The following is a 144179-nucleotide window of genomic DNA, read 5'->3' on the forward strand; positions in this document are numbered from 1 at the left end:
CAAGCTGGAGTGCAGTGGCGCCATCTCAGCTCACTGCAACCTCCACCTCCCGGGTTCAAGCAATTTTCCTGCCTCAGCCTCATGAGTAAGTGAGACTACAGGTATGCACCACCACCCCCAACTAATTTTTGTTGTTTTAGTAGAGACGGGGTTTCACCATGTTGGCCAGGAGGGTCTCCCTTACTTCATCTGCCCACCTCAGCCTCCCAAAGTGCTGGGATTACAGGCGTGAGTCAACGCGCCCGGCCATTCCTGTTCCTAAGGGGAATGCTTCCAGCTTTTGCCCATTCAGTATGGTGTTGGTTGTGGGTCTGTCACAGATGGTTCTTATTATTTTGAGGTACAATCTTTTGATGTCTTTTTTGTTGAGGGTTTTTATCATGAAGAGTTGAATTTTACCAAAAGCTTTCTCACATCTATTGAAATGATCATCAGGTTTTTGTTTTTAATTCTGTTTATGTAATGAATCACATGTATTAATTTACATGTGTTGAATCAGTTTTACATCTTAGGGATAAAGCGTACTTGATCATTGTAAATTAAATTTTTGATGTACTGCTGGATTCAGTTTGTTAGTATTTTGTTGAGGATTTTTGTGTCTATGTTCATCAGTGATATGGGCCTGCAGTTTCCTATTTTTTTTTTTTTTATTGTGCCTTTGTTAAGTTTTGGTATCAGGGTGGTGCTGGCTTTGTAGAATTGGTTATGGAGGAGTCCTTCCTCTTTGATTTTTTTGGAATAGCTTCAGTAGAATTGGTACCAGCTTTTCTCTGTACATCTGGTAGAATTCAGCTGTGAATCCATCTGGTCCAGGGCCTGTTTTGGTTGGTAGGGTCTTTTTTAATGACTGATTCAATTTCAGAACACAATATTGATCTGTTCAGGGTTTCAATATCTTCCTTATTCAATCTTGAGAGGTTGTGTATTCCAGGATTGTTTCCATTTCCTTTAGGTTTTATAGTTTGTATGCACAGAGGTATTCATACTATCTCTGAGGATCTTTTGTATTTCTGTGATGTCAGTGGTAATGTTACATATGTTGTTTCTGATTGTGCTTATTTGAGTCTTCTCTTTTCCTTGATCCTTTGGATTTTTGGGTTCTCAGTTTCGTTCAGTTCTGCTTGAATTTTAGTTATTTCTTTTCTTCTGCTAGCTTTGGAATTAGTTTGTTTTCATTTTTCTAGTTCCTTTAACTGAGATGTTACATTGTTAATTTAGGATCTAGCAAAAACATGAAATCAACCTAGGGGCCCATCAATGGTGGATTGGATAAAGAAAATGTGGTACAAATATATTATGGAATACAATGCAGCCATAAAAAAGAACAAATATATATCCTTTACATCAACATGGATACAGCTGGAGGTCATCATCCCAAGCAAATTAACTCAGGAACAAAAAACCAAATACCACATATTCTCACTTATAAATGGGAACTGGGAACAATAGACACTGGAGACTAATGGAGGAAGGAGCTGGGGAATGGGGAAGGACTGAAAAGGTACCTATTGAGTACAATGCTCAGCCCCTGCATGATATAATCATTCATATCCCAAACCTCAGCATCATGCAATATACCCATGTAACAAACCTGCCATAGGTACCCCCTGAATCTAAAATAAAAGTTGAAATTATAAAAAATAAATACATAAATAAGTTAATTTAAAAACCTGAAAACCACTATATGCTAATTATATAAGTAGCAGTGCTGCATGTTAAGAATTATTAAATTGTTGGTTTGGAGAAGATTTTGGAAAATGGAATAACGGGATGGGATAACAAATGTATTTCTCTACTTATTTAAATTAAAACACATCTTTATCAGATAATAGCAGTATAAAGACATGCTGTGACTTACAGTAGTCCATTTTTCCTAGCATCATCACTGACAAAATTATAATAGTACATTACTTAAAAAGCACATGACATAAATTAATCTATTTTTGGCTTTATTTGTACCCATTAAAGTAATGTGAAATCTGTTTTCTCTTCGATCTTGTTTAGTCAAATGAACATGGTTTTCTTTATTCAACACTGAATGGTTAGTTATCAGGCTGTGTTGGTAAAGTGCAAGGTTGAGCAATTAAGATTAGGAAAGTGTTTGTCAAACCTATCTTATCATAAGACTCACTTGGGGTGCTCCTCAAAAATACAGATTATGCCACTACTCCAATCCTACTGGATCATAATTTGGGCAAGGTGAATGTTGTTGGAAATCTGTATTTTTAACAAGAGTGTAGGTAATTGTTTTATAATTAGACAAGTCTTGAAACATCGGACTAAGTCAATTCTTCTCAGAAACATTTTGGAGATGATCTTTGCTTTTGAAGATCATTTCCTCCACTTCCCTACTCTTTCACCTTTCAGAACCAAAGAACAATCCACATATTCTCCAACAAAATATCATGACCAACACTTGGTCTTCTTTTTCCTCCTACATGCAGAGTTCATTAGATTACAGTCTGCATAGATCTCTGCTGTGTTTTGGAATAGCAAGACTTTTAAAGTATATTCTTCACTAACAACTCCTGTGGTCAGGGGTTCATGTTGCCAAGGCCTCCGCTTAGCTTTAAGGAAATATAGAAGATTAAAATTTGGTTAATTCTGGCTTTACGTTTAATACATTGGGATAGGCCTGCCATTTTCCATAATAAATGGATACAGGACATAAGATGTTGGAATAATTTCCAAACACTCACTTTTTTTACATTGTATTTTCAGGTACTACTGAATATCAAACATTTACTTCTTGGCTTCTAGTTCATTTTAGAACTTTTGCACATTTTAAGTTTTTTAAGGTATGATAGGATTTTAAGATCATATTTAAAAATTCACAGTCAGACCTTTTCATTTAGGACAGCTAGCAACTCAATATGGTGTTTCTATAGGCTCTATGTTTTTCTTCAAAGTGATTTTTCTGCTAAAGATCTACCTTTAATTTTAAATAACATGTGGGCATGGGAAAGCAAGACTTTAATTTTTACAAAGTATCTACACAATGCCTTGCAAAAATAATGTCAGGAGAACAAGATCTACCTCACATTTCTAACTCACAAGATCTTTTTTTCATGTAGGTATGCTCAGTTTTTAATTGATTTTTTTCTCTATAGTAAAAATAAATTCATTCTTTTTGGATACTCTTATTTAGTACTAAGTAGCAGGGACTGTAGCTAGTCATTCAGTTCATCAAAATCTTATGTTGCGACTCAGCAGTGTTTAGTGACGAATAATTATATTTATTTATATCTACTTAATACATGAATTCTGAATCAAAATGGCAGTGTTTTTAGGGCTAGAAGTTGACATATCTTGTAGCATGTAAGTGCAACATATTCATAAAAAATAATTCATTTACAAGTTGGACTCCCATATCCTTGAATGCATAGCCACATTTGTTTTAGCAGACCATTCCTGGAAGATAGTACAGAAATTTACAAAGAAAACATTACTGTTTGTTTTTTGACAGACACTTTCACACTAAGAGCACTGTGTTTAGGAGGGTGAATTGATGTCAAACGTTGAAACCTTCAATCTGTTGTATCTGTGATTTTAAAATCCACATATTTCTGTACATGACTTCAGTGCAAATTATATGACAGGTTTTGATATTTCTTTTCTAAAGATATTGGAGGCCTTAATCAAGAGGATCCTTGAAACATATCCACCTGACAGTTGGAGGACAGTTCTATACCCCTAGAGGTGAGAACTTTTCTTGTTATTTGATTTCATTTGATTAAATGGGATGATCTTTCCCTTTAGTGTTGAGGTGGTCATATTTCATTACACCAACTGGCAGCAAAAGATAGCAATACAGAAAAGCTGAAAGTCAAACTTTGAGTTATAAATGTTTCTATGGCGGTGACCCTTTGTGAATTTAAAAATTGAATTTAAGACCCCTTTTCATCATTCTCCATATTTTCAGTCTTGGTCAACAGGTCTGCCCTAGTGTCAAAGTGTTTTATTACCCTACAAAGCTTTTAATTATGTGTTTGTGAGCCCAAATATATCTTAAAACAGCATGGTGGAAGCAGTGGCCCAGTGCCTCCTTGCTGGAGGCATTCTTGTAAAACAAAGAATTTTTTTTCTTATATGATCTTAGAATATATCCATTTCAGAATATATATGTTCAAGGTGTCCAAAATATGTGTGTGTATACATGCTTGTGTATAGTATGTAGTTTATAAATTTATTTGAACTTCACTAAAGACATCGAATAAATATTATGTATATGTTTGAAAATATTAAATGTCCAAAGAGTTTTTATAAAAACTAAAACTGTACTTTTGCATATTATTGAAAATAAGTATTTTATGAAGAAAAACATATTTTTTAAAACTGCATATTTTTATAACATTAATTTCTTAACATAATGGGAACTAGAGTCAACTTACAAAACCTTATCATTCCCAAAAGTGTCTAATAAAAGTAACTTGTCATTCAACTGAGCCACCGTGTATTAATAATTTTTCATGTGAAAAATCTAAGATGAAATACCAAGATGAAAAAGGCACTATTTTTGGTAAAGTGGCTCGTATCAAAATTATAGTTAATCTTGTGAAAATAATGAGTAATATTTTTGGTGAACAGACAAAATATCACATATTTTTCTCTCTTTCTCCCCAAATGGAAATATCTTGATCAATTTTTTCCTGATAACAAAGCAAATATATGTCCATACTAAAAAAATTCAGGCAATCCTGCTGAACCTTACCCCTTCTTGAACCTTTCTACCTCCCTACCTTCCTTCTCCACCCACCCTCTACTCCAGCTTTCCTACTTCATAAAGATAAAAATTGGATGCATGTGTAGACATGTATGTGTGGGTGTGTGCTTGCATATGTGTGTGCTTACATCTGTAGCACTTGGTATGTAGTTTAGTGCTTGGTACATGACAAGCACTAAATAGATGCAAGTTTAATTATAATTTATAGGTGACTCGATTGCATATTTGGTCTCATAACTTTTTTGGTAACATGCCTTTTACTCTTTATATACTGTGGCAGGGATTTTTTCACATATAATCATATAGATCTCTCATGTGTGTTGATGAATATTTTGCATTCATTTTATTGTTATATCTTAACTTGTTTTAATAAGTTCTGCTAGATGGTCATTTCAATGGTTTAAATTTATTTTTGCAAAAATGACAATGTTAAAATAAATATTGCTCTCCAAAAATATTGAACTAATTTATACTACCAAAACCAATAAATATGAGAAAACTGATTTCTTTCTACTCTCATCAGTACTTGGCATTACTAGTACTTTCTTATCTTTGTTACTCTGAGGAATGACAGATGATATCACATGATTGAATTAGCTGGCATTTTTGTTGATTGTCTTTGATGTGATTATTAGTCATTGGTTTTCTTTGAGATTGCCTTTCTATGTCATGTAACCATTTATTTTTATGAAATTTTTGTATGCTTTTGGTATGTTCTCTTTCTTTACATATTATGAATATTAACTCCATTTCTCTCACATAAGTTATAAGTCTTTTTTCTTCAATTTATCATTTGTCTTTTGATTTTTTATATTATATGGTATATTCTTCCATGCAGATATGTGTCAACTCTCTTTTTCTTTATGTTTTATAACCTTTGATGTCAAATTAGAAAGCTTCCTACTTCAAGACTTAGATAATACTTATTCTTATGGTTTTCCCATTACTTTTACAGCTTTATATTTTTATGCTAAAATCTCACCCATCTGTTTCATCTGAGAACTATGCTCATGCATTTATGCCTTCAGATAAAATAACCATTTTGGATTTTTGGTCAAAATGAATAATATCTATGAATTAATTTTGAGATAATTAGTATCTTATCAATTCCAAATCTTCCTACCCATAACAAATATGCTATGCCTTTTCATGTATTTAACTTTTCCTTTATGTCTTTTTAGATATCTTTCTAATTCTTTGTGTGGTTTTTGAACATTTCTGAAATCATATCTCTGCAGATATCCCTGCCAAAACTCTTGGAAAGGATTAGCTTTGGTTACTTTCCTCCCCTCTGAACAAATCATCATGGCCAAAGGAAAGAAGTGTTCTATTTGGCTAGGTCCAGTGAGGCCCTCGAGTGAAGCCAGGGAAAAGGAGGGCGTACAGGTTGGCGCCAACCGAATCCAAACTACGGGTCTGAGCAGGAATGCTGTGGGTGGGGTTTGAGTTCTAAAACAAGAGATGCTAGGTAGAAAAAGTAAGAGAATTTTATTTATACTAAATTCTTCTTTCTTTCCCAAAACTATGATTCATCTAAAGCACTAGCTCATCCCCATCAATGCACTTTAAACCAGACACCCTCCCTCTTCTCTCCACTTTGGTATTCATGACTTCTGCCTCCACAATCTCATCAAAAATTAGCAAATTGGAATTAACAAACCTAGAATGTCACAACAAATCTTTGTCTTCACAAAGTTTTATATCAAACTGAGATTGCTTTTGAAAGTGATTCTATTTTTATATCCATTTACTTAATGTTAATTTTTACTTTACTTTTTTTTTTTTTTTTTTTGACTTGGCTTGGCTTGGTAAACACAAGAAAATAAAGGTTTTCAGATTTCTTCCTTATCTTGTTCTGATATAAGATCTCTTTTTTGTTCTTTGTTTACATGACACTGCTTGGAAACTTTCTTGGGGCTCTATTTTAATTGTAGGATTCAAATTTATTATAATTTGGGGGTTGAAAATATGTGTCCAGAGACATAGGATGAGGGGTAAAATTAAATCAATGTTCCCATTTCGATCTTGGGTTAAGCATAGCAATGAAAAGAACTAAACATTCTAAATGGTTACAGTTCCAAACTAGGTAATTATTAATGATTAATTGCTTCTCCATGGAAATCAAAATGATGAAGGTCAATCTATACATTGATTTCTACAGACCTGGAGTGATAAATGGATAAATGGATTCTTTTGAATAGTTTGTGAAATTTATTATTCAGCTTTTACTATTTAGAAAATGTAATAGTCATATTTTCAGATTTCAAAATGCAATGACTACTGAATGTTTACACATATATTAATACTTATATTTCCAATTTCTTCTCCTAGTTATATAATCTCTGACTCCATGGTTTCATCTCCAAATTTAGAGCTCTTGGGAGCTCCATGGGTTAGATTTACTCACATCTTTGATGTAACCTGCTCAGGTACATTTTCCAGGATAAAGTTCCTCTGTGGCTTGCACATCAATATGAACCCATTTGTTTTCAGATTTCCACATAGTTTAGGAAGCTGCTGTTTGTTGATGTCACGCTCACTCTTATTTTCAGCACTATCTACAGATTTGTTCTTTTTGGTATAGCTTTACTGTCACTGAATGGCATCATGGGAAAGAAGTGAAATACACCTGGGTGTTCAGTCGACCATTTTGAACCAAAAGTCCAGTTCCCTTTTAACAACAAAGAATAGGGAAGAAAAAACCATACTACTTTCAGAAATGTTTTTTATTTAAATTCATATTTTTTCTGTCATTTTTGAGGGCTTTGCTAGGAACTATACTCAATGATAAATGCTTTATATGCATTTTCTCATTTAATCTTCATGTCACCCTCAAAGGTAGAGATTACCTTCCCCTTCTTATAAGGAAGAAAACTAAAGTTTCAAAAAGCTAAATAATTTGTCCAAATCATACAGGTAGCAAATAACGGATTTGAGAACTAAACCTATAGTTAGTTGTTGCCAGAAGCTATACTCTAATCACTCTACATACTGCCTTTCTATTCTCTTTCTAACTTAATGCCATCATTATCCATTTGGTCTACTATTTCTAGTACATTTAGCTGCAAATACTTCTTATTGCCATTGTAAACTCAGCAGTTTCCTAGATGTTGTATTTGTAAAGATGAATAAGGCAGTCTCTGTATACGTCCTAATTCTTGAAGAATTTCAAAGGAAGGGGAGCAAGATGACAGAATAAAAGGCTTCGCTGATCCCCCTACTCTGGCCAAGGACACCAATTTGACAACTATTTACAGAGAAAAAAGCACCTTTTATAAGAACCAAAAATCAGGTGAGCACTCATGGCACCTGGTTCTAACTTCATATCACTGAAAGAGGCACCGATGAGGTAAACAAACAAACAAACAAAAAAGTCCTGAATCACTGATGCTACCTTTTCCCCAACCCCAGCAACAGCAATTGATGCAGATAGTATCTCTGGGCACTGGAGGAAGGAGAAGACAGCAATTGTGAGGCATTGAACTCAGCACTGTCCCATTAAGGCAAAAAGGAAAATGGGACCTAACTCAGCCGCCACCTGCCCATGGAGGGAACATTTAAACCAGCACTAGCCAGAGGGGAATTGCAGTCTCAGTGGTCTGAACTTGAGTTCCCACAAACCTCACTACTGCAAGCTACAGTGCTCTGTGTCTCCAAGTAAACTTGAAAAGCAGTCTAAGCTATAAAGACTGCAATTCTCACGCAAGTCTAGGGCTGAACTGGGTCCAGAGACAGTGGACTGGGTGGGGTCGGGGTGCACAGGACGTACTGAGACATCAGTTGGGATGGCTAAGGGAGTGCTGGCATCACCCCTCCTCTAACAGCAGGTTGCACAGTGACTCCAAAAGAGATCCTTTTATTCCTTTCTTCTGCTTGAGGAGAGAAGCAGAAAGTGTAGAGAGGACTTTGTCTTGCATCTTGGAGACCAGCTCAGCCACAGCAAGACAGGGTATCGGTTAGAGTCATGAGGCCTCCATTCTAGGCCCCAGCTTCTAGATGATATTTCTAGACACACCCTGGGCCAGAAGGGAATTTGCTGCCTTGAGGGAAAGGGCCCAGTGCCAGCAGCATTTATCACCTGCTAACTGAAGAGGCCTTGGGCCCTGAATAAGCAGCAGTGACACCCAGGTACTACACCAAGGGCATTAGGTGAGCCTCTGAGACTTGCTGGCTTGAGATGAGACTTGGTACATTACAAGCTGTGGTGACTATGGGGCAAAACTCTTTCTGTTTGAGAAAACCAGAGGGAAAAGTAAAGGGGACTTTGTCTTACACCTTAGGTATTAGCATGGCCACAGTGGGATAAGCACCAAGTGGGCTCTTAGGGTCCCTGGTTCCAGGTCTTGACTCTTGGATGGCATTTCTGGATGTGCCCTGGGCCAGAAGGGGCCCACTGCCACGAAGTGTGAGTCCTAGGTCAGGCAGCATTCACCACAAGCTGACTTAAAAGTCCTGGAGCCATAAGGTAATTTTGGAGGTAATCTGGCAGTAGTCCTCATGGCCTGGGTGATGGTGGCTAAGGGTTGAGGCTCCTCTGCCTTTGGAAAGGGGAGGGAAGAGTGGAAGGACTACATCTTGTGGTTTGAGTACCAGCTCAGCTGCAGTACTATAGAATACCAAGTAGACTTCTAAGGTTTTTGACTCTAGTCCCTGACTCCCAAACAGCACCTCTGGACCCAGGGAAGAATGCAGGCCTGGCTGACTTTGCCACCTGCTGATTATAGAGCCTCAAGGCCTAGAGTGAACATAGGCAGTAGCCAGGGAGTGACTACAGCAGGCCTTGAGCAAGACTCAGTACTGTGCTGGCTTCAAGTCTGACCCAGTGTAGCCACAGTGGTCGTGGCCACAAGGATGCTTCTGTCACTTCACTCCTAGCTTTAGGTGCCTCAGAACAGAGAGAGAGGCTCTGTTTGGGAGAAAGTATGGGAAGAGAACAAGATTCTCTGCTTAGTAATCGCAAGAATTCTCCCAGATCTTGCCCAAGACCATCAAGGAGGTACCTCTACAAGTATGTAAGAACCTCAGTGTTACTGGGAGTGGGATGCCCTCTAAAGCAGATACAGCTTAGATTAAAACACATAAGTCTTTTCAAATATCTGTAAAGCATTCCCAAGAAAGATGGGTACAGATAAGCCCAGACAGTGAAGACTGAGATAAATATCTAACTCTTCAATGCCCAGACACTGAAGAACATTTACTAGCATTAACACCATCCAGGAAAACATTACTTCACCAATTGAGGTAAATAAGACACCAGGAACCAATCCTGGAGAAACAGAGATATGTGACCTTTCAGATAGAGAATTCAAAATAGCTGTGTTGAGGAAACTAAAAGAAATTCAAGGTAACATAGAGAAGGAATTCAGAATTCCATCAGATAAATTTAACAAAGAGATTCAAATTATTTAAAAAAAATCTAACAGAAATTCTAGAGTTGAAAAATGCAACTGGCACACTGAAGAATGTATCAGAATCCTTTAATAGCTGGTTGATAGCAGAAGAAAGAATTTGTGAGCTTGAAGATAGGATATTTGAAAATTCAGTCAGAGGAGATGAAATAAAAAAGAGTGATAAAACAATGAAGCATGCCTACAGGATCTAGAAAATACCCTCAAAAGGGCATATCTAAGAGTTATTGACCTTAAAGAGGTAATAGAGAAAGAGACAGGGTAGAAATTTTATTCAAAGGGATAGTAACAGAGAACCTTCCAAACCTAGAGAAAGATATCAATAACCAAGTACAAGATTATAGAACACCAAGCAGATTTAACCCAAAGAAGGCTACCTAAAGGCATTTAATAATCAAACCCCCAAAGATCAAGGATAAAGAAAGGATCTTAAAAGCAACAAGAGAAAGGCAACAAATCACGTACATTGGAGCTTCAATACATCTGGCAGCAGAATTTTCAATAGAAACCTTACAGGACAGGAGAGAGTGACAAGATACATTTAAAGTGCTGAAGAAAAAGTGCTTTTACCCTAGAATAGTATATCCAGTGAAAATAATCTTTAAACAGGAAGGAGAAATAAAGACTTTCCCAGACAGACAAAAGCTAACATCAACACCAGACCTGTCTTATAAGAAATGCTAAAGGAATTTCCTTGATTGGAAAGAAAAGGATGTTAATGAGCAATAAGAAATTATCTGAAGATACAAAACTCACTGGTAATAGTAAGTACATAGAAAAGCATGGAATATTAGAACAACTGTAACTGTGGTATGTAAACTACTTTTATCCTAAGTAGAAAGAGTTATTAACCAATCACAAATATTAACTACAAAACTTTTCAAGACATAGTTCAATATGATATAAATAGAAACAATAAAAAGTTAAAAAGGAGAGGGACAAAGTTGAAGCATAAAGTTGTTATTAGTTTTCTTTTTGTTTATATGTTTGCTTGTTTATGCAAACAGTGTTAAGTTGTTATCAGGGTAAAATAATGGATATAAAATAGTATTTTTAAGCCTCATGGTAACCTCAAACCAAAAAACATACAATAGATACAAAAAAATTAAAAGAGCAAGAAACTAAATCATATGACCAGAGAAAATTATCTTCATTGAAGGAAGACAGGAAGGAAAGAAGGAAGGAAGAGAAGACTACAAAACCACAAAATAATTAATAAAATGGCAGGAGTGAGTTCTTATTTATCAACAATATCATTGAATGTAAATGGACTAAACTCTCCCATCAAAAGACATAGAAAAGCTGAATCAATGAAAAAACAAGACCCATTGACCCCTTGTCTACCAGAAACACACTTCACCTATAAAGACACAGATAGACTGAAAATAAAGGGTTGGAAAATGGTATTCCATGCCAACAGAAACCAAAAAAGAACAGGAGTAGCTATACTTACATCAAATAAAATAGATTTAAAGACAAAAACTGTAACAGACAAAGAAGGTCACTATATAATGATAAAGGGGTCGATTCAGCAAGAGAATAAACAAACATATATGCAACCCTCACTGGAGCACCCAGCTATATAAAGCAAACATTATTAGAACTAAAGAGAGAGATAGGCCCAATACAATAATAACTGGAGACTTCAACACCTCACTTTCACAGTGGACAGACATTCCGGACAAAAAATCAACAAATAAACATTGGACTTAATCTGCACTACAGACCAAGTGGATCCAATAGATATTTACAGAACATTTAATACAGTGGTTGCAGAATACACATTTGTTTCCTCACCACATTGATCATTCTCAAGGATTGACTACATGTTAGGCCACAAAACAAGTCTTAAAACATTCAAAACATTGAAATATGTCAAGCATCTTCCCTGACAACAATGGAATAAAACTAGAAATCAGTAACGAGGAATTTTGGAAACTATATAAATACATGGAAGTTAAACAATATGCTTCTGAATGACTAGTAAGTCAATGCAGAAATTAAGAAGGAAATTGAGAAACTTGTTGAAAAAAATGATAATGGAAACACAATATGTCAAAATCTACGGAATATAACAAAAAGAGTACTCAGAGAGAAGTTTATAAGTGCCTACATTAAAAAAGAGGAAAAAACCTCAAATAAACAATCTAATGATGTATCTTAAAGAACTAGAAAAGCAAGAGAAAACCAAACCCAAAACTACTAGAACAAAAGAAATAGTAAAGACCAGAGCAGAAATAAATAAAAGTCAAATGAAAAAAAAAATACAAAAATCAATGAAACAAAAACTTGTTTTTTTAAAAAAGTTAAACAAAATTGACAAACTTAATAGAATAAAAGAGAGAAGATACAAATAAATAAAGTAAAAAATGATAAAGGAGACATTACAACAGACACTGCAGAAATTCAAAGGATTATTAGTGCTACTGTGAGCAACTATATGCCAATAAATTGGAAAATCTAGAAAAAAATGGACAAATTCTTAGACATATACAACCTACCAAGATTGAACCAGAAAGAAACCTAAAACCTGAACAGACCAATAATAAGTAACAAAATCAAAGCCATAGTAAAAAATTTCCCACTAAAGAAAAACCCAGGACCAATGGCTTCACTGCTGAACTCTACCAAACATTTAAAGAACTGTACACTTCCTAATTCCTGAGGTGCTGGTTCAAAGGAAAGTAGTTAAGTAAACTGTTAAGTTGTAATACAAAAACTGCCATATAAACAGTTCTGTGGGAAGCTAGAAGTGGAATATTTATAACAAATTAGCTGATCAATATTTGACATTAAATAGAAAGTAAATATATTTAAATTTTAAATTTTAAAAATCATTTAACATCTAGGACAGAGAAAACATTTCGCTTAATTTGGACTGAATAGAAAGTAAAGAAACATTGAACCACCAGAACCAATTGAAATTACTGGGTTTCAGACCTGCTCACAGTCATCATCATCATTTATCAAGCCATATGAAATTCCATTACAGAAAGGTGATACTAAATAAGATAACTTAACCCAGTTGGAGTATATGGGGCATAGTTAATATGCTTTTCTCTTGTTTTTATTATGGAATAAATACTTCTATTGATTATGAAGAAGCAATTCAATCCTTTTTAGCATCAAACCAAGGTAATAGCTTCTCTACCATTTTTCTGAGTTTGAATATTACTATATTTAAAAAAAGACAATTCCTGAAAAATTTTACCTAGCTTCACGTTTTATTAGAAACACAGCCAGGAAGATATTTCAAATTTATCCTACCTTAATAGTTTCTTCACACTGCAGTAGCTTAAGATTTTCAGATTCTGTTTCTTTCTTAAATATCCTAAAGGTACATGCCATTTTGGTTTCCTTTTAGATGCAGGGATGTTTTTAAAACACCAGATATCACAGACATGTGTTCTCCCCTTGCCATTATGGTGAGTATTATGCCCTCTTTGTAGCTTTTCCCTTCAGAAATAATCAATATGACTTTCTTATAGGCACATTTTAAGTCATAGAATTTAATGATATTATAGCTGAGAAGGAGGGTCCAATAGCTTTTCAACAGAGAATGTTACAATCTATGAAATTATGAATGAAGATTTCTGTGTAAGGGGGTTAAGTATTTTCATAAGGTCACCAGGCTAGAGGGGTAACTTTCTTTTACTTGGAGACCTGGTTTCAATAACATAGGATAGGAATGGTTTGTAAATAAGATATGAGTCAATTCAGATCTCTTGAACATTTTTTTTTTTTAATTTTACCAAAAGAAAATGAACCAACCTCTTAATGGTATATAGCAATTATTTTGATGCTTAATGGTCTCAGAAAATAGTTTAAGAATTACATAAAATGATATGTATGATCTTGGATTATTTTGTTTGTGGCACATTGGTTTAATTTAACATTCATAAGACATATATGGAATCCTGCTGCTTTGGTAAAGCACAATGTAGAGTTTAAAGATATGTCTCTTGTAATCAGACAAAGAACAGAGATAAAGATTCTGTGTCCAGTGAGCTCTTGAACTTTCTTAGAAGTCTTCATCACATGAGATTAGAAACAAAGCAAAAATTTGAATCAGTTATGTTTTTCTTTTTGGCTGATTCAGAAGAACTGCTTAGTCAGGAAACAACAGATGCTGGAAAGGATGTGGAGAAATAGGAACGCTTTCACACTGTTGGTGGGAGTGTAAATTAGTTCAACCATTGTTGAAGACAGTGTGGTAATTCCTCAAGGATCTAGAACTAGAAATACCATTTGACCCAGCCATCCCATTACTGAGTATACACCCAAAGGATTATGAATCATTCTACTATGAAGACACATGTACACGTATGTTTATTGCAGCACTATTCACAACAGCAAAGACTTGGAACCAACCCAAATTCTCATCAATGACAGACTGGATAAAGAAAATGTGGCACATACAAACCATGGAATACTATGCAGCCATAAAAAAGGATGAGTTCATGTTCTTTGCAGGGACATCAATGAGGTTGGAAACCATCATTCTCAACAAACTAGCATAGGAACAGAAAACCAAACACCGCATGTTCTCACTCATAAGTGGGAGTCGAAAAATGAGAACACATGAACACAGGGAGGGGAACATTACACACTGGGGCCTGTCAGGGAGTGGGGAGCTACCTAATGTAGATGATGGGTTGAAGGGTGCAGCAAACCACCATGGCACATGTGTACCTATGTAACAAACCTGCAGGTTCTGCACATGTATCCTAGAATGTAAAGTATAATACAAAAATAAAATAAAAGAAAAAAATAAAATAATTATAAAATAAAAAGAAAGGAAGTTGATAAATGTAATCGTGAAATGTGTATTAAGCAATCATTTCCCAGGTAATTTTTCTATGAGAAATTCAATGATTTTATAATTCCAATTGAATTACTTGGTTATACAGGCCTAGTTTTGACAAAACATGAGTAAATAATGGGACGTGTGGTTAGGAGGACTGAACCTCATGCCACATGCTTGTTTGTGTCGCAAAAAGTGAAACCAGCTGGGTCTGTTTGCCCATGGAGTTGTGCGTGTGGTAATTTAAGGAAACCACACAGTGTAGCAAAGGATGTTGGAAGGGGTTAGAAAGCAAAATTAATTTACAACCATGCCAGCTTTACATTGTTGTTAAAACACCACCACCTGATGCTATCATAGCACGTTGTTAATATTTCAATAAAGCAATACCTTTTAGTGACCAGTTTAATAATACAGATGACCATTTTCCTATGCTCTTCCTTCTTCTTACTTTACATGGTCTTCCAGAGTGACCTTTTACACACACATGGCTTCAGTGATTGCATATGTTCTGAACTTGGAGATCTATGTTCATGGTCTAGTTCCTTATCATATCAATGATATCCTGCTTACTGAATATTTCTACTTGGATGTCCATGCACACCCCCAACTCTTCCCAAACTATACTCATCTTCTCAGTCTTCTTGCTTCTCAGCTCCAAACCTTCTCCTCTTCCTATGCTCCTGACCTCAGTAAATATCACTTGCTACACATGCAGTCAAGCAGAAACCTGATTATCATCTTTAATTTCTCCACCTTTTCTACATGCCTAATGGATCACCAAGACCTATCAATTCTAACACCAAACTGTGACTCTAAAGTGTCTCTCTCCAATCTTAATACCATTACAGTAGTTCAGGCCCTCATCCAATTTCCCTGGATCATTATAGCAGTTTTCTAATTGTTGAAAATACCATTTGCATATAATTGTTAAGGATGCTTATATAACGAGGCAGTTATTATTATGTTACATAGTTATCCAAAAGGAAACTGTATCTTATGCCTTGGTTATAAACAGGGCTGGTATTGGTCTTTCGCTGTGAATGACAAATTCAGGCATGCAAAACCTATCCCTGCATATGGCTAAACCTCTATATGTATAATGTGTGTACATTACACATCAGTGATCCCACATTTGAACTGTGAAATGAGCTTATTGATGTTTCCCCAAATATGCCATTTTAGAGCTTTGACTTTAATTCAAGTTCTAATTCAATGTTAGACTGCTTTAATAGCTAGAGAACCATTTTCAGTTTATGAAAGAAATGCCAGTCCAAGAGGAAACTAGGTAGGACAACTATTTGTGTGTGTGTGTGTGTGTGTGTGTGTGTGTGTGTGTGTTTTAAGGAATAGTGCATCTACTCAAGTCGAGGGTCGAATAATTCTCAAGGAGTACTTCTTATTGTTGGATATAGAAAATAACACTAAATTTTTCAGCGTATAATTTTTATCAACATGTAAGAATATATCAACTTTCTAAATGATTACTTTCTCATGTTCGAAAATAAAGATATTTAGTACCATACAACTATGTCTCAAATAACATGACCATCACTTCAGTATATCTGTGTTGTTCAGCACCTTTGATAGTGAGCTGCATATCTGGACTCTCAATTTGCCTAATTTGTGTTAATATACTTTTATTTAGTAAATAATATATGGTAAATACTCTGGGGAGATTTAAATACAAATCAGACATGACTCCTACTCCGGAGGAAACTAAAGTAAAAATTGGTTAAAATGAAGAATAAGATAGCAGCATGCCCTTCTAATCAATAAGAAAAATATCAGACCACTTGGGTGGACTGATTTCATTTAGTACCAAATGAGAACACACTTACTCCGTATTCTTCACCTCTATAAATCTGTCCATAAGTTAAAAGAAGAGCTTTTGCTTTTGAAACACCAGGCATAGAGCTTTATATATTTTATATATTTTAGAAACCAAAAGTTAGTTTAGTCTGTTCAACCAAACATGAGTAAAAAAAATGAATAGTCACTTAAACTGGTGTTGTGGTATATGGTCTTGAATAAAAGTTATTGATTTGATATTTTTTATTGTTAAATTGATCTTTAGGTTATGATTGCTTATTGTTCCCTTTCTAGGCATAATCTAGTTTCAAATATACATTTAAAAAACAAATAGCAAAATATCCCATGATGCCTCAAATATAGATGTTCAAATATCCACCAGTAGGTCTATCAACAGAAACATGACACTCATTTGCAGAGGAGAAAAACTGCATCAATTGCCAGCTCTGTGGTACTAATCATTGAAAACAAGACTGAAGAATTTTGAATTTTACATGTGCAAACACATAGTGAAGGTTCTTGGAAATTATGATAGTGCCTATGGCCTATGTTTCATTACCAATCATCCTCTTACAATATTTTTTATGAAAGAACTGTATCATGTCACCAAAAATCGTAAAAGAAAAAAATTCTTGGGGACCACAAATATTGTTATTTCAAGCAGAAACCACATCATAATTTAGTTTCTTTGCATGTAGATTTTTTAGAGCATTACTCTACTTTGCACAGACTGCTTTCTAAAATCAGATACTTTTTATTACTTGAAAATAGTATGGTATAATGTGACAGGTCAATCATAACTTTAGTGATTTAGCTGTAGAAGTGTTATGAGTTGGCTGGGCATGGTGGCTCACGCCTGTAATCCTAGCACTTTGGGAGGCCGAGGTGGGTGGATCATGAGGTCAAGATCCTGGCCAACATGGTGAAACCTCCTCTCTACTACAAATACAAGAATTAGCTGGGTGTGGTGGTGCGCACCTGTAGTCCCAGCTACTTGGGAGGCTGAAGCAGGAGAATTGCTTCTACCCAGGAGGAGGCCGAGATGGTGCCATTGCACTCCAGTCTGGCGATAGAGTGAGATTCCGTCTCAAAAAAAAAAAAAAAAGTATTATGAATTATACAAGAACAATCTATTTTCTTACACACACACACATATATATATATATATAGAGAGAGAGAGAGAGCGTGCACGAGAGAGTAAACATCTTTCCATTCATACCTTGGAACTTAACTACACTTAAAATTAGAACCCTGGGGCACCGAAGATGGCTGAATAGGAACAACTCCAGCCTCCAGCTCCCAGCATGAGCGACAAAGAAGACAGATGATTTCTGCATTTTCAACTGAGGTACTGGGTTCATCTCACTGGGACATGTTGGACAGTTGGTGCTGGTCAGTGGGCATCACCTCACCTGAGAAGCGCAAGGGGGAAGGGAATTCTTTTTCCTAGCCAAGGGAATCTCCTTTGGGGATATACCCAAAGGATTATAAATCTTGCTGCTATAAAGACACATGCACATGTATGTTTATTGCGGCACTGTTCACAATAGCAAAGACTTGGAATCAACCCAAATGTCCATCAGTGACAGACTGGATTAAGAAAATGTGGCACATATATACCATGGAATACTATGCAGCCATAAAAAAGGATGAGTTTGTGTCCTATGTAGGGACATGGATGCAGCTGGAAACCATCATTCTCAGCCAACTATGACAAGAACAGAAAACCAAACACCGCATGTTCTCACTCATAGGTGGGAACTGAACAATGAGATCACTTGGACACAGGAAGGGCAACATCACACATTGGGGCCTATTGCGGGGAGGGGGGAAGGGGAGGGATAGCATTAGGAAACATACCTAATGTAAATGATGAGTTAATGGGTACAGCACACCAACATGGCACATGTATACATCTGTAACAAACCTGCACGTTATGCACATGTACCCTAGAACTTACAGTATAATAATAATAAAAAAAAACTTCTTTCTTATAAAAAAAAAGATCCGCTTGCTAATAATCAAAAAAAGTAGAACCCTATACATTAGCATATTAAATAAAATAGATAAGCATTGTATAGTAAATGTGATGTATATATTTGTGTATGTATTTTAAATATATACTAATATACATTTAGATATTTAATAATTCTATTTAAAAAATAAAAGTAATATATCAATATTATATTGATATATTTATTTAAATTTATGTTTAAAAAGTGGGTTATGTGACTTATTGCCTAACTGAATTAAGATTTCAGCAAAAATCAGAGATAATTTTTTGAATATCTTGGCGACATATATGGGGGGATGTACTACTTTTATTTTTAAAACTCTATCAAAGTACCTCCTGCTGACCAGGCAGAATTCTAAATACTTTACCAATATTAACTCAGATAATCATACGGACAACTCTATTCAGGATCTACTAGTGTGATGCCCAAATTGCAAATGAAGAAGTTAAGTAGCTTATATCCAAGGTCAGACCACAAAGTGGCAGAATAGGATTCAAAATGACTCCAGAGTCTATGTTACTGTTTGAAAAGAATATTCAGCCATATCTGAGCAGGTTTTATTTATTAATTAGAGGTCAAAGGCATGGAAAAGATTAGCCAAGTCTTGGTAGCTTAGTGGCAGGTCATCTAGGGCCCTGGAGTCTCTCTTTCAGCTGTCCCTCTGTGTGATATTTTGGAGCTGGGGCATGCCTTACCTGCCTCCTCCCGGGGCCCTATCTGCTGAATACTATGACAGTAGGCAATAAAGAGAAATTAGCATCAAACAGCAGCCCTTCTCTTTATGTAACATAGAAATGACCCTTTCGTTATTTTTGACTGACCACAGCTACCTTAGTACTAGGTTAGCCTTGGTTACAGACTGGGTTTTGATGATAAGTAGGACTTTTGTAATTCTTTGAAACCTCTGCAAGGCCTCTCAGTTGCCCTAGGAACAGTGTAAATTTGGGAGTGTAACTAAATACAGATCTTCACAGATTGGAGTTTGAGCTTGCTTCTTCAGCAAGGGACTGGGACTGCTCTTTACTACTACAGGATGTTTTTCTCATCTTCTAGAGCTTAAGTCAAAAAAAATCTAGTTTCTCTTTGGGTAGTGATGATGAACTGTAGATACTTCTTCACAAGCTCAAGGAAAACACATTAGACTTTTCTGGTCAAAAACGAAGGCTAATTATGCTACAGGAGAAAACAGAGTTTTAAAAGACAGTAACCATACTAACTCTTTTTTAATTTTATCACTGAACTTTGAATAATAGAACGTAAGCAGTTGTTTGGATTTAAATTATTCTTGCCTCTTGAATTAGTATTCGAACTCCCTAAGATCACCATATGTGTTATTTCAGAAAATGAAGAGCCTTAAAAATTGCCTCAGAAATTTTATTTCCTTATGTTATAATTGAAATTTGGTAATTTCCCTCAAGATTAATAGAAAAGTTGTCCTAAAATCAACAAAACATGTTCACTTAGTTTTTTCCCACCATACTATGGGTAGGAGCTAATATTTACTGAGGGTCCAGCATATGCCAGGCATTTTACCTCACTTAAGCCCATGCTCAGTATATGTGGTGAATATTACTTCTCTTTATTTTATTGGTGAAGAAATGGAATCTCAGAGGCATTAGACAAATTACCCAAGGCTACACAGGCTCTAAGAGGAGTCCAAACTGGGGTTATTCTGACCTAAAAATAATGTGCTTTGCCCATCACAATACCATAAACTTTTTAAAATATTGATCATTTCCACATTTCAATTCACCAGCATCATTGATGTACTTTAAAAGAGGAGCTTTTTTTAGAGGGAGCTATTTACTCTTTTGGTTGAAGGCATAGAAATTATGCAGAATATTATGCATAACTTACTTAGGCAAGTGCAGTGGTTAAAACTAAGTACTAGTGGCTTAAATACTTCCTTGTTAAACAATTATAATGCAGATTAAAGCCCAAATGTGAAATGTGAACCTTTACACCCTGAGCCCACAAAGGTCGTCCCCTCCTTGTGGACCCAATGCACAAAGTACAGTTGCCTGCACCTCGGAGCCCTCTTACGAATGGCTGGGCGGGATTACACAGGAATCAGCAGGTGAGAGGCATCAAAGGTTACAGCTCACAGTGCCCTTGACCCTCAGTCGAAGGCGGAGACTCAGAGTAGCTGTCAACAGAATGGAAACCCTTGTATGAGAGAATTGCTTAAAATACTTCAGTTGCTCTCTGTGCATAGTGGAGGCACTGTTTGTGGTTTGGGAAGCTATAGAGACAGTTAGAGGCTGTTGTCGCAATTCACGAGTGTATGTACTCATGTATATCTGTAATGTGGTGTGCTTTCTTATCTTCAAGACCATAGTTAAAACAGTTGGATTATGTTGATAAAATGGACCCTATAAGGAAAGTACAAGTTTTGACATTTCCTCATTTTGTAGCTTGTGTTCAGTTGGCAATGTATTAATAGTGAACAATGTTAACGCCTGCATGTGATGTGAACCTGCCAGTTAGAAGATGATAAATTATGGATTTATTATTCTTTTTCTCAATCTCTTGACAGCTGTGAGCAAGGCTGTTCCAAATTACCACTAAATGGTAGAAAGTTTATTACTTCCCTGGTCAAATAAAATACAAATACAATTTTACCCTGCAAAAATATTATTGAGTTAATGTCGCAAAAATCTTATTACTCTTATTGTAGTTAACAGTGCATAGTACTAAAGGACAACTTGGGAAATTCAAGATAACTTGATTTTTAGAACCTAACAGTATCTAGAAAATCACATATTAAATGTCTAATAAATATTTGTGAACTAAATATACATGAAGACAGTATTAACATCTCTCCAAGGGAAAAGTGCCTGGTTAATAACTTTTAATAAGTTAAGTGCTCCTAATTAGGAGTTGGCATTTATAATAGGGAGATGCTTTGTGATTTCACGTATGTAGAGACCTAGAGACAGAGATTTTATTGTGAAATAAAGGATGTATTGTGAAACAAAGGAGATGATCAGAGTAGGGTGGGTAAAGAAAATAAATAAGGAAAACAAAATAAACTTTATTACTTTAAAAATTTTTGTAATGTCTTTAATAGAGACACATTTTAAGGAGATTTTTGTTCACAGCTACAAAAGAGAATCATAAATGAGTGAGAGAAGAAAAAATAGAAATGATAGTGAATTATGAAAAAGGGCAAAATGAGAGGAATAAAAATTATATAAGAAAGGTAAAAGAGAAATGTCTAGAAGAAGAAAAGTATTTGTAAAATGGTTATAAATCTGCCCTTTCTTCAATGTTGAGGATCCTTTGGTTTCATATTCTCTGCTTCTTTAGACAGGATGTACATTTATAGACTGTTTACTTAGTAACTGAAACCTTTGCTTTTTTCCTCTTTGAACAATGAAACATAAAGTTAGAAGGGAGAAGTTTGTTCTTAACTACTTAAAAATGTAAACCTCATCTGGGGGCAGAATAGAGATTCAAAATATTCTTTAATAACCTAAACTGAAAAAACTTTAATACAATTAGGTTATTCTTACTGGCTATTAAGATTTCTTAGAACTTACTCTGTAAAATATTTTGTGATATTAATGACATTTGAGTGAAAGCCACTTCTAGTACCATTAATGGCATTTTTATTTTAGAATTATTTCTAAATAGAATACATCTAAGGAAACCATGAATATGTTCCCTGAATTGGAGAATCGTCTGTCTACTTGAAAACTGTCTCTGGCAGCACTGTGGCAGAGGGGTAAAGTGGTGTGCTCTGAGGCCAAACTGTCTGGGCTGGAGTCCCAGCTCTGCCCCTTACTGTCCAGGTAACCTTGGGCAAAGTCATTTCTCCTCTGAGAAGGTACTCTCTTTGAAGATGCTATCTCATGTGTTGAACTATAGAATAAATTTACAGATGCAAAGAACTCAGAAGGATGACATAAAAGAAGTATTTAATAAATATGTTATGACACATTATCCAATGTAGAAACAAGTAAACATCACTTCAAAACATAAAAACAGAAAGCCATTTAAAAAACAAATATGTTTGTAATCAAAGGTGAAGATTATTTCTTAAAATGAATATATATATATATACACACACACACACACACATATATATACACACACACGCACACACACACATATATATATATTCGTTTTTTGAGACAGTCTCATTCTGGTACCCAGGCTGGAGTGCAGTGGTATGATCTCAGCTCACGTCAACCTCTGCCTTCTGTGATTCTCAAGTGATTCTCCTGCCTCAGCCTCCTGAGTAGCTGAGACTACAGGTGTGTGCCACCACGCCCAGCTAATTTTTGTATTTTTAGTGGAGACAGGGTTTCAGCATGTTGGCCAGACTGATCTCAAACTCCTGACCGCAAGTGATCCACCTGCCTCGGTCTCTCAAAATGCTGGGATTACAGACATGAGCCACCATGCCCAGCCTAAATTATGTATTAAATCTATCAGAGTATCTTCCACGTAATAGCAGTTCAATAAATATTTGCTGAAAAAAACTGGGTAACTAAAATAATAAAATATAAACCTAGAGATATTCACCGAAAAATATTATTGAGATCTAATATGAGCTTATAAATGCATTAGGTCTATTTTGATTGAAGAAGAAATATAAGATGTAACCCATGCTCTCAGAGTGGTTTCAATTAGTTGAAGAGAGAAGACCACATATATAACAGACATAGGGATTATATTTTGCACATAACAGGTTCTTAATAAACGCTGAAGTACTTGAAATGATTGAGTGAAAATATCTGAAATAATTATAAATGATAATAGCAATTTAAGGCACTGTAAGGTAGGCATTCCGGGGATAAGAGCCAATGGGTTGATGTAGTTCACAATGTAGGGCTCAGGCTGATATTTAAAGAATATATAAATTTAAGCCTGTCATTCTCAACTCTGGTTTCACATTAAAATAGTGAGTGCCCAGATCCTACCACAAGAAAATATTATTTAATTGGTCTGAGGTGAAGCCCGGGCTTTTATGTGGTATTAAAGCTACAGAGGTGATTCTCATATTCAGTCAAGGTGAGAATCTCTGGTATAAAATGGCCAGTGAAGACAGAGAAGAAATTCCAGGAAGATTTAGGGGAAGAGGGATAGTAATGGGGGATGATTTGTGTATAGGGCCTTGAAAGGATGTATAGTGGTTCAAATGGGAGCTGTATTGAAGCTAGTCTAGATTAAGGTTGTCGTAACAAAGTCCCTGACTGGAGTGGCCTAGATGGGAATGGAAGTAATAGACATGCAGCTCTCTCATATACGTGGGCTTTGATTTTTAGATATGCCCAACTTAAATCTCCCGGGAAAGGTTGCATAATCTCTATAGGCCTTAGACCTCTTATCTATAAAATGTAAAATAATTCTACTCCAAGTAGCTCTCTCATAAGGTGTGGGGACAAAAGGACATGGTGAAAGAAAGAGATGAGTTAAAGATGAATGGGAAAATGGTGGTGTTCCCACAGAAGCAAGAAGATGAAAGTGCCTAAAAGGGAACAAAAGCAAGTCATATGCTTCACATATAGTCCTAGAAAAATAAATAATTCAAAAATTTATAAATAAAATACACTGTGAATTAATAAGCTGCTATTTTATAAAACAAATCTCAGCTACCTCCCAAAGACTACTAATGTATTTTCCCTCAAAACCGACTCCACTAACTCAAAAATCAAATTAGAGACTCATGAGCCAATTTGTGCAAAATAAGAAATGACTCTGTTGAAAGTTTACTTAGTGTTTTTAAATGTTCCTATTAAGAAGCAGAAGTATGTAAGTCCCGTGAGAAAAAAGTCAAATGAAAATAGGAAGTACTGAAAATGAAAGCCACATACGTTTTGTAAGAATTTGTCCTTCCAAATTCTCTTGGTATACTTTTTCTACAGCAAAATAATTGAAATTGTTAGACTTTTAGATAAATACTATCTACATGGCAGCATATATTAGTGCAGATATTTTTAAATTAAGCGTAGTGGCTTAGAAACACATTAAATGACCATTAGGCACCCTTTCTGGCTTAATACAAATAAAATGAAAAGTACTAAGTGAAGCAGAATGATCTAGGAAGAAGCGTTGACCTGTAATTAAATTGGGTTTTTTAAAAACCTGAAGCTCATTAATTTACCAGGCCAACTTTTGAAATGGTCTCTAGGTATCATTGGCCTGACTATATTTCTTTTATCTCCATATATTGTTATGTACTGTCATTCATTTTATTGCCACAGAACTTTGAGAGATAAACAGACATTCAATGCCATTTCAAAGTAGAGAAGCTACAGAGAGGGATTAACTATCCCCCAAAACATGGCTGGCTAAGCAGTAATAATGATCAGGCTGGAACACAACTTTCTTGAGTCTGATATTATTTCATTGTAGACTATCATATGCACTTTAGTGGTCACTGACCATTTAAAATCACATTCAGTAAAAATAATTACTATATCTTTCTTCTGCTTGTTATAACACAACTGAAACCAAATGCATTCTCTTTATGGAATTTTGTATGACTTGGACTCTGATAAATGTTACTTTATAAAATAAACAATAGTTCACATTTTCAATATGTGCAGGGCTCTAATTTTAGATAGACCCAGCTTAAATATTCTAGACAAGGGGCTTAATCTCTACATGCCTCAGATTTCCCATCTATAAAATAGATAATAATTTGTATTTTATATTTGTGAGGATTTAAGAATACATATAATGTTCTTAATATAAAATAGGCTCAATAAATATTATTTACATAATTTTGATGTTGAAAACAACTATTTCCTATGGCACACGTTTACCTATGTAACAAACCTGCACCCCTGCACATATATCCCAGAACTAAAAATAGATAAATAAATAATGATAAAAGAAAAAAATGCTAAACGGAATTCTTCATGTTGAAAAATGAAACAATGAAATAATATGATTTCATATGAAACCATATGAAAATATAAAGCTCTCTATAAAAGGCAAATATATACACAAATATAAGACTGTCATCCTAATGATGGTATATAAAATTCTCATAATTCTATGGAATTAGTATAGTGAACTACCAAACTGTACACTTAAAAAGGTATAAAATGGTATATTTGTTGTTTTAGTTCAATTAAAATTTTGTAAAATGAAAAAAGAAAATAACTATTTCATAATATGGATGTATTTATTAATTTATTATTTATTTAAAAAGTTGCATTTTATAAAGAAAAATAGCAATCTATGTTATAACCAAAGATACTCTGAAAAAAAAAATCAGGTTACAATGTGGAAAAATATTTCAAACAAAAATATGTGAAAAAATGAAAAGTACAATAAAAATATCAACATGCATTTTTTGTGAAGCTAGACAAGTTTATTTTAAAGTTTATGCAGAAAAATAAATATACAAGAATAGGGCCTGGCATGGTGGATTATGCCTATAATCCCAGCACTTTTCGAGGCCATGGTGGGAGGATTGCTTGAGCCCAGGAGTTTATGACCAGCCTAGGCAACATTAGTGAGACCGTGTCTCTACAAAACATTAAAAAAAAAAAAAAATAGCCAAGCGTGGTCCCAGTTCCTCAGGAGGCTGAGGCAGGAGAATCACTTGAGCCTGGAAAGTCAAGGTTGCAGTGAGGCAGCCAGTGAGCACTCCAGCAGCCTGGGTGACAGATTGATGCCCTGTTTCAAAACAAACAAACAAACAAAAAACACTAAAAAGAAAAGCTATAAATGGGAAGTAGTTATAACAAATGTTAAAACCTAGTATAAATCTTTTATAATTGAAACAATGTGTTACCAGCTCATGATAAAAAGACTGATGAGCAGAACTGAGTGGAAATTCTAGAAATAGATCCAGGTACATATTGAACTTGGGTATGTATGTGCATATCTGTACATTTGTGCATATTTCCAAGTTCTCTGCCAAACCTGAAAACCCATTTTTGGGAATTTCTCTCCTGCACTAACTTGGTGTTACTGTCCTGGGAGGTGAACCTTGATTTTATTCCATGCTTCTAGTGATCGATTTTACCAGCATTGTACATTACAACTTTCTGTATTGATGGAAATGTTCTAAAATCAGGGCTGTCCATTAGGGAAGTCACTGTCCATATGTGACTATTGAGTCTTTGAATTATAGCTAGTGTAACTGGGAAACTTAGTTTAAAATCCTATTTAATTTGAATTAGTTTATGTTTAAATAGTCATACAAGGTGTGTGGGGACGCTACTGGATGATCCTACCCTATACTCCAAGCTCCTCCAGGAGAGGTCCAAGTCTGTTTAGTTCACATCAGTGTCTAGCATAGTGCCTGAGGGATGACTGGTCTTTTTATTTCCAATCCATATTAATTCTATTACAGATGTATAGCAGGAGGGCTGGTTGCACCCTGATGTTCAGCTCCAAACCAGAAGATTAAATGCCCCAGTGCTGGATGTAGATGCTTAGAAGCATCGGAAGCAGCTGCTAAGGGTGGGGTAGGATGGGGCATGATCAGGGAGGAGAACTGCAGCTTGTAATAGGTATTTCTTGCAAAGGCTTTTCCCTCTGCAAAAGTTCACTCTAATTTACATAAACCTTGGAGTATTGTTTTTAGATAATAGGGAATAAAAAACAAGAGCAGACATAAACATATGTATTCACCTGCCTCAAGAAAATGAGAGCTTTCTTAAAATAGTATTTTCAGCCTTTCTCTGGAGAAATATGTCTTTGAGGAAACATACACTCTCAAAGGTTTAAGTAAACACTGGTTTCAGGAAAGCAGAACATCAGATGGAGGGCTCAACAGCAACAAAAGGAGGAAATTAGAATTTTATAAGAATTTCTCATAATCTAAAGATTATTTAAATCAGATCTTCGGAGACAATTTTGGGCAAAGTCGAATAAAATGTTAATGCTGGCATAGAGACAGCAAATGCTCTATGGGGGCATAGATGACTGATTGGACTTTCCGCTTTTCCAATCCCTCAACCGAGTAAGGAAAGCTACTCAACTTCTCTGAGCATTAGCTCGTTTATCTGCAAAAAGAGAAGAGTTTTATTGGGTAAGTGTGGTTTCCGGGGATGGAACTGTGGGTCAATGGTCAGCAGAGGTGAATTTCCCTCTACTAGTGTTTCCTGCCACACTATAGCTACCCCAAAGAGGTTGTCATACAGGGTTAAAGAACGTGAGAGCTGGAGAAGATTCTAGAAATCACCCAATCAAATGAGGAAATTGAGTAAAGAAACAAAGACAAAAGTGATACCAGCAGCAGACTCTTAAAAAAGAACATGGGAAAAGTCACCAGGCTCACACCTGCTCCATGCTCTGGGTCACCACCTTCAAAATTGGGACTCTGCTGAAAGTTCAGAGATGCTAACACTCAAGTACATATTTCAAGTTCAGCTTTCTCACACTGTAATTTCCAATATTTGTTTTTCTTTAGTTTGTTAAATGTATTGCCAGAGTGGTGAGATTTCTTTATTCGAGCAAGTGAGTACAATCACTTTACGTTAAAAAAAAAAAAAAGTCTCAACATTATGTAGTAGGAAGACAAGCTCTTTGTTCAGTCTTCTACAGTTTTCCCTCTTCTAATGCGACACTTTGGCTTATCTTAAATTCCAATGAACACAAACAACTTTCAGGGTTTCCTTCCTTCCTTCCTTCCTTCCTTCCTTCCTTCCTTCCTTCCTTCCTTCCTTCCTTCCTTCCTTCCTTCCTACCTTCCTCCTTCTCCTCCTCCTCCTTCCTCTCCCTTCCCCTTCCCTCCCCTCCCCTCCCCTTCTGTTCCCTTCCCTCTTTCTTTCTCTGGGTGACCTCTTTAGCTTCATTGTCTTTTCTCTTAGTGATCATAACACACAGCATAGAGATGTCTGATTTTGACAAAGGACTTGTGAAATTACACATTACAGACAAGGAATAGTTACATCAGTTATGAAATTTTGTATTTTATAGTACAGTGCAGAAGTGCAATATCAATGTATAGATCAAATATTTGCTAAAAAGAAAATTCCCTAAAGTCATACAATTTGGAAATTTGTTTTGTTCAGATTTGACTATGCTTTTGAGTTACTTTACAGCAACTATAAAATCCATTTTATTTTCTCCCCTGTTTCCTGATTTGGGTACTTAATTTTACATAGCTAAACATCTACAAACATTTTCTTGTGTCAAGTTAATCTTCTCATATAGAATTTTATTTTTTTTAGCTCAGCTACAATTTTATGTAATGAGAAATAATTTTAGGTCTGGTATTCAGATATAATAAAATATAAGAGAAGACAAACTAAAGAACCATAATTTTTGTTATGAGGTAATGTAACCTAAATATTATGTGTATGTCATGACAAAGAAAAGAATATACAACTGATATTTTACCAAATTTGGGGATATTACCCCGTTATGTCACTCTGGAGACGAACACACAGATCACTCCCAGAAGGCATATGACATGGGTAGTTTTATCATTATCCATTATTAGAGACTCTAGACCTGTAAATATTATTAACAATGTGCTTTCTTTTTCAGTGAGTCATCTGGTCTCACTACCCTTTTCTTTAGCTATTATTTCCCCAGTGTTCCTCTTACTTTCTTATTTTTAGGATCTCACTCCCTTTCTCACTCACTCGTCTCGTATCTGTTCCATACGTTACTTATTTATTCATTCATTCATTATATTCAGAAAGAACTTATAGGATGATAAGGTTAATATTAATCATAAAGGAAGATTCTCAGAGAAGACATTCATTCGCAGTGCTGAATTTTTGCTACTATTTTTTCCTTTAAGACATTATTTGGACAAATTCCAAAATGAAACCTCCACTCAACAATAGCTCTTTAAGTGAAGCTATTTTTTAGTTGATTTTCTCCCTTTATAATTTCATGCTTTAGTGCAGTATTTCTGGACACTTAACCTGTCCCTCCTTCTCAACAGGAATCTCTTTTTTTATTGAGAGTAACAAAGCCAGAAGGGGAAGCAGGTGCTCAAAGCTTCAGTGGCCACAACTGGAAAAAAAGAAAGAAAAAAATCTTCACCCCCAATCTATCTAGAGCATAATCTTTTTTAAAATATGCCTTCCTAGATATTATACTGTAGGTTTATTCAGTTTGCTTAACTGGGAGTGCATACGACCTGCAGACTTGCCAGAAAATTTCTGGGACATACTATTTTTTCTCATTCTTCCTAATGAGAGGGAAGCCCTAGGCAGCAAACTCCAATGGCACAGCTCAAGCTCTGACCCAGGGGTAATGGGCCTAACTAGAATAAAGACAAAGAGGCCTCCCAGGGGCTTCATCATTAGTCCTTTATAATCATAGTCTGTAGGAATCCACGGATCAGTAATCATAAGTCCAATTCTGAGACAACTTATTTTTAATAATATGAGCTACTTATAAAACCATAATGTGGTATAAATTAAATTATAATACCAGAGGTCCACTACTTTTATTTTCTAATTGGATGTAAAGTGATCTAAAATGATCTATAGAAATAATTAAACTTTATAAGGTGATAAATTAGTGAATTTAACTTGCTAATTATTGTGAGACATTGAAATATTAGTACTCTCCATTCAGATAGAAAAAAATATTGGACAAATTAAGTGATGATTTTTTTTTCTTATTTTTCTCCTATTTTTTCTTCAGATAGAAAAAACTATTGGACAAATTAAGTGATGATTATTTTTTCTTATTTTTCTCCTATTTCTTTTTTCTTCAGATAGAAAAAAATATTGGACAAATTAAGTGATGATTTTTTTTCTTATTTTTCTCCTATTTCTTTTTTCTTAATTCTCCAGGAATTCCAAGATCTACATTTTTAAAATGGAGAATATTCGATGATTTTCTTTCATTCAAAGTCAGTTCAATATGTTTTCTTCATCAAGCACAGAATGTTTCTCAAACCCAATTGCATTTCATATGTCATTGTAAAAAATAGCCTTTCATTTGTTAACATACTGGGGAAAAAGAAAAGCATTCTCATATATTGTTGTTGGGAGATAAATTGTTGGAATGTCTGTGAAGAGCAATTTGCCAACATAGATCAAAGGGAAAAAGCACATAAAATGTAATCATGAAATTCCACTTCTAGATATTTATTTAACCTCTACATATACAGGTTTATGTGCACAGTGATGCATATATGATGATATTTACTTGTGCATTTTTATAATTCCAAAAATTAGAAACAACCCAAATGTCATTAATAGAAAACTTGTAAAATAAGTTTTTCTATGTCCATAGTGTGGAATGACAGACATATTAAAAAAATAAATAAAACAAATAAAATCATGCAGCTATTAAAATTACAATACCTAATATTTATTGAGTAGTAAGAATTTATTAAATAAATATATAAATTCATTTAACCCTCATAATATCCCTATGATATATATATATATATATATAATAAATCCTGTTTTATAGTTAAGAAGACAGAGAAATGGAGATGTTTCCTATAGTGATCAAGATAGAATGCAGGTAGGCCCTTATAAAAACCCAGGTAGTTTTATACTGTGTTATACTATATAAACAACTATCAGGTATACAGAGTGTGTGTCCATTTGTGAGAGAAATACATTTGGAAAGAAAGAAGGGAAAGGACAGAATCTGCATTCTTAATTTATCTAAAGAATACAATTCTTTTAAAAATATGCCTTCCTAAGTATTTTATTATTTGCTAATGCACAACATTTTTCTAATATATTCAATAAATAAGTATTTTTTTATTAGAAGTTAGGGTTTCTATAAGTCATGCATGGCAAAGCATTTGTAAAATTCTGTGCTCTTCAATATTGTAGCCCCTAGGCACAGGCTGCTCTTCAACATTTAATATATGACTCTTCCAAATTGAGATATGCTGTAATGGTAAAATTCTTCCCAGGTTTTGAAGACTTTAGTGTTGAAAACAGAATGTAAAATATTTTACTAACACTTTTATAATGATTCATGTTGACATAATATTTTGATTTTATTGGATTAAAGAAATATATTGTTAAAATACATTGTCCAGGAATAGTGGCTCATGCCTGTAATCCCAGCACTTTGGGAGGCCGAGGCAGGTGGATCACCTGAGATCAGGAGTTCGAGACAGCCTGGCCAACATGGTGAGACCCCATCTCTGCTAAAAATACAAAAATTATCCAGGAGTGGTAGCGGGCACCTGTAATCCCAACTACTCAGGAGGCTGAGACTGGAGAATCGCTTGAACCTGGGAGGCAGAGGTTATAGTGGAGATCATGCCATTGCACTCCAGCCTGGGCAACAAGAGCAGAACTTTGTCTAAAAAAATAAATAAATAAAATAACCTTTTTCTTTTTACTTACTTAATGTGGCTCCTAGAAAATTTAAGATTACTCAAATTATATTTCTATTAGACAACAATAATTGAATGCTTTCATGTTTCATTGTACTTAACTTGCTTCTCCTCCAGCATGATTTCTCTAGCATGGAGGTTCTTAGTCCTTCATGTACATTAGAGTCACCTGAGAAACATTCAAACAATACCTGGGCCCCACTACCAGAGATTCTAAATTAATGTTCTGGTCTGAGGTCCCAGCATCACTATTTTTCTTTCTTTCTAAATTTTTTAAATTTTGCATTCTAATACGAAGCCATTGAAGAGAAAAACTGCTCTAACTATCTGAGCCTATTTGGGTTGTGCAAGAAACTTAATTTTTCAAAAGGTATTTCTTTTAATAATATGTTGATGCTAAGTTTTGCATTTCTTAACTAGGCAGGGACATTTATTTTGTTGAATGATGCCAAATATGTTGGAAGATTGGACTTTTTAACTAAAGGAATATTTTCTAAAAATTTAGTCTTTGCTTGGTTAAATTTGTTTACCAAATTTTGGAACAAAGAGCCTTATCCATATTCCTGTTTGTCCTCCAATTTTGGCCAGGAAGAAGCATTTAAAGCACTTTGAATAGAGCAAATAAAAGTTGTAAATCTGTTTATATTATGACTATGATAAATTAAAGGTAACCAACAGTACTGGTTTAAAGAATATGCCTTTACAAGTCACAAAAATAGATCTTTTTGTCCCCTAATATTCTCAGTGCTATAAAAGTGAACTGTGATAAACATACTAATAAAATTTTTGTGCTCTTCTGGATAAGCTCTAGTTTTATAAAATGCCACTAAAAGTTGATTCTTACTATACGTCATTGTATTCCATGGAGCCAATGTTCAGCCTCTCAATTTTTCTATCATTTTTCATAATTTATTCTATTTTCTGTCACAATGTTCAGCTCCATATTTCAACACTCATTGCTGATTGGATGGTAGTCATAAAATATGGGTGATTCAGAAATAAGGAAATGAAATAAAATAAAATTGTGGCTTATAAAATTACCCAACTTCAAAAAGGAAAAAATTACTCATAGAATATGGGATTTTTTTCTGGAGTCTTTGGTATCAGCTACATAATTGTATTCTGTTTGTAAGATATCAGAACCTAAACCATACAGCTCTCAAAGTTTTATTAACATTTAAGCTATTAAAAAGTTACCTCCTTTATGATTTTATTTTTTTTTTCCAAAATACTGAAATTCTCTTATCAGTTGGCAGTATTGGCAAGTTAGAAAATACGTTCCTTAAGGACAGGCACCAATCTGCCTTGTTCACTACATTTCTTCAATGTCCAGTAAAATAACTAACATGCTTTTTTTTTTTTTTTTTTTTTTTTGAGACAGGGTTCTTACTCTGTCAATGAGCCTGGAGTGCAGGGTTGCAATCACAGCTCACTGCAGCCTAGCCTTGACCTCTCAAACTCAAGAGATCTTCCTGCTCCAGCATCCCACAGTTATGAGTACACGCATGACCCACCATGCCTGGCTCATATGCACTTTTTTTAATGAAAGAAAATAGAAATTTATAACAAAATATTTCAAAGTACAATATAGCTCTGTTACAGTAAAATTCCTTAATGATAAAGTGAAGCTGTAATTCAATCACCCTGAATTTTGTCCTTTTTCTGTCTCTGTTTACTCCCAAATAATTCTAAAATTAGATTACTGAATTAATTTAAAATATAAAATAATTTTAAAACCAAAAATTATTTTCACATTTGGGGAAAATTTTCAAGCTATAATGTAAGCTTGGCCCACCAAGTATTCTTTCCATTGGCAATGGCAACATGGCAGCTATTTAACATTTTGAAACAGATACCGCTACTGTAACTTTCAGACAAATTGTAGTACTATATTTACCCATGTTATAGAAGTTGCGTGATTGTACTGAGTAGGACCTAGCATTCCACAAGCACACCTTCAGTTAAAGCCTGTGAGCTGTGCTACAGTCACTTCATCCTGTAAAGCCTGTTATGATAGCATCAGCCTAGTTCTGAACTTATGGGCAGTAGTTCAGAATCAAATGCTATGTGAACTAGTTCCATTGTTATTGAACACATGGATATAGGAGCAGACTAAAATATTTGCCAGTAGATTGCATGCAAGATCTTATTATCTTGAAATACTCCTTCGTAAAAAAAAATATGAATGTAAATTATAGACACTTGTAAAAAAAAACTCCATTCTTTTGTGTAGATGATAGCTGAAAAGAATTTGAATTTGTGAAAGGGGGCATGCAGAACTCAGTTGAAGTGGAATTTGCAAAACAAGGCAGGCAGGACTTGACTGATTTAGTAAGCTATCAGCACATCAGCTAAAAATATAATTTTTTGATCAAGTTAGCCTCTTGCAAAGGTTTGAAGTCAGAAACTTGATAATTGTTTGCAGAAGGGACATCTCCCAGGAGTACAAAATGCTTAGCAAAATAATCCTAATGATTGCTGGGAATTATTCAAGTCTCTCTGTCATTTATCATTAATATATCTGTATGCATGTACTTCAAAGTGAGTAAAACTTTCAACAAAGAGAAATTCATGCGTGTATTAAATTTAAAACAAAAACTATAAAATTATCTCTTAATTATAGAATAGAACTTTTTTTAGAAACTTCAATATTTTGGAAATATTTTGGAAACTATTAAATCCTAGGGAATATGCAGCTGAATTCTGGGCACTGTTTTCTGCTAAGTGGCCACAAAATAGTTACAACCTCATTTCCTGGGATTATAAATGAACTGTGTTTGAATCATGATTCTCTCCCTTCCTAGCTATGTGGTTATGAGCAAGTAGCATGACTTCTCTACCCTACATACAGATACCTTGTTTTTTAAACAGGAAAAGTAATAATACACACTCAATGTTGGGGCTGTTGTAGAAATTCATTTGGATAATAGATATGAAACAATAGCCAGTGTTCATTAAGTATGAGCTATCAATATTAATGATTGCTTGACTATATAACTGTGTATGCAAATAAAACTGTGCAAAATCCTTGGCAATAAAAAGTTCAGCTCTAGCCATTAACTCCTCTGGCTGGAAGATGTTTTTGCACAGCCAGACTAGTTTGTCTTTTGTTCTCTGAATTGCTTGCTGCTTAATTACCTAGTTACTGGGGTTGAGAACTAATATTCAAATATGAATCCTAATACTCTTAGTTAACAAAAAAGTCTATAAAAAATCTAGTGTTTATGTTATCATAATTTATCAAGAATTTGTGATCTTCCAGGTACTATGCATGAATAGTTTCATCTAATCTTTACAATAACTCTGATAAAAGTACTATTTTTATTCCTTTCCTGGTAAAATAACTAAAGCTTAGAGAAGTTATGCAGATTATTTATTTAACTTTGTGTTTTTAAAAGTTAAACTTTTAATGAAACTCATGATTTCAAAATATTTTTGTGTGAGATGAGGCTAAGGTAGCTAGCCCAGTGGGCAATATGCCCTATGTAAGCCAAATAAATTTCATGGTGGTGCTCAGGTGTACCTATTAAAACCTTTACAAGTAAAACTATTAGGATGTAAGTATAATGTAGATTGTTGGGTTGCTAATACGAATTTTCATATACTGAATTTCCATGTTATTATGCAGTTCTTTTCAGTGATGTACTACATATCACTTAATATGCAAAGTATCAATTATAAATTGCAGTTGGGACTATACACTCTTTGACTTCCTTTTCTCTTGAACCTATCATAGACCAGTCTTTTATAAATAAGTCCTTTAAGGCATAATACTGAAGACATTGATGGAAGTATGGGTGCTATGGCTATTGCAGTGAAATCAGTATATGCTTTCAGAATGGTAGGAAGACCAAATTAATGAATCACCTGAAACCATGTTACTGTTATAAAATCACCAGCTGCAAAGAAAATAAAAATAGACAAATATATTGAAAATTATTTGAAATTTGGATTTTAGTAAACTGTCAATGAGTGTAAACTTCTCCATTAGATATAGTGTGTTTTGGGGACACTCAAAGTTCTAGTTAGAAAGCATTTTGTCTCAAACACCAGTTTTGAAATGTACAAAGACTACCATGGGAAGCATTGAATTTTTAAAAGCCAAGCAGGTGGATATTCAGGCACCACAGAAACATCATACAGGGTGGTGGGAGAAGAAATTTCATTGTTGCAGAAGCACTGTTTATAATGTTGGTTTCTATTTCCCAGGATAGTGATACTCAATTGGTGAGACACCAAATCAGCTGTAAAAACAGTCGCAAGTGATGTTGAGTGGGACAAAGCAAGGGGAAATAATATCTTTTGGGGCAACTCCATCAAATACAACAATTCATCAGACAGTGACAGATATGACCTAAATGGAGAGCAGTGTTTATTATCCTGAGTACAATGAAGTCCATGATATTCACTGGAGACTCTAAGATGAATTGATTGACATTAGCAATTCAGCTGATCCTATCATGTTTGTCAGATATGAGCTGAATAATGGGTTCCAAGAAGACATGTTGTTTGGCCAATCTTTGTTAACTCTTACAACTGCGAAAGAGATTTTAAAATTATTGATAATTTCAAGAGAAACAATGACATGCAAGTAATATATTGGGTATGCACAGATGGTGCTAAGGCAACGGTATCCAATAAGAATGACTTGTTCCATGTATTCAAGCTGTTGTACTGGAAACAACATCTACTCACTATCCATGCATAGGGGAAGCTCTCACCACCAGAGATGCTATTTAAAATTTAAGAAACAGTCATGATGAAGCTATATAAAGACTATTAACCATGTTAAGGATTGGAAATTGAATTCTCTATTTTTTCTCTGTTTTGAGAAAATATTAGCATTGATTACAAACAATTACTACCTCTCACAGTAACTTGAAAAAAAGTGTCATGTCTTTGGTAACAAAACTTTCACAATGTAAAAGAGTACATGCATAATTTAATTAACTTTGCCAATCAGCATATTGAGGTTATATTTTGTCCTTTAAATAACTCATAAACTTATCATTTCAAGGTAAGCAAATTTTCACTATTATTCCACATGAAATTGAAAATGAATGTGATGGTTGAAGATATGAATCTGTGGGACACATACCCTGATTGGAGTAAACTGAATTATTATATTGCTCTGAATGAACTTATTTAAGAATTCATGAAAAGAAGTAACTGAAAGTATTCTGAAAATTAGGAATATTAACTTGATAAATATCTCCAAAGAGAATGACTTTGGCGAATGGGTGAGTGCCGCATTTTTCCATATTACCAAATATTACTGAAATATTCATATTAAAATGAATTCTGCAAATGAATTTCTACTAAAAGTCTGTTGAGCCAAAGTTATGGAATGTTATTGCACTGTGATCTATGAAGTAGCTCATTTTATGTCTACATTAGGATATTTGTAAAGATTTTGAGGTTACTACCTGTTGTCAATTTTTTTCGTAAATTTTCCATAGACACTTAAAAATTGGTGAATCCACTCTTTGTAGAGTATAGCACTCATGATGTAGCTATTAAATAAATGTTTATAATATTATTCATGACTTCTATATTATGAATTTTTATCTGGTTGTTCTTTCAAAGCCTGGGGGAGCTAATGGTCAAGTTTCAAGTTTCCCTTTTCTCTTCTGTTTTTTCTTTCTTATTTACTCACTCACTCACTCACTCACTCACTCACTCACTCACTCACTCACTCACCAGTTCTGCTTTGTAAATACTTGCTAAGTTACTCAGCATATTAAGGTTACAATAATGCTACCTTCATCTTAGACTGTAGCTATCTTTATAACAAGTTAAACTTTTTGTTCATAAAGAATGTTTAACCTTGAGCTCTACATTGTTCGATTTTAGTATTGTTTCCTATGCTTTATTTTTGTGTCTTTTATGTATACATTTATCCAACATTTTCTTTTTGTCTACTCTGAATTGACTTTGTCTTATATATCTTTTGTAGCTCTTTCATACATAGGGTAGCATACAGATATTCATTTTTGATCAAATTTGGGGAATCTCTATTTCAATAATGAAGGTATCCTACTTATTTTTATTATCATTTTTATAGACTGTTTTCTCTCTGTGTCTCGTTTCTTTTACTTTTGTCTTTTAATTTATTACATCTCACTATTTCTTCATTTTATTTTTGTTAAACTGTATTATTTCAGATTTTCTGTTTCTTCTTTGGTAATTTTAAAGTATAAGGTTTGTATTTAGATAGGTTAACTGTTAAATCATTTTTGAAAAAGGCCTTAAATGTTTATTTTTCTAAATTATTAACTTCAAAAATTAATTAGCTATGCCTGTGATCTCATGGCAATCCCACCTTCTCAGTAGAGTGATACTATTTATCCCTCTTGACCCCCCACTTTTTGTTTATTGTCACTCTCTCTTCAGTTGTATGGTTCTTATCGGTTTTTAAGTATGTTCTAATTTTATCCATAAAAAGAAACTTCTTCGCTTGACTGTACATCTCTGTCCTGCAACGGCTTCATCTCCTTCTCACTACTACATTTCTAGAAAGAATTGTCAATTCTAGCTGTCTTCATTTCTCACCTCCCTAGGCTTCTGCCACATTACTCCCTGGATTTTCCTTTTACCTCTGCGAGGCTGCTTCTCAGTCCTCTTTATAATGCCATCCTCCTCCACCAGACCTAGAAGTGTGTAATTCCTTAAGAGTTAATCCTAGGTCCTTTATTTCTTCTCTCTGGGACATTTATGCCAAGAGTTTCAAATGACACTATATACAAATTACTTGCAAATAGACATCTCTAGTCCCAGGTCTCCTCTTTGCCCACCCCAGGACTCCAGATTCATACTTGCAACTGCCTTCTTGACATCTCAAGGAACTGTCAAACGTGCCTTACAATCAATGCATCCATAACCGAATTCTTGATTGTTCTCCCTGAACCAACATATTCTTTCATCCCTGAACAAATAGAGCTCTGAGAAAGCCAAGAGTGAGTGATGAAAAGAATAGTTGGAAAGGAGCTGGGAGAAGTTGCCCAGCACCTGATCAAGACAAGCCTTGGAGGTCATGGCAAGGACTTTGGATGTTACCTTGAGATGCAAAGCCATTTGAAACTTTTGAATATGGAAGTAATAATATTTGTGTATGAAACGGTTCCTTTGTCAATAGTATGGGCAAGAGTGGAGAAGAGAAGTCAGTAGGAAATATATCACAGAAGCTTAGGTGATAGATAACAGAGGCTTGAAAGAAACTGGTAGAAATGGAAGAGACTAGATGTGGTCAGATTCTGATACCTTTTCAAGGTAAAGTAAGGAATATTTGTTGATGGGTTAGATGTTGAGTATGAGATAAAGAGAAAAATCCAAGACAGCTCATGAGATTTTATCAATCTCTAGTGATGGAAACTTAGAGGGAAAGACACATGGGGGAAGGAACTGGAATCAAGAGTTGAGTTTAAAATCTGCTTATTAGACATCAGGTGAAGATGCTGAGTGGGCATTGGCATTTACAAGTTAAGTTCAGAGTAGAGGTGAGACAAGCAGATATAAATGTGGGAGGCATCAGCATATATAGATGATAATTTAAAACATGTAGGAGTCAATGTAGATCAAAGATGAAAAGAGGTCCAAACACTAAGCAAAGAAAATTGGTACAAAATGGGCTTCCTCTTTTTTTGTGGCAGCCACCTCTGATTAGTATTTATTAAAGACAAAGAAAATACACCTTCAAGTAGGGGATTGGTCAACTTTCTTTCATAGCTTTACAATTTAGTCCCCACTTCTTCGTATTACAGGCTTACTTAATGATGTCGAAAGAGTCTCTTAATATAAGCCAGACCCTTCACAATATTGAAAATCCAAGTCAAGAGAAGCTATGCCACCCCTGGCTTTGAGTTGGATGGGGGCCATGCATTTCTCTTCTTCTAGCTCCAATAGGGAGTTTAAGAATGCTATTGATCCACATCAGAAGGAAAAGTTCTCCAAGGTTGGTGGTTCTTATCTCTCCCGTGGCCTGCCCTCATGTCAGCTCTCACCTCTCCTAATCTAGATATTTCAATGAGTACCTAATTGGTTTTGCCAAAATGTATGTCATTACTTTCACTCACAATTCATTATTCTCTTAAGAAGATCAGTCATATTTTATTCCATTTGGTCCTATCTTTGCTATATTTAGCCATATTTCATTTAGGTATATGGTTTGTTAATCTTGTTCCCTAGTGTCAGACACTGAGTTAAGTTCCTTAATAGATACAACCGGCCTGTGAAAACACAGAGGCATATGGATGTTAAGTAAATTTCATCAAGATCACATAGCTAATAAGTGAGACCTTGTTAGACTTTGCTTTCCACGGAGTCACAAAAAGTGATTAATTTCTAAAAGGTATAATATTCTTATTCTTATGTTTCAGTTTTTTTTTGTTGATGTGACAGAATTTTTAGTTTTTTAGAATAAAGGGGCAAAAAAATCCAAGATGTCATCATATCATCAATAATGTTGTAAGATTACTTTAAAATATTCACAACCATGTTTCACAGATGCTTAGATTTTATAGATAACTTATTGGCACATGTGTATGTGATCTGTGAGTTTTGAATTCCGTAGAAATATAAAAATTTTACCTTAGTAAATACCTGCTTGAGGAAACAAGAGGGTTTTCACTTCCTAAAATTTAAATTCATAAGTATAGTATATAAGCTCTCCATGAGCTGAATCCTACCTAAATCTTCAGCATTCTCTTTGCTGGTCTCATGCTGATGCCCTGCTCTCCAGTGTATTTAATTACTCACATTCTTTAAACATACCAAGCTGTTTTCTACCTCTATGCCTTTATTCGTATTCTCCCCAGTTCTTGGAATGCTCTTGGCCTCATTGTTTCCTGTGGGGGAAAAAAAAAAAATTCTACTCCTCCTCCAAAGCTTAGTTCAAAATTTTGAATATCTTGTTCAATACTGAACAAGAAATGACCAATCTGAAATGATCAATTGAACATCTAAAGGGAAACCTTACTGGGGCATATCAGCTTAATTTCAGCCCTTCAGATTTCACTTTATTTTCATTTCATTCCTTCTTTCTTTATAATTTTGATCTCTGTGGATCTGGTGAAATAATATATAACCAATGATTTTATAGTTAAATACATATTTCTTTTCAAAACATATTTTTTAAAAAACAGTGCTGGTCTGACCAGGCGCGGTGGCTTACGCCTTTAATCCCAGCACTTCGGGCAGCTGAGGCGGGCGGATCACGAGGTCAGCAGATCGAGACCATCCTGACTAACATGGTGAAACCCTGTCTCTACTAAAAAATAAATAAATAAATAAAATTAGCAGGGCATGGTGACCTGCGCCTCTAGTCCCAGCTGCTCGGGAGGCTGAGTCAGGAGAATGGCGTGAACCCGGGAGGCGGAGCTTGCGCCAGCTGAGATGGCGCCACTGCACCCAGCCTGGGCGACAGAGCAAGACTCTGTCTCAAAAAAAAAAACAAAAACAAAAACAGTGCTGGTCTACACTCTTACACTCTCTTTCCTGTCCTTTATAACATGTCAAATTCCATGACAAAATCTTACCAGACCTTTATATTAACACATCTTCCAAATTATTTAAAAGATCATTGCTTTTTCCATTTCTAAAGTGAGGGTTTTGGCACTCTTCCTGTACTTCTTACAGGAAGTGCTTTTTTTCTGGCCTCTGACACAGCTGAGATCAATGAAATTATAAGCCTTTTACTGAAAGATTATTTATACAGAACTCAGAACTATCTTAGCCCTTGACAATGTTAAATAAAAATCCACTAACTGACAGTTTATATTCCACCTCATGAAAGGTGAGAAACCAGCCTATGAGACCAAAGCAACTGCGCATGCGGGTAGGAAAAGAGCTAAAGTATGCAAGGAAGGTGCTCTTTTTTGGCCTCCTAGATTTAGTGATGTTCTTCTGCTGAAGGCACTTAACTAAACAAGAGTTAAGCTGAAACTCAAGTGAGTGAGTGTATGATGATATTTTCTGTGAATCCCCAAAGAAAAGTATACAGCCATATGTTTTAGCCATTATGTTATGAGATAGTGCCTTTTAGAATTTCAGTGTGTGGGACCACAAATCATCTGGAATGCTAGTTAATCTTGAGAAAGTATTTACAACAATCTAATGCCCCCTAGAATAAAAGAGAGCATTTAATGTGGCAGACCATGATGGAGGGGAGGCAATAAAAGAGAAAGCACAGCTTGAAGTGCAGTATAACTGGGTGACTTACACCTCCCTGCTGAAAGCAGCAGACTTGCAGTTACGGAACTGCTAATCTGTTCTACTGTTTTTTAATCAGATGTTGGCATTATCTGCCACTAATTGCTTTTTCATTTCCACTTGTAATTATTCCATTGCATGTTTGTAGTGAGAAGCTGAAAATGAGGCAGATCACTGAGAAAGAATTAATTGTTAATGAATAATCATCAGTAGGAAGCCAATTTCATTATCTTCAAAGAGGTAGCCAGAGATTAACCACTAGCTGTGGTTCTCCTACTTTCTGTGCATGACTGTAAAGTAATCACAAATAATCACGCCCTCCAACTTCATCAATTATTTTCTATTATGTGGACTGATACCCATTTTTGTCTTTGTTGTTTAATGATAATGGCAGTATTCATGCTGGGGAGTGCTAATTGGAAGGTGTTACATTCAGTGGGCTCTAGGCCTAATTATTAGAGCATCGTCTTCATTAGCACATGATCCTACAAGGGTGGCATGGTGGGAGTTACTAATTTCTCCAAGTTACAAGAATATCATGTTAGGAAACTTTTGCATGTCCTTATTCTAAGTAACACATAGAAAATCTTATGTCTAGTGAAAGTTGTATAGCTACCAAGAGAGATTTTCCATTTAAACAAACCAAATAGGAGGATAATAGGAATCTTTGAACACAAAACCTCTTTCTGCCCTAGAAGCTGGATCTGCCCAAGACTGTTGATGAGCTTTTGCTTCTGCTTTGTTTCTGCCATTTACCGACACACATTCTTTAGAATGACTTGCACAGGCACCTGGGATTATTACAGCTCCTGCGGAGCTTTGCCATCTATAAATGGAAACATCATGAGATAAGTTTGAAAGTCAGGACAGAAGGGTCCTAATATTTGTTACCTCAGTGACTGAGTGACACTACTGCCCACAAGTAGGGAGAAATAAATATTTTACCCTCTGTGACACTTTTACATGTGCTGGCTCACCTTGTCCTTTAACAGAGAAGTACAATCCCTTGCTGATAGACTTGCTGTAGCCTCAGAAACTCCTTTGGCACAAAACCCCATGTCCAGCATAGCATAGATACATTCACCTGCCTCCCCTCTCCATAATGGTCTAGATTTTTTAATGAGTGTGACTAAATAGACATCCTCTCTAATTTGAAATACCTTCCTCAGTGCTTTTAATCTTTCCCAGGCACCCAAGGCTCTATTTCCAACTAAACCCACAGATGAAGAAAGGCATAGCATTCCAGAATCTCAAGGTTAATAGAATACAGAACATGTTTTTTAAACATCTCTAGGAAGAAAAACTAACAAAAGGATAGAAATATCAGGTGTAGTTGAAAGAGTATGGGCTTTGAAATTAGTTCTAGCCATTTTGTTGGTGTGTGAGCTAGTGTAAATTATTTAACCTCTTGTAGCCTCAGTTTTCCTCATTAGGTTGTCATAAAAAGTAATGAGTTATATGAAATATTATATGTAAAGTGCTAAACTTGGGGCCTGGCACCTAATCAGTGCTGGCTTAGATAGGAGTCAATCATGAAGAACCTTAAATATCTGAAGTAACAACTTTTTACTTTAGAGGAATATGAATGCCCTTCAGAGGAGAATCACCAAAGAAAAGGAATAATGGAAGCCTGAAAATAGTTCAGACATTAATTAAAAATATCCATCAAGAGAAAGGAGTCACAAAGATAAAATTACAATACACCAACAACAGCCAAGCCAAGAGTCAAATCAGAAAGGCAGTCTCCTTCATACTGCCACAAAAAGAATATAATACCAAGGAATACATCTAACCAGGGAGGTAAAAGGTCTCTACAAAGAATTGCAAAATGCTGCTCAAAGATATCAGAGAAAACACAAAGAAATGGAAAAACATCCCATGCTAATGGATAGGAAGAATCAATATCATTAAAATAGCCATACTAATAAAAGTCATTTACAGATTCAATTCTATTCCTATCAAACTACCAATGACATTCTTCACAGAACTAGAAAATAATATGTTAAAATTCATACAGAACCAAAAAATAGCCCAAATAGCCAAGGCAATCCTAAGCAAAAAGGACAAAGCTGAAGGCATCACATTATTCAACTTCAAACTATACTACAGGGCTACAGTTACCAAAACAGCATGATACTGGTACAAAAACAGGCACATTGACCAACAGAACAGAATAGAGAGCCCAAAAATAAGGCACACTTATAATCACCTGCTCTTCAACAAAGCTGACAAAAATAAGCAGTGGACAAAAGACTCCCTATTCAATAAATGGTGCTGGAATAACTGGCTAGCCATATGCAGAAAACAAGCTGGAGGCCTTCCTTACACCATATACAAAAATCAACTCAAGATAGATTCAAGACTTAAATGTAATACCCCAAAGTATTAAAAAAAACCCTGGAAGATAACCTAGGTAATGCCCGCCTGGACACGGGAATGGGCAAAGATTGCATGACAAATGTACCAAAAGCAATTGCAACAAAAGCAGAAATTGACAAGTGAGATCCAATTAAACTTAAGAGCTTCTGCACAGCAAAAGAAGCAATCAATAGAGTAAACAGACAACTTACAGAATGGGAGAAAATATTTGCAAACTAACATAAAGATCTAATATTCAACATCTATAAGGAACTTAAGCAAATTTATAGGAGAAAAACAAACCCCATTAAAAAGTGGGCAAAGGACATGAACAGACACTTTTCAAAAGAAGACAAACATGAGGCCAATAAGCATATGAAAGAAAGCTCAATATCACTGATCATTAGAGAAATGTAAATCAAAACCACAATAAGATACCATCTCACACCATTCAGAATGGCTATAATTAAAAAGTCAAAAAATAAGAGATGCTGGCCAGGCACGGTGGCTTACGCCTGTAACCCCAGCACTTTGGGAGGCCGAGGTGGGTGGATCACGAGGTCAGGAGATCAAGACCATGGTGAAACCCTGTCTCTACTAAAAATACAAAAAATTAGCTGGGCATGGTGGCGGTCACCTGTAGTCCCAGCTACTCGGGAGGCTGAGGCAGGAGAATAGCGTGAACCTGGCAGGCGGAGCTTGCAGTGAGTCAAGATTGTGCCACTGCACTTCAGCCTAGGTGACAGAGCGAGACTCCGTCTCAAAAATAAAATAAAATAAATTTTTAAAAAAGAGATATTGGCGAGATTGTAGAGAAAAGGGAACACTTATACACTGTTGGTGCAAGTGTAAATTTGTTCAGTGATTATGGAACGTGGCAATCATACTTGGCAATTCCTTAAAGAGCTAAAAGCAGAACTATCATTTTACTCAGCAATCTCATTACTGGGTATATACCCAGAGGAATATAAATCATTCTACCATTAAGACATATGCATGCAAATGTTCATTGCAGCACTATTTGCAATAGCTAAGATATGGAATCAACCTAAATGCCCATCAATGACAGATTGGATAAAGAAAATGTGGTACATATACCATGGAATACTATGCAGTCATAAAAAAGAATGAGATCATGTCTTTTGCGGGAACACGGATGGAGCTGGAGGTTATCATCCCTAGCAAACTAATTAAGGATTAGAAAACCAAATACTGCATGTTCTCACTTATAAGTGGGAGCTAAATGGTGAGAACTTATTATGAACACAAAGGAAGAAACAACAGACACTGGGATCTACTTGAGGGTGAAGGGTTGGAGGAGGGAGAGGAGCAGGAAAGATAACTATTGGGTATTGGACTTAATTCCTAGGTGATGAAATAATTTGTACAACAAACCCCCATGACAAACCTTCACATGTACTCCAAAACCAAAAATAAAAGTAAAAAATATAGTGATTATACAGAGAAATATTAGCAATGTCTGAGAAAGACTGGATTTGGAGGATGAGAACGGGAAAACATGTTGAGTGCTATTCTAAGTAGACTAGGTTATAGGTGCCAGCTGCTTGATCATCAAGAGGGATACAACCATAGAGAAGAGGAAGCTACACCTGTGAGAGACCTGGCCTGTCAAAGGTTGAGCAGAAAGGTTGAAATGTCTTCTAAGTTTTCTTAGTAGTCACTGGTAAATGGTATAAAGCCTCCTAACAAACTTGGTGAAAATCATCCTCAGAACTTTCCTCTTAAATATATTAATTAGATAATCCTTTTACACAATGATCTTTCCCTAGGAACAAAATTACTTTATCTTTCATGGAAAATAACACTAGACTCTTGGCTTATCTATTTTTAAATGAGAATTTGGAAAGGAGATGGTGAGAAGTAGGGTAAAGAGGACAGCATACACATAGCTAGCTATCCCATATTTTCACAGTATTTGTAGTGTTACATGTGAGAAAAATGATTACCATGGGATGAACCTAATAGATTCTCTAACTTATTAATAGGTAACATCATTTTGGCATTTGCGCATAGGATTATTCCAGGATGGCGAGCCATAACCTGATGCTATCGCATGAAATGCGTCTTTTGTATAAGTCATCATAACTAAGACCTCTTGTTTACACAACTTGTTTGTCTGACTTGTCTGACTTGTCTTACATGTGTAGGGCATTTCACAGAGCACTGAACACACACTTCAGGATCCTGACCTTATTGTGATGTAGGCATTACAGGTGGTTCACTGATGACTGGTTGCTGTTGCCAAATGTTTTGTTTCTACCTTTCACACCCTTCTCAGCAACTTAACTAATGCCTTTGACAAGAGAAGCATGAGACAGAGTAAGTGGAAGAAAGCTGAACTCATCCTTTTATCAGGAGCCCACTCCTATGGTAACTAACCTACTTCCATGATAACAGCATTAATCCATTCATGAGGACAGAGCCCTCATGACCTAATCACCCCTTAGAGCCTCGCTTCTCAACACTGTTGCATTGGGGGTTAGGTTTCCAACATATGAACTTTGTGGGGCACATTCAAACCATAGCAATAGGGCATGGGGAACATCCCAGTTCCAAAATACACTCTCTTCATGACCTAGAGATAGGAATCACATCCAACATCTTTTTATTGGTATTTCATATTTATGTAAAATAATAATAATGATATACATTTTAAAGACTGTGACACTTTGTTCATTAATTCATATATCTGACATTGTACTAAGGAAAAGATATGTTTTTTGCCCTCCAAAGCTTAAAGTCATATATGTTATCATTTAGTGGAGGTCTTATTTCAGAGTGCTTTATAGGTGAGCAAGAGAAATCCAAACTAGGGATTTTTGAGGCCTCTGAGTATTTTCAGGGATAAAAATAGTTTTAAAAACTAAATAATATGATCTTACATGTCATGAAATTTTCTGAGGTGAGAGTCCTGAACTTCAGAGTAAAACTCACAAATTATATTGCTCTTTAAAACATATAAAAGTAGGTGGGGCTACAACATATGAAAATAAAACTTAATGAAATTAAGGAAAATACTAAACTGTCTTTAGGTGACTTCATTCTGTCATCAATTCAGCCATCATATATTTTTACAAATAAAATCTTTCTAGCACTTAATACATTTTCAGTACTTTCTATAAGAGATAAGAGCTCATTACATAATACCAGGCTCACATCCTGTACATTTCCATCTGAAGTATTAGATTCTGAATCAAACACAAAGATTAACAGATAGTCTCAGGAATGAAGCCATAACAGAAACTGCCCATGACAAGTGAAAACAATACCCCTAAAATGCTATTCTCTCATTTTGTCATCTCATATCAATTTTAATACCTTATGTCTCATCAGAGAGCGGTTATACTCTGACACATTCCCTCTAGGTGCAAGATGGCAGCTACTAAAATATAAATCACTGTAGAGAATTACTGGATTTAGAGCCAATTCTTCTAATCGAAAATAACAGCAATGTTAATTTCAGCTTGAGAATGATGGCTTTTGTATGGTGATATAATGGTACAGACTATAATAGTGTCAACTACCGCAATAAAATATGCTTCAAATGGGCTACCTTTTTTACATTTAGACTAGGGTGACTTCTGTCACATTTCTTTTTTTGGCATGAAACTGACAATCTATTAAATAAATATTAAACCCTAGCAGTCTTCAAAGCAGGCTGAACCATATCAGGATTTTAAATAACTTCATTAATTGCTTAACTACCTTTTCCCTAAATTCCTAAGGGATCTTTTGATGCTAGTCACTCTAATGAGTTACCAAGTGATTCATGACTTCAACCTGTTATCATGCAAAATACATTTCCAGTTGGAAATCTTTGCAGATGGTTTTGCCAGAAAGTAGGTAGCCTTCCTAGACTTTAAAAAGAGCAAATTTCAGTTATATATTTTCTTATTTGGTTTTACGTTAGTACTCTAAGATAATATCATGTGTCCAAACATTTAGTTCAGGCAATACGTGATCAATTGAAGGGTCTACTTGAATGGTAAAAGAAGATCTGGAATTATCTGTGGATGAATCATCCACGACAATTTTTTACTACACACTGGCTAGTCGTTGCTTTCCCATAAACTTTCCTGTTCTGTCTTTCCAAAGTATTAATATAAAACACAGAATTTTTTTAGTAATCTAGACAAGACATAATTTGTAAGGTAACTATTTTTCAAAGGACAAGAAGAAATAAGCATTTGTTTTTTAAAAGCTAGGTCTGTTTCTCTCCACTTGAATGATATTCAAACATTGAGTATTCTTTATTTTTAATGGCATATATTTTTATCATACTAGCACATATGCATACTTAAAGAAATACAGTAAAGCTAATAAAGATCATTCCTGGAGAAGCCCTTCTGGCAGCCTTCTGTTCTCTGTTGCAGTCTCGACTGACTGCTCTCTGGGAGTGGTACAGATCTGCTTTTTTAGGATTTCCTTTGGCCTCTGCCCTGTATTGAATCACCCATTTCCAGTGTTCTGAAAGCTAAATAGAAAAGGAGAGTTAAAGGAAATCATATAGATTTTCTTTTCATCTTCTTTATAGGAAGATGTCCTTGAGTCTGAGCCCTCTCTAGAGATTAAAACTTATAATTCCTGGAAGAATAATTAAGAGGTAGTTGCTTAATAATCAACTCAAATAATCCTCTTGTTTTTAACTCTACCATTGACTGCTGCTTTCAGTATCTGGTGCTTCTAATTTCTGAGCTTTTCAGGGTCTCTGTGTCATGAATCAATTCATGTTCCTGGGACTTAGAGATTTCAACTTTATTTTTTCTTTCTTTCTTTTTTTTTCCATCTTCCTATTTGTTAACATTGGCTCCTCTTCTTTCTTTTTGTCCTTGTGCATCATGATGACAATGATTTTATCTATCACTTCAGTAGTAGTAAGGAATGAAGCAGTGATAAACAGATTTGTTGTCTGCTATGTTAACTAGATGTTGATTATTTTGAAGCTTTGTCTTTTAGTCAAGCATTTGGGCAGTCAACAAATAGTAGGTCTACTGGGAATAGAAAATATTTCCAATCTATATAACGGAAACTCCCCAATTTATTTATAAATGTTTCAGTAATTTTTAATCCCTTCTCCTCAGAGTTATAGAGATTCCACAGCACTTCTCTGGGGAACTACCACATAGGAAAAGACATAAAAAGGCTGCTAGTAGGTGGATCATTGGGCCACCAACCTCTCCTCCTACCCCAAATCTAAGAAACTCCATTTTTACCTGTTTCAGATAGATGTTATTTGTTACATAACATTTTAATTTGACAAAAGTTTCAGAGATACAAAATGTTTCAACCCAATTTATGTCCAAAAGCTTAATAAATATTCAGTATTACTACTAAATAAGTTAAATGTAGACTATCTAGCTCTCTTGAGAATGAGTGACTGAGTTTTATGAGAAAGTGTCATCTAATGACACTTTATGTGCAGAATTATTCATTTTAATTGCTTTTTCTTTGCTATTACTTATACGTAGACTCTAGATTAGGCAGGCCCCTATATCAGCATGTTACTGGTGGAGGGTGTCCAGGTTCTTGGCTTCTTGAACAAAGAATTGGAAAAAACGCACAAACAAAAGAAAGAATGAAGCAACAAAAGCAGAGGTTTATTGAATGAAAGTACACTCCACATGGTGGGAGGGGGCCCAATCATAGGGGCTCAAGAGCCCTGTTACAGAAGTTTTTGAGGCTTAAATACCCTCCAGAGGTTTCCACTGGTTACTTGGTGTACACTTTATGCAAATGAACAGGATGAAGTAAAGTTATGAAGTCATTTACTTGGTGTATGCCCTGTGTAAATGAAGAAGATATTACCTCTCTTAGCTGAAGTGTTGCCATTTGATTCAGTTCTAGGAAGTCAGCATGAATTGGCTATAGGTTCCCTACCTCCAGACCCTATTCTCTTGCCTCAAGTGCATAGTTGCATTCAAAGTAGATGTTTTTATACCTTTAAAAGATGCTAAACTGGGACACAAAGTAGTGGCAAATTTCCTCAGACTGACTGCATAGTTGCTCTATTTTATAATTGTATTATTTTTGTTTGTTTGTTTTTTTAGAGAGAGAGAAAAAAACTAGACAGTCTTCCTCTGTCACACAAGCTAGAGTACAGTGGGACAGTCATAGCCCACTGCAGCCTCAAACTCCTGGGCTCAAGCAATCCTCCAGCCTCAGCTTCCCACGTAGGTAGGATCACAGTTTTGTGCCGCTACAAAACAGTTTTTTGTAGAGATAAGGTCTCTCTCAGTTTCTTCTTTTTACTCCTGTCTTCTCTCGTCTTCCTTACTCTTGTAATAGCTTATCCAGAAGTGCATTCTTTTTGCGTTAACTCTCTAGCATATTCAGATATCACAATCACATCATTCATTCATTCCATTTATAAACTGTCAATTATTCCATGTTTCCTGGAAATCATCAGGTAATTGTTTCCACATATTTAGTGCTCATTTAAATACCAAAGAGTTTACTTTTCTGGGCACAGAGCCGTTTAAAAAGTTGATATATTTTCAGAAACCAGGATTGTTTATCTTAACAGAGAAAAACTGACAGTATGGGAAAATAATTGATATAGGTTCTTCATTTCATATAGAACCAAACTAGAGGTAGGTAAACACCTAATTTATTTCACAAAGAAGCAAATTCCCATGTCCTTCTTTCTTTTGTTGTGAGTGTTGCCCTTGAGTAGAAGATAAGCGGTTCCCATTTATGAGCTAGTTCTTTGTCCATTCCTGGCTGGTATAACTTCAGAATCCAACTGCATCTATGAAATTTGGAGGCAAGCAACTAATACCTGGCTCAAGTGTTCACCAACTCTTAAATCATATTTTTATAATATATAATTTCTCAAATACAGAAAAATTATCACTAGACACATTCCATTCTATAAAAAGCCCAATATGTTATATATTTGGGGGCCATTGGGTTTTTACCAAAAAAAGACCTGTAAGCCTTGGAATAGGACCAAATTTTGAATTATTAAAGATTTGAAGCATGAATTCTCTGGGGTCATCTTTATGCATTTATGTACTCTAGGAAAGAAGCACACATACCAATTGTTCATAATTGCTATACTATTGTCAAATAATGCTTGATGTTTTCTTATTCAAAGGCATATGAGTTATAAAAAACTTGCATAATATTGAAAAAAGATGCTTCCAAATAAGAAGGGTGTTCATTGATATTTTACAACAAAATTTTGCCCATAGTTTCCTTTTTTCCTGTTCATTCATTCTTTCTTTCTTTTTTTTTTTTTTTTTTTTTTTTTTTTGGAGACAGAGTGTTGCTCTCTCACCCAGGCTCAAGTGCAGTGACACGATCATGGCTCACTGCCACCTTAAACTCCCGAGCTCCACGGATCCTCTTGCCTCAGCCTCCCAAGTAGCTGGGACTACAGGCATGCACCACCACTTTGGCTAATTTTTGGCTAATTACTAAATTGTTTATTAGAGACAGGTTCTCACCATCTTGGCCAGGCTAGTCTCAAACTGCTGAGCTCAAGCAATCATCCTGCCTCAGCCTCTCAAGTAGCTAGGACGAAAGGAGCATGCCACCATGCCCAGATAATTTTTAAATTTTTTGTAGAGATAGAGTCTTGCTATGTTTCTCAGGCTGGTCTCAAACTCCTGGGCTCAAGTGATTCTCCTGCCTTGGCCTCCCAAAATGCTGGGAATACAAGTGTGAGTGACCATGCCTGGCTGCCCATATGTTCTTAATTTCTGGACTATTTTATCAATTTAAAACAAATATTAATAGGTAGAAGTTCTATAATATATATATTTTTAATACCAAAATGAATTCCTCCATGAGTCAAACATTCTGCATTATTGCTAGGTAAAGCCCTACTCAAATAACATTCATGTTCTTGATGCCACTGCAGTCATTCCCATTGCTGTATCCGATTCAGTAGTGACTCAAGGTTTACACTGGGTTTCAGTGTCCTTTTGCTTTTTATATCTTTCATTTAGGATAGAAGATATGAGTTATGAGTATCTTTTTTCATATAGCATGTATATTAACAAACCAAATCATTTACTAGAACCCAAATCACACAGCATTTTTTCTTAATCAGATAGAATAAATTAAAAACCAAGAATCAGGTATCATGTCAGTATGTAAATACAGCAAATGTGAAATGAATCCATTTGATCTATACCACGATTCACATTTATAGCCAGTGTTCAAACACGATTCAAATCCAGATTATAGCATTTTCATCCAGTTCTGATAATGTCATACTGTGGCTTCACCTGAGCACATTGACTACTTAAAACTGATGTGTGATGGTTGAGGAAAGTCATACATTTTGGTTTTCATGGTTTATGTGTTTCATAGTGCTTTTGCAACTGGAAAAATATATTGTGGTATCAGCACTCAAGAGGGCACCCATTCACTCACGTCTTAGACAACTACAGCTTAAGTTTTTTAACATGTGATCAATTAGGCATTTTGGAGAATAAATTGTCTTTTCTCATAAGTTGTATGTTTTAAAAGGACTATAGTTAAATGGGTAGAAAGAAAATAAGGACAAACAGATACAATATTTATCTATTTATTTATTTATTTATTTATTTATTTATTTATTTTTATTTTGAGATGGAGTCTCACTCTGACGCCCAGGCTGGAGTGCAATGGCACCATCTCAGCTCACTGCAACCTCCACCTCCTGGGTTCAAGTGATTCTCCTGCCTCAGTCTCCTGAGTAGCTGGGATAACAGGTGTGTGCCACCATGCCCGACTAATTTTTGTATTTTTAGTATAGATGGTGTTTTACCATGTTGGTCAGGCTGGTCTCAAACTCCTGACCTCGTGATCTGCCTGCCTAGGTCTCCCAAAGTGCTGGGATTACAGGCGTGAGCCACCGCACCCAGCAAAGATTTATTTTTAAAGACTTCATCGGTTCTAATAATATAGATTGGTACCAAAGGATTTGACAAAAAGTATAAGGAAATGGAATGACTTTGGAGCCAAATATTAAATGAGGAAGCAGGATAGGAACTCTTCATTCATGTAGCAAAAATGATTACTTACTCAAGTAATTCAAAGCATTTTCCAAGGTACTTGGGTACTTTGAAATAACTGAACATGATCTTTGATCTCAAGATAGAAGGACATAGTAGTACTGAATAACAGAAAATGATATGAGTATAAGCAGGTTATTACAATATTTGCAAAGCTATGTAGAAAGAAAACAGTCATAGATAAAATTGGAGAAAGGAGAGGGTAATTTACTAGAAGATAAAACTTGGTTCTACCTAAAACTCAGATATATGACTGATTTCTTTCATGAGCACAAAAAGGTAGAGGAAGAACATAATCCATGAACCACCATTGTTGCTGCCCATATCCTTTGTATCCATTGCTGATAATGAAAGTATCACATACACTTAAGAAGAAAATAATTTGTAAAAGAAAAACCTCAAAGATTTAAAAAATTCTAGAAATTACATTTCAAGCTATAAGAAGCATTTGTTTTATAAAGGGTGGAATATATCATATTTCTTGTATTTTCACAATATGACAAAAGTATGTTTAATCATCTTCCCTTCTAACATGCTCCCTCTCCAATATTTCTTAGTTCCAATCATTGTTATCACCATCCTCTAAGTCATCCAGGTCAGAAAAGTAGTCACCATTCTTGATTCTTTCCTCTCTTTCAGCCTTGATGCCCAATCAATTCCTGAATTTTATACTTTTATAAGAATTTGTGAATCCTTTCTCTTTTCTTCATTCCTGTTACACTACTTCCATTGGTCTTTCCATCAATCTGGTGTTCTCCTTCTCTAATCCTACATAAAGAAGCCAAGGTAATTTTCCTGAAGCACAAATTAGAATGGATCACTTCTAGTTTAAAACCTTTTAATGGCTCCTCATTATCCTGAGGATAAAGTCCAAAACCCTTAGAATGTTTCCCAAGCCCAGCTGGACCTGGACTTCATTTGCCTCTCCAGCACACCCCTTGTGACTCTATGCCCTATTCCTTCCTCCATGTCAGCTGCAGTAATACTGGGAATGTACCTGGGCACCTTTTGTTTCTGGGCTTTCAAACAAGCTATGTCCTTAAACAGAATATTCCTTTCCTCTTCCACAACCTACTATCACCTGCCTTTCCAGCTTACTCAGAGTATTCACCAGGTCCTCAGTTTACTTGGGATTTCCACAATAAAGACTTTCTTGACTCATATGCTGAAGTCTTTTGTGGGGGGTCAGTTACTGTGGTAGTAAGTGTTCTTTCTATTGTTATTGCATGTTTACTTATACCTCTCACTCACAATGTTGCAAGTTCATTGAGAATAAAAATGGTATCTTGTTTATCATTAGATATATCCCCAACATGTAGCATGATACCTAGCACTCAATGAATGTCTGTTGGAGGAATTAATTAATAATAGACATTTTATGCATTCCTCTACAAAGTTTTGTTTAAAAGGAAGCAAAAACTGAACTAGTGTCACTAGACAAATCAGCCACAAGCCACATTAAACCTCCTTAATGCAATTTGTACAGTACTTTGGTACTGTTCATACTGGGCACTCTACTAAACACACTTTAATCTAGGCTCACTACAAATGATGATAGCTAACATTTATTGAATCTATAATGTTGGTCAAGCATCATGTTAAATTCTTTACAAGTACTATCTTATTTAATCTTAGGTACTCAATCCAAAAGAATGGCAGTCATTCTTAATTTTTCCCTTTCCCTCACTCTGCTTCTAGCAAGTACTGTCAACTCTCCTTCAAAATATATTCAGAATCCATCCACTCCTTCACTTCTTTCCATTTCTTCTCTTATGACCCTGGTGTAAACTACCATCATTTCTTTTCTTAGGTCAAGTTTATTAAGATACAGGTTACATACAATAAAATTTGCATGTTTAGTTCCACAGTTTGATGACTTTTGATAAATGTGAACTGCTGTATAACCATCATCACAACTGAGATTCAGAACATTTCCATCACTTCAGAAAGCTTTCTCATGCCCCTTTGTAGCCATTTCCCTCATCTCATTCCAGTCAGTGGCTATATCTGGTCTGTTCTCTGGCCCTGTAGTAGTGCCATTTCAAGAATCTCATATAAATGGAATTTTGAAGTATGTAGCCTTTTGTGACTAGCTTGTCACTGAGCATAATAATCATGATATTTATCTATCTTGGTGCATGTAGCAGCTGTTTTTTCCCTTACTATTGCTGAATAATATTATTATGGATAAACCAGAATTTGTTTGTTTCTTTATCGATTAATAGATATTTGAATTGTTTTTAATTTGGGGGTATTATTCAAAAAAAGGTTCTATCAACATTCTCATACAGATCATTGTATGGACAAATGTTTTTTCTCAATAAATATCTAGACATGGGATTGCTGGGTCATATGGTAGATGTATATTGAACTCTACAAGAAATCGCTTAACTGTTTTCCAAAGCCTCTGAACCATTTTGTATTTCCACCAGGAATATATGCATGTTTTAGTTGCTCGGCATCTTTGTCAACATTTGGTATTTTCAGGGTGTTTTTTAGTAGAAAACCATTTATCTGAAAGGTATTTTCAGTTCTTAAAATGTTAGTTAACCTAGTAGAAATGTAGTACTAGCTCATTATGCTTTTAACTAGCAATAATAATGTTGAGAAAAATTTTGTGTCCTTATTTTGCTACCTATATTTCTTCTCATGTGAAGTATCTGTTCAAATCTTTTGGAAATTTTAAAAAATTGTGTTATTCGTCTTCTTATGGAGTTATAATTTTTCTTTATATATTCTGATGAATTCCTTTAAGAGGTAGTTGCTTGGCTAACAGTCTGTGGCTTATCTTTGTTCCTATATTTCAAAGAGTAGTTTTTAATTTTAGTAAAGTCCAATGTATCAATTTTTTTATGACTCATACTTTTTGTTGTTGTTATTGCCCTAAGAAATCTTTCACTAACCTAAGGTCACAAATATATTCTCATGTGTTTTCTCTTGGAAGTTTTATAGTTTTAGGTCTTCTGTATATGGTATGATATAATGCTAGAGGTTCATTTTTTTTTTTTTTTGCATAAGAATGTATTCCTGCCGGGCGCGGTGGCTCAAGCCTGTAATCCCAGCACTTTGGGAGGCCGAGGCGGGCGGATCACAAGGTCAGGAGATCGAGACCACAGTGAAACCCCGTCTCTACTAAAAATACAAAAAATTAGCCGGGCGCGGTGGCGGGCGCCTGTAGTCCCAGCTACTCAGGAGGCTGAGGCAGGAGAATGGCGGGAACCCGGGAGGCGGAGCTTGCAGTGAGCCGAGATCGCGCCACTGCACTCCAGCCTGGGCAACAGCGAGAGACTCCGTCTCAAAAAAAAAAAAAAACAAAAAACAAAAACAAAAAAAAACAAGAATGTATTCCTAGGCTATACTCCTTTCCACTGTACAAAAATCTGATTTGTAAGAGCTGACAGGTATTTAATATCCACATTTGTTTACACTGTCGTGATCCCCAAATTATTTGCTTTTATGGTAGGCATAGGCCAGGACTATCATACTGACTTCCTCCTAGACATTATGAGTAACCCTAATTTTAGATATCACAGACTTGTCATCATTACCTGGATGCAATGTGCCATATCACTGTTCTGTGACCAACAGACACTGAAATAAGATGGTGCTAGTAATATCGTAGGAAATTAGATCTAGATGATGTGGTCTAGTCTCTTCTCTTGCATACTCAGGTTAGTGATATTGGCAATACCTTCACAACTTCCCTGATAGAAGGCAGCATCCATAGTCCTAGTATTGTTTTATGAAAAAAGCTTCTCTTCATTTTGTAACATCTACTTTCATCAAAACTGCAAGATACTAAGTCACAAAAATGCATAATGCCTTATTTTACATATATTTGCTGTTTTATATTTTAAATCAATGCAGATTTCACAATGGCATATAAAGAATTTAGTTGGATTTTCAGAGTTTTCAGAAAACTAGAAGTGAATTACCCTTCTGGCTAGAAGTCTGTTCGGGTTTCTCCTTCTGCCATCTTCCTATTCATGCTGCCTTTACTCCATGTTGATTCTAGAGATTTTATTTAAATTACACCAACTTACAGAGACATATCTGCCCTAGAGAAGTTTGAGTCTTTTAACATTCTAGTCACCACTAATGTTCCTTTTTCATTTAGGCTTTTAATTTGGATGAATTCCAAATTACTATTTATTCAGATAGAAACACTACTAATTACACAAAGCATCTTAATAAAGAATGGAAACACAATTCAGTGCATCCTCCTTGTGCTTTCTCATGCCTAATAGTTTTAAAATAGCACTAAGGAACTTTCTTTTATAGCTGTTGTCTAGTGGTGGTAAACCTCTTACTCCTTGTTATTTTTCTAATGCTGAGCAAGCTTTAGATTGAAGGGCTTTATGGAGAGTTCTTGATCTCTCACATAGATTTTAAATTTGACTCACATAGATTTTAAATTCCAACTAGGAATGTGTAAGGAAACATATTTGCCTGCCACTAATGTTTTAAAATAAGTCTCCAGAGTTATGCTAAAAACAGAGTATAGAAATTAAGGAATAAGCTTGATTTTCTTGATCCTGATACCCGTCAGCATTTACTGGATCCTAATCTTTTGTTTCTTTGCTGATGTTACTATAGCAGATGGCATTGACGGCCCCAGCTCTTCCCCTCCTCATGCCTCCATCCTTTGCTATGTGATTTTGCAGTTTCTCTATCAAGATGTGAAGTGTTTTCCTTACTTCTTGATTCTGAGTTCAGGCATGTAATTGGCTTTGGCCAATGGGATATCAGACAATGTGATGCAGCAGAGACTTGAAGATGCACTCCAGAGACTAGGTTTATTCTTTTCTGCTGCAGCAATTGCCATGAAGTTGCAGTCCCAGCCTAGCCTGCTGGCCCCAGAATGAAGGTGAGAGACATGTGAAGTAGACCTACAATTACCCAGTCAAGACCAGCTTAGATTACTTTGCCCTGAGATAACATTCAAACACGTGAATGAACCCAGTGTAGATAAGCTGAACCTCACAAACACATGAAAAATAATTGTATATCACTGAGGTGTGAGGGTTATTGTTACACAATCACCAACCAAATTAAAAACTTTTTGGGAACAGGGCCTTTGTTTCACTCATTTATTAAATCCCTGGTGTCTAGCACTCAGTAGAGGCTTATTTAATCTTTATTGGATGGTTTCATGAATAAAGAAGTCATTGAAAATATTTTCTCTCTTTTTTTGTTGTACTTAGATACCATGCTAATAGCCTTAACTGAGAGCTTCTATGTGTAATAAATAAAAAGGGCCATTCAATGAACTAACCTGTAATTAATCATCCTAGAGATGGTGGCCTATCTTTTTGTCCCAAGCTGTCCTGAAATAATTTCCACAGCCTCTCCTGATGCCCTGACTTGTTTAGTGTTTAACCGCTCTTTCTTTTTTTTTTTTTTTTTTTTTTTTTTTTTTTGAGATGGAGTCTTGCTCTGTCGCCCAGGCTGGAGTGCAGTGGCGCAATCTCGGCTCACTGCAAGCTCCACCTCCTGGGTTCACGCGATTCTCCCGCCTCAGCCTCCTGAGTAGCTGGGACTACAGGCGCCCGCCACCACGCCCGGCTAATTTTTTGTAGTTTTAATAGAGACGGGGTTTCACTGTGTTAGCCAGGATGGTCTGGATCTCCTGACGTTGTGATCCGCCTGCCTCGGCCTCTCAAACTGTTGGGATTACAGGCTTGAGCCACCGCACCCAGCCTTAACCATTCTTAATAGTAAGAAATTCTTCTGATAAAGATAAGTAGCCGTCAAAGAATGATCTGCAGACCATAAATAAGCACTGAATAAAAAAACTTTTTACAACCTAGCTAAATATAGGTAGTACTGTTTTGTCTCAAGTCAAGCTCTAGCGTAAATGGAAGAGTGAGCCATTTGTGTTTCCTTTTGAGCTCAACTCCTCCTGTCCTTCTCCCAAAATAAAAACTCTTAAAATATATACCTTTATCCTCTTCCCTATAAAATCCTGTTCTTATGAAATAGATCTGAAAGACAGCTAAAGAAGTAACTACCGGTAGTATTGCCTCTCATAGAAAACTTGCATGTTAAGATTCCTTCATTTATTCATTCATTCCATAATGCTGAGTGGCCACTCTGCCCATCACTATGGGGAGAAATGAGGATGCAATGGTGACAGATACAAACATAGTATGTTCTTTCATAGAGCTGATTTGGAGATCGGGGCAGGTTGGAAAACAGACACTGAACAAGAGTACTACCTGTTGGAAAGGAGAGCTAAAGAGGATGGTGGAGTGTATGGCAAGAGTTGCTAACCTAGTCTACAGGGCAGGAGATTCCCCTGGGGAAATGCTGTTTACACTTGAAGAAGTTGACTTTAGTTTAAAAAAAAAAAAAGCATGGGAAAATATTTCCTGAAAGACGAACTGTGTATAGAAAGGTCCTAAGGAGGGGCAGATCATAGTTTGTTCCAGGAACGAAAGGAATGCAGGCTGGCTGAAAGGAAGAGAATAAGCCTTGATGATAGTATTTTGAATTGAGTTCAAAGTTTTGTGTTTGTACCCAAAAGATAATTTGTGTTTTTATAACCTATTTGGGTGATGATTTCAGTAGAACCATCACCATTATACATCTATGTAACAAACCAGCATACGGACCTCCTGAATCTAAAATAAATAAAGTAACTACTACTACTACTACTACCACCAATAATAATAAATAGGCCAGAGTCTACTATTTTTTTTGGCAAGTCATCACTGATTCTATGAAGAAAAGCACTGGGTCATATTAAGCAAGCCTAATAATACTAAAATATTCTGTCTTAAGGCAGTATACTTGATATGAAAATATGAAATAATTTTTAAACAACTTTAGCTCTAATTTGCATGTCACAATAATTCTTGGGAAGATGCTGGAATAAAATTACCATGAATGTTTTCTTAAGAGACCACCCCCTTTGACCAAATTGCTAAACTTGCCAACTCTGTCAAGTCTCCCTGACCTATAGCACCCAGATGCTGTGGAAATGGGCTTTCTTAAGGATAAAATGCATACCTCTGCTGCCACTTACTGAGTTTTGTTGTTAACATGAATCAGTTGTGTTTATTCTCAAACTTATTTATGCTACTTATTTCTCATTTTGTAATTTTAAAAATTTAATTATCAAATAAAGAAATTTAATTGTTTAAAAGCTATGATCTAGATAAAAATCAAATTTAATGTTTTGGAAAGTACTGAAAATTGCTTTAAAATTGCTTTCAAATAAATTACAGGTAAGAAAACAGAAAATATTGGGGAAATACCATGAAAACCTAAATGAATTCTGCTTTGGATTGCTTCATTTATGGCTTTAAGTTTTTAATTCACATAAATAAAATAAAACAACTGGCATTTATTGAGGATACATAATGGATTTGTTTGTGTAACATGTCAATGCAGATCTCCAGCCGCTGGCCCCATACCAAAGAAATGGCATTGGCCCTACATTTGAAGTTTGGCAAATGAATAGATATATATCTTAAGTTAAACTAATATGTTATGATATGTGTGTATCTTTTTATTATTTCAGTTTTAACCTACTTCCTTGATTAAACCTAAAGTAGGTTTGATTTAACCTACTTCTTTGATTGTTGGTACCTATCTTATAAGAATTCTTTTACTCTATAAAGAATGTGAGTATTCATGCTCTAACATATAGGAAAGTTGTTACTATCCAAGTGTAGAGTGGCTACATCACTAGCTCTAGCCCTGTTAGAGTATGACTGAGATTATATATGATAATGAAAGTGTTATATATATATGTGTGTGTGTGTGTGTGTGTGTGTGTGTGTTATATTTTTGTAATTTTTGGAGACAACAGAAAGAGTGTTACAATACAGGAATCTGGAATCATTTTCTCTTCTGGAAGGATGTATTATTTGCTCCTTTGATTTATTTCTTCTACAGTGCAAAGACAGAAGCACATTTATTTCTGCTTAAAGTAACCCAGGAGTTAAGGATGCTTTTCAGAGGTGTTTCATGTTTTATTTTTTACTCTCTCTGATCATAACGGTAGGTGTAGCAAGAACAGGAAACTTCCAAATACTGCTGCTCCCTCTACACTCATTATCCTGGAGACCCTAATTCAGACAAGAAGAGTTTCCTTTCTGACTTAAGCAGGCCTCTCTCACTAGCTCACTTTTATAGCCTAAGAAAGGAATATCAGCCAGAGGTGCTTGGAATTTAGGAACACCCTCTTGGGGAGCAAGACTTCCTGGTTCCTCACTGGAAGGTCGCACATAAGAGGCTGACGTCAGCCAGCAATAATAATATATCTAGTTTCAGCTTTTCAACAGATGTAACTAAAGAACTTAACATATTGAGAAAAAGTAGCCTCCACCTCCAGTGAGTGACCAAGAGGAGCTCATAAAATCTGGGTTTCATTAAAGCAAGATACCACTATGTACCTACTACAGTGACCCACATCCAGAATACTAACAACAAATGCTGTGAGGATGTGGAGGAAGAAGAACTTCCGTTCGTTGCTGCTGAGAATGCAAAATGGTACAGCCACTTTGGAAGACAGTTTGGTGGTTTCTTACAAAATTAAGTATCTTCTTCTCATATGATCCAGCAGTCAGGCTCCTTACTATTTACTCAAACTTATGCCCACACAAAAATCTGCACACAGATGTTTATAGCAGCTTTTTTCAAAGTTACCAAGATGTCCTTTCATAAGTGAATGCATAAATAGGCTGTGATACCTCCAGATAATGAAATAATACTCAGCACTAAAAAGAAATGAGCTATCAAACCACGACAAGACATGGAAGAGTCTTACACGATTTTTATTAACTGAGGGAAGGAAATCTGAAAAGGCTACATATCTGCCGGTGGTGAATACATGTATGACTCCAACAGTCTGACATTCTGGAAAAAGCAGAACTATGGAGATGATAAAAAAGATCAGTGGTTACCAAACTGGGGGTGGGGGAAGGAATAGGATGAGCATAGAGGATTTATCAGACCATGACAATACTCTGTATGAAGTATAATGATGATACATGTCATTCTTATACATTTGTCTAAACACACTCTGTGTGACTGTGCACATTTAAAATATGGACTTTATGTGATAATGATGTGTCAGTGTATTTTCATCAATTGTAACAAACGTACCACTCTGGTGGGGGATGTTGATAATGGAGGAGGCTATGCATGGGTGGGGACAGGGAGTATATAACAAATTTCTGTCATAGTTTTGCTTCCTCTTAGATTTGCTTTCAACCTAAAACTGCTCTACCAAAAAAAAAAAAAGATTTTTTTTTTTATACTCAGAGTTTGTTTTGTTTTGTTTTTTTTTCTGGGATTAAGTTGCTTCCAGTGATATGCATTTACTAACTTCCTCTTTTCTTATTTATTTAGCAATCATATACAATAAGATGTACCTCAAGAATCCTTAGAAGTGGAGCAAATGAACAAATAAGCGAGGGCTACTCATGTCATTATAATTTTGTGGCTGACCTGGAAGTTATCTTGGTGTAGCTCTCTGATTATTTACATAATCTACTACTAGCTTCTCTCATTCTCAGGGTCTCTATTCTTAACCACAAATATTTAAACAATGTATTCATTGGCAATTCTAGATGACAGATGGACATGTGCTAAGATGATCAGTGTGCACACCTGATTTTTCTAAACAGCCCACAGTAAATGAAGAAGTGAATGTTCAGAAAATATCTGCCATGCTATATTTAAGGTTCTCATGCATATTTTATTTAGCATTACGAATTGATTGTCTAACAAAATTAGGTAGGGAAAATATATATCAGATCCATGATGTTTTGTGAATAATTGACTAGCCACACAGGTGCATAAGATTTCAGATGAAAATTCCTTCTTTTGTGTGGAATATGTACTATTAAAAGATTATAGCAGGAAATTCTATGGGTTCCTTGTCATCCTTTAGAATAACGAGATTTTGTGCATAGTTTATCAAATAGCCAACAGTTTTCTAAATTTCTTGCCATTGTTATAATATTACCTATATCACACTTATTCTAAGAAAATAAAATTTTAGCTCTTATTCTGACAATCATTATGCTTAAACAAAACCGCCTCTACTGTCTTCTATTCTGGGGAACAGGATGCTGCTTAAGCATAGCACCCTAGCCTTGCTCTCCTATTAGCCCTCTGCACTTTCACCTTGTAGCACTTAGCACAATTATAATGGTATAATGACTCCTGTAATGATTCATTTTATATTTGTCACCACTACTATATTATAAACGATATGCAGTCAAGGTTCATGGCAGAAGTTTTTAACTCATGCTATGGCCTCAGCCCAAAGCAGGTAATCAATGAATATTTTTTAAAATTAAAGAATGGATAGACAGGGGTGGGGAATCCATATTTTCCTCTACTCTTTGCCTTAGCTTTTCTAGGACTGCTGTGAGTAGTTGGGGCTAAAAGGAGGCAGAGGGGACCCAGGCAGCAAGCTCCTTTCCCACCAAAACCTCTGCTCAATCTGTCCTCAATCCCTCCCACTTTGGCTCTAGGTGTCAAATATCCTGCCATTGTGGACATACACAGATGAGGATATGATTACTGTGAGACTAGCCAAAGTTTTGGTGCACTGCCAAAATTTAAAAAAAAAAAACCCACCTCATTACCTCCTTTCTTATGCACATGGTCAAGGTCACTGTCACACTTCATGCCAACATTTATGTAGCACACACTTAGCCCCTTTTGTAGACAAAATTTATTGTGGACAACTATACTACTTTGAGTATATCCTCAACCTTTTGAAGTTCACCTCAGGGAGGAGAACCAGCAGGATAATTCACCCAATTCTCTTTAGTGTCATTGTCAGAAATAGAACATAAGATGGCTGGAATACAATTCTAGCAGAGTTTTATATTTTACTGTTTTATTCTGATTATTTAACATAAATAACTCACCATATACAGTACAGCTTAAAACAAATCATTAAAACTATATATGTAACATACTAAGTCTAGGTGGGTCCAGTGATGAAGCAGATATGAGGCTTCAACAAACAAGGTGAAAATACATTAAAATGAGCATTAACCACTATTTAAGGAAATGTATGTCAAAAATCAGGTTGTAATAATAAAAATAATATTAAATAGTCAGGAAGACAGTAATCAAATCTGATGATGGAATGTGGACTCAAAAATACCTAAAGATTAAGAAATTCAGACCAGGCATGGTGGCTCATGCCTGTAATCCCAGTACTTTGGGAGGCTGAGGAGTTCGAGACCAGCCTGGGCAACATGATGAAACAAAACCCACAAAAATTAGCCAGGGGTGGTGGCATATGCCTGTAGTTCCAGCTACTCAGGAGGCTACGGTGGGTAAATCACTTGAGGCTGGAAGGTGGAGGTTGCAGTGAGCCGTGAGCCGAGGTGGAGCCACTGCACTCCAGCCTGGGCAACAGAGCAGGACCCTGTCCAAATAAATAAATAAATAAAATCAAGCAAGAAAATTCCTAATGGGATGGAAATGCTAAATGATAAATAATATAAAGAAAATTTCATATTATGACTTGGTGATTCAAATACTATAACAAAATAATTTATAAGAGATGGTAGAAGAATAAGAAAGTATATGTGGCCGGTTAAAGTCAATCAATCAAAAAATATCTTGGTCTTTTTCATCTGTGTCAACTACTGCAGTAACCTTTGAAATGACTTTTCCCATTTCTGATTTCTTTGCTAGTCCATCAGGCTCCTTTCTTGACTCTGTATTTAAGTCATTTTCTCCTTTTCACATATTCATAGTTTTTAAGGCCCAGATGAATGCTAACTGTTTTCTGTGAGGTCTTCTCTGATAGCTACCTTTAAGTAATGTCTCCCTCCACCGAACTGCCATAGAATTTTTTCAGCACCTCTCTTATTTATGACTCTTTGAACTTTCTACTTTGTAGTTTAGTGACTAATATACTTTTTTAAGTTCCTCATTTGTTCATAAACTTTTGAGAGTGCAATTTCTCTTTGATGGCATACTCCATACAGTTTATTATAATATCCAGTACACAGTAGGTGCTCAATTGATAAATGTAGACAGTACACAATTTTCAAGAAAAGTTCTTGTACGTGAGATTCTAGAGAGCCTCCATCCTTCTCTTTTCTCCCCCAGTTTCCTTCCTTGCTTTTCTAAACTTGGCTCTGAGTCCCCATTCAAGACTTAGCTCCTTAATGAAGCCTTCCGTGACCCCTGAGTTCAAAGTTGTCTCTTCCCTGACAAAAACTCATGTATTCAACATCTAAAAGGTTCGAGTCTTCATGTGCTACCTTGTGGTAGGTCACCATTTTTATATTTACCAACTATTAATACCCCCATTCAAGATTGTAAACTTTTTGAGGGCAGAGATCACATTTTACACATTTTAGTACTTACTGTCCTTTAGTACTATTTATATATTTAGTAGTTATTGTCAGTCTCAGAACAGTGCTCCATATCTATTGATTCTATTTTGTTCCTGAGATATCTTAAACATCTAGAACACTATCTGGCACATAATAAGTCAGTAAATATTTGTTGAATGTGGTTGGATAGATGATTAGTAAAACTTCTCGTAATTTTTGAGTGAAAAGTTGACTCTTTGGCAGAAACTTCCAGTAGCTGATTTTAGAGCTAAGAAAAAGTAGAAAGCAATGTCCACTCTTGGTAAAGCTAGGCAAAAACAGGCAGGTTAAGTAGACACAGGCATCTTCTCCACAATCCCCATTTCACTTTATCTTAGGCATGTCTCCTTCAGGAACCACAGCCAGATCAGAGAGGCCTCCACTTGGAAATGTTCCATCTCAGTGGTGTGGATGGATTAGACCATTTCTCCCACAACTAAGTGGTTTTTCTCTGGCCATTCTGAGGTATATGCCATGTGCCTCCTCCTTTAGAAATACCCTTTTTCATGTGATGATTTCCAAAATATATTTTAATCACTTTGTGTTTAAGTGAATAACTATGTCTCCATTCACTTATCATTAATAAACATATAATAATTCACCTAATCATGGAGGTGTTGGTTAAGCCAGCATATTTTGAGTTCATGTAGCCAAATACGGTGGTATTTAGTCACATGAAAGTTTAGCTTAGAACACAAATCTGTGCTTTGTTTTTTTCTGTTGGAGCTCTTATTTTGCAACATCCTTCCTCCTTTCCTTCTTTCCTTCCCTCCTACCCTCTTTCCTCCCCCCTTCTCATCCTCCCTCCGCTAGTATCTATTGACAGCCATCCTATGCAAGGTGCAATACTACTTGCTGAAGATATAATGAGGAACAAGTCAGAAGTGTCTCTTCCTGTTCTATTAGAATTTACACTCTTAGAAGAGATTCAGACATTAAACTACTATTTTTTACTATTTTAATTCCAACTATTATAAAAGTTGGATAGATAAAGAAGTACAGATAACTCTGGGAGCTTAAAGAAATCTATCCTAGTTTTCTGGGAAAGGGATGATAGGTTTTGGTGGTCTGGAAACGGTCACCTGAAAAAATGGTGTTAAGACTGAGTCATGATGACAAACTAGTAGGAAGGGAGGGCTGGGGGAAGGAGAGAGAGAGGGGGGAGTATTCCAGGTAGAAGAAAGCAAATGTGTGGCCTTGAGTGGTCACTTCTCTTTGGCTTACTGTATATATCTATCGGTTAATGAGAATGAAAATTCCTTTTTTTCAAATTGTTAGGTTAGCTTAAAGAGATATTGACTCATTAAATATAAAGCACAAAAATACATTAATATAAAATTGTATACATGTTTTAAAGCCTATATTTTTTCCCTTGAATTAAAAATAAAGTGCAACATGTTGAACCCTGGCCATATGACTAAATTGGAAGTCTCTCTTTGCTTACACCTTGGGGCAGGGGCAGGCATCAGACAAAATCCTTTTTATTTTTTATCCTTAAGAGTATTTCAAGGTCAAGTTAAATGAAAAACTAGTCCTTGCCTCTGTTGGATTTTCAAATATATTCTCAATAAAATGTACACTATTAATCATTTTCATATTAGTGATTTTAATCAACCTTTAAATAGTTGCTTTTTAGAAAAGTTTTTCACAATTTCTGGTTTCTAGGGTAATTGAAATTTCAGTATATAAATTATAGTAGTATAAATATACTTAAAAGTAACATTAAAGGGCATTAAAATATTTTTTAAAACTGGTAGGGCAAGAAGCCTTTACTACAAGTTAATTAAATAGGGGTAATTTAGTTGAAAAGAAACAAAATGATTAAAATTAAAGATTACTATTCTGCGGCAATCTTTCTTTAGTCGACAGTGAATAAGGTAGAGTTACTGTATTTTTATTCATATTATGATTTGGGTCCTTTCTAGAAAAGTGAAAATTTTATGTAACTCTGATACATGGAATATATTTTGAAATTAAGAAATATATGCACATATGTTAGTCATTGTTATTAATGCAACTATTCCTAGTGAAAAACTATACCTCATTCAAAGAGAAAGATAAATTTCAACAACTGTTATATATGCACACTTTTTGCCCATAAAACTAAGCAAGCCTAATAGATTAAAATTTATCTAAGTCACAACTATCCAATTAGGAGCATTTTCTTGCAATCAGATTACAAAGGATATTTTTATCTCTTTCAATTTAGCAGTCAGGTTAGGGCTCCCTAATAGAAGGCTGCATCACTCGTTAGTCCTGCCACTTTGGGTGGCTTTTACTCTTAACTTCATTCTCCATAACTCAAGGGGAGTCAGTGTGTAACTGTGGGTGCAGAGCAGCAATGAGGATGCTTGAGTCTTCATTCTGCAGGGATCACATGTGGAAAGAATGATCAGCTTTCAGAAAACCTCATCTGGTTAAGTCGTATTTCTCTGCTTTAAAATGTTACAGGATTTCTCATTGCCCTTATCAGAGTTTCTCCAACTTTATTGAGCATCAGAATTACTTGAAGGGTTTTTGAACTCGTGGATTATTCGGCCTTGCCCCAGAGTTTCCAGTTCAGTAGGTCTTGGGTGGTGAACATACTTTGAGAATTCTGGACTATAGGATAAACACTAGAGTTCTTATTATGTCTTACAAGGCCCATCATGATCCGATACAAGGTTGCTGGTGGAGGATGTGAGCTCTGGAACTGGATTTCTTTGATTAAAAGCTCTGCCACTTACTCACTGGATAAGACCATTTAAGTTATTTCGTCTGAAAAATTGAGGTAATAATAATATCTCCCTCTTAGGGTGGTTATGAATATTTTATGAGATAGTACATTTTAAAATAGGTAGATGCCAGAAGAATATCAGCTATTAGGGTTATTATTAACTCTCCAGTTTCTTCTCTTGGTTGGATGCCCTAGTGCCAACCATACCAGCCTACTCCAGACCATAGCAACATCACGGTTTTCCATTCTTGAAGCTTCAGATGTTCAGTTTTCTCAATATAGTTTCTACCCTTTTCCTACATCTTTCCCACCTTCATCTAGCTAACTCCTACTCAGACTTGAGAGCTCAGCTTTTACGTCACTTTTCTAGGAAAGCCAACCCAGCCATGGTTGTATGTACTTTACCATTAAAACACTGATGTCCACATACATGTTTGTATCTGTCTTCTCTACTGGACCATAAACTCAGGAGGGTAAGAATGATCTGTTCACTGGTATAATCCCCATGCCAAATAGTTAATAGGTATCTGCTGAGTACATGAAGGAATCATCATTCATGCTGTCTGTGGGACTCTGGTCTGGGCTCACAAACAAACAAACAAACAAACAAAAACATGAAAGTTTAGCATAGAACACTGGAGTGGAGAGATCTCTGCCCTTTTACTGGAAAAATATGCCAAGACTGGAACTGAATGACAATAGATACCTAGCACATTTTGTGAAGTTATGAATATCAGAAGCATATGACATACAATATGTCTAATCATATTATGTTAATATAGGGATTTTAATTTCTTTTATATTTAGATATGTCATTCTACTACTTAAATCATTAAAAAATACTAAAGTTAAGGAGAGCTCTGGGAAGCAAAATACAGCATAATAGTTTCTTTAGCAGGTTGGTATGGCTATTTTGTCTAACCAGCCGCACAGTGGTTACAAGTACAGATTCAAGGACACAATACTGCTTGTATGACTTACTTGCTGATGACTTTGGCCAAAGTTCTTACCTTTCTGGGGCTAGATTATTTTCCTGGTAAAATGGGCATAATAGTAATTATCAATTAGAATTATTACAATTCAAATTAAGTACCCAAAGCACTTAGGCACTTATTCCTAAGAAGCTATCGTGATATATTTTAGCTATTCATTGTTTTATGAAGTGGCCATTATAGTTTCCTTCTCATGGAGATTCAGTCCAAAACTAATAGTGTATATGTCTGCATTGACTTGATTTTATAAAAGAAGAATGAATTTCAACATTTAATCAGGGGAGAAATTGGAATGATGACTAAACAGGGTCAAAACCACTTCAGTGATGAAATCTATAGTAAATCTCCATAAAACTCCCACTCAGAATTATTTGGGGAGCTCTAAGTATAAAACACATAGGATCATGTAAACAAATCAGTGGGAAGGTTTGGCTGAGTTTGTTTTTAATGAACTAGAGTAACATTTATTTCCACATTTACCTGTGAAGCAGGGTGCTGGGTTTTGGCACAAGACAATCACCAGTCTTACATTAGCTTTCTGCTATGATCCTTTTGTATGGCATCAGATAGTCAGATGGGTCGGATGACTTCCCCATATTTTGCAGGGAAAATTTCAAGGATGCTGGAACAGTTGGGAACACTTTCTGGGCATCTCCAACTCATTTTTCTACAAGTTGTGCTAGGAGGCTTTCTTTCCGCACATCACCATTATTAAACCTCCTGCTTCAGATGACAATTGCCCATTTCAGTTGTTTGTCTGCCCCACAGATTGTCAGGTTCTTAAGGACATCAACTATGTGTTATTCATCTGGGTGGTGCCAGTGCTTAGTACAGTAGCTGGCCCAGAATAAGGGTACCATTGTTGAACTGAACTTCAGTTGAACAGAACTGAATGTTCCTTCACATTTTAAGATTAATAAACTATAGGCTACTAGGGAAATATCCAAGTGGTCTCCAAGAAAGTCAGAACTTGACAGTGAACCATTATGACCACAAGGTCGGAAATCCTAAGGCCAGCAATCCAAAAAGGATCGAATACAAGTGTAGAGTTTGGAGCAGTTTGGGTTATTGGTTTCTCTAGGGAGAAGTGATTGGACCTTTGCTTCCCCCATCCCTGCACCCCCACCATTTTAGTAGAGAGCACCAAATTGAAAAAACTAACAAACTTTTAAGAATCAGAATGTATGAATCAACTGTTACTGTCAAATTCATGGAGAGTCTTAATAGTGTGCATGTAGCCTACATTAGTGACATTCTTGATGCTGTTCAATGATTTAAGAGGGCAAAAACTTTGACAAGATGGGGTTCCAAATAATCACATATCTAAAATGGCATTGAGATAGAAGTGATTCTTTTTCCTTAATATTAGTCATCTAATAGTTTCAGCAGAGAAGACTTGACAAATTCCTTAAATTTCAAGAATTGGAACTCTGCTCAGAAGGAAACCTGAAATTGCATGACATGAACCCAGCCACCACAATTATTCCTTCAGAAGCTTTAGAAGCTCTTCATTGAAACTTAGCACAGAGTAGTAGCTCTAATAGCAGAAATCTGAGATCCAAAGAACAGTTTACAATTTCAGCTTCTCACTTCTTGAGCCTTGAGGAAAACAAGCCCTTTATTCATTTTGTATTAATAAGAGGAACCTAGCCATAAGTGATTTCAGTTTTCTCTGTAAGTTGTAGTCATGGTGAATTCCCTTCTGTAAATCACAAACAGGGCTAACCTTCAAGTTAAAGTGACTTCTCTTTAAAATAAATTAATTAAAATTCTGTCACTGTATACCTCTCTGAGTTCTTCCTCCCTCCAAATACATTCTATATACAAATTCAAATAGATTAATATTTTATTTCTAATTAAAAATAACTGCACAACAATGTCACAGTATGTCACAGTGGACATACATCAACAATGTATTTCAACTTGGACTCTAGGGAAGAAAGACCTCAAATTATTTGCATGAATATTCAACAAGCCTATGAATCTTTCAGTCACAGTTAATGTTCAGAAAGGAGAATAGGTATTCACAAATCAGAAAATTAACAAATAAAATGAAATTCTGTGTTACTGTCAAAGCCACAAAATGCCTGTTATTCTTTCGGGTTATGTATCTACATTACCCATATATCTAACTGAAAAAGTTAAAGAATGCAGTTTAATTGTTTTGCCATATAATACTGAGCAATTTTAGAAATTTCCCTTTACTAAAGAGACAAGTTTCTAGTAACTTGAACACATTCAATATTGTATAAAGACCCTGTGTAGGAGAATCTTTTCTAGGAAGGAATTATTATTTTTACCAAAACTGTTTCTGAAGAAAGTGATTGTTAATGCCCAGTGATAATACAAAAAAAGCTTTTAGCACTTGTTTTGGGAGAAATAAAAACTTTTCTGCTTGTAGCATAAAATATATATTTAACTTACAAATTGGAATAGTATATGAAGTGCCTAGAATACCATCATAAAAAATAAGAAAACAATGGATTTTCAATAAATGAAACAGAAATTATGGGAAATTGACATTTTAGATATTGCAACCTCAAGGATAGCTTTGGTTTACAAAGCACCATTAAACTTACTACACTTTGGTAGATTTTTCTAAATAAAGGATTGGTAGATTTGGGTTTTATAGTCTTTGATCTTGATCTGGACAACAAAGCTACTTGGAAAAAGCTCCAGAAAAAACAATAACATATTTTTTGGAAGGAACTGAAAAGATCTCCAAAGGAAGTTGAAAGCAAACTTTATTTTCTTAAATCCAGTTTATGTGACAGTCTGTGCAAACTGACATTGAAACTCAGTTAAAATACCATGATTTTGCACATCAGATCCTCAGACTTACTAACTTTATAACTGAAACTTTGTTACCTTGACCAACATTTCCCCATTTCCCCCACCCCCAGGCCCCTGGCAACCACAGTAGTATTCTCTGTTTTAAGGAGTTTTATGTGTTTAGATTCAAAATATGAGTGAAATGATGCAGTATTTGTCTCTCTGTGTCTGGCTTATTTCACTTAGCATAATGTCCTCCAGTTTCACCTATGTTGTTACTAATGGGAGAATTTTCTTCTTTTTATGGCTGAATAATATTCCATTATATATACGACATTTTTAATCCATGGTGCCTATAATTAATAATACTATATTATTTACTTGAAATTCGATAAGAGAGCAGATTTTAAGTGTCCTAACCCCCCACCATACACAAACGGTAACTACGGGTGGTAATGAATGTGTTAATTAATTTTATTGTGGTTATTGTTATGACGTGTACATGTATCATCATATTTTATACCTTGAATAGATAGAATTTTTATTTTTCAGTTAAATATTTTAAAATAAAAAAGCATAAAAGAAGGAAAGAGAATCCCTTTGGAAGGGAAAAAAAAGCCATGATTTTAATAAAGAAAATGTAGATGCTGATCTATTCTATAGGCTGTCCATTCTACCCATGTTTCTGAACTTCGTATAGTAAAATACAGAAATGAAAGCAGTTTGGAAGGAAAGTAGCCATGAAGACTATATCCAGAGTAGACCAGTAACCCTTACAAAGATTCACAAAAGGTTTACATTCAATCAACAAAAACTGTGGCTTTATTCACTCTTGTTCTCACGAATGTGAAATTTTTCCAAAGACTGGAATGCTTTTCAGACTGTAGCTTATTAAAGAACATAATCTGTGGATCAAATTCTGTCATTTAGAACACTGCTATTTTAATTCTATGGGCGCCCTCTCCAAGTAAGTGATGTTCCTAATGAAAAATGGTGCATCTGTACAAAATAATTTAGACTGTCGTATGTAGTTATTGGTCCACTAAAATTTTTTTTGTCGTGAGGGCAGTTTGTCTGTGTTGGGTGTTTTATTGTCCTATACTTATGAATATAATGATTTAGAATTTCAGAAGAGAATGTCAAGTTGGAATATCCTAAGGAATTTAAACAAAGGAATAAGTACAGGGTAGCATCAAAGCTTAAACAATAGTAGAGTTTTTTTGTTTTTTTTTTGTAAAACACGTTTTAAGTCTTTGAGTAATATCTGTGCCAGACTGAAATACAGAATGGCAAAAGGTCAAATCTATGTATCTGCATGAACCACTTGGGTTTATTCACACACCAGGTATGAAGTGGAAGAAATATTGCCTCTTCAAAAAGGGCTGCTATGCATAGCAGTTTATAGAAAGGGCAACATGAAATCACTCACAGGCATTTAGAAAGGCAGATATATACAGGAATTTTTTAAGAGGCAAAATGGTTTATCATTTTACTTAAGAATTATTGTCTAGTTGGTGTCAGTCTGCACAGTTGCAATCATGTCAAACAAAGACCTTGCCCCATGGATTTGCATTCCATGTTCAAGAACTGACAAAATGGAATATAAACCACAGACAATTGGTGTAGTTCTCAGAGGATGGGGAGAGGGAGAGGTGAGCAGAAGGGATACTATCGTTAAAAAAAAAAAAAAAGGACTTCTTAAGAGAGTGGGTGTCTCACTATTAAATGTTCTCATACTACTAGGTTGGGATAATAATTCATTATTATTATTATTATATCTTGAAAAGGTATTTGTTAAGCAACCTGAATTCCTGAAATTTCTCTACCAAGTCTATTGTTTTGGAAATTATTTTGGCCAAATCATTTTTTAAGTCTAATGGTTTTCCATCTAATTTGCTGGGGAATAGACAGTCCCTGTGGGCTGGGGAATCTAGGACTGGGGAGTAGCCGTGGCTTCTGTGCAAGAACAGAGAATTTCCATAGTGTGAAGAAAGTAGTATGAGGGGCAAAGTCTTTTCTGTATCAAAGAAAGGAATTACACTACTATATTAGTCAGAAGAGGCAGAAGGATTTAAACTATATGCTTTTAATCATTTTAACTGGCAGCAGTCAAAACTTCAAATAAAATAAACCTTAAGAATACTGCTATAACAATACATTTAAATGACCTTGAAGTTTTTTTTAAATTCTAATTTATCATGAACAAACCCATACTGAGTTCATATTCAATGTATTAATCATCTGCCATATAAAATAAGCTATGTAATAAAATTAAATTAAATCTCAATTTATCAAATAACAACTATCAACTTTGTTAAGTCACAGTGTAAAGATGAAATGAATAAAACACTAGAATCACTATACCAAACAATGTAATTGAAGTTAAAATGCTGTTTTCTGTGGTTCTTTTTAGAGAAAATAACAAGTTGTTTACTTTAATGCAGTGACATTTTATTTTGTGATTAATTTTAAAATAACATTGTAAAAACTACAAACTCATTTTAATTTGACAAGCATTTGGTAATTAATTTTCAAACAATGCTATGGGAACCCAGAAAGCACTCTTCCTTTGACATGTATTTTATAATTTATTTTAAAACAATGCTGCACAAATCTGCAAAGGCATAATTCATTTGGGAGTTCATTAATTATGCAAATGAGTTGCAATTAACAAATCTGTTCCAAGGATGGCATTTGCATAATAATGAACTTCATGTTTGTGACATTATTTAATAAGATACCTTTGTGCATTTTTAAAACAAACACTCCTGTGAATATTGCATGATGAGATGAGGTTGAAAATGGACATCTAGTCAATGAGATTCAAAAGTGTATGCAGAAAAATGTTAAAATAAGCAGAATTAAATATAATTCAAATAATAAATATGGATATTCTTTTTAGAGTACAGCGGTTTTGATTAATCTCAGCTTCCCTAAATAGTGTAAAACTTTAATTAATTTACATTTATAAGGAGCAATGCACAAATTAGGCTAAAGCAAGATGAAACAAGCAAAACTATAAACTTCAATTTAATATTTCAAGTGAAGGTAGATCATACACTACATCCAAGTCCCAAAACATAAACTTTTAATTAATACAGAAAATACAACATTGAGTCAAAATGCCCTATATTTCTCAGTGTTATGACAGGATGACCACAAAACTTGGTTGACATTCATTTACTCAACCAATAATGATTTACTAAGCATCTATAATGGGGCCAAAATTGGGATTAAATTAGAGCAAATAAAAAGAAGAATAAGATGTATTTCTGCTTTCAAGTGGTGTGAAGTCTAACAAAAAATACAGACATATTAGGTTGGTGCAAAGATAATTACGGTTTATATTAACATTAAAATTCAAGGAAAGTTATCTTGTAAGTGAGATAAATGCAGTGTTCTAAAAGTACAGAGGGCTAGAATAATTAGCCTGGTGGAATCAGAAAGGTGTGTAAGAAAGGAACAAAATGTTTTGAGGGATAGGAAGGAGTTCACCAATGAGCAAGAAGGTAAAGAATATTTGAGAAAAGGAAACTATATACATAAAGTCATGAAACAATGAGTGTTCAGGGTATGGGTTGGGGGATAAATGTTTTTGGAGCAAGACTGTCAGAAGATTTAGAGATCCACTTTGAAGTTCTAAAAAGATGATTAGAAGAGTGCTATAAATAGATGGCTTGAAAGGGACAGAGCCACAGGTAAATTTCTCTGTAGCTCATCAGTTGCAGTGTATTGATTGATTGGTGATGCATCTTGAGTAGAAGATGAGATCAGATGAGTTTATGAGCCAAGTATTTGCTATCCCAAATCAATGTGATTCTATGATGACCATATGATCTTGTGGTTCTGTCATATGTTTTTCCGATGTGCTCTTTACTTGTGCTTTTAGCCTCTCTCATCACATCTCAGTTCAAAACCCAAGATCTCCTAGGCGTCACTCCATGCTCCAACTGCACTGACTTTCTGGAGCTAGAGGGGTCTTCCAAACCCAGTCTTGTCTATTGTCCACTCAACTGAAGTCTACTCAGCCTTCAAAACTCTATCATCATTAATCTGTCACAGAAGTAGAGTAAAAACAAACAAAACTATATCATCATGGCTTAAAAATAGAGGTACAGTAGTTCCCCTTTATCCATAAGGGATATGTTCCAGGACACAACAGTAGATGCCTGAAACCACAAATAATACCAAACCTTACATGTCTATATTTTTCCTGTATATACATATCTATGATAAAGTTTAATTTATAAATTAGGCATAGTAGAGAATAACAACAACCAAAATAAAATATAACAATTATAACAAAATGATAGCATTATGATTCTTGAGTTGGGGGCCATTATTACGTATCATTAGTCACTTGAACACAAACACTGTGATACTGAGACAGCTGATACAATAACCAAGGCAGCTACTAAGTGACTAAAGGGCAGGAAGTGTCTACAGCATAAACACACTGGATAAAGGGACAATTCATGTCCTGGGCAAGAAGGAGTGGAACAGCATGAGATTTCCTCACACTACTTAGAATAGTGAGCAATTTAAACTTTGTAAACTGTTTATTTCTGCAATTTTTCATTTAATATTTTTGGACCATAGCTGACCGCAGGTAACTGAAACTGCGGAAAGTGAAACTGCAGATAAGGAGGGACCACTGTAAATAAGTGACATGAATGGTACCACAAAGGAGCATAGCCTAACCGGCCAAGCAAATTGGAAATACCTTTAGACTCATGCTTTGCCAAGTTTTGTTCCAGAATCACATGATGAAAAGAATGATGGAAAAAAAAGAAAATGCTTGTGATATTAAAATTGAGGAAATTACTCCAACTCAGAGGTAGGTTTTGTGTTTTGATTTATTTTCTTTTGTTTTGGTTTTTATTTTTAACATGAAAACACCATGTTCTTCATCTGCAAGTTTATTTAATAAGATTTGTTATTTCTATTTCTTCAGTGTATGTCCCTGCTGAGAGGTAGAAGTCTTGTCATCTATCCCACAAAAGCAAAAATACAGACGGGGGCATTTATTGCTTCTTGGCCATCCAGCAGCCATTCTCCATTCTTATCAGTATGCTATTTCCTTTGGGGAAATATCTTTTCCCCATTGTGTGCAGTGCTGGTGGGGTTATAAGCTAGGTGCTTTCCCTCCTATTCTTTTCTATAGATTGCATTAGGCCTAGAACTAAATCCAGTCAATTACTCTCTCCTCCCCAACTTTGAATCTTTATCAGAGTGTTGCAAAGACAGAAGAAATGGTAAAGTTTCATTTCCTTATTTTTGGCAACTGGAAGACAAATGACCTACTTGTTCCAAACCTGGTTCACTAGCTATCCCTCAATTCCCATAAGCTTCCCTCTTATTTTTCCATAAAGTTCCTTTTTTGCTGTCATTACTGAAGCAATACAGAATCACAAAATTCTAGTGTTAACCCTCCAAAAAACAAGCTTTTTCTTGGAAAGAAATAATTATAACTACTAAAATGATATAAGAAAACAATCTAAGGAAAGTGTTACTTTGAACAAATGAAGCATAAGCAGAAGACTCTAGGTAAAGTCTCTATACTGTTAATGATAGTGTTTTTTGTCTGTTTGTTTTTTGTGTTTTTTTTTGAGACGGAGTCTCGCTCTGTCGCCCAGGCTGGAGTGCAGTGGTGCAATCTCAGCTCACTGCAAACTCCGCCTCCCGGGGTCAGACCATTCTGCCTCAGGCTCCCGAGTAGCTGGGACTACAGGCACCCGCCACCACATCCAGCAAATTTTTTTGTATTTTTAGTAGAGACGGGGTTTCACCATGTTAGCCAGGATGGTCTTGATCTCCTGACCTCGTGATTCGCCCACCTCGCCCTCCCAAAGTGCTGTTAATGGTAATTTTTAATAATGGCATTGATCTCTGAACTTTGGGAACTGGAAGCAGAATTTGAAATCCCTAAAAAAATTTACAGAGATACCAAGAATTCAACTATGTCTGCCCCTTCCACCTTCATACCATCTTCTCAATCTAACCCAACCTGCTGCCTTCAAGAGGAGTAGGCAAACAAGCCTATATATTGTGGTATCTTAAAAGTAGAAGTGGGTAACTTGAACAGACAGTAATGCTGCTAATATTGAAATAGATATGCCCCCATATCAGCCACAAGACCTTCAACATCAGGGTTATTATATCTTCCCAGGAAAATTAGCTCACCAAAAATAGCTTCCAACTGTGTCTGAAATCCACCAGATTCAAAACTGTGAAAGAACAAAAATATATTTTTAAAATTGCGGCAATGTAGTAATTGCCACAGTGATTATTAATATATTAATATGTAATTTAAACTGCAGGGAGATAAGTATTTGCCCTGATATTTTTAATATTAATTATTAATTATTATTGTGTAATTATTATATAGTAATAATTGCCATAGTAATGCTATGGTGATTAAAGTAGCACTTATATTTTTGATCCTGGCAGGTATTATCTGACTAAATAGATTACAGAATGAAAAGTTGCATCAAACACTTGGATTTTTGAAATTTATGGATACTAGGCATTGTGATGAAATGTCATACAGAGAATTGTTGAGAAAGAGATGACCTACATTGTTGAGCAAAGAAAAATATCAGGGCAAATACTTATCTCCATGCAGTTTATATTACATAATATATGTGGAAGGTGGAAGGAAATAGTTTACAACACATATGCCTGTCTAATAATGCCAATAAAGCTGCAGCAAAAGCTTTGCAATTCTTTTTTCACTATTTATGTTTTCCAAATCCACATAAAGCTTTCCCTACATACTCGGGATGTTGTCAATGCTGTTCTCACTATGTGCCCATGACGATGAGGCAGTGATCATCCTTTTCCCAGGCAAAGATATCAGCCATAATCTATTACAAAGGACTTTCTTCTCATATCCTTTCTCTCTTTTGCAATCCAGTTGCCAGAAGTGGTTAGTCTCTTGGAATTAAACCTGGCTGCTGTCAGCAGACATTTTAAAGTGGATATCTGACATCTGTCAGCAGACATTTAAAGTGGAACATAAGCATCTTCTCTAGTTTTACTTTATATGCATCTGGGGCAAAATAAAGTTTAGACCCTCTTGTTACTAGATACAAGTTCATTTTTTTTTTTTTAATGATTAAGCTAGAGTGCCTGATTATTTACACTAGCAATTCTCCTCCCTGGCTAAACATTATACACACCCAAGGAATTTTTTATAAATACTATTGTCCCAGCCTAACAGAGTGTGGTCATTAGTACTTTTTTTTCTTTCTTTCTTTCTTTTTTTGAGGAGGGTGGGGGGACAGAATCTTGCTCTGTTGCCCAGGCTGGAGTGCAGTGGCGTGATCTCGGGTCACTGCAACCTCTGCCTCCTGGGTTCAAGCGATTCTCCTGCCTCAGCCTCCTGAGTAGTTGGGACTACAGGTGCCCGCCACCACACCCAGCTAATTTTTTGTATTTTTAGTAGAGACAGGATTTCACCGTTTTAGCCAGGATGGTCTTGATCTCCTGACCTTGTGATCCACCTGCCTCGGCCTCCCAAAGCGCTGGGATTACAGGCGTGAGCCACCGCGCCCAGCCCTGTCATTAGTACTTTTTAAATGCCTGCCTACCAAGTGATTCTGATGTGAAACCAGGGTGCAAAAACACAGATCAGGTAGATCAGGTGATAAGAAGTATGTCAAAATACTGCTAACAACATAGATTTTCTATCTCACCAGAAACTTTTTGTTCTAGTTATCTGTTAAAATGTTAAGAAATATTCTGCCCATAATGATTCTAGTACCTTTCTTTCTTATTTCCTTTGATATCTCCTTGCCTATACTGATCTTTAAAACATGCTAATTATACACAAGGATGCTTTGTTCATGATATCTGCCAGTTTCAGCACAAATATGTGCGTGTACAGACATACGTGTTTTTTAAGTGACACTGCTGCACCTTAGTCCAAATAAATTAATGTTTTTATCTAAATTGCATCATTTAGCCAAAACATACGTGTCTATTAATGAAGAGCTACCAACAAGTGAAGAAGAGAAGTAGAAAAAGTAGTAATTATAACCAGGAACCTTATTTTATTCAACCTATGAAGGCCTGGTTGCTTATATGAAGCATTTCCCAACCATCCCCAAATAATCAATCACAACTCCAAATTCCTACCAGTGGTCCCTGCCTTTTCTACACTCTCCCTTGAGAATCTTTCATATCACTGCAGTTAGATGTCAGGTGATACTAGAGTCAACTGACCTCTCAACTGGTGGGATATCCAAGATGATTCACTTATGTGACTGGCAAATAATATTTAGTAGTCTTTATTTTTCCATGCCATATTTCCTCACAACACAACAGAAATTGATTGCATGAAGCTGTCAATATAATGTTTATTTAACAATATTAATTGACTGATTAATTAATACGTGCCAGGTTTTATGTTAGGTGAACCAGATACACTCTTTGCTCTCAAAGCGCTTACCTTTGAGTGGTGAAGCAAAAAAGGAATGGAAAAGAAAAATACAATACAAAACAAAAAATAAAGCAAGAAATATTTGTGGAGATGTTAAGATCTATTTGAAAACTGTTAACTATGGAAATACTCAGGAAAAGCATGGGATTAGTGAGTCAAGCAAGAGTTCTAAGAAGATGTATTATCTAGTCTGAGACTTGGAAGTTGTATAAGTACTAGCTGTGTGAAGAAGGGAGAGAAATAGCTTCAGGTGGAAAAAAATAACAAATATCAGGTGCAAATGTGAGAGAACACATGGTCAGTTGGAGAAACTACAAATACCACAGTATGGCTGAAGTAATCTACATATTTTATCCTCTAAGACTGTGGAAGATTACTATATTTAGTGTCAAAATATTCACAGTCCCTCCTCGCGGTGCCCGTTGTGTGGAAGCATATGTCCCCACCCTATTGATATTAGTTTTAGCGATGCATCTGGCTTTGTTTTGAGAAAGATAAACAGAAGTGACATGTATCAATTTTGATCAGCAGTTTTAGGCCAGTTAGTGTTTTACCATCATTTACTTTCCACTGCCATGACAGTAGCAACGTCTTAGAAAAAGGCTTCTTTATCAGCCTCCTGGGTACTGCAGCAAAAATGACATCAATCCAAGCCCCAGGTTGATCCATAATGGACAGGAAATAAGAGTAGAAAAATAAACATTGAGTGTTACGGGCCTCTGACATTTAGATATTTTTATTTTTCTGTACATGACCTACAATATCCTGACTGATACATATTTAAGTGGTCTATTATTCTATGTATATTTTGATGGTGTTCCATGCAAAACAAGTAACAGCAACAACCACCAAAAGCAAAACAGGAATTGAGGTGAAGCTTTCATTTCCCATGGCATTATTAATTCTTCTAAGCAAAATAATAAGAGTGTGACCTCTTAACATTTTACAATTGGAAGACAAAATAGACCTGAATAAATATGATCTTTCAGGGACTTTTATCCAGTCTTCCAGGGTTGCTTCTTGATAAGTATGTGCTGTTACTGCTGTAGTCAAGCAGATTCTGAATAGAATTCTGGGAGGCAAATGCTTTGCTGTTGGTCGGTGTTCCACAGTGATATGATATGGTAGGTTACTGAGCACTGCCCATTTGGCCTGTACTCTCTCCTCGCCCCTACTAAGGCTAGCAATGATAAGTCTGTGGAGTCATTTTGATAAGCTGGTTCTTCTCTAAGGCTCTGTGATTAAATCTATTAAGATAAGACTAGGAATCAATATATATACATTCTACTCTGTGGAGTTTCCATCTTATATAAAATGGGTACTGATAGTAAAGTAATAAAAAATGAAAATATTGTATTTTCAGGAGAGAAAATGCTTAGGAGATAGCTCATTCCTTCCTTCACTGGGAGGCAGCATGGCCTCATGATTAAGACCAAAGACTTTGAACTTTAATTCCCAGCGCTGCCACTTGAAAGTAACTCCCTAAGCTTCTCAGTTTCCCTGTTTATATTACAGGGATAATAACACTACCTACTTTTAAGGGTTGTTTTTATACACACACATGCAGATACTAACACAGACACACACACACAGTCATGTGTCACATCATGACATTTCAGTTAACGACAGACTGCAGATATGGCAGTGGTCCCATAAGATTATAATAAAGCTGAAAAATTCCTACTGCTTGGTGATGTTGTAGTCATTCTAATATAGTGTAACACATTACTCATGTTTGCAGTGATGCTGGTATAAACAAATCTACTGGCTGCCAGTCATGTAAAAGTATAGCATATACAAGTATGCATAGTACATAATGCTTGGTAATGATAATACATGACTATGTGACTGGTTTATGTATTTCCTATACTTTTATCATGATTTTGGAGTGTATTCCTTCTACCCATAAAAAACAATGTCTACTATAAAACAGCCTCAGGCATTTCCCTCAGGAAGTATTCCAGAAGAAGGCATTGTTGTCATAGAAGATGACAGCTCCATGCCTGTTATTGCCCCTGAAGACCTACTAATGGGACAAGATGTGGACATGGAAGATAGAGTGATATATTTCTGATATATATATAGTGATATTGATGATCCTGATCCTGTGTAGGACTAGGCTAATATGTGTGTTTGTATCTTCATTTTTAACAAAAAAGTTCAAAAAGTTCTTAAACATTAAAAATTTCCAAGAATAGAAAAAACCTTATAGAATAGGGACATAAAGAAAGAATATATTTTTATGTACTCATACAATTTGTTTGTGTTTTAAGCTAAGTGTTATTACAAAAGAGTCAGAGTTTTTAAAAATTAAAAATGTATACAGTAAAAAAGAGTAAGCTAAGGCTAATTTATCATTGAAGAAATAAAACAATTTGAAATGTATTATAGCCTAAGTGTAGAGTGTTTATAAATTCTACAGTAATGTATAATAATATCTTAGGCCTTCATATTCACTCATTGCTCACTGTCTCACCCAGAGCAACTTACAGTTCTGCAAGCTCCGTTCATGGTGTGTCCTATGTAGATGTACCATTTTTAATCTTTTATACCATATTTTTACTGTACCTCTTCTATGTTTAGGTATGTTTAGATACACAAGTACTTACCCTTGTGTTACAGCTGCCTACAGTATTCAGTATAGTAACATGCTGTATAGGTTTGTAACCTAGGAGCAATAGGCTCTGCAATATAACTTATGTGTGTACTAGGCTATCACACCTGGGTTGGTGTGAGTACACTCTATGATGTTCACACAATGACAAGATCACCCTAACAACGCATTTCTCAGAACAGATCCCCATTTTTAAGTGGCATGTGAGTGTATGTGCATACACACACACACACACACACACTCTGAAGTGTGGTGTAGGTGTGGTAATTAAGTTAAAAGACTGTAAAAAAAGAATCTTGAACAGTGACTGGCATAAAGCTTTCACTAAATGGTAATAGTCCCATTATTATCATTATACCCTGTCACATGTGGTCCAGGCCAACTAAGGTCTACTACTCTTACAGTTTCTAAAGAGAAGCTCTGGAGGTCATACAGCTCTTCCCAGGAATAGCAAAACTGAAATAAATTTCCCTCTTCTAACACCTTGAATTAGATTCATGTAATAGAAAACCCATACTAATAGTGACTTTAAAAAGATAAAAGTTTCTCTCTCTCACACATATAAGTCATCTGGTGTTAGGTGGTCAGGCTGGAATGACAGAAACAAAGGCATCAGGAATCCACACCATCTTTCTCATTTTTTGTCTCTCATTCCATTCTCAAGTTTACCTCATAATTCCAGATGGCAACCAGAGTCCCATTCATCACATCTGCAGTCCAAACAGCAGGAAGAAAGAACAGAAGTTAAGTATCCCTGCTGAGTCAGCTGACTTTCAGCAGGCTACCAAAAGACTGTTTCATCTCATGGACCAGGAGTTAGTCATTTGGACACACCTAACTATAAGGAAGGAAGACAAATGTAATCCTTAGGTTGTTTGCATTCCTATGTCAAATGAAAATTTGTTCTTGAGGAAGAACAGAAGAATGGATACTGGAAGGCACCTAGCAGTTTCAGGCCCTTCTTCACTCTCAGTGGGGAAGGTAAGGAGTTGTATGTGAGCACAGATGTATATCCTTGAACTGCTAAAATGCTGATCATGGGCCCAAATGTGGTCCCTAGGCTTGCCCTACAAACCAACCACTTTTACTGGTTTAATTGACCCAGGAATAAAAGGGTTATAGAAGAATGTTCATAATATAAAGCAAGAAACCAGAAGATTCTCTGCTTTATACAATGACCCCTTTGTACCCTTTAGCAATTCCATGATGTGGCTTTTTCTCTATATTGCTTAGAGCATTTGGCCTTATTGACCCCTGACAAGTTATAAATTAGCCCATTCATCCTAAAGAGAAAAAGTGATACCCATTCTCATATAGTACATTTTATATTTCTTTATTTCAAATGTAATAACTTTTCAAAAGAATGTATTTTCTCCTACAATTATGTTGTCAGCTTACTGAAAGTATCCATAGACTTAAGAATACATATTAACCAATGTGGTTGTAAAATATCTTCCATGAGAATTTTTTTCTAAATATTTACGAGTACTAGAAATTGAGCTTAATTCTTCTTAACTGAATAAACATAAGCAAATTGTTGCTTCATTTTGAGTCGAACATATAATCTGAAAGCGGAAAATTCAATTCTAACTTGCTCCTAAATGATGTTTGAGATTAGGAAGAAGTCATAAACACTTAACATTTTTAATTATTGAGAAAAGCTTTTATCATTTTACTATTTTTGTTTAGCCTATGTAAATATCTGCAAACTACCTTTTGAGGAATAATTGATGCATTTTAAAAAAAATTGTTAGTCCTAATGATCTCAAATTAACAATTACTCAAGGACTATAGATTAATAAATGAGATACGTTGTGAAAATGATTTATAAGATGAAGAACAATATACATATTCTTAGTTCTTGTTATAATCATGTTGGCAATTATTACATTCATTTCATATTAGCCTAATGAGAACAGAAGCTGTGGATATGAGTGAAATGAAAAAATATAACAGCCTATTAGGCTGTTTCCACAAAGGACATGATGGAATCATTGAAACTGTTTGTATCTGAGATCCAAAGATGGGGAGGGAAAAAGACCATCACCCTACACTGGAAGTCAGGTTAACAGGCACATATGAACAAAGGGCAATTGACAGTGAAGTAAACCCCACAAAGAATGAAGAGATCGTGAGTTCAGAAGTCAAAGGCCTTCACTAAAAACAGGGTCCCTTTGCTTCCCAGGGCTCCACCACCCTCCCTCCAGTTCCCTGACAAAGGGCTGTTCTTACACTTGCCTACCACTTTTCTTTTTTCTTTTTTTTTTTTTTTTTGAGACGGAGTGTCACTCTGTCACCCAGGCTGGAGTGCAGGGGCATGATCTCAGCTCACTGCAAGCTCCACCTCCCGGGTTCAAGCCATTCTCCTGCCTCAGCCTCCAGAGTAGCTGGGACTACAGGCACCCACCACCACGCCAGGCTAATTTTTTGTATTTTCAGTAGAAACGGGGTTTCATCGTGTTAGCCAGGATGGTCTCGATCTCCTGAGCTCGTGATCCGCCTGCCTCAGCCTCCCAAAGGCCTACCATTCTTTTACAACCCCACTTCCTCCCTGAAACTTAGTCTGAACTCCATTTTCAAAGGGAAAACATTTTGCCTTCCACAATCTTTCTCAACCTAGGTGTGCAGACTAGAAATTCTCCAGGAACTTATGTTTTGGCTCAGAGAATTCACATATTTTAGAAAATCCCATTCTATGCAAGGAGAACCACTTGAAGTCTCAAAATTCAATGAAGAGTGATACTGTCAGATGCTTGGAAATAGGCGGAAAATTTTCTGGGTCCTGGGACACCTAATTCTCCACCCTTTAGAAACATCATCTAGTCAATAAAAATTTAATTGAAACTGAAAAAGTAGAACCTGAAATTTTGATTAAATCTAACTCAGGGCCTTTCAGATGTTGACTGGGCTAAAAGCAAACATTTTCTAATGAGGAAAACCACATCCTTCAAATAACAAAGGCTGTTTTCAAAAACCAGAGGACCAGCATGGTTAAATAGGCCATCTTGGACAGCTGTTCAAGTTCAACAGTGAAATAATTAGACATTCCACACTGCTGCCATTTGATATGAGGTGTCCAGACAAGGTCTTTGAGGCAGGGAAACAAGGGTCGGTAACAGGAGACACAATGAGGAAAAAAAAAAATGGTGTGAATGGAATGAGTAATACTGAATGGAATTAAGATTCTACACTTGCTTCACCAAAGATCTATTCTCAAAAAATCCTAAACCTAAATAAAGTAAGGCCTGGAATGCTGGAAAGCTTTCAGAGATGGGAATGTGTGTGAGGCTGCCAAATGGGTCATTGTTTCTAAAAATGATATGTCCCAAGATGACAGCAAACTTGTTTTTTTCAGACAACTGGCATTCGTCTGTGAGATTGTACCAGCACTTCCTTCTTTCTTGATTTGTCCAGAATCTGTTCTGTTCTGACAAGGCTGGAAAGTAATCCACATGTGTTGCCAAACTGAAGACTATGATCGTTTGGGGTTTTTTGAATTTTATGAATATAATTTTCAGTTGGTAAATGCTACTATAATATTTAGGAAAGGAAGAAGAAATAGGTCAGCTTGAGCATTTCATTCAGCAGGCATTTGACAAACCTCAGAACCTTGAGGCTTTAAAGAACTTCCTGTTAATGAGGTCTTTTTATTTGAGTTCATATGACAAATTTATCATTTTTACATTTTCATTATTTTTCTTCATGATTATTCACCCAAAGAAGTCTTTCCAATTGCATTTCCCCTTGATAAGCATCTGTTAGAGTTGGTTTGTTTCGCTCTGGTTTGATTCATTGGCTTTATTGATGATTGTGGGGAGTGATGTGGTGAAGAGCTACTCCTTATTCTCCTTAGAATGATTTCTAGAAAATGTCCATGTTGCTGTCCCCTATGTCCTTGCAGTCTCTTCACTCCTACTCCTACCCCAGCCAGCTGCCTCTGTTTTTGTCTTGATTAAAGGCTTCACCACTTACACAAAGTTAGAAGTCATCCTTTATCATATCTGTTTTACCCCTACATGCAATCAGTCAACAAATTTTGACAGTTCTGTTTCCGAGATATCTATCTTTAGAGTCTGTTGCTTCTTGTCCTTTCTCGTCGTCTCTTTATGAGGCTATTGTAATAACATTCCCACTGGCCTTCCTGTAATGATTCAGCACCCCTTCCCTCCCCACTCCCACCCCTGCCCTACAAATGGCCATCCTAGGCAATAGCAACAGTTATTTTTCTCCTCACAAGGCTTCAACTTGTCCCTAGTTTCCTGGAGGATAAACTCCATAGTCACCTAGGCACCAAAGCCACTTCTTATCATACCCTAGCTCACCTCTCCAGCCTCATCCCCTGCCACATCCTCCCAGGCCCTCTGCTTCCAGCCACTGACCATCTCACTATTCCCTGAAATTTTATATATTTTTATTACTCCACTTCTCTACGCATGCAGATTTTTTGTTTTTTGATTTTTGTTTTTTTAACCAAGATGCAGTCCAATGTCTCTTTACCATGACATCTTTCCCTGCAATACTGTGCAGAGCGTGCTGCTCCCTGAAGTCTGTTGACACCTGTATTATAGCACGTGTCTTGTTTTTTTGGACTCACCTTCCCACACAGAAACCTCTCTAAACATTCCATGATCTCTGTGATAGCAAAATCCATGCTTCACTCATTCTTTTGTCTTCTCCTCCAAGCCCAGACCTGGCACAAGGAAGGAGCTCAGAAAAATGTTAACTAAATGATTCTGTAAGGCATTTCAGATTGCTTATACCTTAAGAAAAGCAAGTCTTCTATAGTACTCTCTGAGAAAGCCCTACACACAGGCAGTGATTTTTAGTGGCAGAGAAGTTCTCCATAAAATCAATAAATGGAGCTACAATAGCAAGGCCAAAAATAGGAGTATGCCCTACTGACACTCATTTATCTACCCATTCATTCATTGAACAAATATTTTCTTGAATATTCACTGAGTGCCTGGCACTATGCTGAACACATCAGCTATAATAGCTGTAGGAAAAGATGGAGTTGCCTTTCTAAGCTTATCTGGAAACTCAGATAATTCTACCAGAAATATTCTCTGGGAAAATAAGCAATAGATTTTGTATGTGTGTACATTGTAAATATATAATAGATATAAACAAGAGTGATACTCAAAATATTTTAACCACCATTAGGGCATAGACACTGACTAATCAGATTGGTACATATATTTTGCCCTGAAGCCTTGCCCACAGAAAAAATAAAGTGTACTGAACTGACACAGAAAAAGGTAGGAAAAGCACAATAAGATGACCTACCAGCAAGCCTGGAGCCTAGATTGCAGCTTTGAAGAGATGTTTTAAGTTTCTCCATCTTTGCTTCTTCCCAGCTTCAGAGAAAGAAATATCAGAAATGAATCAGAGACTGAAACATATTATTTTGCTGGGTACGGTGGCTCATGCCTATAATCCCAGCACTTTGGGAGACCAAGGTAGGCGGATCACCTGAGGTCAGGAGTTCAAGACCAGCCTGGCCAATATGGTGAAACCCTGTCTCTACTAAAAATACAAAAATTAGCTGGGCATGGTGGCAGGTGCCTGTAATCCCAGCTATTTGGGAGGCTGAGACAGGAGAATGGTTTCAGCCTGGGAGGCAGAGGTTGCAGTGAGCTGTGATCACAGCACTGCACTCCAGCCTGGGCGACTGAGCGAGACTCTGTCTCAAAAATAAATAAATAAATAAATAAATAAATAAATAAATAAAGTTTTCTTGTGTAAGTAGCCACACAAAATTGGTATCCATTTTCTAAAGACTATCAATCCCTGTACACTAAAAACATGGCATTCCTTTAAAAAACAGTGGCTTCTTGTGAAAAGCAGGGCAGTGGTCAACTAAGGGAGATGATAAACCCAACCTTTACCAGCAAAGCTGATAATGAGCAGTCAGTTGCTTGCTATTTCACAACTGATACCTTTTCCCACAAAAAGGAAAAAAAGGGGGAAAATGATATTAATTGCAAAAGTTTCACAGATGTCGGCAGCAGTTGACCAGAGCTCCTGGGTTATTGCTTGTCAGACTATTAATGGGTTTGCCTAACCATGACAGTCATTACTTTTCCCCCTCCTGTGAGCTACTTTCTGTGTAATTTATGCATAGGTTTTGCCAAGATTTGACAACTTTCAGGATATTAACATAAAATTAGACTGCAGAGCTGAACAATGGGTGGCTTTAAAATTAGTCGTGGTGAAAACCAATCAAACAGAATTGGCTTTTCCTTTGCATTGCTCCTAAATTTATTATTGTTGTCTTTCTCTTCCACATATAAGAGTTCATGTTGACAGTTCTGCACAGAATAGAGAAATGAGAAAGGGCTGAGAGGGTATGACATCCCATGACCTTAGAGAGGGACTCTTTGTTACCCAGGCAAGCTCCCACTAGATGCGATGCCCGATAGAGGCTTAAACGAACCTCTGCAGCAACCACTCATGAAATTTACCAAAGCACACACATATTTTGAAGCTCATCTGAGAGGAGAACTTTTCCTTTGCCATCTCTCGGTTCCACACAGCTTGCTCAGTGAATGCCATTACAGAATGCAATGTGCGTGTTAATAAGCCAGGACATCTGGTAACCAGCTTTTTTCTGATTCATTAACTGACTCTGCTTTTGTGGCCAGGGGGGATGAGAAGAGAAATTGAAAGGTTTTTCTTTTAGCAAATGGGCACTTGATGTATGTCTTGCTTCTTTGGTCTAGCCTCAACTTTTAAACTTTACTCCAAGGTTAGTATTTAAATGCAAGCATCCTTTGGCAAGCAGTGTCTAGTCCTGTATAGAAAACAAATAGGACTTAAATTATTCTATATAGTATGAGAATGTAGGTAAGATAAAAGGAACCTTAGGGCTTATAGACTACATCCTATTTTAAAGCAGAGAATGAAGGAAGCGAAGAACATGCTTAAGGTGACGCAGTATAGTGGTGGCAAAGGAGGGAGCCAACTCCAGGTCTCTTGACCCTCAATCCAGTCCTCTTTTCTACCTCAACACATTGCTTAACTAACTTTGGGATTTTTGAAATTTATTTTGCTAGATTTTTTTGGTCAGAAAACAGTGTCTGTTTTATTTTTCTTTTTCTGCCTCCTGTGCATATGCCACCTGAACATCTGAGCAGATGACAGTGCTGAACCGGTCCTCCTGCCTCTGCTAATAAGTGATTAGGGACCCACTCGAGCATTTATAAGAGGTACTTAGGGATAGTTAATTTAAACTTTTGAAGAATGGACAATTTCAATTCAGGTTGTGAACAACCCTAGGGAATACACTTAATGAGAATACAATGAAAAAACTCACACAGAAAATAGAACAAGGTTATGAAAAATCTCCCAATGATTAAGATGAAAAAAATTAAAAATACTATTATTCTATCCAAAATTTTTTTTAACTTCTTATTGAAGTCAATTAGGTCCAAATGCTCAAGAGGGTGATTGAGTAAAAGAAGTCTGACTTGATGGTACATGTGGAGGGATGAAATGGACAATGAAGTTTCCATATGTTGTTTTTATGCAGTAATTAGAAACTGTCACACACGGTTTCATTTTTTCATTTCCTTGGGCTTATTTGCATGTTGGAACTTCCTTTGGAACAGGATGGAGAGTATCAAACTGGCATCCACTTGAAATGAGGAGCAGTGGCTTGTGGACACCCTCCCCACCTCAGGGGCAGGAAGGAAGCCAGAGGCAGGTACTGTTGAGGCACATTGCACAGGAGGCAGCGAGCAGACAGCTGTCCTGGATGCTGCTAACGTGGTGCTGCATCCTGCCTGCTTGCCCTCCAATTGGTCATTATGGAGCACTTTGGCTACCCTGAGCTGATCTCCCTTTTAAAGCACTTTCATTCCAGCCCAATTATCTTTCCTTTACTATTTGCATGGTCGAACTTGAAGTCAGGGACCCTATTACCCCTATTGCCAGGCACACAGTGGTTCCCATGGGTCCTTAGCAAACCTAAATTAATAACCTTTACATGTCTGAACCTTCATATGAGATTTTTCTATTTCTAGAAATATTCAGCCTTGTTTAAAAAAAAATAGAATAGGCAAGGCAGTTTTCGTTGCATAAGAATTGTGACTAGGAGACAAAAACTAGAAGTCTTGTCAATGTCAATAGTATTCTAAAAATCTGCTGCTTGCTACTACTAAACTATTACTGGTGAACTGACAAATTCTAGGAACTGGAGGCTAAAAGAAACTTCACTTGTCTCAGATGGATTATCTATCTGGACAGCTACTCTACTGAATACTTAAATGACCTGGAACCATAAAAAGAATTGAATTATACAAGCATAATTTGACTTATGACACAGTAAAGAATTTTCCCAAATCAAATTTTGGTCAGAAAGAAATTTCTTGATAAGTTTAAAATGCCATCTTATCTAAGTCTTTTAAATAACTTATTTGATTAAAAATACAGATAAGCGTAAAGAAAAAAAACACAGAGAGAAAACCTCTAATAATCCCTATCTCCAGAGGCAAGCATTATTACTATGTTGGTATTTGTCCTCTGAATTTTTTTTAGTATGGGTATAAATATGTTTTATATGTAATTTTTTAATGACCAATAATGAACCTCGTGTTTTATAATACTTTTTCAGCATAAAAGGCAACAAGAACATTTTTTCATTATAAACATTTCTACTACATCATGTTAATAGCTGTATAGTATTCTAGACTATAGGTATTCCACATTTTATTTAATCTCTTTTTTAAGACATCTAGATTGTTTTAGTTTTTTTTCTATTATAATTAATGTGATGATCATTGTCAAATATTCATCTTTGGCATGTCTTTATTTGCTTGGGATATATTTTGAGAAAGTGAAAGTGCTTAGTGAAAGGCCATACCCATTCTTAAGGTTTTTGATACATATTGCCAATGGCCTTGCAAAAAAGTTGTATTAATTTAGAATCCCACCAGCAGAGCATGAGGCATTTATTTCCTGGACCCCTTGCCAACACTCAGCATTATGGTTCTTTTTAGTCTTTGCTAATCTGAGGAGTGAAACGGTGTTTCTTTTTTGTTTTAATTAATTTATTCTTGAAGCCAACATTTCTGAAGATAGAATGTCACCCACTTTCTCAATTATATGATTGCATATGCCAGTAGTTATACCTAGAATTCATTAATACCTGTATTTTATAGTTCTGTCATTTTACCGTAGGTAAAACTAATCTGTTTAGTCCCCCCAAAAAGCTGTATGATTTGCTGAGATAATACAGATATATATAAATTAAACATGGAGCCTCTTATTCCTTGTATCTGAGAAAATTCAAAAGACAATGCAATTTAAAACATAATTTGGTGCTAAAAGAGGAAGGAGCGAGATAGCTGGAAGGTAATATTATTGGTCAACACAGTGGAAGACGTCCATTGGCTAGAGTGCAACTGCTGGAGGTGACTGTGTTGGTATCTGTAACATGTTGATGTGTGAAGTGAAAAAATGAATCCTATTCCTCAGGAGAGTCCTGCATATGTCAAGTATATTGTCTCATTAAGCCAATCCATTTATCAACCCACTGAATGCCAATTAAATTGCACAGGATGGTGCAGGTATATGGTGAGCTGTTGGTGCCAAACTTTATTACAGCTGAGCTTTTCTGGCGCAGTATGTTCCACCCAGCAAAATGGCAGGCATATCAAAGCCAAATTAAATGTTCTTGAAATAATGCCTTTATTGAGGACGAAATGCCACAGCCTGGCAGAAAAGAATGTGAAATGTAATGTCAGTTCTTAGTGTACTTTTAGTTCCAATGAAGATGTCAAGGCTCAGATCCAGCCAGTGCCAAATGTCTTCACAGCGTGCAAATTAGATCAGTGTAATTTCATCAGGAGAATGATCAGACTCTGCTGTAGTTATGGCTGAATTCACCGCTTCTGCCGAGGCCTAGGCTGAGGATCATGGGGCCCAGCTGAGTTCATGCTGCCATCCTTAGAAAGAGAGAGAACCAGATTTAATGGATTGCTCTCTTGATGCCACAGTGGAAAGTCAGTCCCACCTCTCAGAGATATTGCTAAATGAGCATCTAACATAGATTACGATGCATTTGTTTGGAATTTTTAAATATCTGCTTAGTGAAAATTAAACCCCAAGTCATTGAAATACCAACCCAGCTGCCAACGGGCATTACAAGCAAAAGAGGTTTATGTTTGTTACTAAGCATAATGTTTGTATGAAAATTTACAGATATTGGTATTAAATACTTAAAGCATTCAAATTCCAGGTATGTTTAGAAATATATATAATCCAATACGTTGATATAATAACAAATATTCTTAAGGATCAATACAGAAAAATAATAGGTAATATAAACTGAAAACCTCTTACTATAAAACAGAAACCCAATAAGAATGTTGTGACTAATTTTTAGTGTTAAGCAGAGGAAAATGGTATAAAGATCTTGGGAAGGAAATGATAAATGATGTAACTTACAGGCTAATGTTTGGAATAAATTGGAATAAACCAATTTTATGGCAAGATAAGTCACTTATTACCATGAAATTGTTGCCTGCTTTGAAATGGTTTCTTAATGCAACACTGTCTAAAATACTCCTGAAATGTTTAAGAACAGATTTTTTACATACTTTTATTTTTCCACCAGAGCAATGGTATCAGGATTCCTCTTTGAATTTGTTGGTGTATCCTTAGTAAAGACAAAGGATTCCCAACGCATGGGTGGAATTTTTAAAAATAACCAGAATTCTCAGTTTCATGTTTAAGGAAGTTGTAGTTGATTTTCAACCTTTTCAAACCATGTACATTCTACTGTAATAAAGCACTCTGTTTTAATGCCAATTTGAATAACGTTTTACGTTTATTTTATAATCCTTATAAAATATATTTCCAATGCTAACAAATATAGAAGAAAATAAAAATTACCCATAACCCCCCATCCAGACATAACAACTGCTATTACTTTTATATTTCTTCCAGTGTTGAGTATGTGAATATTTTTTCCCAAATTGAGGTCCTATTGTTTACAAAGTTTGTCTTCTGCTTTAAATATAACATGAGCATTTTTCTATGCCATTAAAAAGTCTTAAAATTATTTTAATGATACAGAATATTGTGTGTAAGATCCCCTATTATTGGAAATTTGTGTCAGTATTTAGCTATTACCTTCATGATGAACATTCTTATAAATAAACATTTGTCCATATTTGATTAATTTCTTTGGACAGACTCCTAAGAAGTGGCATTACTGAGTTACTGGTATGAGTTTTCAAAGTTCTTGTTTTTACTGTGTTACTTTTCAGAAACTTCTTATACACCTGTAATCTGTAGCCCCAAAATAAACAATACCTTTATGAAATCAGATCCATATAATTCTATTTTCGTATTCTAACAGCCATATCATGACTTCTACATTTCAAACCTTAATTTTATGGAAATGGGATAAAGAATAGGGAAAACACTCTAAAACTGTGAGATCTGAGGTTGTAGGAATGTGGCTGCCTTTCTTCTGTTGTTTTTCATTACTGAAGGATGTGCTATGCATTCTCAGTTACTGGCAAATAATTTGATTGATTGATACAATTAGCTTAGAGCATGCTTAAAGTCAATGAAAAATTATTCTCCCAAGCATTGAAACTATTTTAACATTAACTATATATTTAATCAATATAGACAAACCAATTATTTACCATAAGCTAGTGTTACTTTGAATTACTTTCATTCCTCTATATCACTTCAGAATTAGTTAGACCCTCTGCTGTGGAACTTTCTTTCATTTCCTATTTTAGCTATAGGCACAGGACCCAAGGCTATCTCTGGGGCTTGCCAAGACCCTAGATGCCAAGCTTTGGAACATTCTAGTAGCAACATCTGGCCTTTTGGTAAGCTCCACAGGCAGTTGTGCACTCAGCTCAGAACTGCCTCTGGGGATGTCACATGGCCAAATGATATACTGATATTTGGGCTAGCATGCTCTCTGAGGAAACATTTTTCTTTCTGCTCACTTTGAGTAGGTAGCAGATAAAATTAGAGCTATTATGTGGAAAAATGTTTTCTACAAAAAAAGCATTTGTTTTAAAATCTTAATTCTTTAATTCATAGAGTTGCATTGCAGCTTGGTTTCCAGCTGTTTGTTAATTTTTTCAGGAATCAGAAGAGACACTGACTAGTTCAGTTCAGGATAAATTTTGTACAACTGCACCAAATTCATAAAAGATGGCCACGCTTGCATTCAGGGTGGCTTAAAATACTGATGATAATTGGGGGAGAAAGTATAAATACCTCCAAGACACTTCCTCAAAAATAACCTTCTCGATTTACTGGATCAAGGACATTTCCTAAGCATAGACAATGCTGTGACCCAGTAGGATATTTGTTTACCTAAGTCTTTAGACTGCTGTAGATCTTTTTAATGTCTTTTTTAAATCAAGAGATTAAAGCCTATGTTCAAATAATACCAGTAATTTTTTTTAAGTTATTATCAATTTAGCATAAAACTTAAACTCAAATGTTCCCCTTTTGGGGTAAGCAAGATTAATCAAGTACAAGGAAAAAATGCAACTAAATTGACAAATTGCCTCCAACAATTTTCTATTTGTAAGGGAAAAGAAAAAAATGTATTTATGAATATTTCACATACTATGTGGAAAATAAGATCTAATACCACATCAAAACACATGGAATTCTTCAGATATGTATATCTTTATGGTATCTTCTTCTTTATGCTTCTTTATGCTTTATGTCTGTTTATATTATGTTATCATTTTTAGAAATTGCCAGATCGGCAGCTTTTGTTAAATTCTGTTTATCATGATATTGCTATGTAGTTCATTTTCATTATTAATGAAGTAGTCAGAATTTCACACTTCCTTATATTTTTGCATTTTAAAAGCAAAAATTTGTTTTCATTTATTTTGAGTATTTAATTTTTTAGTGTTGTTGTTAAAGAAAACATTATGTAATCTTTGAATTAAAACATTGAATGAGTGGTTAGAATTTTCTATAAGACTCAAATTGTTTACATGTAAATGACTTATTTCTGCAATGAAATCAGAGGGTCTTCCTATTAGATATTAACTGAATATTTACTCACCTTTCAAAAGAAATTTTTAAAAATTCCTGCCACAAGGACAACTTAGTAAAACATGGCTACTAAATTATTAAGATTGAAGGACAGTATGATAGTCCTCAACTAAACCCAATGCAATGGGAATCATTTATTAGGGGCTAAAATTATAGCAAATGGGCCAGGCGCAGTGGCTCATGCCTGTAATCCCAGCACTTTGGGAGGCTGAGGAGGGCGGATCACCTGAGGTCAGGAGCTGGAGACCAGCCTGGCCAACATGGTGAAACCCCATCTAGCCGGATATGGTGGTGTTCGCCTGCAGTCTCAGCTACTCGGGAGGCTGAGGCAGGAGAATCACTTGAACCTGGGAGGCAGAGGTTGCAGTGAGCTGAGATCGCACCGCTGCATTCCAGCCCAGGCAACAGTGAGACTCCGTCTCAAAAATAAATAATATAAAATAAAATTATTGTAAATGGTTTCGATATTGCTTTTTTATTAAAAAGGCAATAATTTCTTTTTAAACTCAGGACCTTGGAAACAATCAAATGAGTCAAAATTACGTGAGTTACTATATCCTGTTTTGTAAAACTATCAACTGGAACAAAATTATATGTAATCACCTTGTAAATCTGGCAACTAAGAGGGGGAATTTCTAGTTTGCATTTGGCAGCAGGCTCAGATTCAGCAACAATGCAGAAACTATTAAACCACATTTAACTTTGCCCCCTTCTCTTCAAACCTATCCTTTTATTCAATTCTACTGACCACTGTGGTTCTGTGTAGTCTAAACAAATGGGGAACAACTTTTTACCCTGTCCTTATAGGAAAAAATAATATATCTTTGAGCAGGAAATCAGCAACCCAAAGTGGTGGCAGGATAATAATCCATCAGAGCTTTGGCTCTGTCAGTGATGTTCCTTCAGGCCCATGCATTTCTCCTAGTTGAGCGTGTGGTAGTGGCACCAGTGTGTCAGTCTCCAGCTACTGCCTTAGGCTATAGCAATAAACTGCAGCATGGGTATGGAGGGAAGGTAGGACAGGGAAGTAGAGACATGGGTAAGAGGCTGGCACAATTGGAAGGGTGGCTGCACTGTAAGAAATAGAAAACAATAGGACAGGCATTGTGGCTTATGCCTGTAATCCTAGTTCTTTGGGAGGCCAAGGCAGGAGTTTGAGACCAGCCTGGGCAACAAAGCAAGACCTCATTTCTACCAAAAAAAAAAAAAGTGTTTTTAAATTAGCTGGATGTGGTTGGATGTACCTGTAGTCTCAGCTACTCAGGAGGCTAGGGTGGGAGGATCACTTGAGCCCCTAGAAGTTTGAGGCTGCACTGAACTGTGATTGCACCACTGCACTCCAGCCTGGGCAACAGAGTGAGGCCTCATCTCTAAAACAAAAAATTAAAAAAAGATACAGGGAACACAGAGCAATAAAGTTGCAAGCAACATTCAGGTCTTGAATTTATGCCAGTAGAGTTGGGATTAAAAAGTAATTATAGAAATTGAGGCAATAATTAATAGCCTACCAACCAAAAAAAGTCCAGGACCAGATGGATCCACAGCTGAATTCTACCAGAGGTACAAGGAGGAGCTGGTACCATTCCTTCTGAAACTATTCCAATCAATAGAAAAAGAGGGAATCCTCCCTAACTCATTTTATGAGGCCAACATCGTACTGATACTAAAGCTTGACAGAGACACAACAAAAAAAGAGAATTTTAGACCAATATCCCTGATGAACATCAATACAAAAATCCTCAATAAAATACTGGCAAACCAAATCCAGCAGCACATCAAAAAGCTTATCCACCATGATCAAGTGGGCTTCGTCCCTGGGATTCAAGGCTGGTTCAACATACGCAAATCAATAAACATAATCCAGCATATAAACAGAACCAAAGACAAAAACCACGTGATTATCTCAATAGATGCAGAAAAGGCCTTTGACAAAATTCAGCAGCCCCTCATGCTAAAAATGCTCAATAAATTTGGTATTGATGGAACGTATCTCAAAATAATAAGAGCTATTTATGACAAACCCATAGCCAATATCATACTGAATGGGCAAAAACTGGAACCATTCCCTTTGAAAACTGGCACAAGATAGGGATGCCCTCTCTCATCACTCCTATTCAACATAGTGTTGGAAGTTCTGGCTAGGGCAATCAGGCAAGAGAAAGAAATAAAGGGTATTCAGTTAGGAAAAGAAGAAGTCAAATTGTCCCTGTTTGCAGATGACATGATTGTATATTTAGAAAACTTCATCGTCTCAGCCCAAAATCTTAAGCTGATAAGCAACTTCAGCAAAGTCTCAGGATACAAAATTAATGTGCAAAAATCACAAGCATTCTTATACACCAGTAACAGACAGACAGACAGCCAAATCATGAATGAGCTTCCATTCACAATTGCTTCAAAGATAATAAAATACCTAGGAATCCAACTTACAAGGGATGTAAAGGACCTCTTCAAGGAGAACTACAAACCACTGCTCAACAAAATAAAAGAGGACACGAGCAAATGGAAGAACATACCATGCTCATGGATAGGGAGAATCAATATCATGAAAATGGCCATACTGCCCAAGGTAATTTATAGATTCAATGCCATCTCCATCAAGCTACCAATGAGTTTCTTCACAAAATTGGAAAAGCTGCTTTAAAGTTCATATGGAACCAAAAAAGAGCCCGCATTGCCAAGACAATCCTAAGTCAAAAGAACAAAGCTGGAGGCATCACGCTACCTGACTTCAAACTATACTACAAGGCTACAGTAACCAAAACAGCATGGTATTGGTACCAAAACAGAGATATAGACCAATGGAACAGAACAGAGTCTTCAGAAATAATACCACACACCTACAGCCATCTGATCTTTGACAAACCTGACAAAAAAAAAGACATGGGGAAAAGATTCCCTATTTAATAAATGGTGCTGGGAAAACTGGCTAACCATAAGTAGAAAGCTGAAACTGGATCCTTTCCCTACTCCTTATACGAAAATTATTTCAAGATGGATTAGATACTTAAATGTTAGACCTAATACCATAAAAACCCTAGAAGAAAACCTAGGTAATACCATTCAGGACATAGGCATGGGCAAGGACTTCATGTCTAAAACACCAAAAGCAATGGCAACAAAAGCCAAAATTGACACATGGGATCTAATTAAACTAAAGAGCTTCTGCACAGCCAAAGAAACTACCATCAGAGTGAACAGGCAACCTACAGAATGGGAGAAAATGTTTGCAATCTACTCATCTGACAAAGGGCTAATATCCAAAATCTACAAAGAACTCAAACAAATTTACAAAATAAATAAATAAATAAATAAAAACAACCCCATAAAAAAGTGGGCAAGGGATATGAATAGACATTTCTCAGAAGAAGACATGTGTACAGCCTACACACACATGAAAAAATGCTCGTCATCACTGGCTATCAGAGAAATGCAAATCAAAACCACAATGAGATACCATCTCACACCAGTTAGAATGGCGATCATTAAAAAGTCAGGAAACAACAGGTGCTGGAGAAGATGTGGAGAAATAGGAACACTTTTACACTGCTCGTGGGATTGTAAACTAGTTCAACCACTATGGAAAACAGTATGGCAATTCCTCAAGGATCTAGAGCTAGAAGTACCATATGACCCAGCCATCCCATTACTGGGTATATACCCAAAGGATTATAAATCATGCTGCTATAAAGACACATGCACACGTATGTTCATTGTGGCACTATTCACAATAGCAAAGACTTGGAATCAACCCAAATGTCCATCAATGACAGACTGGATTAAGCAAATGTGGCACATATACACCACGGAATACTATGAAGCCATAAAAAAGGATGAGTTTGTGTCCTTTGTAGGGACATGGATGCAGCTGGAAACCATCATTCTCAGCAAACTATCACAAGAACAGAAAACCAAACACCACATGTTCTCACTCATAGGTGGGAACTGAACAATGAGATCACTTGAACTCGGGAAGGGGAACATCACACACCAGGGCCTATTATGGGGAGGGGGGAAGGGGGAGGTATTGCATTGGGAGTTATACCTGATGTAAATGATGAGTTGATGAATGCTGACAAGTTGATGGGTGCAGGACACCAACATGGCACATGTATACATATGTAACAAACCTGCACGTTATGCACATGTACCCTAGAACTTAAAGTATAATAAAAATAAAATAAATATTTTTTATAAAGTCATCAATAATAAATGCCCCTTAGGAATAAATATTGGAATATTTAGACAAAAACTTTAAGCTATTTTAAATATGTTCACAGAATTTTTAAAAATGTTTTAAGTACTAAAGGAAAATATGAGAATGTCTCATCTTGAAGGAACATTTTACTTGATGTAGAATACTTGGATAGCAGTTTTTTCTTTCAGCTTTTTGAATATATCATCTCCCTGCCTTCCGGCCTCCATGATTTCTTATGAGAAATAATCTGTTAATCTTGTAGAGGATTCCTTGTATGAGATGAGTCATGACCCTCTTGCTTCTTTGAAGAATCCCTCTTAGTCTTTTTCTTTTGAAAATTTGATTACATTGTGTCGAGGTATGTATCTCCTTAGAGTTTATTGAGCTCCTTGGATATCTTTGATTAATAAAAGATTAATGTCTTTTATTAGATTTAGATAAATTTCAGCCTTTTCTTTTCTTTTTTTTTTTCTTTTTTGCCCCTCTGGCTGGGACTATCTTTATGCATATGTTGGTATGCTTGATGATATTTCACAGGTCTCTGGGGTTATATTAATTTTTATTCATTCTTTTTTATTCTGTTCTTCAGACAGAATAATCTCAGTTGACCTATCTTTAAGTTCACTGATTCTTTCTTCTGCCTGCTAAAATCTGGTGTTGACCCCTTCCAGTAGATTTTTCATTTCAATTATTATACTTTTCAATTCCAGAGTATCTATTCAGTTCATTTTTTAAAAAAATCTACCTATTGGTATTCTCTGTTTGTAAAAGGGAAGCAGACAATATGAATACATCTATAACAAGTAAAGAGATTGAATTGGTAATTAAAAACCTCCCACAAAGAACACCTAGGACCAGATTACTTTGCTGATGAAATCTACCAAACCATTAAAAAACATCAATCCTTTGCAAATTCTTTCAAAAAATGTAAAAGAAGGAATACAACCAAACTTATTGTAGGAGATCAGTTTTACCCTGATACCAGAACCAGGCAAGGACAACACACACACAAAAACAACTACAAACGAATATTCTTCACAAATATATATCAAGAAAAATCCTCAACAAAATACTATCAAACCAAATTCAGTGAAAAAGTATTTTACACTATAGTAAAGTGTAATTTGGAATGTAAGGTCAATTTAGCACCTGAAAAATCAATTAGTATAATATACTATATTAATAGAATAAAAGGTAAAACCTCATGATTACCTCAATAGACACAGAAAAAGCCTTTTGACAAAATCCAACATCCTTTTCTGATAAAACACGGAACCAACTAAAAAGTAAAGGAGAACTTCCTCAGTCTGGTAAAGTATATCTATTTATTTAAAAACCCACAGCTAACATCATACTTAATAATAAAAGACAGAATGATTTCCTCCTAAAATCAGAAACAAGATAAGAACATCTGTTCTTACCACTTCTATTCAATATTATACTGTGACGTTGTAGCCAGAGCAATTAGGTAAGAATAACAAATAAAAAGCTTGGAAAGGAAGCAAAACCCTCTTATTTACAGATGACATGATCTTGTACATATAGAACCAAAAGACATCCACTAAAAAAACCATTAAAGATAATAAACAAGTTGGCAAGATGACAAAATACAAGATTAATATACAATAATCAACTATATCCCTATACACTAGCAATAAACAATCTGAAAATGAAACTGAAAAACCAATTCCATTTACAATAGCATCAAAAAATGTTTAATACTTAAAATACTTACCTTACAAGGCTTACACACTGAAAACTATAAAACACCGAATGAAATTTAAAAAGACTTAAGTAAAATAGATTTTTCATATTTATGGATTGGAAGACCTAACATTGTTAAGATGGCATTACTCTTCAAATTGATCTACAGATTCAATATAACCTGTCAAAATCCTACCTGCCTTTTTTGCAGAACTTGACAGACTGGCACTGACATTCATATGAAAATGGAAAGGAAGCAGAATAGCTAAAACAATTTTGAAAAAAGAACTAAGCTAGAGGTCACACATATTCCAGTTGCAAAGTTTATCCTAAAACTACATTAATCAAGACTATATGGGACTGGTATGAAGACATACATACATACATACATACATACATCAGTAGAATCGAAATAAAAGCCCAGAAATAAGCCAGACATGTATAGTCAGTTGATTTTGTACAGGGATGCCATGGCAATTTAATGCAGAAAGGATAGTCTTTCAAGAAATTTGGCTGGGACAACTGAATATCCAGTTGCAAATGATAGAAATTGGACCCTTTGTTCATTTCCTAGAAAAAAAATTAACTCAAAGTGAATCATATTTATGGCTAACTATAAGAGCTAAAACTATGACTCCTGGAATTAAACATAGGTCTATATCTTCATGACCTTGAATTAGGCAACGTTTTCTTATGACAGACAAATAAAGTAGAAGTAACTAAATAATAAATAGATAAATTGGACTTCATCAACAATGAAAATGTTCATGTTATATGTACACTGTCAAGAAAAATGAAAAGGCAATTCACAGAATGGGAGAAATATTTGCAAATCATCTGCCTGATATATTCTAGCATCCAGTATATAAAACTATTACATGTAACTATTTAAATAAAAAAAGCACACACTAATAAAAAAGGGAAAAGATTTGAATAGACATTTCTCCAAAGAAGATATGCAAATGGCTAACAAGCACAGTAAAAGAAGCTCAACATCATTAGCTTTCAGGGAAAAACAAATTAAAACTATGAGATAACATTTTACATCCACTAGCAGGGTGGTAATCAGGAAGTAGGGCAATAACAAGTAATGTCAAGGATGTGGAAAAATTAGAACCCTCATACTTTAGCTGGTGGGAATGTAAAATTATTCAGCCACTTTGGAAAACAGTTTGACTGTTAAGTTAAACATGAAATTATCAACTGACCCAGGAATTCCATTCTAAGAAAATTGAAAACACATATCCTTATAAAAACATGTACACAAATGTTTATAGCAACTCTGTTTATAATAGTCAAATGATGGAAGCAACCTAAATGTTCATAACATGATGAATTCTTATGCAAAATGTGACATATTCACACAATGGAATACTATTCACCCATAAAAATGAATAAAGTACTGACTTACAGTGTAGGTGAACCTTCAAAACATGCTAAGTGAAAGAAACCAGATGCAAAAGGCCACATATTATTCCATGTATGTAACACATCCCCAAATGGCAAATCTCTAGAGACAGAAAATTAATCAATGGTTGCCAGGCACTGGACGGGGGAAGTGGGAAGGGACTGCTGATAGGTTTGGGGTTTCTTATTGAGCTGATGAAAATATTTTAGAATTAGATAATGATAATAGGTGCACAATCTTCTGAATATATGAATAATAACTGAATTGTACACTTTAAAATAGTGAATTGTATCATGTGAATTATATATTAATTTAAAAAATTCTCTCAGTGTCTCCATCCACCCACCCCGCCCTAATGGTCGTAGCTATAATTATTGGTAAGGAATGGCGTTACATTGTCAAAGAAGAGATGTCTTCAGCTTCCTTTTCACCCATATCAAGCCTTTCAGTAGCCCATGTGCAGAGGAAAATCGTATTGCACCTTCTCCCAGCCCTCAGCACACCAACATTTTATACAACTAAAATCAAGTCATTAATACCACAGATAAGCTAGAAGAGAAAATAAATTTTAAAAAGGCAAGACATTATGTGTGTGAAAAGAACTTGAATCTTCCTGAAAACAAGGATGATGATGTCATTCCTGCTTTGAGAACCTCCATGGGCTCCCATTACCTTTACAAAACAGCCCACATTTCTTTTTATGACCTGCAAAACTTTACACTTCTAGCCCAATTTCCTAGAATCATACATGCACTCTTTAAACCCTACTCACATTAAATCTCTGTATTTTCTGAACATACTACGATTTTTTTTATGATTCAGAACCTTTAAATACACTTTTACCTCCAACCAGAAAGTAAGATTCTTTGCTTGAATTTCCTTAGAATGATTTTATATAGGTTTCTCATTTTGAAAAACAGAAATTAATGGCTCAACCAATGAATTTGTAGGTCTGTTTCCTTTGATAAACATCATCTTTATAGACTATTTCAGGCATATAATGTCATCATTCTGTATATTGTGTTAGGAAAAATTATCAGAAACTTAGGACTAAGGAAAAAGAAGTCTGCATGTCCTTTCAATGTCATACTGGAATATTGTCCAGGAGATCACTCAAGGATTAATCATCTAGGGGAATGGAACTTTGGTTGTTTGATTATTAACTCCTAATTAAAGCCTAGACTGTGAAGTTTCATCTTACTTTGCAGATTTTTATTTTGAAGAGATGCAAATGAACCCTTCTTGGCAAAAAAAAAAAAAAAAAAAAAAAAAAAAAAGTTAAATATTATTGTTTTATCGACTATAGATTATTATTATGCTGTTTTATATTTAATCCAGCAATTTTATTCTGACTTTCTTTCATCATTTTCTATAAGCATTCAGTTCCCCAAATACTCTTTGAAGTAATTTTATCTTGGTTGTTCCTTCATTAGTGAGTTGAATAAATCTTTGACTTGTTCTTATTCTGTATTCATATACAACTTATGTCATTACATTTTATAGCAGTTTTACATTATGTACTAAATTAAGTTGCCCAGTTTTCAAAAATCTTCCTAAAAGTTGTACCATAATTAATTTTTCTCAACTCCACAGTATTTTCCACAAAAAAACTATATTGAAATTAAAAAGAAGATTTGTACATTTCAAAACAACTGCTTTCTCCTGGCCCAATGCATTAAGTGTAAGTAATGAGCAGAGAGCTTCCTAGGCACGTGCCCCTTCCTGCATGTTTCTTCAGAATGATGTAAATGCAATGTCCTATTTTTACCCACAGGCAAGTCCGTGATGAGATATTATTTATGAAATGGTAAAATAAAGAACCTCAATTTAATTTAAGTGTAGCAAAAGTGATTAATGGAATCCATGCAAAAGTTTGACTGATTTCTTTGCCTTAATTGAATGCCTAATCATGACTCACAGATGTTAGAGTTCATTTTTTTTTTAATGTGGGCATAAAATATGCAAACTTTTTGTCTAGTCCAGCTTCTTTTGGAGACAATATTCATTTTGGGATCCACTTCAATTGTACTGTTTCCTCAAACCACTTCTTGCCCAACAAATGTTAACAAAAATGTTTTTGTATAAAATCTACTCACTAATATTTAAAACAAAAAACACAAAACAATAAACCAAAAAAATGTAGCTTGAAGTTTTTATAAATATTCATTTATAATGATTACTCAGAAAAACAGTATTAAAAAACAAATTAATATGTGCCCAAAAGGGATAAAAGCTTCACAAATGTGTTTATAATCTAAAAGAAGATGACAGACACAATGTATGTGGGTTTTAAGAAAAGGAAAAGAAAGAAAAAGAAAATTGCCATCAGATTTATTTAAGGTATGAGGCATCAAGGTAACTCTAGAGCCAGGTAGACTTAAATTAAATATGTTCTAGTCTTTGGCTTATTATCTTTGGTGCAGTAACTACAAACTTATTCCTGGTGCTATGTTTATTTTTTTAAATTCTTCTGTTTTATGAATTACCTGGATTTTTAACTTTTTATTTTCTATCATATTTATCTAAAACACCAATAATATCCTGCCTCGTAAGTTTTTCCTTGAGTTTTGCTGCTTTGTTTTTTTTTTATATTTTACGTAAGAATAAAACTCTGAATTAAATAAATACATTTAAAATGGAAACTTAAAATTCCCTACAGAAAAAATACTATTTTAATAAAAATATAAATAATGTGTCAAAGAAAAATTACATTTTAAGTTAATTTGCATCCTTTGGATGTTGGGAAACTGATCTTTGGTTTCAGCTTTAATTCTTACAAGAAGCAAATGACTATATTTATATAACATTGTTCAATGTGGTTAATTGCTACAGTTGGAGGTTCTTGTATTTCTCTAATGAATTACTTTTCTATTATGAAGAAATGACTCTCTCAAAAGACAATCATTTGTTACACCTGAGCCTTCCTGGTCCCAATTGTGCCACATGCTGCTTAATAATTTGCAATGATTTAGGAAGATTGCCATAACCACTCAATTACTTAAACAGCAGCTTTGGATGCAATCTATATAGCATGAGACACATCCTTAGCCCACATTTAGAACTGTCTTGTTAATTACATAGAATCCAGCAACCACTATGTTCTGAGTATTTCACAGACAGCAGGTAACCTGTCCTAGAGGACTAAAAAAGATGCTCATTTTCTTTGGCCTGTCTAGGTAGGTGTGGCACAACCATACAGTGGAATACAGCAGTGCCAAAAAAGAAGTCAACTAAGGTTTAGGAAACCTGATTTCTAATTCTGGCTCTATTGCTTTTTAGGTTTTGACCCTCAGATAATGATATTCTCTGACCTTCGGCATTCTTCTCTTCATAGAATGTGTGCTACAGCTGATAGTTTCTTAGACATTTGCCTAATCAATGGTGTATTTCTATGTAACCTAAATTAAAGGTGTAAGATATTTTGCAAATTGTACCAAAATGTTTATTAAAAAGTCTCAGTAACTTATTTTTATGCAGCATTCTGAAGCAACAAGATGAAAAATCAGTCCATCACTGTAAGACAGGGTAGCTCATTTAAAATTGTGATTGTCAAAAATGTTAATTACTTCTGGGCCAATGAGATAGAATTGCTAGGAAATTTACTTGAACTAACATAGCTTTGTGGCCAGAATTAACCTTTCTGTAAGGAAAAGAGACACATGTTCATGTGTCTAGGTAATAAAATTTGAAGGACAGGTAATATGAGTGAGTTCTGAAAATAAGTTTTACTGAATTCGCAATTATACCTTGGACTGGTCCTCCACAATTAAGGTGTAAAATATAAGCCCCTTCTGGTTATATTTTAGACTGTTGAAAATAAGTACAGTGTATTAAAAAATATAGTTATCTAAATGAATGAATTATCTTGGTACATAAATAAAACATTCAGATTTAAAGTAAATGCTTTTAGCTTCATTTATTTACCATATCATTTCAATAATAATCTACTTGTGAAATTCAGTGTTATCTTCATCTCAATTTTTTTGCCCTTCATAAGTAAATGAGTATTAATTTACAAAGAGTAAAATGTCTAGGAAAATATAACTATATAATCCTCTTTACCTAGTACCTAGTATAGTGCAATAGAAATTTGAAATGTTTCCCGATGCTACTCTGCACAGTGCAAAGATCGTAAGTTTTGGGGTATATCTAGTTTTGTTCTCAGATAATTTCCAATGGATACTGGGTAATCCATTCAGACTTTCTGGGATGCTTTTCCCCATGTATAAAAATAGTCATAATAATATTATCCATGATCTTTTCAATGTGTAATAATATCACTTATTCATTTTCAGGATAGTACGTGTCTATACACATTCATTCAAGTAAATTACTATTCCCACGTCCATATTCATCCCGTAAGAACAAGAAGGGCATTTGCCAATTTGTTCAGGAATAGGAAGGTTCTGGAATGTAGGAAGAGGGGAAGAACAAAAACACCATTTTGCAATTTTTCAGCGGGGCACTGTTTTGTGATATCTGGATTACGACTAGAAGACTAGAAGTCAAGGGGCTAGAATTATCCGAAGGGTCACTCCCGTATGTCTAGAGGTTAATGCTAGCCATCAGTTGGAGGCCAAGCTTCTTCACAAGATGGCTGGGCATCAAGAGCAAATAGATAGAGAGACAGGGGGTATATATGTGCACAGTAGATGAAGCTATATTGCCTTTTATTGCCTAGACTTCTGCTACATTCTATTAATAGAAGCAGTTATAAAGGTCATCTAGGTTTAAAGGGAGGGGACATGGATCCCATCTCTCAGTGGAGGAGTGTTGATGTCACGTTGTAAGAAAAACATGTGGCATGGGTTATATATTGCTGCCATCTTCGCAAAACAGTATCTGCTCAAGCCAGTATAAGGGCTTTTGATTTATATCATCAAAGTCACCTTCAATAATAGTATAAGATTTGATTTATATCTTTGCCTGTCTAATGATAGGAAAAATGGTATTTCACTGTTGTTTGTTTTTATAATTAGATAGACCATTGTTTTACAAATTATTTGCCACTTATATTTTTTCATGATTAAAAAAATTATTTGACATAATCAATATGCTCCTGTGGGTATTCACCTGCTTAATAACAATTTATAAAACATCTTCAAATATTATACTAAGAAAACAACACTTTCTTAGTTTTGTTGAAAATATTTCCCCTGGTGTGCCATTTTATTTTCACTTTGTTTTATTGCATTATTTATTCTTTATAAACTTTTTAATATGGTTGCTATGTTATATACTATGCTTAAAAATGTGTTTCTCATCCCAGGATTATAAAAATAATTTTTACTTGTATGCTAACTTTGTTCTTTATAAATTATATCAAAATAAATTCTATATAAGTTAAATATAAGATCTAACATTTTTCAGGCTTTTAACTGTTCAGCTTCACTTGTTGAAATAGTCAAAATAGCAACTAGTTTTAAAAATAGTAATATCCAAAGAAAACAGACGTTATCTGTTGAATAAGCTTATACCTCCTCTACCAGTTAGAAATATTAAAATTATATGTTGATTCATATATATACTTGAGTCTCTTTCTAGACTCTTTATCATGGGTCTTTACTGTAATTCACTATCACTTTTTTTAATCATTACAGTATGAAAGTACATTTTAATATCTTAAAAGCCCCACCCCCGGAACATGGCTTGTAATTTATGAAGAGTTTTTCAATAATCAGTACCCAACCTACTTCCTCCCTGGTGATCTCATTCAGGCTCATGTCCATAGCAACAACTCCCTATTTATATCTCCAGTCCACATCTCTCCTGTGAACCTCAAACTTTATTACCCACTGGAAGATTGAACAAGTCTCTGTTTCAACTGGTCAAAACTGAGCCCTTGAATATTTTTCCCAAGTCTCCTCCTCCTCCAGTCTTCTTTATTCAGATAAAGGGCATTATACCAGCTAATCAGATACCAAAATGAAAGTGAAAGTTAGTATTATTGTAGCCAATCTTTACATGAGAGTAAAAATGGTTGAATTCTTCTAATAGAAAATTAAAGTAGGGCCGGGTGCGGTGGCTCACACCTGTAATCCCAGTACTTTGGAAGGCCAAGGCAGGCGGATCACGAGGTCAGGAGATCGAGACCATCCTGGCTGGCACGGTGAAACCCCGTCTCTACTAAAAATACAAAAAAGTAGCCAGGTGTGGTGGCGGGCGCCTGTAGTCCCAGTACTCGGGAGGCTGAGGCAGGAGAATGGCGTAAACCCGGGAGGCGGAGCTTGCAATGAGCTGAGATTGCGCCACCACACTCCAGCCTGGGCAAAAGAGCAAGACTCTATCTTAAAATAAATAAATAAATAAATAAATAAATAAATAAATAAATAAATAAAATAAAGTGGGAAATGTGGCTTTTGGGGAGGCACAGTATGGTTACATCTACACTGCATCTATGATGTCAAAATCGGTATCTGGTTTAGCATGTGAACAAGGAGTGCTTAAAAAAAAATGTTAAGGACCATTGATCCTGTGGAGCATTTCAAAAATTTGTTGTTTTTTTTTTTAATAGCAGGGGGTATGTGTCTTCAGCCTCTTTCTCAAAGTTATTGTGGTTTCCTGCTAGTTTGGGGTTGCTAAACAATGCTAATAAGTCTCCCCATGAGTGTACTATTACACTTCTACATGTCTCATAAACAGCATTTTTTTCTTGAGAATATTTTACGTATTTTCCCATATATTTTAAAAAATCTAAATATGTAGTTGTGATTTCTAAGAAGTAAACGCAAATATTAATAATCATATATTAAAATAAGATTAACTTATAATTTTTACTATTGTTAGACTGATGGTTTAAAATATAGCAACTTAATAAAATGTAAAATCAATGGAATAATATAAGGTGATTTTGAGAAAAACCTTAGCTGTATGTGGAACAAATTATGTAATTGCATCTCCACATTGCTCTATTCCCAACAGAAGGACTTATATAGACTGCACCACCTGATCTTCCTTGCACTTTTACTTCCAGTTGGTTTCATCCAATGACAGGGACCAGGTAGATATCAGAGAGCAGGAGTGGAGAGAGACACACAGAGAGACAAACAGACATCAAGGTGTTTAGATGTGTGTCTCTAACCCTACTACAACTGCTGGCAAGTTTTGATATTAAGTACATTGAACAATCTTAGTTCTCTTAGTTGGTCCATTTCCTACTACCTAGCTGTCATCTGGCTGTAACACTGCCATAACCTCACCCCTGCAGGTCTTGAGGTGGTAAAACCTTTTCACAGTTGCTACCCTAAGCTGTTTCACCACTCTTTGCTGGTTTCTGCAATCCTGCCACACTCTGTAAATATTCTCTTCATTAAAATGTCTCCCATCACTTCTGTGAGAAAGCCTTCTGTTTCCTGCCCTGATCTTGACTGACACAGTTTCCAACTTTGGTTCTTCTTCAGCTGTACTCATAAAAGGAAACAGTATAGCTCGTGAACTCTACCATGATGGTCCCTACCAAGCTTTTCGTGATCATTTACTACTCGTATTATTTTATAATTTCAGTCCAATTCAAACTTGCTTTGGGTGGCTTTCAACAAATCAACCACTAAGCAAATACTAGGATGATAAAGAGGAAGATAAGACAGAGTACGTTCCTCAAGAAGCTTGGTTTTTTCAGCAGACCATTCATAAACTCTTGAAAATGTTAAACAAGCTTATGTATGACAAAACATTACAAAGGAACACTAACAGACCATAAATGTAATTTGAAACTAGAGAAGAAAATGACATAGTCTAACAGGAAAGGCTTCATTGAAGAGGTGGGACTTTAATTGGATCTTGGGGGATAGAGATTCTTCAGTGTGATTCCACCACTGAATATTTCTTATCTTTTTTGTCACACAAAGAGTAATTTTTTTTCATCCCTCTTTCAATGTCCTAGAGCCATTTATGAACCACTTGAAATACTGTCTACACATGACAGATAAATTGTTTTTCTTGCCTGACCTACCCTGTGTCAGGATAGGCTTTGAGAAGCATAACAATTCCTTTGCTTATCCATCTGATGCACATTGTGCCACACTGTGTCAGGTACTCAGGAAGATTTGCATGAGAAGGAGTCCCAAGAAGTTCTAGATGATCACTTTTGGATCTGCCAAAAGTGACCCAAAAAGATTCCATGGGGCAAGCAATAACCCAGGCTCTGGGGTGGCCAGATCTGTATCTAATTTCCAGCTCCTCCAGCTACTGGTCATGTGATCTTAAGAAAATTACTTAATCTTTGTTGTCTCTGTTTCCTCTTTTATAAAATTGTTATTTGCATATCTTCTCAGCTTGTATCAAGAGAATTTGCTAAGCAAATGCAATAGCAAAGTCATAATTTGTGACATATTTTAGATCAACTAGCAAGCTTCAAAACCATTTCACTTTAACATTCATTTTATAAGTATTTCAGGATAATTTTTCATATAGAAAAGCAAAACTTTAGTGAAACATAGTCTTTCGGTGAGTCATACCTTTAAATTTTAGGTTTATGTAAACGGAGTACAATAATTGAGCTTTTATCAGTCCTTTTAATCTTTTAAATTTGTATTCCTTTGCATAATGGCCTCAAACGACTTTTTAGTTAATAAATAAGAAATGTGGTTTCAAAATACCAGTTGAATTCAGAGGCATAATTAATTACTGATATTGGAAAAGGGTCCGTTATTTAAATTACTAATTACAATGTAGAAATAGTCCTTAAATCATGAATTCTGACCTTTTAAAATTTCATTTATATTCCCTCCCTTTCATTTAATATCCTTCTCAAAAACAGCTTCTGTTTTAAAAACAAAACAGTTTTAGACATGAAGGCCTATATTTATGGAACCCAAATTAATGAGGAATTTCCATAACCTAAGGTGGCATAGTCATTAAGAATAAAGCCCCTAAAATTTTTAGCTTGTGCCTGACCGCAGAAAGTGATGTAAAGTACAATTATAGCCAGAAGAATTCTCCAACCCAAATGTGCTTGTTAAGTTTGTTTATCCAGTTGCACCACATGCCACACAGCTGTGATCTATTTAGAGGTTTACTAGACCCTCCTGTCTAGGAATTGTTTCTTTCTTTCTGATTTTCTGCCTCATATCACACCGGGGACAATTTAATGTGACTACATTAAGTGTTTTCTGAACTGCTGCTATTTCTAAATAGTTCTGATGTCTCTGGGGCATACTTTCCTTAAAAGCCAGATTTTCTTGAGACTTTGGTTCAATTTAGTACATTGAACATATAACCTGATATAAACAACAACAAATATTATTTTCATCTGATAAAGTCTAGGTTCTCGGGCTGAAACAGGGAGCAAGGCACACAGATGACTCTCTTTTCATGGGGAGCATGTTATGGCAGGGAAGACCTAGAAGCAATGAATAACCAAATAATTACGAAACAACATTCCAGAAAGAAATAATATGCAAATAAGAGTTGTCTGGCCAACTACTTTCCTGGAAGGTCCTTTACAAGTCTATTCTCTGAGGAAGCTAGAAGAGCATAATTCTCATCAAGAGGTAGCAAATCCCTATCATGCCTCCTTTTGTCTGCTGGAACTTTAGAGGGAGAAATAAGAACAGGCATGACTGAGGACAATAAATGAAATAGCCAACAAGAAGGAATACAAAGCCACAGGTGGCCAGATGAACATGTGCCCACGGGAATATGTGAGCATCCTCAGTGGCCAGCACCGCTGCAGGGGCTCTAAGCCTGTCGAGCTAAAGTCACATACCCCAAGTCCTCTTCTTTACAGATGGAGGGACTGGCATCTAAAGAATGACAAGACTCACTCAATTCATATTTAGAGATTTTGAATCAGAGCTGGAAGTTAGACTTCCTGGTATATTTCATTTACATCTCTACCAAGAATTGCCTTCATCTGAGTTACTTGCAATGTGGGCACTAATAAATATGATTACTGAGCAAGAATCAAGGAATGATACTGTGGGTTTTACAGTACCCTCAAAATTAGATACCCACAAAATGTACTATGTAGCAGATAATATGTCAGTGTGTCAGTGTGTCAGAACATCTGAAAGTTACTACTGAGACTGGCACAAGTTGCCTCTTCGAATGGGGCTATGGAGAAATGCAAGCTGTGCTCCTCTTCTCTAGGAACCAAAGCAGCCTGAAATTTTTAAGACAAACAACCTTCTATTCTGTTCAAAAAGAGGCACTTGAGAACAGGCCCAACTAGATACAAAGGAAAAATGGAGCTAGGATGATTAGTTTCTTAATTATTTGGAAGGAATTCTAAAGAAGATTAAAAATCATCATGGTCTGGTCTGTAGTTAAATCCCATGATATATAATTTTAGTGATCATCTGGGAGATGGCTAATGGCAGAGATAATTATGGAAATGCTGACACAGCAAAACACAGTCAAGGCCACATTAATTCTCAACATGTATACTCAGGACATAATAAGAAACTTCCACTGATGACAAGAAAATAATTCAGAAGTAACAATAAAATGGTGAGTAAGAGTAAGTGAGTAAATAGAGAAAATGAACTGAATTCCACTTACTCTTTCACTATCTTCTTTCCACTAGTTTCATCCTAAACTTAGAGAACAACATCAAAAGAATATTCTCAAGTCTTCTGAGTGACGGCAAGAAACTAGATTACCATTACCAAGGAACTTTTTAAAGCAAACTGCTTTTGCTGATATGAGGAGAAAGTTAATTAATAAGAAAATACCTTAAATGTGTTTTAAAGCTGTTAAAGGTGTGTAACAATTACTCAGAATTTAATTATAGCATCAGTTAGAGACCCAGAGAAACTATAAAATTGCACATGAGGGCAGAGCTGAGAGATGACATCTGCTTTGAGATTGATAAAAAAGAAAAAACATAAAGGGAACAAGAGAAATAGCAAGTCATTTAACATTTGGGATTCAGGACTCTAGAGTCATCTATAGGACCAGACTGCTCTTGAAATATACTAGATTTCCCTTGGCTCCAGAGGTTTGGCCTCCATCAAATGCCTACACACTCTTATTGTCAAAAGGAATAAGTGATGGGGAACACCATGCCAGATAGGAGGTACAATGCACAGGTTCAGCAAAAAGCAGAAGCAAGAGGCATGTATAATTTTGTTGGAGCTTAGTTCCTCCCTATGTAACAGACATTTCAGGGAAGGGAAGGAGAAAGTAACGAAGCTACGTATGAGCAAAGGTAAATGGGATTCTCTATCCTTGTTTCCCAGTTCCGGTCATGGTATTGCTTACCCATTATTAGTTATCCACTGCTGTGTAACAAATTACTCCCAAACTTAGCAGCTTCAAACAACAATCAACATGTATTATGTCACATGGTTTGTTTCAGAACTTTGGGAGTGACTTAGCTGAATGGTTGTGGCTCCAGGTGCTTTATGTGGTTGCACTCAAGAAGTCAGCCCACTCACATAGCTGCAGACAAAAGGACTCAGTTCCTTGCAGGCTGAGGCCTGATTAGGCAGGGACCCTGAGTGTCTCACCACATGGACCTCCCCTTAGTGCTGCTTTGCATGGCATGACAGCTGACTCCCCCCAGAACAAATGATTCAAAGCAGCAAAACAGAAGCCTCACATGACATTTGCCCTAGCCTTGGGCATCACACTCTTCCATTTCTTCAATATCCTATTGGTTACATAGCAGCCCTATCCAGTGTGGGAGGGAACTACATGCAGGCATGAATACCAGGAGTGGAAACCCACTAGAGACTGGCTACCATGGTCATTTACACACCAACATGAAGCGTTCAGCCTTTCACCACCTACCACTTATACTATTATTTAATATTTTTCCTGTTACGGACTTTAAAAAAGAGGCCATCATAAGCAATAATATTCATGAAATCACGGATATCATGTGATCTTTACATTTATTTTTATATATTAATTTCCAAATAAAAATAGAACTATTAAAACAAAATGTACGTTATCTTCTCATAGCAAGTCAAGCATCAGCAGTGTTGTGTGTACTACCATTTGTGAAGTACCACTAGCCACAAGCTCAAGCTGTTCTTGCTGGAGGGAGATCTTTATAAGCTCAGTGTAAGTCAGGAGGCATTTGTTTCATGTGCCATCCTCACACTAAATTCCCTAGAAGTCCAAGGTAATAGTACTTGGGGGTAGGCTACAATGCTACAACAAAGCCATTTGCTACGGTGGTTATAACTGTCACTTGCCAGCCATCGTTTGTAATTACTTAAAACAGAAACAGTTTAAAGAATTAAACCAGAAGGGTAAAGCAGATTGTTCTCAGGACATAAAAACTAAACTCACCTTATTATGTATTGTTACACTGCTGTCCACTTTCATTAGCAAAGGCAATAAAGCAATTTTAACTGTTCCCTGGAATGTCACCAGCAGTAAGTGGTTTTGCTTTACTGTTCTTTTGAGCCGAATATAATAGTTATATTTTAGATCTCTTGCAGCTGGGAAATCTAAAAATGCCTCTGGTCTTTGTGAATTCATTAAAATATTTGATTTGGGTAACCTTGGTGTTACTTTAAGTATAGTTGGGGAAATCACGTCATAATCACTGAATTTTATTAGCGACTAGCCCTTTTTAATCGTAAAATTCAATGTTCTGAAACCTATTGCCTGTTCTGTCCTACACTTGTGACTTTATCTCTTCTCTTGATTGTACAACCATGAACCCTCTTTACGCTTTCCTGAGGGTGTTGTATTTACTGGTGTCCTTCATGGCCAAAGGTGACAATGCAGGCAATGTAAGAGTACGGCTGGCAGGAAGAATCTGTATTCCAAGTACATGGAGCATGTCCCATACTTCAGCCTGCAGAGCCCATGACTACTAGCGGGGTCAAAATTGTGTCATTTAGGCTGGGCACAGTGGCTTGTACCTGTAATCCTGGTACTTTGGTAGGCAGAGGCGGGTGAATCGCTTGAGCCCAGGAGTTCAAGACCAGCCTGGGCAACATGGAGAAATCCCATCTCTACTAAAACACACACACACACACACACACACACACACACACACACGCACACTAGCCAGGCATGATTGCACATGTCTGTGATCCCAGCTATGCAGGAGGCTGAGGCATGAGAATCGCTTGGACCAAGGATGTGGAGGTTGCAGTGAACCAAGATCGCGCCACTGCACTCCAGTCTGGGTGACAGAGCTAGATGATGTCTCAAAAAAAAAAAAAAAAAAAAGTCATTTTACCATATGCCTGTCAGGTTTACATTTTCTACTTCATTTGATAAGAAAATGATTTATTTTACTTAAATTCTAAATTCATATCTGAATTAAAATAACTATTATATTATTAAGTAGGTTTTCTTCATCATTATGTTTCAGAAACCTGGAGAAAGTGTAGGGAGCTCCAAAGCAGTACATACACTTACCACACAAACGCCATTATTTTCCAGAGTACTTCTTCCTCCTTCACCCAGTTTCTTTACAACGAAATTTAACTTCCAAGAATAAAGGTTTTGCCCCTTAAAACTAATATGCCCTATTCTGCTTCATGAAGAGTAGAGGGAGAAATAGCACCCAGGACTATTCTGGAGACATTAATACCTGATCTCTGTTATACTATTTGTGATCTGGGCATATTTGAAGGTAATTTATACGGTTATTATTTCCCTCTTTTTTGACATCCAGGTAAGAAGTGCAATGAAACTTCCTGATCAAAAAGTCATTACAACAAAATAAAATGAAAATAAATGTACTTAAGTCTATAAATAATCATTGTGCTTTGTAGTTAAGGTAGTTAAGTAGTTAAGAAGAAAGAGTCCAGGCCGGGTGCAGTGGCTCACGCCTGTAATCCTGGAACTTTGCAGGGCCAAGGTGGATGGAACACCTGAGGTCAGGAGTTTGAGACCAGCCTGGCCAACCTGGTGAAACCTGCCTCTACTAAAAGTACAAAAATTAGCTGGGTGTGATGGCACTTGCCTGTAATCCCAGCTACTTGGGAGGCTGAGGCAGGAGAATTGCTTGAACCTGGGAGGCGGAGGTTGCAGTGAGCCAAGATTGCACCATTGCACTCCAGCCTGGGCAATAGAGCAAGACTCCATCTCTGGGGGAAAAAAAAAGAAAAGAAAAGAAAGAGTGCAATTAGAGCTGGAGTTAAAAGTGGGGAGTCTTGGTCAGGAGTTGTTCTTCATGTCTCTCAAACACCATGTGTTTTCTATCGTCCTTGTTTCTCCACTCTCCAGTGACTTTCTCTGCCTCCCACTGAACTCCCACTTTTACAATACATAACTATTTCAATGCCAGCCATCATCTAACATTTCTTGGTATGTCTCCATTCAAATTAGAGAAAGAAAGAGATCTAAACGTTATTTATACTTTCTCCATGGAGATTCTAAGGAAGACAATATTGATGACAGTTCCTTCTTTACTGAACGGGACAAGGAATGTGCAAATAAAAGATTATATAAGAAATGAGATTGAAAATTTCTCCAGAAGAAGGAAAAGTTAAGAGAAAGATGAATCATCTTGAGAGCCAATAAGAAAATTTGGTGAGTTGTTGGAAAGGACAAAGTGTTTAATGAGAACTTCTGTTACATTTTTTGTGTGTGTGTATTGTGTAATAGAATTCTCTTTTTTTTCCTGACGGAATCATCTGTAATTTCTCTTTTGGCTAGCCTTTGTGAGGCCAAGATTGCCTTCTGTGCCTGTGATTAAGTGTTAAGTCCAGGTATAGCTTGAGAAAGCAGAGACCACCCTCAGTAATGTAGTCACACCTGTGGGATAGAAAAAGCACCCAGACTCTTTAGCTTCCTAAGTTCTTCCATTATTTAGCACAGCTAGTTTCGCAGTTTTACTGACAAGAAATCATTCTCTTATACCACAAATCCAGCCATGGTGGACTCATTTCTATAGGCCCCTTGTTTTTACATATTTCTGTGCCTTTGCTCATTTTATTCTACCTCCTCATCAAAAACCATTTCAGCAATTGTGGAAACTACTCTACATCAACACCCAACCCAAATGTTACTCTTTGCAATGAAAATCAACCTTTCCTTCTCAACTCTCAGCACTTGGTTTGGTACCCATATAATATCTCTATCACATTTGCCTTGCACTAAACTTAATGATTGCATGCTTCATATATCCTGTCAGAATATAAGCAACATCTCGTATACCTCTCAGATTCTCCAAAGAAGCGAGGCTCAGTGCATGACACATATGAATACTTAGTGTTTCTTGAATTAAATGAAAAGGTCAGTAACTCAATTCACTGTGTCTTTTTTTCCAGATTTTTTACAGTACAACAGTAGAAAATAGTAAACTAAAACATGTACACTTAAATAAATGCATTTTCATGATGAAGACATTTTGGCTTCTTCCTGGTAAATAATGAGCTTTCCTCTACCTGCCATGTAGTCTGTTCTGAAGACAAATAGAAGTATGAATATGCAAACACTTTGGGAAGTAAAAACATGCTACATAAATAAGAGTGTTTATTGCTATAACTACTACATGCTATAACTCATAATTCAGTGTCTCTCTATACTATAGGGAATCATGATAGCTTAGGATAATCTGAAGCCCCCAAGTGAATGCTTCTCAAATTGTGAACTGTGGACCAGTACCAGTCTGAGAACTGTTACTAGTCTATATGGAGATAAGTATAAACATTGGGACTAAGCATTGAAAAATTTGTATAACAATTTGACAGAACGACTATTGAATTTAATAATAAACATGTGACTATGTCCATATGTCTTTCTCTTATTAATTTCCTTTTGCCAGCAATAGATTTTCACTGATTGTGTAATAGAGTTGATATACAACAGATTGCAAGCAAAAATTAAACAACATCAAAAAACCTGGTCCTTCAATATAGATAGGTTGAGAAGCACTGTTATAGCTAATTCTCTCCAGAATGGAAGATATCCACGCTATGAACATGGAAGTTCTGGGGAAAAAGAGAAATATAAATTTGTAGATATTGTGGGTTATAAAATACTAGTTACAGCAAAAGTTAATATAAAAGAACAAGAGAGTGAATGGTAATGAGAATAAAGCATAATGTGACAATCTGATTCATAATATTCATTTTAATCAATATCTTTTTAAAGCTTTTTGTGCATCTTCAACAATCCTCTGTGCAGGCTCCTCTATGAACTAAATTTACATCTTTCAGAGAAGCTAACATTCTCTTCTGTTGTTAAGTGAATTTGGGGGTTTTGTTGACTTGAAAAAAACAACTATGCACCCATTTAATATTAACAGTAATTCCCCAGTCATCTATAAATTTTCTCTATGAAAAAGTACTTCAGGAAGCCAATAAATTACTGTCTTTAAATACAACTGAACTTTAGTAATCCTTTGCTTTTTTTGCCAGTTTAACATTGTCCTTTTATGAAAGTTTTCTTAAGTTGGGTCAAGATGACATTTGGAGCAAGCAATATGTGGTCTTCCTATTGTCAGAACATTTTGTTTTCCAGATTACCAAGATAACATATTTCACGGGGGTTTAGGATGTGTTCTATAGATTTCTCAAACCATTAAAAATGATAATTTGCAAGTATATTAAAATTTAACATTTATGAATCATGTTGGAAATGTTGACTTGAGAAATCTTGATTTCATTATTTAGATCACAAAATTGGAGGACAAGGACTGAATTAGACATCAAGGTTGGACTGTGCCTTCTGTGGTAGTATTGCTCACAAAAGACTCTTAATGTAGAGGAGGTAGAGTCCCCAACAATGCATCCATTTAGACAAAACAGCGGGGTGTGCTGGGGGTGGGGGATGTTGAACCATTTATAAAATACCTTTAACTTTGCTATGTTTCATTTCTGTTTTCCCTCCTTTTGCTGCTAGGCAAATCTGGCCCCCTGTAGCACAAGTCCCATGTGAACTGAAATTGGGAACCTAAGAAGCCCTGTGTGATGGTTTCCTGGGACCCACACACCATCTCTACTTTTCTCCTACCTTTCAGGCTCTGATTATCTTGACTCATTTCACAAAGTAGTCCATTTTTCTTCAGCTGTCTTTAAAAAGGGGAATTGGGATGTTTTATGTACATAATACTCCAATAAAGAGAAAATCAGTTTCCTGCTAACCAAAATGCTTCCCCTATATATTAATATCCAAATCTGCTCTAAAGTATATGCATTTAAATTTACTTCTTATATAACTGTTTGTGGGGGAGAGCGTAAAGAAAGTCTGTTACACCCACCAAAAGTTCTGAAAGTTTTAACTTTTGAAATTCTTTAGTTTAGTAAGCACAGATTTGAATCCAAAAAGACAATCATTTTGAAAATGAGATGACTTCTTGATTTTTGACCTTATCTTTGCCTCTTGACCTTGCTATCTTAGGAATTCTTGATGGCCTTTTTCTGAATCTTTTTCCAATCTAACTTTGTTGGACTCTGTTCCCAAAGCATGCTGTAGGCTTAATGCATTTTCTTCAGGCATGAGTTTAGCTGCAGCTGCTCCAGAACACACCCCCTGCATACTCTTGACTTCCCAATCCATCAGACCATCCCTCAACACCCCTCCCATTCTCCTGCCTCTGCCTTCCCTCTCAATGACAGATCCATCACATCTGATCCTAGGCTGCTTTAGATGTTTTTTTTGATCTTCCTTTGCCTTCTTTCCTGTTCTTATTGACAACTCAGCCTTCCTAAACACATAGTAGCTAGCTCCATCTCCACCATCACTCAGTTAGCCCTTTTCTTTTAAATTCATCTTCACTCCCAAACCCAATTCTGACCTCAAGTGCTTAAGGAAAATCCAGACATCTTGAGATATGATCAGCCATCTTAATCATGGAATTGAGAGTGAGGGTGACTTCAACAGTGGCCAACATTTCTCTGGCTCCACCCTATAGTTCTCTTTTACCCTTAGTTAAATTGTGAGCCCTATTTTGCTGAAGGTACTTGTATCAATGACGTTGTTTTACCTATTCCTGACCATGTACTAGAACTTAAATAACCTCGGTAACTCATGCTCCAATGGAAGCAGGAAGAGAGTCAGGCAAGCTTGATGTGTCTTGTTGTTTGTAGACAAGGTTCTTGACAGTATACCTCTATCATCTGTGCTTATCTACTCTTGATTGTTTAAAAAGCTGCCAATTTAGAAATGTAAAATGCAATTTTCCATTGTGCTTACTACTTTCCACCCTCTGAGGCTGACGTCTATACCTTGCCCTGAACTGCAGTCCACCTGTAGCATCCTGTGTGAGCATTTCACTTGGCACCAGCAGCAGATGCTTTCTATGGTAAATCAGCTGTGAAAGCTCATCAGCCTAGACTCTTCAACTGAGTCCATTTAAACTTGAATGCATAAGATGTGACAGACATAACTAGACGTATCTTTCCAATTTACCATCTTAGCCTTATGCTTGGAACAAGCAAGAAGATTTGGTCTGTTCCTCAGGTATTAGGAAGAATACCAAAAACGTCCTGTCATGAATAACACTCCTTTCTACACTAATCCTTCAAATCTCAGTGAATTTCTTGAGAACAAATAGAATTGACTTCTACAGAGACTGACTTCTCTCTCAGTGGGTTACAATATAACAAATTTCATCTTTTTGAAGTGAGCAATCTGTCAGTTTCAACACATAATTTCTCTTTTTCTCCCATATTTGCACCTGGAGCCAAAACTGATTCTTTTCACTTGCCAGCAACTCTCAGAAGAATTAAGATGGTTTTGTTTATACCTATCTATCTTTCTGTCTATCTACATACCTACTTACCCATCTATTATTTAATATGGTCCCTACCTTAGTCTTTGGTCTAGGTGACTGTCTTTTGAATTATCTCATATACTTTCTCTTCTACTCACCTATCCATTGGTATCTTCTTTCTTTCAACCTTATGGCTCCTGTTCCACTGGCTTTCACTAGGCTAAGACTGTTTTGCTTTGCAGTTCCCTCCCTTTTCTGCATGCTGCTCTGCTCCTAGACTAACACAATCCTATCAAACCTTTTGCTTATTATCATACTACCATGTGTGAGCTTCAATTCTGGTTGAATACTATCTCTGAGATGCTAGCCCTCTACACCTGTACAGATCACAACTGTCGAAGAAAACAAGAGCTAGATCCTGTCCACTGTTGTACTCCTGGCAGATGTACTTGGGAAAGCCACTTCAGTGCAATCCCAAGAATTGCTGATGTTGATATTTACATTGTAGATACACAATGTGGTCCATGTTCTAAGTGTTCCATACATATGCACTCATTGGATCCTTAGCAACTCGAGGAGGTTTGGAGCATCACTGTTTGCATTCACAGGTAAAAAATTGAGTCAAAGAGGGATAAGTGAATGCTGGTCACTTAACTTGCCAGTGAGAAACAGGTTTGAGCCAGGGAATTTGGTTCCAGAGCTCATGCTATTAACCACTATGCTCCAAATAGTGTTTCAACATCTAATACTTCTGCTTTCCATCTCTTCTCTTGGCCCCGTGAACTTCTCCTACAGTCCCAGGCTCCTCTTCAGCCACATCCTGACAAACTAGAAGGAAATGAAGATTCCTTCTTGAACCTTGAAATCTCATGATTTCCTCTCTGCACACCACGTCTTCATTTCTTTGTGCAAACTGAACTCAGTTCCTTTATCTTGATGGCCTTACTCATGACTCACTTTACCAAATATAGATAGACATTTGTAATCCTCTTACAAATGACATTTCCTGTCAGGAAGGGCAGCACCAGAGACAGCATAGCTCCTCTAAGGATGTGCACAGCCTCATCTCAGCTCACAACTCTTGAGATTGTAGACTGAAAGTCTTTATTTTCCTATTTATATTACTTGATGACCATTACAGAGTTTAAGTCATTGTAAAACACAGACAATTATTTGTAATCTGTTACCTTCTCAATGAGGGATGAAAACCAACCAAATAATAAGGCAGGCTTTTAGTCAGAACAGCTGTGTGATGGCAGAGGTAGGAGTATAGACTCATACACTCACAAGGTGAGGTCCCACAATAGGTCGTCTACAAGCTGAAGAGCAAGGAAGCCAGTCTGCGTCCCAAAGCTGAAGAAACTGGGAGTCTGATGTTCAAGGGCAGGAAGCATCCAACACGGGAGAAAGATCTAGGCCAGAAGACTAAACCAGTCTAGTCTTTTCACGTCTTTCTGCCTGCCTTTATTTGGCTGTGCTAACAGCTGATTAGATGGTGCCCACCCAGAATGAGGGTGGGTCTGCCTTTCCCAGTCGACTGACTCAAATGTTAATCTCCTTTGGCTGCACCCTCACAGACACACCCAGGATCAATACTTTGCATCCTTGAATCCAATCAAGTTGACACTCAGTATTAACTGTCACGCCTTTTGTGCTTGACACATAGTGGAGCTTCAATAGATGTTTCGTGAATGGCAATAGTTATCTCAGCTGATTTATAACATAAAGTTAATGAGACCAAGTTCATATTCATTTGACTGAACATACTTCTTTTGGAACCAAAACACACTGTATCTTTATTTTCAGCCAGAAATTCACCATATACTGTATCCTTATTTCCATCACCCAAGTTACTCATTAGCCACAAAAGAAAATGAGCCAGAGAATGCTTCCAATTTAATATAACCATAAAATATAGTGTATGTGTATAAACTGAAAAGATGTGTGAATCGATGTTATCATTATTTGTTTAATAGATGGTTATAATTGTAAGGGAAAAACAGTTAATGGCTCATTATCACAGGCCTGACACACGTTGAAGTTTTAGTGTGTGTTCGAGTGATCCTACTGAATAGCTAAGTATATTTAAAGCAAATAAAAATTTAAAAAATTGTGTTGAAGCTCTTTACACTACAATTTTTATTCCACTTTCTGTCAAAGCTTATGTGTTTCCAAGGGAATACAGTCATTGTGCATTTTCTATTTTTAAATCATTCATTGTTCTAGTTAAATTTTGTGAACGTATGCCAATTCTTAAAAGAGCCATGTAGAGATAGTAGGTATAATTGTGTTGTACTCAAAATAAATTCATGGTTAAAGCAAATATTTAACAACTGCCAAATACTGGATTGCATGTAGAAAAAGAATCCTGTATAGCTCTGGTAAATTAAAGCTTCAATCCAAACCTTCCTTCTGTGCTTTATAATTAGAAAACCAAATGAGGAACTTGTCTGGGCAGCCTGGTTTAAAAAGCCCACCTGTTTTCTGTTTTTGAAAATATATTTTTTCAAGTTAATATGTTTAAATAAAGTATTCAGATGACTCAAAAAAAAAAACTGGAACTGAATTGTAGACTAAAGAATACCTTCTCATATTTAAATTACTATGTATATTGTGGTACATTGCAATTTGTTAACTGGCTTATGAGACATTAATTACAAATAAAATGCACTGAAAAAGAATTGGATTCAGGGTATGCAAAGAAGACATCACTTGAGGTATGGCAACCTCCACAAGAGGTCACTCATCAAGCCTTATGTCCAACGACTTTCTATTTTCTCCACATCAGCTGCCCACCATCTGGGTTCATCCTGGGTTTTATAAGTATTCAGAACTATACTGAAATATTAAATTAGACATTCAACTCCCTGGTCATCAGTTTTCACTATTATCCCCATCACATCTGTCTTCAACCTTTCAGGGATATTTTAGTCCCCTGAATTTAGACTTCTCTCCCTACTACTAGTTTCCCTTTGGAAACTAAATTTTACATTCCATCATTTCAAATATTCACTCTATAATTCCTTGACTCTTTTTTTCCTATTGTCCTTTTGTAGCAAGACGAGCTGCAGACAAAACTCCTCAGACACTGAGTTAAAGAAGGAAGAGGTTTATTCGGCTGGGGGAATCTACAAGACTCGTGTCTCAAGAGCCGAGCTCCCCAAGTGAGCAATTCCTGTCCCTTTTAAGGGCTCACAACTCTAAGGGGGTGCATGTGAGAGGGTCGTGATTGATTGAGCAAGCAGGAGGTATGTGACTGGGGGCTCCTTGCACTGGTAATTAGATCAGAACAAAACAAGATAGGGATTTTCACAGCACATTTCTATACAATGTCTGTAATCTATAGATAACATAACCGATTAGGTCAGGGGTCGATCTTTAACTACCAGGCCCAGAGTGCAGCACCAGACTGTCTGCCTGTGGATTTCATTTCTGCGTTTTAGTTTTTACTTCTTCTTTCTTTGGAGGTGGAAATTGGGCATAAGATGATATGAGGGGTGGTCTCCTCCCTGACTGTCTGAGTACTTGGAAAAATCCAGCCTTGGTTCAATCTAATTGTTCTGAAATAATACCCATACTTCTCCTGCACCTCTGGGGAAATTTCATACAAACTTGGAGATTGGTGTTAGTCTAAATGCATGATTTTAAAACTTAACTAGGTTCTCAGAGTTCTGAGACCTTCTTTTCCCCAAAAAATATTTAGATTTTTTTTTTTTTTTTTTTGGAGACAGAGTCTTGCTCTGTAGCCCAGGCTGGAGTACAGTGGTGAGATCTCAGTTCACCGCAACCTCTGCCTCCCAGGTTCATGCCGTTCTCCTGCCTCCCACCTCGGCCTCCTAAAGTGCTGAGATTACAGGCGTGAGCCACCGCTGCCAGCCTTTCATTCTTAAATCTCCAAACCCATCTCTTATTTTCACTTTCATCAGGTGACATTGCTTTTAGCTTCACAAGGAAAAGAGAAGCTATCAAAGCAGAATAATCTCATTGTTGTATTCAGATTTCCCTGCATACCCAAACACACTTTCCTCCTGTGACTGTGGAACAGGGTCTCTCTGTCTAACATTAGACTTTCTGTTAGGGAAAACTATTTTCTATCACCTTCCTAGGGGACCATGCGTCCAATGCTAGCCTCCTTTTCTACTGTCCTCAATCTCTCTTTCTCTACTGAGTTATATTCACAAATAATGAAATTGTCAAATGAAATGATCAAATCTTAATCTCTGGATGTTTCTTTGTGGATGCTACCCCTTCTCTCTTCAACCTTAACTAGCTAAGTTTTTTGAAAGAATAGTCTACTTGCTATTTTCTTTTCCTTGTCTCCCATTTACCCCTTGGTTTTTCTATAATGTAGCTTTTACCTCCATCACATCACACCTGTGAAAAGACTTTCACCAAGTCATAGATTACCCCTGTGCCTGTCAAGATTCTAGCAGGAAATAAATGGGATGAGGCTGAGAAATACTTTGGATAAAATTGATAGAAATTCTAATTACAGGGGGCAGGGTCAAGATGACTGACTAGAAGCAGCGCCACTGGGAGGCTCTCATAGGAAAAAACCATAATAAGCATGTGAATCCTTCACCAGCAACCAAGGTATCCAGTTTCCCTCATCAAAACTGAGAAGGCTGGCATGACCCACGGAGAGAAGGAAGAGCAGTGTGGTGTGGCAGTCCACCTGAGAGCCACATGGGGAAGGGCAATCCCCTCCCCCCAGCCAAGGGAGGTGGTGAGTGAGCGTGCTACACAGCTGGGGAAACTGTGCCTTTTCCACAGAACTGTGCAGCCCACAGATCAGAAGCTCCCATTTGCAAACCCACGCTACCGGGGTCTAGCATCCCAACCCCAGAACAGCGCAGATTCTTACAGTCTCTCAGCTGGAAACTGCTTAAGACTACTGAACTCCTTGGGGGAGGGGCAACCAGCACCAGCTGCAGCTGCCTTCTGTCTAAGCCCATTGAGCTCCTTGGGGGAGGGGCAGCAACCAGCACTGGGACTGCAACTGCCTAAACACTAAGCTCCCTGGGTGGGGGAAGGGTGGCACCCATTTCTATAGCTCCAGGCTATGCTTTTCCCTTGCTGGAGCCAGGGAGGCTGGATGGCTGGGTCCCAAGACTTGTCCCCACAGCCCAACACACCGGCTGTGGCAGTCTGCAGCCAGAGTGCCTCTTCAGGTCTAACCCTGACCCATCCTTCCTCAGTGAAGGAGAATTCCCTGGAAGATCTCCAATAACTTCAGTCAGAGGATTGGGGACAGAATTCAGGTCTCCCTGGGCCTGAGTCCCTAGGGGGATGGGTGGTCACAGTCTCTGTGGACTAGCAGACTTAGCATCTCCTCCTGGTAGTTCTGGGAAATCAAGGCAGACCAGTGGGTTTTCCCCCAGTGAAACACACCCTCTCCACCAAGGGACAAAGTGCTTGGTTAAATGGGTCCTGCTCCCAATGTCACCTAACTGGCCTCCAACAGGGGTTGTCAGACACCCTATATGGGAGCAATCCTACTGCCATCAGGTTGGTGCCCCTTGAGGTCAGAGGTCCCAGAAGAAAGAGCAGGCACCCATCTTTGCTGCTCTCCAGCCTCCTTGAGTGACATCTGTAGGCTTGGGAGCAAATCAGATGAATAGAGCCTGAAGTGAATTCCCAGCAAATGGCAGCAGCCCTACAGAAGAGGGACCTGACTATTGAAAGAAAAACAAGCAGAAAGTGACACCAACAGCATCATCATCAAGAACAACAACAACAACAAGGCCCCACAAAACCCTATCCAAAGGTCAGCAGCCTCAAAGACCAAAACTAGACAAACTCACGAAGATGAGAAAGAATCAAAAACAACAACAAAAAATGCTGAAAACCCAAAAGACCAGAGTGCGTCTTCTCCAAATGATTGCAATGTCTCTCCATCAAGGGTGCAGAACTGTACAGAAGATCAGATGGATGAATAGACAGAAGTAGGTTTCAGATGGGTGATAAAAAAAACTATGATGAGCTAAAGGAGCATGTTCTAACCCAACGCAAAGAAGCTAAAAACATTGATAAAATATTAGAGGAATTGCTAACTAGAATAACCAGGTTAGAGAGGAATATTAAAAACATGATGGAGCCTGAAAAACACAGCACAAGAACTTTATGAAGCATACAAAAGTATCAACAGCTGAATCAACCAAGTGGAAGGAAGGATATCAAAGTTTGAAGACCACCTTACTGAAATAAGACAGGCAGACAAGATTAGAGAAATGAGAATGAAAAGGAATGAACAAAGCCTCCAAGAAATATGGGACTTCATAAAAAGACTGAACCTATGATTGATTGGAATACCAGAAGGAGACAAGGATAATGGAAATAAGCTGGAAAACACACTTCAGGATATTATCCAGGAGAACTTCCCCAACCTAGCAAGGCAGGTCAACATGCAAATTCAGGAAATACAGAGAACACCATTAAGATACTCCACAAGAAGGTCAACCCCAAGACACATAATCATCAGATTATGTGTCAAAATAAAGAAAGGTCAAAATGAAGAAAAAACTGTTATGGGCAGCTAGAGAGAAAGGCCAGGTTACCTACAAAAGGAAGCCCATCAGACTAACAGTGGACCTCTCAGCAGGAACTCTACAGATCAGAAGAGACTGGGGGCAAATATTCAGTATTCTGTAAGAAAAGAATTTTCAACCGAGAATTTCATATCCAGCCAAACTAAGCTTCATAAGGAGAAATAAAATCATTTCCAGACAAGCAAATGCTGAGGAATTTAGTTAGCACAAGGGCCCTTCTGCAAGAGCTCCTAAAACAAACACTAAATATGGAAAGGAAAAACTGGTACCAACTACCACAAAAACACACCAAAATATAAAGAACAATGACACTATGAAGAAACTGCATCAACTACTGCGCAAAATAACCAAATAGCATCATGATGACAGGATGAAATTCACACATACAATACTAACCTTAAATGTAAATGGGCTAAATGCCCCAATTAAAGGACACAGACTGACAAATTGGATAAGAAGTCAAGACCCCATCAGTATGCTGTATTCAGGTGACCCGTCTTACATCCAAAGACACACACAGGCTTAAAATAAAAGGATGGAGGAAAATTTAAGAAGCAAATGAAAAGCAAAAAAAAAAAAAAAACCAAAAAAACAAACAAAAAAAAAAAACAAGCAAAGGTGGTAATCCTAATCTCTGAGAAAACAGACTTAAAACAAACAAAGATCAAAAAAGACAAAGAAGGACATTACATAATGGTAAAGGGAATAATTAAACAAGAAGACCTGTCTATTCTAAATATATATGCGCCCAATAAAGGAGCGCCCAGATTCATAAAGTAAGTTCTTAGTGACCTACAAAGAGACTTAGACTCCCACATAATAATAGTGGAAGATTTTAACACCCCACTGTCAGTATTAGATCAATGAGAGAGAAAATTAACAAGGATATTCAGGACTTGAACTCAGCTCTAGATCAAGTGGACCTGGTAGATATCTACAGAACTCTCTAAACCATATCAACAGAAAATACATTCTTCTCAGTGCCACATGGCACTTATTCTAAAACTGACTGCATAATTGGAAGTAAAACACTCCTCAGGAAATGCAAAAGAACTGAAATCATAACAAACAATGTCTCAGACCACAGAGCAATCAAATTAGAACTCAGGATTAAGAAACTCATTTGAACTTACACAATTTCATGGAAATTGAACAACCTGCCCCTGAATGACTCCTGGGTAAACAATGAAATTAAGGAAGAAATCAATAAGTTCTTTGAAACCAATGAGAAAAAGGATAAAATATACCAAAATCTCTGAGACATAGCTAAAGCAGTGTTAAGAGGGAAATTTATAGCACCAAATGTCTATATCAGAAAGCTAGAAAGATTTCAAATTGACACCCTATCATCACAATTAAAAGAGCTAGAGATGTAAGAGTAAACGAATCCAAAAGCTAGCAGAAGACAAGACACAACTAAGATCAGAGAAGAATTGAAGAGACACAAAAAAACCTTCAAAAAGTCAATGAATCCAGAAGTTATTTTTTTTTGAAAAAATTAACAAAATAGATAGATCACTAGATAGATACTAATGAATAAGAGAGAGAAGAATCAAATAGGCACAATAAAAAAAATGATAAAGGAGATATCACCACCAACACCACAGAAATACAAACTACCATCAGAGAATAATATAAACATCCCTATGCAAATAAACTAGAAAATCTAGAAGAAATGGATAAATTCCTGGACACATACAGCCTACCAAGACTAAACCAGGAAGAAGTTGAATCTCTGAATAGACCAATAACAAACTCTGAAATTGAGGCATTAATTAATAGCCTACCAACCAAAAAAAGCCCAGGACCAGAGAGATTTATAGCTGAATTCTACCAGAAGTACAAAGAGGAACTGGTACCATTCCTTCTGAAACTGTTCCAAACAATGAAAAAGGAGGGACTCCTCCCTAACTCATTTTATGAAGCCAGCATCATCCTGATACCAAAACTAGGAAGAGACACAACAAAAAAAGAAAACCTCAGGCCAATATCCCTGATAAACATCAATGTGAAAATTTTCAGTAAAATACTGGCAAACCGAATCCAGCAGCATATTAAAAAGCTTATCCACCACAATCAAGTTGGCTTCATCCCAGGGATGCAAGTCTGGTTCAACATATGCAAATCAATAAACATAATCCATCACATAAAGAGAACCAATGACAAAAACCACATTATTATCTTAATAGATGCAGAAAAGGCCTTTGATAAAATTCAACATCCCTTCATGTTAAAAACTCTCAATGCACTAGGTACTGATGGAACACATCTCAAAATAATAAGAGGTATTTATGACAAACCCACAGCCAGTATCATATTGAATGGGCAAAAGCTGGAAGCATTCCCTTTGAAAACCAGTACAAAACAAGGATACCCTCTCTCACCACTCCTATTCAACATCATGGAAGTTCTGGCCAGGGCAATCAGGCAAGAGAAAGAAATAAAGGGTATTCAAATCAGAAGAGAGGAAGTCAAGTTGTCTCTGTTTGCAGATGACATGATTTTCTATTTAGAAAACCCCATCATCTCAACTCAAAAACCTCTTGACCTGATAAGCAACTTCAGTAAAGTCTCAATGTACAAAAATCACAGGCATTCCTTTACACCAACAATAGGCAAGCAGAGAGCCAAATCATGAATGAACTCCCATTCATAATCACTACAGAGAGAGTAAAATACCTAGGAATAAGCTAACAAAGGATGTGAAAGACTTCTTCAAGAACTGCAAAGCACTGCTCAAAGAAATAAGAGAGGACACATACACAAATGGATAAACATTCCATTCTCATGGATAGGAAGACTCAATATCATAAAAATTGCCATACCACCCAAAGTAATTTACAGAGTCAATGCTATTACTATCAAACTACCATTGACATTCTTCACAGAATTAGAAAAAACTATTTTAAATTTCATATGGAATCAAGAAGACCCTGTATAGCCAAGATAGTCCTAAGCAAAATGAACAAAGCTGGAGGCATCATGCTACCTGACTTCAAACTATACTACAAGGCTATGGTAACCAAAACAGCATGGTAGTTGTATCAAAACAGACATATAGACCAATAGAGCAGAACAGAGACCCCAGAAATAACACCACATATCTACAACCATCTGATCCTTGGCAAACCTGACAAAAATAAGCAATGGTGAAAGAATCTCCTATTCAGTAAATGGTGTTGGGAAAACTGGCTAGTCATATGCAGAAAATTGAAACTGGATCCCTTCCTTACACCTTATACCAAAAATAACTCAAGATGGATTAAAGACTTAAATATAAAACCCAAAACCATAAAAACCCTATAAGAAAACCCAGGCAATACTATTCAGGACACAGGTATGGGCAAAGACTTCATAACAGAAATGCCAAAAGCAATTGCAACAAAAGCCAAAATTGGCAAATGGGATCTAATTAAACTAAAGAATTTCTGCACAGCAAAGGAAACTAGCATCAGAGTGAACAGGCAACCTACAGAATGGGAGAAAATTTTTGCAATCTACCCTTCTGACAAAGGGCTAATATCCAGAATTTACAAGGAATTTAAACATATTTACAAGAAAAAGACAACTACATCAAAAAGTGGGCAAAGGATATGAACAACACTTCTCAAAAAAAGACATTGACGTGGCCAAGAAACATATGAAAAAAAGCTCAACATCACTTTTCATCAGAGAAATGCAAATCAAAACCACAATGAGATACTATCTCACACCAGTCAGAATGGCAATTATTAGAAAGTCAGGGAACAATAGATGTTGGCAAGGCTGTGGAGAAATAGGAATACTTTTACACTGTTGGTGGGAAAGTAAATTAGTTCAACCATTGTGGAAGACAGTGTTGCAATTCCTCATGGATCTAGAACCAGAAATACCATTTGACTCAGCAATCCCATTACTGAGTATATACCCAAAGGAATATAAATTATTCTACTATAAAGACATATGCACATGTATGTGTTATTATTCTGGCACTATTTACAATAAAAAAGACATAGAACCAACCCAAATGCCCATGAATTATAGACTTGATAAAGAAAATGTGGCACATATACACCATGGAATACTATGCAGCCATTAAAAGGACTGAGATCATGTCTTTTGCAGGGACATGGATGAAGCTGGATGCCATCATCCTCAGCAAACTAACACAGGAACAGAAAACCAAACACCACATGTTCCCACTCATAAGTGGGAGTTGAACACTGAGAACACATAGACACAGAGAGGGGAACATCACACACTGGGGCCTGTTGGGGGGTGGTGGTGAGGGGAGGGAAGTTAGAGGATAGGTCAATAGGTGCAGCAAACCACCATGGCACACATAGACATATGTAACAAACCTGTACATTCTGCACATGTAGTTTTCTTTTTTTTTTTAGAAGAAGAAGAAAAGAAAAAAAAATTCTAATCACAAGTAAATGTGTTAGGTCAAGGATGAATCCAAAATTTCTATTTTGGGTAGTTGTAAGAATGATTTTATCATTTGCTGAAGTAGGAAATATGAATGGAAAGGATTTGAGGTTAGATATGATAGTTCAATTTTGACATGTTGATCTTGAGGTGTCTATGAGACTTCTTAGTAAACATGCACATAGACAGACAAGGAAGTGGGCCTGAAACTCAGGAAAAATGTCTGGGTTCAAAATAGTCTTGGAAATCATGAAGCTGTTGCTGATGACTGAAGCAATAGGAATAGATGAGACCTACTGAGGGCCAGTGAGAGAAAAACAGCTTTTGAAGAGCCATAGCTCTGAGGGCATCAGCATTTAAATAAAGGGATAGATACAGCAAAGGAGGCTGAGGTAAAAGACAGGTAGATTGCAGGGTCATAGGCCACAAAAGGAAAGTTTCAAGAAGTGGCCAAAATTGTTAAACACTACTATGAGCTTAAGGAAGATAAAGACCCAGAGGTACATAATAGTGCTAACAATAAGTTTGTGCAGGTTACCTTCCGTTTGCCCTCCTTCTTCATCTGGCTCCATGACCCAGGGGTTTGACTAACATGGATGGCGTCAACGACTCTACTGCATTCTATCTTCTGTTGGAGTTAGAACAATGGCGAGTGTTGGCATAAGGTGACAGGGAGGGAATGAGGGAGAACAGTGAATGGGGATATATATTTTCCCCACTGTGGATATGCCTCAGGCTATGTGTTACTGGAGTTAAAGTTAGAGTTCCTGCCTGCTTACCCCTTTTGGGCTAAAGTTGAAAATAGCTTCCTGCAGTTATTAGCACTGGGATACTCCACTACTACTTAAAAGTTATAAACTCATTGCAACCTCTAATTCTCTTTATAGTTTTTCTTTCAAATACATTTCCCTTTCCAAATCCCTTATTCTGGTAAATGACAGCACTGTTTTCCCTTCATCTCCACTGTCTCTACACAAGTCTAATGCACTATAAACTCACATCTGGGTTCCAGAAGCAGTCTCCTACCTGGTCCTTTGCTCTTTTCTGGGCCCATGCTACAACCACCAGCCAGAGTATACTTTCTATGACAAATCTGCTCATCTTCTTTTCTTTCTTTAAATGGCCCAATAGCTTCACATTTTTCTAAGATAAAGTCAAAGTTTTTTATCCTAACTTGCAAGATTTATCCTCTCCTTTCTTAAGTACCAATATACTACATTTTAATAAAGCAAAATTGCCTTCAATTACATAAACTAGCCATGCTCAGTCTCACCTCTAGACCTTCATACATTATTTTCCTTCTACTTGGCAGACTGCTTGACTGCACTTCACCAGAAAGTCCTGCTTTGCATTCAGGCCTCAATGTGAGTGTCACTACCTTTGAGAACCCTTCTCTGATGACCCAAGGGTATTTTATGCCTCTTCTATCTTACTGCATTTGGTACTTCCCAACATGAAACTTGTTTAACTTGTCTGTGTGACCCTCTGGACTCTAGATGATGTGTGCTCAAGGACTGTGTCTTTGATTTTCACTGCTGTATCCCCACATCTAGCAGAGTTGCAAGCATTCTTTTTTTTTTTTTTTTTTTTTCCTGTGAGACAGAGTCTCACTCAGTTGCCCAGGCTGGAGTACAGTGGTGCTATCTGGGCTCACTACAAGCTCTGCCTCCCGATTCATGCCATTCTCCTACCTCAGCCTCCCGAGTAGCTGTGACTACAGGTGCCCGCCACCACACCCGGCTAATTTTTTGTATTTTTAGTAGAGACAGGGTTTCAATGTGTTCGCCATGATGGTCTCGATCTCCCGGCCTTGTGACCCACCTGTCTCGGTCTCCCAAAGTGATGGGATTACAGGCGTAGGCCACTGTGCCTGGCCTGTAAGCATTTTTTAACGAATGAATGACATTACCTTTGAGACTATAAAGGCATTGTTTTTATTTTCTTTTACTTTTTTATTATACTTTATGTTCTAGGGTACATGTGCACAACGTGCAGGTTTGTTACATATGTATACATGTGCCATGTTGGTGTTCTGCACACATTAACTCGTCATTTACATTAGGTGTATCTCCTAATGCTGTCCCTTCCCCCTTGCCCCACCCCACGACAGGCCCCAGTGTGTGCTGTTCCCCACCCTGTGTCCAAGTGTTCTCATTGTTCAATTCCCACCCATGAGTGACAACATGCGGTGTTTTCTGTTCTTGTGATAGTTTGCTGAGAATGATGGTTTCCAGCTTCATCCATGTCCCTACAAAGGACATGAACTCATCTTTTTTATGGCTGCATAGTATTCCATGGTATATATGTGCCACACTTTTTTAATCCAGTCTATCATTGACAGACATTTGGGTTGGTTCCAAGTCTTTACTATTGTGAATAGTGCCGCAATAAACATACGCGTGCATGTGTCTTTATAGCACCATGATTTATAATCCTTTGGGTATATACCCAGTAATGGGATGGCTGGGTGAAATGGTATTTCTAGTTCTAGATTCTTGAGGAATTTCTACACTGTCTTCCACAATGGTTGAACTAGTTTACAGTTCCACCAACAGTGTAAAAGTGTTCCTATTTCTTCACATCCTCTCTAGCACCTGTTGTTTCCTGATTTTTTAATGATTGCCATTCTAACTGGTGTGAGATAGTATCTCATTGTGGTTTTGATTTGCATTTCTCTGATGGCCAGTGATGACGAGCATTTTTTCATGTGTCTATTGGCTGCATAAATGTCTTCTTTTGAGAAGTGTCTGTTCATATCCTTTGCCCAGTTTTTGATGGGGTTGTTTGTTTTTTTCTTGTAAATTTGTTTGACTTCTTTGTATATTCTGGATATTAGCCCTTTGTCAGATGAGTACATTGCAAACATTTTCTCCCATTCTGTAGGTTGCCTGTTCACTCTGATGGTAGTTGCTTTGGCTGTGCAGAAGTTCTTTAGTTTAATTAGGTCCCATTTGTCAATTTTGGCTTTTGTTGCCATTGCTTTTGATGATTTAGACATGAAGTCCTTGCCAATGCCTGTGTCCTGAATGGTATTGCCTAGGTTTTCTTCTAGGGTTTTTATGGTTTTAGGTCTAACATTTAAGTCTCTAATCCATCTTGAATTAATGTTTGTCTAAGGTGTAAGGAAGGGATCCAGTTTCAGCTTTCTACATATGGCTAGCCAGTTTTCCAAGCACCATTTATTAAATAGGGAATCCTTTCCCCATTTCTTGTTTTTGTAGATTTGTCAAAGATCAGATGGTTGTAAATGTGTGGAATTATTTCTGAGGGCTCTGTTCTGTTCCATTGGTCTATATCTCTGTTTTGGTACCAATACCATGCTGTTTTGGTTACTGTAGCCTTGTAGTATAGTTTGAAGTCAGGTACTGTGATGCCTCTAGCTTTGTTCTTTTGGCTTAGTATTGTCTTGGCAATGTGGGGTCTTTTTTGGTTCCATATGAACTTTAAAGCAGTTTTTTCCAAGTCTGTGAAGAAAATCATTGGTGGCTTAATGGGGATGGCATTGAATCTATAAATTACCTTGGGCAGTATGGCCATTGTCACAATATTGATTCTTCCTATCCATGAGCATAGAATGTTCTTCCATTTGTTTGTGTCCTCTTTTATTTCACTGAGCAGTGGTTTGTAGTTCTCCTTGAAGAGGTCCTTCACAACCCTTGTAAGTTGGATTCTTAGGTATTTTATTCTCCTTGAAGCAATTGTGAATGGGGGTTAAGTCATGATTTGCCTCTCTGCTTGTCTGTTATTGATGTATAAGAATGCTTGTGATTCTTGCACAATGATTTTGTATCCTGAGACTTTGCTGAATTTGCTTATCAGTTTAAGGAAATTTTGGACTGAGATGATCAGGTTTTCTAAATATGCAATCATGTCATTGCAAACAGGGACAATTTGACTTCCTTTATTCCTGATTGAATACCCTTTATTTCTTTCTCCTGCTTGATTGCTCTGGCCAGAGCTTCCAAGACTGTGTTGAATAGGAGTGGTGAGAGAGGGCATCCCTGTCTTGTACCAGTTTTCAAAGGGAATGCTTCCAGTTTTTGCCCATTCAGTATGATATTGGCTGTGGGTTTATCATAAATAGCTCTTATTATTTTGAGATACATTCCATTAATACCGAATTTATTGAGAGTTTTTATCATGAAGGGCTGTTGAATTTTGTCAAAGACCTTTTCTGCATCTATTGAGATAATCATGTGGTTTTGTCTTTGGTTCTATTTATATGCTGGATTACGTTTATTGATTCGTGTATGTTGAACCAGCTTTGCATCTCAGGGATGAAGCTCACTTGATCATGGTGGATAAGCTTTTTGATATGCTGCTGGATTCGGTTTGCCAGTATTTTATTGAGGATTTTTGCATCGATGTTCATCAGGGATACCGGTCTCAAATTATCTTTTCTTGTTGCGTCTCTGCCAGGCTTTGATATCAGGATGATGTTAGCTTTACAAAATGAGTTAGGGAGGATTCCCTCTTTTTCTATTGACTGGAATAGTTTCAGAAGGAATGGTACCAGCTCCTCCTTGTATCTCTGGTAGAATTCAGCGGTGAATCTGTCTGGTCCTGGACTTTTTTTGGTTGGTAGGCTATTAATTATTGCCTCCATTTCAGAGCCTGTTATTGGTCTATTCAGGGATTCAACTTCTTCCTGGTTTAGTCTTGGGAGAGTGTATGTGTCCAGGAATTTATCCATTTCTTCTAGATTTTCTAGTTTATTTGCATAGAGGAGTTTATAGTATTCTCTGATGGTAGTTTGTATTTCTGTGGGGTCGGTGGTGATATCCCCTTTATCATTTTTTATAGCATCTATTTGATTCTTCTCTCTTTTCTTCTTTATTAGTCTTGCTAGCGGTCTATCAATTTTGTTGACCTTTTCAAAACACCAGCTCCTGGATTCATTGATTTTTTGAAGGGTTTTTTGTGTCTCTATCTCCTTCAGTTCTGCTCTGATCTTAGTTATTTCTTGCCTTCTTCTAGCTTTTGAAAATGTTTGCTCTTGCTTCTCTAGTTCTTTTAATTGGGATGTTAGGGTGTCAATTTTAGATCTTTCCTGCTTTCTCTTGTGGGCATTTAGTGCTATAAATTTCCCTCTACACACTGCTTTATATGTGTCCCAGAGATTCTGGTTTGTTGTATCTTTGTTCTCATTGGTTTTGAAGAATATCTTTATTTCTGCCTTCATTTCATTATGTACCCAGTAGTCATTCAGGAGCAGTTTGTTCAGTTTCCATGTAGTTGAGCGGTTTTGAGTGAGTTCCTTAATCCCAAGTTCTAGTTTGATTGCACTGTGGTCTGAGAGACAGTTTGTTATAAGTTCTGTTCTTTTACATTTGCTGAGGAGTGCTTTACTTCCAACTATGTGGTCAATTTTGGAATAAGTGCGAGGTGGTGCTGAGAAGAATGTATATTCTGTTGATTTGGGGTGGAGATTTCTGTAGATGTCTGTTAGGTCTGCTTGGTGCAGAGCTGAGTTCAATTCCTGGATATCCTTGTTAACTTTCTGTCTCGTCGATCTGTCTAATGTTGACACTGGGGTGTTAAAGTCTCCCATTATTATTGTGTGGGAGTCTAAGTCTCTTTGTAAGTCTCTAAGGACTTGCTTTATGAATCTGGGTGCTCCTGTATTGGGTGCATATATATTTAGGATAGTTAGCTCTTCTTGTTGAATTGATCCCTTTATCATTATGTAATGGTCTTCTTTGTCTCTTTTGATCTTTGTTGGTTTAAAGTCTGTTTTATCAGAGAGTAGGATTGCACCCCTGCCTTTTTTTATTTTCCATTTGCTTGGTAGATCTTCCTCCATCCCTTTATTTTGAACCTATGTGTGTCTCTGCATGTGAGATGGGTCTCCTGAATACAGCACACTGATGGGTCTTGACTCTTTATCCAATTTGCCAGTCTATGTCTTTTAATTGGAGCATTTAGCCCATTTACATTTAAGGTTAATATTGTTATGTGTGAATTTGATCCTGTCATTATGATGTTAGCTGGTTATTTTGCTTGTTGGTTGATGCAATTTCTTCCTAGCATTGATGGTCTTTACATTTTGGCATGTTTTGCAGTGGCCGTTACCAGTTGTTCCTTTTCATGTTTAGTGCTTCCTTCAGGAGCTCTTGTAGGGCAGGCCTGGTAGTGAAAAAATCTCTCAGCATTTGCTTGTCTGTAAAGGATTTTATTTCTCTTTCACTTATGAAACTTAGTTTGGCTAGATTTGAAATTCTGGGTTGAAAATTCTTTTCTTTAAGAATGTTGAATATTGGCCCCCACTCTCTTCTTGCTTGTAGAGTTTCTGCCAAGAGGTCCGTTGTTAGTCTGATGGGCTTCCCTTTGTGGGTAACCTGATCTTTCTCTCTGACTGCCCTTAACATTTTTTCCTTCATTTCGAATTTGGTGAATCTGACAATTATGTGTCTTGGAGTTGCTCTTCTCAAGGAGTATCTTTTTGGTGTTCTCTGTATTTCCTGAATTTGAATGTTGGCCTGCCTTGCTAGGTTGGGGAAGTTCTCCTGGATAATACCCTGCAGAGTGTTTTCCTACTTGGTTCCATTCTCCCTGTCACTTTCAGATACACCAATCAGACGTAGATTTGGTCTTTTCACATAGTCCCATATTTCTTGGAGGCTTTGTTCATTTCTTTTTACTCTTTTTTCTCTAAACTTCTCTTCTCTCTTCATCTCATTCATTTGATCTTCAATCACTGATACCCTTTCTTCCAGTTGATTGAATCAGTTACTGAGGCTTGTGAATTTGTCATGGAGTTCTCATGCCATGATTTTCAGCTCCATCAGGTCATTTAAGGACTTCTCTACAATGGTTATTCTAGTTAGCCATTCGTCTAATATTTTTTCAATGTTTTTAGCTTCTTTGCGATGGTTTCAAACTTCCTCCTTTAGCTTGGAGAAGTTTGATCATCTAAAGCCTTCTTCTCTCAACTCATCGAAGTCATTCTCTATCCAGGTTTCTTCCATTGTTGGCAAGGAGCTGTGTTCCTTTGCAGGGGGAGAGGCACTCTGATTTTTAGAATTTTCAGCTTTTCTGCTCTGTTTTTTCCCCATCTTTGTGGTTTTATCTACCTTTGGTCTTTGATGATGGTGACGTACTGATGGGGTTTTGGTGTGGATGTCCTTTCTGTTTGTTAGTTTTCCTTCTAACAGTCGGGACCCTCAGCTGCAGGTCTGTTGGGGGTTGCTGGAGGTCCACCCCAGACCCTGTCTGCCTGGGTATCAGCAGCAGAGGCTACAGAACAGTGAATATTGCTGAGCAGCAAATGTTGCTGCCTGATTTTTCCTCTGGAAGCTTCGTCTCAGAGGGGTACCCAGCCGTGTGAGGTGTCAGTCTGCCCCTATTGGGGGATGCCTCCCAGTTAGGCTACTCAGGGGCCAGGGACCCACTTGATGGGGCAGTCTGTACATTCTCAGATCTCAAACTCTGTGCTGAGAGAACCACTACTCTCTTCAAAACTGTCAGACAGGGACATTTAAATCTGCAGAGGTTTCTGCTGCCTTTTGTTCGGCTATGCCCTGCCCCCAGGGGTGGAGTCTACAGAGGCAGGTAGGCCTCTTTGAGCTGTGGTGGGTTCCACCCAGTTCAAGCTTCCTGGCCGCTTTGTTTACCTACTCAAGCCTCAGCAATGGTGGGCACCCCTACCCCAGCCTCACTGCCATCTTGCAGTTTGATCTCAGACTACTGTGCTAGCAATGAGCGAGGCTCCGTGCGTGTGGGACCCTCCAAGCCAGGCACAGGATATAATCTCCTGGTGTGCCATTTGCTAAGACCCTTGGAAAAGCTCAGTATTAGGGTGGGAGTGACCCGATTTTCCGGGTGCTGTGTGTCACGGCTTCCCTTGGCTAGGAAAGGGAACTCCCTTACACCTTGTGCTTCCTGGGTGAGGTGATGCCTCGCCCTGCTTTGGTTCTCACTCAGTGGGCTGCACCCACTGTCCTGCACCCACAGTCCAACACACCCCAGTGAGTTGAACCCGGTGCCTCAGTTGGAAATGCAGAAATCACCCGTCTTCTGCCTCACTCACGCTAGGAGCTGTAGACCAGAGCTGTTCCTATTTGGCCATCTTGGAACTGCCCCCCGCCCCCCCGCCAAAGGCATTTTACAGGAGTAAGATTAAAGTATATTATGGGTGAGGTTCAGAGAGGCTGCATCTGCCTTAATGGTATTATAATTCCATCTGAAGTTTTTCATTTATTCTGAGGTCAGTGGAAGCCACAAAATAGTCCTTAACAACAGAGTGATAAACAGAAGTTGTGTTTCAGAAAGAGAAATTTGTTTACTATGCACAAGATAAACCAGAAGAGAAGAGAACCTGGAGGCTGGGAAAACAACTTTGCAGACTGAACAAATTCAGGCAACTAGTGAAACTTTCTAAAACTGCTAAAGAAGATACATTTATGGGAGCCGTTTGAAAAATGTAGAGAGCACAACTTGGATATTAAATGCACAGTAGATGGAGAAGTAAAAAAATGACAATGATTTTGATTCATAGTAATTCAGGAAAACAGTGCTGTCATTTACCAGAATAAGAAAGTTGAAAAGGGGAATTTATTTGAAGGTAAAATTATAAAGAGAATTAGAGACCGCAATGAAGTTATAACTTTTAAGTAGAAATGTTCTACTAAGAGACAGAATATAGGGCAGGACTAAAATGTACCCGTGGTTTGTAAGATAGAGCATCTTTTTCTGATCCCAAAACATGTGTTCTGGCACCAAAAGAAGTGCCCTAGGACCTACGTTCTTTTTGTGAACTGCTGCCTAAATTCTGAGTCCTAGAAAAGACTAGTAATGGTAGTGGACAGATGACAGAGAGTTATAAACTACATCATGTGTACATACGTCCCCACTTGAATGAGAGGCACAGTTGAAGAACAGGCAAGAAAAATTCAACAATTTTGCTTTGTCTATTGTAAATTACCACCTTGCTGAAACACAGGTTTCCAATTACAGCAATAGTTTTTGCCACACTGCCTTGAGTTGATGTTTATTAGTTGAGAGAATGCTTAAAATATGCAGAGAAATCCTTTTTAATTTTTAAATGATGGGAGTCTGTGTACATGTACGTGATACATATGACATAACATGTGGGTAAATGGCCTCCATAGACTCTCTCTTCATTATAAAAAAATGAATTGTCACCTGACAATAGAATCCTCCATACACATAAGGATATTTGGGTATTTTTAAAAGGAAATAAAACATATTTACAAATCAGAAACCAGCTTTTTTGTTTCTCCCTCACAGTCATTTAGAGCTGTTTTGTGGGACTGATTGTTTTTCCTCCCCCTTGAAAGGTCCATGACTTCAATTCTCTGGGTTTGGCAAGTGTTTACAGGGACGCTTTCTCTTGAGGGTATTTTCTTGGGCTCTTCTGAGATCCCTCATCTCTAGAGATATCTCAGCTGCACTTCTCAAGTTCTCTGCTGGTTCCATTGTTTCTCCCTCAGCCGCTGATTACCTAGTCACCCTGATTATCTAGTCACCGCTAGACTTTTGGCTGAGGCCTCCTTAACCCTCCAGCAGCCTTCTGGGACAGAACCCAAGAAAACCCCAGATAGTTCTCATATGTAATCCTCATCTGAGTCCCTGTAGGCCATGCAGTTACTTCCAAGAGCAGAACTCTCCTCTGTCACCATGGGTTGCTACAGCCAGTCACCTGTCATCATGAGACTCTCAGGCATGACTGTAGTTCATGTGGGAGATGCATAGGAAACTCTGTGCATGGCCTCCTCAAAGCCCCTCTCACTTGACTTGAGGTAACAAGGGTACACCTTTCAACCCTCTGTTCCTCAGAGAGAATCACAGTCCAATGACACTCCCCTTTAAGAATCCTCCTTTAAACCCTTTCTCCTCTCTTCAGCTTTCTTAACTTCTCTAAATGCTAGAAGGGTAGTTTGATAATAGAAGCAAAGTCTCCCTCTTGTACCAGTCTGTTGAACTCGGTTAGCACTTCATTTTGAAGGTGTGGACATACTTGCCAACTCTTGTTTGGGCCTTAGCAGAAACCCAAACAGCAAGAGCCCTATGTAACATCCTGTTACCTATCACAATCATAAAATTAATATCAGTCTGTAAGACAAAGCTTGTAAACAATGCCTAGAGAAGACTAATGAGGAAGATTCTGACTGATGGGATGAGAGATAAGGCCCAAGTGCCTGAAATATGTACAACTCATCTAACCTGATCTCTAGTATTTGTTTCTGTAGAAACTGTACTTTCAAGTCCACATTGAACTTCAAAAAGAAATTGCTTTCTACATCTATAAAGCAAGGTTACAAGGAGAAAGAAATGAGTCATGGTTTCACTTCAGAACATTTGCACGTGTATTTTGTATGAAAGACTAGATAACAAATGAGGGATGTTTATTAACAATAAACAGTAAATATATTCCACAAAATTTTCAGATATTGAAAGACTAGAAAAAGGCAAATTTCACTTTTAGCTCATTTTGTTTCTTAGATGTTCTAATTGCAGGAAGACTTACATGATCTGAGAAGATACCTGATCTCTTAGAACCTCATTTCAACCTGAACATATGACCTCAGAGGGACTTATTGCTCTTTGGAAAGTCTTTAACTTTTGCAACATAGGCACGTGCATGGGATTCATGATTCCTAAAGGCTCATATTGTGTGTTAAATTGTGTTCCCCCAGAACATATGTTGAAATCCCATTCCCTAGTATCTGTGAATATATCCTTATTTTTTAAAAAAAAAGATTTCTACAGATGAAATCAGGTTAAAATGATGCCATAGACACACAGGGAAAATACCATGT

Source organism: Macaca mulatta, chromosome 12, assembly GCF_049350105.2.
Source record: "Macaca mulatta isolate MMU2019108-1 chromosome 12, T2T-MMU8v2.0, whole genome shotgun sequence".
Classification (NCBI taxonomy): domain Eukaryota; kingdom Metazoa; phylum Chordata; class Mammalia; order Primates; family Cercopithecidae; genus Macaca; species Macaca mulatta.